The sequence below is a fragment of the Acomys minous genome, assembly GCF_964271855.1.
Source record: "Acomys minous genome assembly, chromosome: 4".
In the NCBI taxonomy this organism is placed as follows: domain Eukaryota; kingdom Metazoa; phylum Chordata; class Mammalia; order Rodentia; family Muridae; genus Acomys; species Acomys minous.
Window position 1 is genome coordinate 41,986,486 of NC_140486.1, and position 144,179 is coordinate 42,130,664.

General features: G+C 38.2%; 2 protein-coding genes across 3 annotated transcripts; both read right to left on the reverse strand.

Annotated features, from left to right (window-relative positions):
- Nucleotides 1-21,001: 21,001 nt before the first annotated feature.
- On the reverse strand, nt 21,002-24,533 carry SPINK14 (serine peptidase inhibitor Kazal type 14 (putative); the record flags this gene model as incomplete). The annotated part of the gene is made up of 5 exons (XM_084779519.1): nt 21,002-21,088; nt 21,189-21,234; nt 22,104-22,240; nt 23,596-23,639; nt 24,464-24,533. The coding sequence occupies 4 exons, from the start codon at nt 24,531-24,533 to the stop codon at nt 21,189-21,191; spliced, it is 297 nt and encodes a 98-aa protein (XP_084635645.1). The 3' UTR covers nt 21,002-21,088.
- Nucleotides 24,534-40,522: 15,989 nt separating this feature from the next.
- Nucleotides 40,523-106,650, reverse strand: SPINK5 (serine peptidase inhibitor Kazal type 5). Of its 2 annotated transcripts, none has more exons than XM_084778811.1 (32): nt 106,508-106,650; nt 105,353-105,378; nt 101,025-101,149; nt 99,288-99,360; nt 88,259-88,386; nt 85,270-85,333; nt 84,175-84,302; nt 82,839-82,905; nt 79,696-79,823; nt 78,254-78,341; nt 76,420-76,547; nt 74,993-75,071; nt 73,483-73,607; nt 72,403-72,451; nt 68,933-69,060; nt 66,994-67,060; nt 65,862-65,989; nt 65,232-65,292; nt 61,276-61,403; nt 58,450-58,543; nt 57,200-57,327; nt 55,504-55,576; nt 54,744-54,871; nt 54,502-54,580; nt 50,822-50,949; nt 49,968-50,040; nt 49,103-49,186; nt 48,880-49,007; nt 48,234-48,333; nt 47,416-47,546; nt 44,536-44,626; nt 40,523-41,926 (listed from the first exon to the last, which is right to left on the reverse strand). In XM_084778811.1, exons 1-32 carry the CDS (start codon nt 106,560-106,562, stop codon nt 41,909-41,911), a joined length of 3,030 nt encoding a protein of 1,009 aa, XP_084634937.1. In that variant the 5' UTR covers nt 106,563-106,650; the 3' UTR covers nt 40,523-41,908. The 2 variants fall into 2 exon arrangements, with proteins under 2 accessions (XP_084634937.1, XP_084634936.1); XM_084778810.1 differs by having other exon boundaries at nt 73,483-73,610.
- Nucleotides 106,651-144,179: the final 37,529 nt, after the last annotated feature.

The following is a 144,179-nucleotide window of genomic DNA, read 5'->3' on the forward strand; positions in this document are numbered from 1 at the left end:
GTAACTCATTATATAGAAGAGTTAAATGACTTGCCATGACTAAAGTGGTCAGACACCATCACAAGTGCTTACATAGTCAGATGAGAGCATTCTCAGTGGAGGTAAGAGAATTCAGCAGTATCTATCTATCTATCTATCTATCTATCTATCTATCTATCTATCTATCTATACTACCTTCAATATACGTGTGTACATATACATATATAATTCTTTGAGAATTTTATACATTGCTTATTGTTCATATTCAAACCACTCTTCAAGCCTTTTCCAGCTCCACTTTCCCATTTCCAAGCAACCTAGCTTTGTGTCTTCATTAAAAAACAAAAAACCAAAAATCATTAAGTTCAATTAGTGCTGCCTACATACTCTTAGGTGTGTGATCTGTCATTGGTGGTGTTTGATGAGTTTGGGTCAAACCCTTATAAAAAACTAACTCTCTGCCAGCAGTTATCAATTACAAATTGCTCCTCAGCTAGAGGTGGGACTTGTCACCTTTGCACTCATGCTGAGATTTTGCCTAATTTGAGCTTGCCCAAGTCTTGTGACTGCTGCCACAAACTCTGTGCATTTGTATGTACAAGTTTCCTACTGTGTCCGAAATACACTAGTTGTGGTCATCTTCTACCCCTGGCTCTTACAGTATTTTTGTCAGCTCTTCCACAATGTTTCTGAAGGCTTTGGAGAAGTAGTGTGATGCATAGGTTCCATCCAGGACTGAGAATTCCACAGTTTATTATTGTTTGCCCCTTGGCTAATTATGAGCCTCCGTGTTAATCTACATTAACTTCCAAAAGAAGTTTCTCTGAAGAGGTGTGAGAGATGCACTAATTTAAGAGCATAATGATGTTAATAAGAGGAAAAGTGACAGAATTGCTGATATGGATTTGAAGGAAAGAGAACAATTACTTATAAATGGTAGGGTTATAAACTCATGGAGCCACTGGGGAAATCAGTTTAGTGGTTCCTTAAATGTTGGAAATAGATCTGTCACACAATCCCACTATCTGGTTTCTTAGCATATACTCCAAAGGCTCTATGTCCTAGCATAGATACTTTCTCATGCCTATTCACTGTTACTCTATTTAAAATATCCATAAATTGAAAACAGCTTAGATGTCCATAAATAGATGAGTAGATAAATAAAAATTTTGATATATTTTCATAATGGAATATTATTCATCTGTTAAGAAAAACAAAATTATGAAATTCACTGGTTAATGGATGGAGTTTGAAAGAGTCATCCTGAATGAGGAAATTTCAACTCAGAATTCATTTGTGTGTGTTGGCTTTGAATATTTAGAGGTTAGGAAACTAATAAGAGGCCATAATGGCAAGATTCAAGGGAAGGAAGAGAGAAAACAGATATGAGATGGTAAGAGGGGATAATGGAACAGGATGGGTTCAGTGGGATGGGGTGGGAGAGCAGAGTGCTGGAGAGAAATCAAAGAGGGGTAAACAACACCAAGAAATTTCAGAAAATGCCATGTGAAAAAACATCTATGCAGAAACTTCCTAAACTATAAACCTAATATATATATATATATATATATATATATATATATATATATATATATATATATTAAGTCGAATTGGAGTTACTCTAAGATAGGGAAACAATGTTACAAGTAAACACCACAAGATCACAGATAAACAGCCCAGTGCCAGTAATGGTAAACTCTATGGGGGTTATTGGCCAGTGAGGTCCGTCCCGTAGATCCCCAAATATTGTTGGCTATGGCCATTGTTCTTGATTACTTTCCACAACTGATGGTAAGACCCTAGTGTTGAACATATCACATACCTGAGGCATAGAACAAGGTTTCATTGCTACTGGCTAGGTTTCATAGCTGTCCACTTTCAGAGGACAAAAGTAATTATCATTCTTATCCTGTGAGCTACAATAATGACTGGCCAAGCAAGATACACCCACTGATGCAACAGTAGCATGGATGTCAAGAGAATTAAACACATTTTGATTGAAATTGAAACCCTCTCCAGAAGATGAAGCCCACACCTGGCACCATTATAGGGGCCAGGATACTATTATTAGATCATATGCCTAGGATTAAATCAATTGGCCATCCTATTCTTTACTTTAACCAATATGTGCCTAAGTTCCACACACTAAACAAACTGAAGTCCATATTACAATACTTTCCTTACAACATTTATTTTCAAAGGCAGATATTCTAAGGTGGTATCATGAAGCCTAACATTGGCCCAATATATCTCATTTTGCTACAAAATATTTTTAAATTATTTCAGTATAGCTTATGTCTTGGACCAAGTAAGGTGGTGAATGCTCTTTATTCTAGCACTTGGGAGGCAGAAGGAAGCAGCTCTCTGGGAGTCTGAGGTCAGATAGGTTTACATAGCGTGTTCCAAGACAGCCAAGATTACAGAGTAAGACCTTGTTTTAGAGAGTGTCGACCATGACTTAAAACTATATATATAACACCTACAAATAAAACATAAGCATTTCTGAAAGTATTGGCTTCTTTAACTGCAATAGCAATTCACCTGGTTGTCAGGGAACCTGCTGCACCTAAATCTGCTTTCGTTCTGCTTGCTTGCCTTGTGTGTTGCAGGCTGCAGAAAGACATTGAATTGACACCACCCACAAAAATGTGACTGATTCTAATGTGTGAATAGAATATGTAGACAATCAATGCCAAATTTGAATATCAGCTTTTTGCAGCTCCCAGACTGTCAAACGACGTTCTTTCCACGTCTAATTCATGTAACGTGTAACATTCATTTCCTTTCCTCCCTCACCTATCCTCTCTTTGGTCCTATCACATAAAGATCAAGGTAGCTTATTGTCCATTACATTGCCTTAGCCTCAGTAAAAATCATATCACATCCTGCAGTTTTCTTTCTTTCTTTCTTCTTTTTTTTTACTGTTTTTATTATTTAATTGATTTATTTAGAGTACATCTCAATTGTTATCTCCTCACTTGTATCCTCCCTTTCCTCCCTCCCTCCATCTTCCACCCTATTCCCCTCTCCTAGGTCTGTGACAGAAGGGGATCTCCTCCCCCATCATATGGTCACAGCCTGTTGAGTCTCATCCTGGTAGCCTGCTTATCCTTTTTCTGAGTGCCACCAGACCTTCCCACCAAGGGGAAGTGGTCAAATATGGGGCACCAGAGTTCATGTCAGAGTCAGTCCCTGCTGACTCTGTGGAAAATGTCCTGTCCATTGGTTACTCTGAATAGGGGTTCAGTGTTTACTACATGTATTGTCCTTGGTTGGTGCAGTAGGTTGAGCAGACTCCACTGGGTCCAGATCCACCCATCATGAAGTTTTCCTTGTGGGTTTCTAGGACCCTTTGGATGCTTCTATTTCCCCATTCTCCCATATTTTCCTCACCTAGAGTCCCAATAGGAAGTACCCACATCTATCCCAATCTCCTGGTAAGTAAAGACTTTTGTGGGACATCCCTTTTGGGCTAGCGTCCAATTATAAGTGAGTATATACCATGTGAGTCTTTCTGGGTCTGGGTTAACTCACTCAGGATGATCATTTCTAGTTCCATTCATTTGCTCATAAACATCAGGATTTCCTTATTTTGAATAGCTGAGTAGCATTCCATAGTGTAAATGTACCACTGTTTCTTTATCCATTCTTCAACTGAGGGACATTTAGGTTGTTTCAAGGCTCTGGCTATTACGAATAATCGGCTGCTATGAACATAGTTGAACATATGTCTTTGTTGTATGGTGGAGCATCTTTTGGGTATACTCCAAGGAGTGGAATAGCTGGGTCTTGAGGAAGCCCTATTCCCAGTTTTCTGAGAAAGCACCAGATTGATTTTCAAAGTGGTTGTACAAGTTTGCACTCCCTCAGCAATGAAGGAGTGTTCCCCTTTCTCCCTATCCTTGCCAGCATATGCTGTCACTTGAGTTTTTGATCTTAGACATTCTAATGGGTGTAATATGGAATCTCAGAGTCATTTTGATTTGCATTTCTCTGATGACTAAGGATGTTGAACATTTCTTTAAGTGTTTCTCATCCATTTGATGTTCTTCTGGTGAGAATTCTCTGTTTAATTCTGAGCCTCATTTCTTAATTGGGTTATTGGGTTTGGCAGAGTTTAATTTCTTGAGCTCTTTATATATTTTGTATATTAGACCTTTATCAGATGTAGGGTTGGTGAAGATCTTTTCCCAGTATGTAGGCTGTAACCTTGTTCTGTTGATAGTGATTTAAGAAGACATCAGAAGATGGAAAGATCTCCCTTGTTCATGGATCAGGAGAATTAACATAGTAAAAATGGCTATCTTACCAAAGGCAATTTACAGAGTCAATGCAATCTCTATCAAAATACCTACAAAATGTTTTAAAGACATTGAAAGAGCAATTCTCAATTTCATATGGAAAAACAAAAAACCCAGAATAGCTAAAGCAATCCTGTACAAATTATAGAGCAACAGTAATTAAAACAGCATGGTACTGGCATAACAACAGGCTGGTTGACCAATGGAATTGAATTGAAGACACAGAAATAAATCCACACACTTTTGGACACTTGATTTTTGATAAAGAAGCCAAATCTATTCAATGGAAAAAGGATAGCATCTTCAAGAAATGGTGATGGCCTAACTGTAGATGATCTAACATGTAGAAAGATGCAAGTAGATTTAAATTTATCACCATGCAAAAATCTCAAGTTCAAGTGGATTAAAGATCTCTACATAAAACCAGACACACTAAATCTGTTAGAAGAAAAAGTGGGGAAAAGCCTTGAACTCACTGGCACAGGAGACAACTTCCTGAACAGAACTCCAACAGCCAGGCTTTAAGGTCAATGATTAATAAATTGGACCTCATGAGCCTGAGAAGCTTCTGTAAGGCATCCTGCAGTTTTATATGTAGAACTTCTAGAAATTACTCAGTGACTTGAACTCAGTATAACATAAGAAAAAACATTCTATTTCATCCAAAACCATTTTTGTCTCAACTTGATTTATATGTAAAAATTTTTTATTCATTCTTGAATTTATTTATTTATTTACATAATTGAGAAAGAATTTCATTTAAGATTCATACCATGTAATAAAGCTTTATTTTATTTTCTCTATTTCTATTTGTGGTGTTCAGAATCAAAAGTAGTATATTGTGCTCATCAGGCAAGCATGCTCTATCATCATACTAAACCTCACAGTATTTATTTATTTACTTATTTACTTGTTTTGGCATGTTAGGTATTGAATCTAGGACTTGTATATGCTATCCGGATACTTTATTTCCAAGCTACCAATTTATTTTTAGAAGTTTAATTTTATATATGTTGTTCTATAGTAAAATATCCTTACATTCTTAGTTTTTAAATTCAAATATTTAAGTTTGGCATTAATTCAGAATCTATACAAAAATTTTGTTAGTATAGGCTTAAAAACATTACAAAAGAATTTCACAATCCTTAGATATATTTTAAAAATACAGTAGTTCAAACTAAAATTTCCTTTTTCCTTTTTTTTTTTTAAGATGAGCTAACTAGACAGGTAGACTTGTACAATATAATAGTTACAGTCTGGGTTTGACCCTCTGAAAGGAGTTAGCTAAAGATTCCCATGATATAATTGTGAATGAGTCAAGATACACAAGGTAGCTGCCAGAAACACTGGGTGAATTACTCTATTCTTTACTGGAATAATGAATGAAAACTGAAGGAACAAACTTGTGAGGCAAGCAAATCTTTCGTCACAGACCTTAATGAAGACATAAAGCACACATTAAAATATGATGGCATATCTCTACTTTTTCTTCTTTAACAGTTTATTTCATTGACTTGCATGCAGAGATCTTAGTTAAGATTTTTTTTTCTTCTTTTTGGGCAACTCAGTACACAGAGGTCATTTGTACTCGACATATAATCATACTTTTGAAGTTTCCATAAAATTTATCAGTGAAATTATTCACGAACATGGAGGCAATGTCATCCACAAAGCTATAAAACAGTGTACGTGGTCTTCTAGGAGCAATCACAAGATTTGAAAATAGGATCTCACATATCTATTTACACAACCATGCTCATGGCAGATTTAGTCACAATAGCTAAAGTATAGGAATCCAAGTATTCTTCAATGAATGAGTGGGTTAGCAAACTGTGTTGCATACCCCCCGCCCCCCCCCCACATATTCATAAAGGACAAAAAGAAGATATGCTATAATCCCACCTTATAAAGCATTTATAATACTCAAAATATGAGTTATTTTCAGGCCTTGAGGAAAAAAATGACATGTCTTTCTCTTTGATGGGTATAGGATTTCAACTGTGAAATGTGCAATCTTTCCAGAGGTATGCTGTAGCAATGGCTATCCACACTACAAATAATGACAGTGAACTGTTGAACTACACACTTAAAATGCTTAAGATGGTGTATTACATGTTAAAAATGATTTTTTTTTGCCGTCTTTTAAAAGTCCGTGTTGGGAGGTAGAGGTAATGTTCATGAGGATGTGGCAGAACCAGTCAGGGCCCTGGGGTTCCTATGGCAACTGGGACTCTAGCCAGTGTCCATGCATGGACTGGAACTGGGTCCCCAGCACAGTTGTAGATGATGGGCAGCTCCATCATCATGTGGGGGCTTCCCTAGTGAGGGAAGTGGGGGCTTGCTCTGACATGGACTCTACTGCGTGCTTTTTTTTGTCACTTTCCCCTGGCAAGGCTGCCTTGCTGGGCCACAAGGGAAGGGGACGTCCTTAGTCCTGATGCTACTTGATATGCTGAGGTAGGGGTTTCCCTTTTCTGGAAATTAGGTGGGGGGAGGACATGGGAAACAGGGAGAGAGGGTGGGCCAGGGGAAGAGGAGGTAGGGGGGGTATGACCAAGATATAAAATGAATAGTAAATAAATAACTACATAAATAGAATTAAAATTAAAAAGAGGATGTAACTGGTTCCACCTCCATGATCTTTCATTCACCTCTTCCTTTCTAGAACTTTCATTCCTGGTATCTGTAGAGGTTAGGAGTGAACCACTGTTGCACTGTTTACTGACTGTTCGGTAGCTTCACTCAGACTAAGATTATACTGATATTTACAGTGAATTATGAATTTATATTATTTTTCTCTTAACTTCTATCAATATATCAAGATAAGTTTATAACCATCAATGTTGTTGAAGCAGACATGCGGCAGTTTACTATGTAGCAATTTGTTAATCTTTTGGTGAATGTATCTAAAATGTTCCTTAATTAAATACACTTTTCTTTGACAGCTGAATGGTTTTATAGATTGGTCTGGGTTCTTTTCTTCAATTTCATCACACCAGTTTGCACATATCTTGGTTGTTCTGCTTATAACATTGAGCTATACTGTACTCAAGGATCTCATAGATTAGCAAATCAGGTATAGACAATATATACCAATAACAAGTGATACTTTTCAGAAAGATATATTTTTAAAGATGTTATGCAGGCATAAAGAACTAATTATTTACTGTTAAAAAAACTGTGTCTGGAGAGGAAGTTCCATTAGGAAATAAGTAAAACAGACAGTGACACAACTGCCATTCTTGAAAGATATAAAGGTACCTTGGTGAAATGAAACTGGGGTAAGCGGTGGTGAGGGCAAACATGCAGGGATAAGACTTAGCTAGAACCACGAGGAGGCACGCAGATGTGTGAAGACTCTGGTTATATGAACACCAAGTAGTTCAGTAGACTGGAAAGTAAAATACTCAGCAACAATGATTGAAAAATAAGCTGAAACCAGCCAGGAGGCATAGATGGATTCAGCATGCCATGTCATTCCCAGAGTGGGATATAGGCCCACAGTAAAACGAGAGACCTCATGTTATCTGACAACACCGGGGACTCCTGCTGGCATCCTGACCTACCATCCTGAGCTGTAACAGCGAGTCAGCCTTTGGAAAGTTTGATGAGGACAAATAAGAGTAAATTGCACACAGGTAACAATGGGGAGGGGGCGGGGAGGCAGCAGCCCATTTAAGTGGCTGGCTTTGCCCATTCCCTTTGAAGCTTAATTATAACCATCAGAGGAAGCCTCTTAAATGCTTGCTAGGACACAGCAATGTGAGGGGAAAATTTGCCAAAGGATTTTAAAATCTACCTAACGCAATGCTTCCCACGTCAGGTGATTCAATTCAAACAACTTGTTACGAGATTGGCCTTTTCTTCAGAAAAGAAAAAGAAGATACTGTAAGAATTTTTATATGTAAGATTTTTAAAAACTCATTATATTTTCCACACAAATATTCTCCTGAGCACATGAACGCTGGTCCAGCCCAGCTACCCCAGGGGACAGTGAGTGGGAGTGCCTCTTTATGGCTTAGCAGAACAAACCTTGAGAGTCAAGGCTGCACACTTTGAACCCAATCTCAGCTCACGTTTCCTTCCAACACAGAGGCTCAAATAGGAGAATCCTGAGTAACCTGCATTCTTCTCTTGAGAAACTTTTGTCCATTTAAAATTTTTGCGCATCTAAAGTACATGTTACAATGCCTAACTGCCAGATTCTGACTCAGTTTCCTGTGTACATTACCCAAGGTGGAAAGGATCAACAACCTTGTGGACTTAACACACATTACATTCGCAGCAAATAGGAGCTCTTAAGTTATTAGGCCTAAGCAATCAATGGCACGAGAGAGAGAGAGAGAGAGAGAGAGAGAGAGAGAGAGAGAGAGAGAGAGAGAAGACAGAGACAGAGACAGAGACAGAGAATATCAGGTCCCCCTAACCCCAATAATAAGTTTCCTAATAGATTATCTAGCCCTTAACACATGGACATATGAGCAACATTAAATGAACTCAGTAGGTCTTGCATACATATATGTTTATATATATGAGTGTGCATGTGTATGTGGAAACTCAAGTTTAATGTATAATGCAAAAGTAAGTGAAATATAACATAAGTATATGTAAATAATAATTAAAGACAACATCATGCATTTGAGAGGAAGTGGACGGCATTGGAGGGATTAGAATGGGGAAAGGGATTGAAATGATGTAAGCACAATATTCATGTATGAAATTCTCAAGAAACAAACATATTAAGTAAAAATATTAAAAATACTTTAGATATGGCTTCCAAAACAGTATTAGCAAATAGAATTAAATTGCAGGCAGAGATAGGAAGATTTTGAGAAGATTATATGCCATTCACAACTTTGGTTATACACAAACAAAAAACTAGGTTGCTCCCAGGAAATATACTAAGATTAAAAAAAATGCATGCATAGAACTACCAACTCCTTATAAACTTCAGACAGATTTACTATGCTCCCTCAAAGACCTTTAGGACATAGATAGAAAAGCATCCAAGCATTCTGAGAATGACATAATCACTTTCTATCTAAAGAACTGGACATTTTATACCATGGCACCTGTTTGTGTTTTATTCTTTAAAAAGAGGGGGGAAATTATGCAAGCTACTGAACAAAGCTACTCAAAACCTGAAGAAAGAGTCAAACGGAATCTTTGTTAAATTATCGGTATCATGGATGTGATCTTGAGAAGGCAATTATTTTATTTTTTTTAAGAAAATACATATGTGAGGACTTATAACAACTGGTTAATTTAATAATTTTTACTGAATTGTAACAGGTATGTATTGCTTCTCAAAAAAACTATATGCATTTTCTGAAAACTAAAATGAAAAGTTTAATACAAACACACCTTATTCTGGGCTTGTCACTGAATCTCTCAATCTGGCTAAATTTGCTTACTGACTTCCTTTTTAAAAATAGATTTCATCATATTTCATGCCTAGAACACCATGCTATCTTCAAGGAGAATTCTTACTACTATTTTTCTTTTTTTACTACCTTTTTTCTTATAAGACATTTTTTCTATTCTCTTTTCTTCCTAGTCTCCTTGCTTTGTCTAGAAATTTTAGTCCAGCAATGAGTGAAAACATGTACAAACTGTTCAATTTACTGCTTTAGCCATTCTTACTAGTATTTTATTTATTTGTCTTATTATTGATCATTGAGACTAGATGATTTTCAATTTTGCACCATTAAGTTTTATTTTATTGTATTTTAAAAAATATTTATTTTCTTTCCTATGTTTATTTTGGCTTCATTTCCTCTTTCTTTTCCAGTTTCTTAAAATGAGATGTATGATCATAGGTTTGAGATTTTTCTTTCTTCTTACTCTATAATTTATTTAGAATTGTTTTAGGGGGAGTATTGTGTATCCAGACTGTCCTCTAACATCTTGAGGCTGGTCCTCAACTCCCAATTCTCCTATCTCTGCCTTTAGGTGCGCTCCATAATGCCTGGTTGCATTTTTTTAAATTTTATTGTCAGATAGTCTCATGCCTGTGTGTAGCTCAGGCTGGAACTCATTATGTAGCCTAGGCTGCCCTGAAAGTTAAGGCAGTTACCTTCCCTTTGACTCGCAATTGCTTATGTTGTAGGTATAATCTACCAAGCCAAGCCAGGAGATCTTCTTCCTATTAACAAATGAAGACCTATTTGTCCTTAGTAGAAAGACAGAAATACGCTTCATAGTAATAGTGCATAATTAGATGGGGTGGTGGGAGCCTACTACTGATCTTTCATGATTTATCCTCATGTCTCTTTTAAATAAGAAGTGTGTTTGAGAATGAGGGCTCTAAGTATTCTCTAACTTGAATCCAACTCTGTAGGTAATGCTGAAGATCTCCACTTTGTTTCCCTTGTCCACTTGTGCATATTATTTTATTCTCTATTTTTTTTATTTAATACTTTTAAAAATTCACAGTATAGCTTTTGAGTAGTTCTCATTTTTTTTTAACCAGGGGAGATTATAATGCTGTTTATTATAATGTTCATTGTGAGGGTAATAGCTGTTTTCTATGGGGATTTATTTAACCAGCAAATTTATTTCATTTAGTTATTTATTCTCAGTTATCACAGAATAAAGCTTTGGGTTTAATGTCTCGTAGAAGAGTTTTGTTTCAGTTCTCAGCCATCCCCTGGAGCAGTCATGGGAAGCAGAGAAAGTAGAGCACCTGAATTCTTGCCTCTTTGTAAGTTGGCCCCCACCTCTTTTTTTTTTTTTTTTTTAGGTTAACATATCCGGCCCCATTTATTTACTCAGGAAGTACTGGGCATAAGGGCTCCCAGTCAATACTCTCCTGGCAAACTTTTTCTTTTCTTTCTTTTTTTTTTTACTTTATTAATTTATTCTTGTTACATCTCAATGGTTATCCCCTCCCTTGTATCCTCCCATTCTTCCCTCCCTCCCATTTTCCCCTTATTCCCCTCCCCTATGACTGTTCCTGAGGGAGATTACCTCCCCCTGTATATGCTCATAGGGTATCAAGTCTCTTCTTGGTAACCCCCCACCTCTTTATATGACTGTGTCTTTTGAGAACTACATTTGTTCTGGTATTTCTTGAATGTTAAATTAAGTGAGTGTTTATAAAGTAACATTTCATTTTACATGTGAGAAAACTGGTGCTGAGCAAGATAAATGAATCCTCAACAACTGTGCAGCAGTGGATCTAAGGAGCTAGAACAGGGCTCTGGTTTGTATTATACAGTAGTTGACTCTCACCTTTATAAATTGCTTAAGAAATATGTATAAAATACCTACTAGAATTAATCCAAAGGGCACCAAGATGACACAAGATCAGCAAGCAAAGAATTTACACTCCTATGTGGGAGACTAAGGATTAGTTACCTAATCAAATAGTTTCAGATGTGTCAGGGAGGTGGAGTACAATGTCTTCTCAGAGTCCCAGGCAGTGGTTTCTTCTCTTAGTCACAGGTCTTATTGTAACAGTGAGGTCTACAGGGGTTTGACTGAAAAGTGTCAAAGGTTTTGCTTCCAAGTTCAGATGCTATTCTGCAATATGGACATTTCTTCTCTTAAAACTTGTCATGATGAGAGCATGCCCTAATTTCCATTGAAACATTGATGTGAGAATATTGAGTAAGTTTGCATTCATAGCAGCTGTTATTATAATACACAATGCTTGCTTTTGACATACTCATTTCTCCTTTAGTAGCCTTGCATGTCCCATTCTCTTTGCTGAAAATTGTTCAGAAGGCAGAGGCTATTGAGCAGAGAAGTTGACAGTTCTGACTTAATCATGTGCACATATACATACTGTCCATTTGATAGGTGTAGTGGATCCTCCTCCATACATTTACCTATTTATTGATGCTGCTGCTGCTGTTGATGATACTTACTGATGATGATAATGAAGATGCTATTTTGGATATGACATAGCCCGCAAAGTGCTTGGTGCACATGCATGAGAACCTGAGTTCAGATATCCAGCACCCAAGGAAAAAGCCAGGGTGTGCCAGGAAGGACCAGCAATCCCAGCCCTGGTAGAAACAGACAAGAGAACCCTGGAGAGTTGCTAGCTATTCGATGCAGTCAATACATTAGCTTTAGATTCAGGAAAGACCTGACAACAACATTGTCCTCCACACATTCATACAGGTCCATGGACCCCCCCTCCCCAAATAAACACATGTGCATACAGCATACAGACATATTCACATACACACACACACACACACACACACACACACACACACACACAAACAAAAATAATGTCATTATAGATCAATGCTCTTTATCGCTGCGTTCTATTAAATTAATATCTCTATAATTAATAGCCATGGCTAAGGCATAATCTTTCCTAGAAACATATTAGATAAGGAATAATATTTATAAGATTGTTTTTGACAAACTCTGATGATTGTAATGGGATGTTTATTTATGAGGTCACAAAATATAGAATTAAAAATAAATAATTTTTGAAAGGATGTTTGCATGGAGTGTAAAATAAACTTCTGTCTCACCCTTTTTGAAACAACATTGGATGTTTCACCCTTTTTACTTTACTAAAACCAGTTTTGTCAGCTCAAAGAATAGGTTGTGGTTTTCCATTGTGCCCTTTTGGTTCTGGGCTCTAGATCTGCCCTTTCGATCTCATGATTTTCATGCCAGTAGAATACTGTTTGATAAAATAGCTTTGTAATATAACCTAAAGCCAGCGTTACTCTATTCTTCTTGAAATTTCTTGACTCCCCAGGGTCTTGTTTTCAAATTTCAGTTTTAATTTCTTATACTTCTGTGAAGAATGCCATAGAGAGTTTAAAAGTGTATTGAATCTTTACATTTGTTTGGGTATGTGGCCATGTTAACATGATTTTGTGCTCCATAAATAATGTGGATCTTTCTCTTTATTTCAGTCTTTGATCTTTTTCTTATTTGTTGTTGTTATTTGACATTTTTACACATTTATGTAAACTTTACTTGTTTGTTCTACCAATCCATTCTCATGCCCTTCTTTCCAACAACACTTTCTGCTACTTTCAGGATTTCTTTCTTAGGTGACCCAGTGAGTTTCACCAGAGCTTCTTGCCCCAGTGAGGGTGGCAAGTTATTTCCTGGAGCAAATTTAACTGATCAATGCGGCACCAGTGAAGACAAGGACACATTCCCTTGAAACTCCGTTAAATGCCAGCAGTCCTTTTTAGGTTTTGATTTTTTCCATGGATACTATAGTTTTCACTGCAGAGATTATTTACTTCATCGGCTAATTTAATTTTAAATATTTTATTTTAATGACTTAACATTTTCTTTTCCAGTTTGTCTTTCAAAGGTCGTTGTTTTTGCAACCGAGTTTTCTATGTTGATTCTATATCCTGAAACGTTACTGACTTCATTATTTATCTGTTTGTTTTTATGAGTGTTGGAGAGCCTGGTGCCCAAGGACATCAGAAGAAGGTGGTAGATTCTCTGGAACTGGGGTTACAGATGACTGTGAGCACAATGTGGATGCTGGAAAGAAAACCCAGTTCAGTTGCAAGACAGCAAGTGCTCCTAACCAACGAGCCCATTCAGTCAGCATTGTGTGGGGAGTCATAGGTTTTGGGCATATAGACAATTTTACTTCTTCCTTCCTGATTTTCAACACCCCCCCTTTTTAGATTGCCGTTACTAGTGTTTCTGGTGTGATGATACTATGGTGACAATAAAAGCCTGCATTTTGGCCTTGTTCTGAATTAAGAAGGAAAGGCTCAGTATTTCTTTTCTTTTCTTTTCTTTTTTATACATTTATTTTAGCACACATGGATAAAACAAACTACATACAGCAGGGAGAACCATGTGACCATCATGAGAATAATGAGTTCTACACATGTTACATTCATAGCGAATTGGCCATCTGCATTGTCCAGTTTGAAGTAAATGTGTTTCCTGTCTTGTTGGGTCTAAATATCCAAATGAAATTCAATATCTATCCTATCTCAACTCTAATTAATAGCTTAACTTTTTTTATCTTGATCTAAAATGATCTTATCCCCCAACCAATTAAACTTGGTTGTAAAATTATACTATCTTGTCTTCAGTATTTCTTTGCTGATTATGATGTTAGCTGTCAATTTTCTATAAATGGTATTTTTATGATAAACAACTTTTTGACTATTATTAAAATGTACTGAGATTTTTTTTACAGAAAGAATGTTACGATTTGAAAATGCTTTTACTGCATCAGTGTACACATTTTTTATAGTTTTTTCTTAGTATGGAAAATACAGTGGTGTAACAGTAAAGGCTTACTATAGGAGAAAAAGAGCTATTTAGTCACAATGTATAATTTTTTGACATTTTGTTGAATTTTCTTCTTGTATTTTATTCAGTTCTTTTGCATCAATGTCAATCAGAGTTATTAACCTGTAATTTTTGTGTCTTTGGTCTCTGCCTGGATTTATTGTTACTTTTCTATACTAATCTTCTATAATGTACTTAGGAACAACTCTTCTAGCTCTATTTGGGGAGAAGAATTTGAGAAGTATTAGTATTAACTGTTTTTGAATATTTGGTAGACTTCTGATTCGAAATGGGCTTTTCCTCTTAAGGAACCTTAATTCCTAATTTAACTTTTGCTTATTGGTTGAACTTTTCTAGGCCTTCATAGCTCAATATTGACAGGTTGCATTTTTCTGTGAGTTTCATTGTATTTTAAATTTTTGTTGAATGGATATATTTTAGGTATTTTTGCTACACAAAAGTAATGAGTCATTTTGATTTGTTTTCCTTGCTTTTGATTTGAACTGTGCCTTTTGACTCGTGATCTGCTCTGGGCATGCAGTCAAAGACTGAAATTGCTAACTCTTCAAGATATACACTCCCATGCTTATTGTGATTTTTTTAAAAATCCAAGTTATGAAAACAATCTAAGTGTCCACCCAATGACACAGCTAAGCAAACTATGTTAGAAATAAAACGGCATTCACAGCTCACAACATGTATGATCTTGGAAGACACATGTGCCAGGTGAAACAAGCCAGGAATTTAAGGAAAATATTGCACAGTCTGACAATATAGGTGATTTAAAACAAAAGAAATTTCAAACATTAGAGCCAGAGAGACAATATACCAGTTACCACGAGCAGGGGCGGGTGGAGGAAGTAAGGAGATGCAGACCAGAGTAGCAGATTCTGTAAAGCTTACTGTTGCGCACACCACACACTCGGGGCAGAAGACATGAGAAATCGAGCTGATGCTTACCTGGATGCTTCATTTCTACTGGCTACCATCCATACTGCCAGAGGTACGAGCCTTTGCTGCTGATGGCAGAAAAGTCGTCAAACATCTTACCCAGCTACGAGCCCTATGAGCTACAACATGGTCTTGGAAGTGTTTGAGGGGGGAAGGATCATAAGCACAATGCATTGTATATACACAGGGGATTCTCAAAGAAATTAAAGGAGACAAAATGTGTTGCACATACACAATACACTACTCAACAATAAAAGTAAGATATCATCATTTAATATGCCTGTTCACCCAAGACTCATTGCATCAGCTGTAACAATTCAGGCACAGAAAGAAGAACTGTGTGATACCCTGCAGATGTAGAGTTGACACACTAGAAAGGCTAATTCCATGGATGTTAGATAGGGAAAAAGCATTCTCCTGCCTTCTATAAAAATAGGCTAAATAGTTACCCATGAGACCTGAACATGGAGACACAGAAAAATCACAGGAAAAGAGCTCCGTGCTATTGATCTGGGTCATGATGCTTTTGAATGGAAGCTGAAAACGCAGGTGGCAAAGCCAAATGAGAAGGGAAGATCTCGAGGCCTCCACAGTGACAAGGAAATACTCTGAATGGAGTAGTGTAGATGTGTTTATATACTGAACATGCAGTTTCTAAGAGTTACAAGAATGCTAGCTCTCTAAGGAGATAAGAGCAATCCTATTGCTATATCATTAGTTAAAAGGGACAAAGACAAAATCGACCTGAGAGCTTGTCCCCTGATGGACAAGTAAGCACTAAGCAATGGGTTATTGCTTTGCCTTTAAAAGGAATTTATTTTTTTTTTGTCATTGGCAACAGCATGAATAAGGCTATAGAAATGAGTGGAATTAGCTAGATAAAGACAAACAAAAGCTGCCAGATCTCACTTGTATGTCGAATTTAAGAAGGTCAAACTCACAGAGGAACAGAATAATATTTATGCTGGAGTTTAGGGGAAGCATAAATTAGTCAGAAGACACTCATTTTTACTTCCACAGGAAAGGAGTAAGTTTCTGAGATCAGTTGTACGACAGCATAATTTCAATTACTGTCCCTTGAAGCATAGGAGAATGCTTCACCACAAATATCTCACCACAAAACAGTAGTGTATACAATCATGAACTATCAAAATGGTTTGCAATAATATTTACGATACAGGAAATTAACCTCTGTGGTCATTTTTCTTGTTTCTTGTATGCTACTTTAGCAAGACTGGATGTTTTTGTCTGTTTAAATTAGCCCAGGCCCTGTTATTCCTCAATCAAGTTTGGGAAATGCATGGGAAACTCAGGTCTGTGTCTGGAAACCAGCTTTCTAAACTTCTTGCTCACAGGCACCTAAAACTAAAAGGAACATCACAGAACTGAGGGAACAATATTCAGATTACTCACTCAGGTGCCATTTGTTAGAACATTCGTATGTTAGAATATTCTACTACAAATATTTCCCCAGTGTCCGATCCCCATTGCGAGACCTTGATGAAAGCTAAGCCTGATATATATCTGACACTTACACCCTCCGGTGAGGAACTGCCCTGTGAAGTCATGAGAAGTCTGTAGGTTATGGAGTGTGGACAACACTACCTGCTCCAAGCCACCTGTACTGGAATCAAGCAGATTCACTCCAAGTTGTCTGTCTGCAATGCAGTACTTCCCTGCCACCTGGTGGCCAAGTGGATGTTGTTTCACATCCTTCATGGGTTCATTGCAGTTGAAGGTTTTGATGGTTACCACACCAGAGCAAGTAATGTCTTACATGTTAGACCGTGATGCTAATATGTGTTGTAATTCACAATGGGTAACGATGTGAACAGTCCATACTTAACTGCTTATGCAATGTTAAAAGAACGATGGTTTGAAGAATAAGGCAGAGGCTGATATGAATAAGAATACCATCAAAACTTAATAAAACACATTAGGTTGGATTAAACAAATGCTTGTAAGTAAAAGTCTTGAAAGTTCATACCTATGATGAGGTAAGAATATGGGGAAGTTTAGTTTTATTACTATGGATTTAGAAAGAATACTTAAATTAATTTCTATCATATGAAATCAAGAAGAAAAATGACTTGTATGAAATGATTAAGGATTCCATATCTCAAAGAAATTAAGAAGTCTAGTATCTGGTGCTTGGGTGATGGTGAGTTCTCATGATGTATATATTTAAGGTACATAAATGGTAGGATTACTATCAGTCAGAGGTCCTGGGATGGGTAATATTAGAATGGGAAAATCTGGAAGTCACTAGGAACTACTGTCCTACGCCTTTAATCCCAGACCTCAGGTAGGCAGAGGCAGCCAGATCTCTGTGAGTTTGAGGCCAGAGTGGTCTATGAAGCAAGTCCATGACTTCAAGGCTACACAGAAAATTCCTTTCTTAAAGAAAGAAGGGTTTGTTTCAAGTCCAGTAGTAGTGGCACACACCTTTAATCACAGCACTAAGAAGAGGCTGGTAAATCTCTGAGTTCAAGGCCAGCCTGGTCTACAGAGTGAGGGCCAGGACATCCAAGGTTGAGACAGAAAAAATAAAAGAAAGAAAGAAAGAAAGAAAGAGGAAAGAAAGAAGAAAGGAAGAAAGGAAAGGCTGTATTTTTTAATAAAACACTTGGTCTCAGCCAAAAGATTGAGAAGTGATATATTTAAAGATTTCAAAAATGGTACCAAAAAGGAAAGGTATTGTGGGCCCCTGTCTGCAGGCCGAGGAGACGCTCCCTCCTGGTAAGCTTCGTGCTGGGATATAGATGAGTGGAAGCCACTGCTGATAACAACCCACCAGACCCAAATGTGTTAAAAAGATAGTTCCTTGTAGACACTAACCCACACAAAAGGTGTCAAAAGCTGGCTCTTTGAAGAAAAATATATCAAAGGTGCCCTGGAGACAAGGCCCTGGACGTTATCTTGGGAGTGTCTCCTCCTATTCGAGTACGCTTACTCTAAAAACCCAGGGACTGGAAAGTTTGGCAGCACACTCCCCATTTCTCCCCCATAGCGCTCTCTCTCTCTCTCTCTCTCTCTCTCTCTCTCTCTCTCTCTCTCTCTCTCTCTCTCTCTCTCTCTCTCTCTCTCTCTCTCTCTCTCGCTCTCGCTCCCTCTCTCGCTCTCGCTCCCTCTCTCGCTCTCGCTCTCTCTCTCGCTCTCGCTCTGTCTCTCCTTGTCTTTTTTTTTTTTTTATCATTAAGCTTAGTGAATTAAAATCTAGTTTTTGGACTCTTGACTTTTTACTTTAATCAAGTGTGGTCTGGCCTTTCACAAGCCAGAAGCTCCCTTCCCTCTCTTGAAGCGACGCAGATTTCTGTTTGCTGCCCTGCACTCCCTACCTGCCCAGAAGGCCTTCTTCGTGACCCGGTTCTCAGGACGGAGCCTTCTTCAGCTAGCCTCCAGAAGGCTGAAGAAAACTCTGTGACCAGATTCTCAGCCCAACCTCTCAGAGAAAGGAACCCACAATTTATCATCTTAGCGTAAGATGAGAGACAAGAAAGAACATGAGAAATGAAGGAGGGGCAGGGGGTGGGGCACGGGAAGACAAGAGGAGAAGGAAAAGAAAGGAGTGGGTGTGAGAGGAGTGAAGAAAAGGCAGATGGAGTGACTGCTGGAGTTAATTCTGAAGACAGAGATCGCTTTCCGTGTTGCAGGGGTGAGGGATGTAGAGAGATCATCTGTATGAGTCACAGAAGACCGTATCACATTTAGGTGTGTGATGGTCTCTGTTCCCTCTTCAGAAATGTGTACAGTCAAGTTCCAGAAAAAAGTACTATCAAAGCCTTTTACCAGTTGAGTGTACCATATTTTGTGTAAGTGTGTTGCTGTTTTATAAAGTCACCTGTATTCCTATTTTTAAAAAAATCTTGTCCTTTGGAATTTTAAAGAAAAAGAATAATATATTCTAGTACAGACTTTAGTAGAGTATAGAGGAAAAGTAAGTACTGAGGCCTAATAAGGACATAATAATAAAATAATAGGTACTGTGGCATGATAAAGACACTTTCTTTTCATCCCTGACAATGTGTTCTCAGAGAAACTATTTATGATGTAGTGTCTAAAAAATTAACAAAACGTTAGACAAAGCCACACAAGACATCGAAGGATATTGGTTTTGGGTTTCAAGTGACCTGCATGGTTGGCCTCGGCCTTTACATAATGGGATGTTCTAGGACTAGGAAAGAGTAACCGACATGGAAAAACCCTGAACTGGGATCACAGAGCTACGAGGAAGGAGAGATTAAAATGGAACCATGATATGGAAATGTCTCAGTAGATTGCAGATTGCTGCCTGTGGAGGGGAGAAGCACGCAAGCGAAAAGATAACAGAGCCCAGGTCTTACACTGACTTCCAATAGTACCCGTTGAAGATTAAAATAAATTCACCATGTGACATTAACGTGAGATGAATATTTTTTACAAAAACAGATTCATGAATGTGATATAAAATCAGTGGCATTTGGAAACAAACCCTCTTCCTCCCCAGAGTTCTCAGTGTTCCTGAACCAAGAACCTTGAAGTAATGAGACTTGGCAGCTCTGAAGGCAGAATGGCTCCTTACCCCCAAGGCTCTCTGCTTTCAAATTCTAAAGATGAAAGATCTAAGGTGATTTTCTTTTTGTTATAGCCCTTCATACTCCATATAGTCATCAAACCATCCCAGGCTCACAGAGCACTGACAAGTAAAAAAGTCACATTCCCCCTAGACCAGATGTGACCATGGTACTGAAAGAAGATGGCACACGTGATTGCACGTCAGTCTGCTGACCATATTAGAAAATACATTACGAGAGCATATGTAGCTATAAGTGCACACAAATGAGGTGCTATAACAGGGAAAACATATATTCCTATATGTACTAGAGGATAAAATGTGTCTTTAGAATTTAAGAAGAATTACCAATGGTACATTCATATGTATGAATAAAGCAAGCTTCTTCTATGATAAAAGTAAGGCCAGTGAAGACACAGGGCCATATTAGACTTGTATAGATGCCTCTGTATCAAGCTCAGATCAGGAGGGTAAATTGGGAACAGTGGCACACTCTATTTATTGCAACTACTTGGGAGGCTAAGGCAGAAGGATTTCAAATTTGAGGGCAGTCTGGACACATGGCTGACTGGGGCAATTCAGTAAGACTGCATATCAAAAAGATATAAATAATGAAAGTACAAACATTTAACAAGAAATTTAGGAAAGCCAGGCCACAGGGATTTATCAGGAGGAACACAGTGTTCTACAATTTGATTATTATTTTTTAAATACCAAGGAAATAAAGAAGAATTTGATCTTGGGAAGCCATAGATGGTTACATAAATAAGGCCGCTGTTGATAATGTTAGCGAGCTGATAAAACCTGCTGTTTGTCTTTGGCGTATGGTTCAAACATTCAATTGGCTGTACTGCAAAGATATGAGACACAAGTCAAGATATTCAGAAAAGTTTGTTTATTTGTAGTGATCAAGATTCATCCCAAGTTCCTTCAGCCTGAGGGATGGTGCTTTTCAAATGAGCTACGTCTCCAGGCCAGAAGAGTTTATATATTAAGGAAAACATAGAAGGCCCCTCAAGCCATCAGGTTCTAATGGACCTTTGTCACCAAGAATCTACAAGAGAAAAGGTAAAAGGAGAGAAAAGTCATAATAAGGAAGTGGCTATGCTGGAAATAATTGGAAGATATCTTCTTACACATCCAAGTTTACTCACCTAGCACCTTCCATCGTGGTAAAACCGAATTCTTCCATGAGATTTCCTGCATGAAGGCAGAATAAGTATTTCATTAAGACATTTTTCTTGGGGGAAATTAAGATACAGACTATAAAGCTATCTGTTTAGAGCAAAGGCCAGGCCATTTGCCACTGAAAATACCTATTATCTTTTTGCAAATAATCTCTCTGATTGGGCCTTAGTTTGTGATGTGTGGGGTTTAAGCACCATGAGCTATTCAGCCAACACTCTTCCTCTATGGCTGAATTAGTAATTAGAGGATAGACTCGGGGTTTATGCCTCTTTGCTCCTTGCACAAAATTACCAAAGGATTGCTAGAATAAGGCTTCCAATTTGACATCATGAGGGATGATTTTCTTCGTGTGAAATATAGTGCCTTGCATAGATAAAAGTTAAAATCACTGTGGCATTGCAATCTGGGTATCTACTGATTGATTTACTGTCACATAAAGCCAAAGATCTGAGTGATCAATCACAGGCCATGGACCAATATCTGCTGTTATGGTGGCATCGGTCGAGGTTGCAGACTCAGAGACATCAGAAAATATCTAACAGAAGATAAAAGTAAAATTTGTAGTAAAAATCAAAGTGGTGGGGATTAAAGATGTCTTAGAACTCCTTTGGGGGATCCATTCACTTCATGGAATATTAGGACTAAGAGAAAGGACATAAGGGTCAACTGTCATTCTAATGAGTCTACCCTATATGCCAGAAGAACCTTCTGTTATATGGCTTGTCAAAGGAGAGACTGACTGATTGCTGTCTCCACCAATGGGAGGGCAAGACTCATCTCATGGCTGCTGAGCTTGGCTGGGGCATAGTGGACAGAAATCATAACCAAGAAGCTTAGTCTTAGCCTTCTTCTATCCCTCCCCCATGCCCCAGAAGACTCACAAGCTCTCAAGACACAAAATGCAGGGATTCGCGTAGGTCACAAAATTGGTGCCACAGATGGGCTGTTTTACATTAGGGCAGGGGTCCACTGTTTTATTGAACCAACTCAAATATACTTTCTTATAAGGACATTTGATCTGAAATTGAGCAGAAAAAAATAAAGAGATAATTAGAACCATCCTCAAACAAAAGGTCACTTATGGATTGTATTAGAGGAATCTAAGCAAGACAGAATCATATTCCAGTATCCAAGGCTCTCCTAGTGTATCTAAATATAGAGCAATAGCACTAGAATCTGTCTACACTCTGTCTGATAAGCCTCATTTCCTGTGGTGAGGACCACTCAGAGTTCTGGTAAGCAACAGTGAGGGAAAAGAAAAAAAATTAAATTTTTGAATTAAGCAAAGCGAAAGTCACAACACTTCTAAAACAAAAGGATTCTATGTAGTGAATCTATAAAAGCACAAAAGAAATAACCTGTAATTTATCCTTTATTTCACTCATCACATATGTGTTGACCCCACAATATGCACAAAGCTGAACAGAATAAGAAAAAAAAATCCCTCTGTTTTACTCACACAGAAATTGAACACATAAGTTGAGCCTCTGCTCAAAGATTCCTCATTTCTTTACAATTTCCTTTTTCCAGCATCCAAGAGATTTCTGATTTTCATATTTTCAACCTACAAGATTGTGCTCTGTCCACTCTCTCTACAAAAGTACAACTCCTCAAGAGCAGGAACTTCACGAAGGCTCAAGGCTGTGGGTCCCTAAGAACCCCTCACACCTGGCAAATGCAAACTGTCATCATTCAGAAATGTAGTTTCCAAAACATTGTGTGTGTGTGTGTGTGTGTGTGTGTGTGTCTGTGTGTTCCCAGGTTCTCTCACTCTATTGTAGACTCTAACCAACTGTGGGCCCTGTAACCCTCATGTGAATAGGCCTTAGAGAATTTCATAAATTTTCTTGTTGTGGTAAACTTTTGAAATAATAAGTTTAAAAAACAATAAAACTCACTGGAGCATGAGTGCTCCATGTACATATGGGCAGCTAGTTTGAGTCTGTGAGTTCTGAAAAGAAAAAAATGAGGAAGGTAGGAAATTGTTAGGGAAACATAGAGGAGTCTAATAGAAGTTAGAGAGAGGATAAGAATAGATGAAATGAAGACACGTACTCCTGTATGAAATTCTCAAAGAAAAGATAAATAAAAAAATTAAAATATTAGAATTAGAGCCTGGTGAGATGGCTTGATTTCTAAAAGCACTTGTTGCTTTTGCGGAGGACCAGAGTTCTGTTCCCAGCACCCTCATGGAAGCTTGTAACAATTGGTCCCTCCAGTTCTAGAAAGATCAGCAATCTTTTCTGTCCTCCATGAGCACTTGGCACACATGTAGTATACTTACATAGAAGCAGGCAAAACACTCATACAATTAAAAAAGTCCTTTAGGAATTGGATTCAAACTGAGTACTGGAAAATGCAGTTGGCAGTTACCTTAATAATTCCATATGGTGGCCACCACTCTCGAGCATCTGGAACTAGAGAGTGCACAAATATGTTACAAAACTTAATTTCCGATAAACCTTAACCTAATCTTCTGACAAAAATCACAAAATCCTTAGTAAGTAACCTTGAAGTAATTGAAAACATTATTTCATTTATATATTTGTTCATCCCTTTAATAAGTGTGAACCAACACTCCTGCCCCTCTAAATAATCAGCAGAGGGAATTTGTATCACCTCTAGGAGGCTGCCAGCCCAGAATACCAAATGCTTTTGTTGATTAATAATGGCCAAGCTGGAGAGGATTCGGAGCTGATAAGGTAGGCCATAGGAAAGATGGAGGAAATGTCAGCACTTTAGGATCTTTTGGCTTGGACCTCATACTTTACAGGGAGGAACACAACAACTTGCTACATTGATATTCAGGAATTTTCAACAGATGTGTGAAAAATTGAGAACTCTGTGACCTGTTCCCTAAAAAGTTCACAGAGACTCTGAGACACCAGAGATGGCTGTGGGGCAGGCATTTTTCAAGTACTTTTGGTGTGTTCTCCAGATAAAGACGTATAGCTGGCCATTTTCACTAACTCCCTTGCTGAATGCTTTCTTCTGAGCACGAGGTCCCACAGTCTGCGTTTATATGCAATGAATTCCTATTGGTTATTAAATAGCAAAAGCAAAACTTTCTCTCTCAAGACCAGATTCCACTGTCTCTCCACGTATGGGTGGGCAAGCACGTATATACATTGTCTGTACCTATATTCATATACATTTTCACTAACATCACTTTTAATTTGAAGCATTCTCTGTTAACATCCACAAAACTTTGCATTCCTACATGAAAAGCAAAATTACTCACCAGACAGGAGCACCAAATCGAGCATGATGAAGAACAAGAATGACCATTGTACCTGGAGATATTTCACCATTTTTCCTTCTGGTGGTGTTATATCCTGAGATGCTGTCTCAGGTGACACCTTTTGATATAATTACCCAAGAGCACACAATCAGAATGCTAACACAACTTTGGAAAGAACAGCCCACTCCACACTTCACTTTAAAAGCCTATCCCACTCCCACTTCAAGAATAAATATCCATGAAAAGCTAAACTTTGACTAATCATCTAATTATTGAGCTCCAGTGACAAATCTGTGAATACTCAGGAAACAGGCAGGAATCGAAGTTTCTACTCTACATGCACAATTGCACTGTTCAGCATGGAGATGCTTTCCATTTCTTGAAAAGAAAACTCTTTATCCTAAATTCCATCCACATTTATTTTTTGCAAAGATACAAAATGAAAACAGAGCAACTGGAGGTTTCTAGGTATTACCTGAGCCATAGAGGAAAGGAAGTTTATATTTTGTTGGGATATAGGATATAGAGACTGGATCTTTGGAATCAAGACAAAGATCAGTGACACTACAGGCACACTTAGCTGTGTTAGGAATATTCTGAGTGAATATCAAACTCTTTGGGGGGTATTCTGGGATAGTGAGTAGAAAAAGAACCCAATCACTTCACAATCTCAAGGGAACCCAAGCTCTGTTATCCAAGACATTATCCTGCCTCTGAAGAAGAGTACTCTTCCTGACTATTGAACTCTTTTGGTACAATATCCTGTCTTGCCTACTCTTGAGATAACATTGGGCTCTGTAGTCTTGCTAAGCACACCACTATCTCATCCTACCATCTCCCCTAGATTCTTCGGGAATGGAGCAGCAACAATCAATCTCTAAGTCCAAACATATCAACTGAATTCCTATCCTTTCATGCTCCATGCCATGACTCACCCACCTTAGATGGAGGAGACAAAAGTTAATGAGCTCCCTTTTAGCTGTTACTTCTTTAAAGCTCAACTGTTAGGGCCTCCTGAGAAGACAGTAGCTGCGTAGGAGAAGGCACTGGGGCATTGTGTGCTGCGCTGAGCAGGCCCTGGTAGGTCAATCATGATTCTAGTTAGGTCAAGATCAGACCTCAGCAGGGGATGTTGAAAAGGATTTGAGGAGAGTGAGAGCTGATAACTGAAAAGGTCAGCCAAGATAGTGAGTGAGCATTCTGGCTACAGTTGGAAAGAACATAGCCAGGCATAGTAAGTGCCTCCACAGCAGTGTTCTGACTTCTCAGGCGGAATGAAAAAAACACAAAGAAACATCTAAGGCAGGGAAGGCTGGAGCAGTGATTTGCAAAGGTGCGTGAGAGCCACAGATGCCATCTGCAGAGGGTACAGCCTTGTCCCTCAGGCAACCTGAGTCTTTGCTTTTGTTAACGGGGATGGAGTTAGCAAGGAGCACCTTCTCTTGCCTGAATTTTCAGTTTTTCCTGGTTTTCTATAAAATTATTTTTGTTTTCTTCTATGAAGGAAATGCATATCCACTTCGAAAATTTGCAAGATAGACTTTTAAATAAGGAAAAACACATGGAGTTCTTACAAGTCAGAGAGGAGTATTAAGAATATTGACTTAACAAATTTCAGCTTTAAATTAAATAGATATACAAATAATAACACACAATACACTCTTTATTTCAATACTCAATCACATTTTTCCATATATATGCTTTTTTCTTTTTTTATAACTTATCCAGATTATATCCCAATTGTTATCCCCTCATTTGTACCTTCCAGTTCCTACCCTCCCTCCCTCTTTTGCCCTATTCCCATCCCCTAGACCTCTGACAGAAGGGCACCTCCTCCTCAACCATATGACCATAGCCTATCAGGTCTCATCTGAATAGCCTGATTCCCCTTCTCTGTGTGCCCCCAGGCCTCCCCACCAAGGACAAGTGATGAAATTGGTGGCACCAGAATTCATGTCAGAAGCAGTCTCCACTCTCCTCACAACTGTGGAGAATGAGCTGTCCATTGGCTTGATCTAAACTGGGGGTCTAAGGTTACTGCATGCATTGTCCTTGGTTGGTACAGCAGTTTGTGCAGACCCCTTCGGTCCAGATCTACCAGCTTTGATGGTCTCCTTGCGAGGCTCCTGAACCTTCTGGGTCTTTCTATTGCCCCATTCTTCCATACCACTCTCATCTGAAATCCAGCAGTGTGTCCCAGCATCTGTCCCAATCCCCAGCTGAGTGGAGACTCTCAGAGGACATCTATGTTGGGCTAATATCCACTTATGAGTGAGTATATATTGTGCATGTCTTTCTGAGTCTGGGTTACCTCACTCAGGATGATCATTTCTAATTCCATCCATTTGTCTGTAAATTTCAAGATTTTCTTGTTTTTAATAGTCGTGTAGTATTCCATTGTGTAAATGTACCACATTTTCTTTATCCATTCTTTGGTTGAGGAACATCTAGGTTGTTTCCAGATTCTGGCTACTATGAATAAGGCTGCTATGAACAAAGTTGAGCAAATATCTTTTTTTGTAAGGTGGAACATCTTTCAGGTATATACCCAGAAGCGATACAGTGGGTCCTGAGGTAACACTATTCCTAATTTTCTGAGAAAGCACCAGATTGATTTCCAAAGTGGTTGTACAAGTTTTCACTCCCACCAGCAATGGAGGAGTGTTTCCTTTTCTCCACATCCTCATCAGCATGTGCTGTCACTTGAATTTTTCATCTTAGCCATTCAGAAGGGTGTAAGATGGGATCTCAGAGTTGTTTTGATTTGCATTTCCCTGATGAGTAAGGACATTGAGCATTTCTTTAAGTGTTTCTCAACCATTCCTCTGTTGAAAATTCTCTGTTTAGCTCTGAGCCCCATTTCTTAATTGGATTATTTGTTTTGGTGATGTTTAATTTCTTGAGTACTTTGCATATTTAGGATACTAGTCCTTTGTCAGATGTAGGGTTGGTGAAGATCTTCTCTTGGTGTTATAACTGCATATCTACATGTAGAAAAATGCAAGTAGATCCATATTTATGACCCTGCATAAGCTAAAGTCTGAGTGGATTAAAGACCTCAACATAAAACCAGACACACTACATCTGTTAGAAGAAAAAGTGGGGAAGAGCCTTGAACTCATTGACACAGGAGACAATTTCCTGAACAGAACAGTACTAGCTCAGGATCTAAGATCAACGATTAATAAATGGGACCTCATAAAACTGAAAAGCTTCTCGGTAAGGCAAAGGACACTGTCAACAGAACAAAATGATAGTTTTTGCTTTTTATCAGTGAAAAATAAACGGACACATTTTTAGTTACTAGTAGTCATTTAAAGCTCACATTTATATCCTTTGGGCCATAGCCCATCACATATGTGAATGAGAATTTATTAAATAGTTTTACATTGTTGTTCATTACAGTGATTATTATTTTTACTTGTTATTAAAGTTCTGTAATAACAAATTTTATTTGCCTCCATTAATTTAACTCTTACTCCATTTTAATATTTAATAGGCTTATATATAAACATATTGGAGATTCTGTAAAGAAGCTGGGCCATCTAAAACATGAAAGAGAATTCCATATTCACCAATCACTCACCAACTTGAGACACACCACATGGGAAAGAGCCAACTCTAACAATATCAACAATTCTCTGCTATGTTTGCTGACAGGAGCCTAGCGTAACTGAATATTGAGTGTCTTCATCCAGCAGCTGATGGAAACAGATGCAGAGACCCATAGCCAAACAATAGGCAGAGCTCAAGGAGTCTTGTAGAAGAGTACAAGGAAGGATTGAGGGAGCTGGAAGGGTCAAAGACACCCTAAGAAGACCTACAGAGTAAACTAACCTGGGCCCATGGGGGTTCACAGAGACTGAAGTGCCAATCAAAGAGCATGCATGGGCTGGGTCTAAGCCCCTGCACACGTGAAGCAGATGAGAATCTTGTTCTTCATGTGGATCCTCTAACAATTAGAGCCTGAGGACTGTCTCTGACTCTGTTACCTGCCTTTGGATTCCTTTCTCATAGCTGGACTGATGTGATTTGATGTGCTAGGGTATGCTGGTACCCATGGGGGCCCTCTCCTTTGAGGATAAGGAGATGGGGAAATAAAGGTGTGAAGTTGGGACTGGGAGGGACAGATGGAGGGGCTTCGATCAGGCTGTAAAGTGAATAAAAGTAAAAGATTTAAAAAAAAGACAGGAAAACAGAGAATTATTCGGGGTGAGAAAGGGGACTAGCAAGAAGGTGACAAGAGAAGACAATAGAAGGAATGTGTCTGATGCAAACAGATTACAAGCCGTCTTTTACCTGGGACAACCAATTCTGCTTCTAGAATGTCTTAAAGGAAGGGCTTTGCCAGTGTACAGAAGAGGCTCGGCTCTCTGCATGGTTCTGAGGTGTGTGAATTGATGCATCTCTGCTTCTGTCACTGTTGGACCTGATGTGCCAATCTGAGCACACAGTCACAGACCGATTCACCCTTGCTAACATGAAATACTTGTGTTAAGACTGAATAGTGGAAAAGTTAGTTTTAACCTGTAATCCTAATCATTTAGGGAGCTGAAATTTTTGTTTTATTTTTTCATTATCATTAAAAAAAACTCAAAGAAAACAAAGGAAAAGAAAAGAATAAAATTATAGTGCAACTGGAAACTGTGAACCTATTTCAAGTAATATATCCCCCTCATAGGGTATCAAGTCTCTTCTTGGTAGCCTGCTATCCTTCCTCTGAGTGCCACCAGGCCACTCCATCCAGGGGATGTGGTCAAATATGGGGCACCAGAGTTCATGTGAAATTCAGTCCCCACTCTCCACTCAACTATGGAGAATGTCCTGTCCATTAGTTAGATCTGGGTAGGGGTTTGAAGTTTACTGCATGTATTGTCCTTGGCTGGTGCCATACTTTGGGCAGGAAGCCTGGGCCCTGATCTGCCCATAATAATGTTCTTCTTGAAGGTTTCTAGGACTATCTGGATCCTTCTATTTCCATATTCTCCCATGTTTCTCTCATCTAGAGTCCCAATAGGATGTCCTCCCCTCTGTCCCACTTTCCTGGTAAGTGAAGACTTTCATGGGACATAGCCTTTGGGCAAGTGTACAGATATAAGTGAGTATATGCCATGTGAGTCTTTCTGCTTCTTGGTTAGCTCACTCATTATGATCATTTCTAGTTCAATCCATTTGTCCACAAATTTTGGAAATTCCTTGTTTTTAATAGCTGAGTAGTATTCCATAGTATAAATATACCACAGTTTCTTTATCCATTCTTCTACTGATGGACACTTAGGCTGTTTCCATGTTCTGGCTATTATAAATAAGGTCGTTATGAACATGGTTGAGCATATGTCCTTCTTGTGTGCTGGAGCATCTTCTGGGTATATTCCAAGGAGTGGAATAGCTGGATCTTGAGGAAGCCTTATTCCCAGTATTCTGAGATAGTGCCAGATAGATTTCCAAAGTGGTTGTACTAGTTTGCATTCCCACCAGCAATGAAAGAATGTTCCTCTTTCTCCACATCCTCACCAGCATGTGGTGTCGCTTGAATTTTTGATCTTAGCCATTCTGATGGGTGTAAGATGGAATCTCAGAGTTGTTTTGATTTGCATTTCCCTGATGACTAAGGAGGTTGAGCATTTCTTCAAGTGTTTCTCAGCCATTCGATATTCCTCTGCTGAGAATTCTCTGTTTAGTTCTGAGCCCCATTTTTCAATTGGGCTACTTGGTTTGGTGGTATTTAATTTCTTGAATTCTTTATATACTTTAGATATTAGTCCTTTGTCAGATGTAGGGTTGATGAAGATCTTTTCCCAGTCTGTAGGCTGTTGCTTTGTTCTGTGGACAGTGTCTTCTGCCTTACAGAAGCTTCTCAGCCTCATGAGGTTCCATTTATTAATTGTTGACCTTAAGACCTGGACTGTTGGTGTTCTGTTTAGGAAGTTGTTTCTTGTGCCAATATGTTCCAGGCTTTTTCCCACTTTTTCTCCTAATCAATTTAGTGTCTCTGGTTTTATGTTGAGGTCTGTGATCCACTTGGGCTTGAGTTTTGTGCATGGTGACAAATATGGGTCTAATTGCATTTTTGTACATGTAGGCATCCAGTTAGACCGGCACCATTTGTTGAAGGTGCTAGCTTTTTTCCATTGAATAGATTTGGCTTCTTTGTCAAAAATCAAGTGACTATATGTGTGTGGATTCCTTTCTGGATCTTTGATTTGATTCCATTGTTATCCAGCCTATGCTGTGCCAGTACTATGTAGTTTTAATTACAATTTCTCTATATTATAGCTTGAGATTAGGTATGGCGATTCCTCCTGAGGATCTTTTATTGTATAAGATTGTTTTTAGCTATTCTAGGTTTTTTGTTTTTCCATATAAAGTTGAGAATTGATCTTTCAATGTCTTTAAAAAATTGTGTAGATATTTTGATAGAGATGCACTGAATCTGTAAATTGCTTTTGGTAAGATGGCCATTTTCACTAGGTTAATTCTCCCAATCCATAAACAGGGGAAATCTTTCCACCTTCTCATGTCATCTTCAATCTCTTTCTTTAGAGTTTTGAAAATTTTTTTTCAAACAAGTCCTTTCCTTGCTTGGTTAGAGTAACTCCTACATATTTTATATCACTTGTGGCTAATGTGAAGGGTGTAGTTTTCCTAATTTCTTCCTCTGAATGATTGTCATTTGTATATAGGAAGGATACTGACCTTTTTGAGTTAATTTTGTAGAGAGTTGGTTAGTTTCCATGTATGTGTATGCTTTTTACTTCTGTTGTTGTTCAAGTGCAGTTGAAGACCATGGTGATCTGATATGATACAAGGTATTATTTCAATCCTCTTGTATCTGTTGAGGCTTGCTTTGTGACCTACTATATGAAAAGTTTTGGAGAAGGTTCCATAGGGGTGCAGAGAAGAAGATATATTCCTTTTTGTTGGGATGAAAAGTTCTGTAGATATCTGTTAGATCTATTTGATTCATGGCATTGGTTAATGATGTTATTTCTCGGCTTAGTTTCTGTTTCAATGACCTATCCTTCAGTGATACTGGGGTGTTGAAGTCTCCAACTATTGTGTGGGGATCAACGTGTGGTTTAAGCTTTGCTAATAGTTCTTTTACAAATGTGGGTGCCCTTGTATTGGGAGCATAGATGTTCAGAATTGTGATGTCATCTTGGTTGACTTTACCTTTGATGAGTATGAAGTGTCCTTTCTCATCCCTTTTGATTAATTTTGGTTGAAAGTCTATTTTATTAGATATTAAAATGGCTACACCAGCTTGCTTCTTGTGACCATTTGCTTGGGATATTTTTCCCAGCCTTTTACCCTGAGGTAATGTCTATCTTTATGGGTGAGATGTACTTCCTGAATACAGAAGAATGTTGGATATTGCTTACGCATCCATTCAGTTAGTCTGTGTCTTTTTTATTGGAGAATTGAGACCATTGATGTTGAGAGATATTAATGACCAGTGACTGTTAAGCGTCTTAATTTTGATGTTGATTCCAGTAGAGAGTGTATGTGGTTGTGTTTTTGTGATGGTGTAGTTATCTATTTCCTGTGTAGTTAGTTTTGTTTGTAGCTTGTCCCTTTGGGGTGGAGTTTTCCTTCTAGTACCTTCTGTAAAGCTGGATTTGTGGATAGATACTGTTTGAATTTGTTTTTGTCATGGACTATTTTGTTTTCTCCATCAGTGGTTAATGATAGTTTTGCTGGGTAAAGTAGTCTGGCCTGGCATCTGTGTTCAGTTAGGGTTTGCAGGACTTCTGTCCAGACCCTTCTGGCTTTTATGGTCTCTGTTGAGAAGTCAGGTGTAATTCTTATAGGTTTGCTGTTAAATGTTATTTGGCCCTTGCAGCATTTAATATTTTTCTTTGTTCTGTATATTTTGTGTTTTGGTTATTACGTAACAAGAAGTTTTTCTTTTCTGGTCTATTCTCTTTGGTGTTCTGTAGGCCTCTTGTATGTTTATAGGCATCTCTTTTAGATTGGGGAAGTTTTCTTCTATGATTTTGTTGAAAATATTTTCTGGGACTTTGAGTCTGGCATCTTCTCTTTCCTCAATGCCTATTATCCTCAGATTATTTCTTTTCATGGTGTCCTTGATTTCTCAGATGTTTTGTGTGAGGATTTTTCCAGATTTAGCATTTTCTTTAATGGTTGCTTCATGATCTACGATTGTATCTTCTAGAACTAAGATTCGTTCCTCCACCTCTTAGATTCTGTTAGAAAAGCCTGTCTTTGTGTTGCTCGCCTTCCTCTCTGAGCTCTCATGTTCCCGGTTTTTTCCCTGTTGTGTGTTTATCATTGTATCCATTTTCATCTTCAGATCTTGAACTGTTTTATTGATTTCTTTCATTTGATTATTTGTATATTCCTGAGTTTTTTTCCATTACCTCTTAATAGACCTTCAGAGATTGAACAGTTTCATTTTTTAGGTCCATAGTATTTTATTTTACCTAGGCTATCTAGTCTCAGGTTCTTGGTCACCCAAGCAATATTAGGTATGGGTTCCATCTCATGAAGTGGGCTTTAAATTAAATCAGTTGTTATTGGTTGGTTACCCCCACAAGCTTTGTGCCACTATTGCCTAAGCCTATGATGCAGGCAGAACTCCATTGTACATCAAAGGATTTGTGGGTGGTTTGATGTTTATGTTTCTCTTTTGATGGCATGCAGTACCTTCTTGTACCATACATGTTGCAATGTAGGAGTGAAGGTTTTATAAAGGTACTGGCTAGACATCTCCATGCTCAATGACACATTTTTTTTTCTGGTAAGATGTTTTAAAATTTCCATACATTTCCATTAGTTAGCTTTATACCACAATTGCTTCTAAATGATGCAATGCTTTACTCACAGGAGAAATCGGTGTATTTTCACTGCTGAGGTCTTAGATAATGACCTTGTCAGTTGGGTATGGGATGGAAGCTGAAAAAACTCACTTCAGAGGTAGAAGCTTAGGTGCCCACAATTTGATCACTTCCCCTTGGTGGAAAGTCCCTGTGGCACACAGAGGAAGGGGAAGCAGGCTATCCAGATGAGAACTGATAGGCTGGGGCCATATAGTGGGTGAGGAGATCACCTTCTGTCAGAGGTCTAGAGTAGGGGAATAGGGCAAAAGAAGGAGGAAGTGGGGGAATGGGAAGATACAAATGAGAGGATAACAATTGGGACGTAATATGAATAAAGTATAATAAAAGAAAAAAAAGAACTCAAAAAGAAATTGCGAGCTTTATTTTCTGCAGTTGCATGGAGGCGACCAGTTGCAGATCTGAACCAGATCCCTGAAGAGGAATTGTACAGCATTTTTAAAAGATGGGAACACAAAGCAAGGTGGGTAGGCTGTTGTACCAAGCAAGGAAGTATCTTGGGTTCATGGGCCTTTCCAGGTCACCTGGTTTCAAGACCCTTGACTCAGCTCTTTGCAATCATGCTCCCTCCTGCACTCTGCCCCAGAATTTAGGATGAAAAGGGAACAAGTCAGTGGACAAGCTGCACATAGTTAATTAAGCCGAGACAGGCCACACACTTATGACTTGTGTGCCTTAGCTTACATAATGGGGCAACAGCACCTTCCGTCTTTACATCTTTACTGGTTAACAGACCAACATGAAACATCTGAAGGAGGCAGGATAGGAGTTGATTCCAGGGCCTGGAAATATGAACTCAGTTTTGACCCTACCAGCAAGATGGAATTGTTCCTGAGATGACTGGAAACTCTTTCTAAACAGTCAAAATTAGTTGAAAGGCACATGAGTAGTGTGTGCCTGCTGTTTCATTTTCTTCTCTTGTGTATTTACTTAAGGCTTTCCATGAATAATTTCTACTCAATGTGTGCGAAAATGTGAAGAACTAATTAATCTATAGTGTTGAAAATAGCAATTATTAACAATCAGAAGTTGAAGTCTATGAGACAAACTCTGAGCTTTGCTGATTAAATTACACTTGGACTCATCCAATGTATTCAACATTCTGTCATTCTGTAGCCATGGAACCTTGGCTTATACAGAAATTATATCCTTTGTCATCTTTCACAGAGTTCTGAAGTTCAGTACACCTCAGCAATTGCACATGACAGTTACCATAAAAGAGGCTGGTAAGATCTTTCATTAAAAATTGCTCTATATCATTCTTGAAGACAAAAAGAGTGAAGCAGCCCAGAGGGATAAGCCCAAAGCAGAAAATTGCTCAATTTGGAAGAGTGTTGCTTCAAACCCTATCTCTGCAGACTGGACAGCCCCAGGCAAGGTCTTTTGTGGAAATAATTACCAGCTTCAGGTTTAGCTTAGATTTCCTCCCAATGTTGAGATTTAGGACCCCTACTTTCATCTTCGTAATCACTTCTTCCTGAATATTAGAGTATTACCATTTACAAAGAGGATGGATGGCAACATCATCAGGAAGACCTAATTGGTCTTTGATTTCTGTAATTATATTAATGCATAATCTTTTATATCTTGAGAGGTTATTTCTTATAAAATATTTTATTTTACATCAAACATGCAAATGTACGTGTTTAGATAAAATCCACTCACTCTCTCCCCTCCAATTCTTCCCCTCTTTGAAACCACAAAGTCTACCCCCTGAGTGACATACTTCCTCCAGCAGCCTACCTTCCTCATCTAATTCTCTCAGTTTCATCAGTTAGCAAGAAAATGTTCAGATATGAACCTATAGGGCCATTCCCACTCAAAGCACAGTGTATAAGTGTTCTGCTTCATTCTGCAGGTGAGCATCTGGTATTCTGGAAACAAATTATTGATGAATGCTAAGCACTGCTGATGACCAGTGTTGAAGATCAAAATGTTGTCAAGCTTCTGAAAATATAACTTTAGCCTTCATTTATACATGTTCTCTGCTTATATACATTTAGTATTGCAAAGTTCACAACTCTTTCTGCTATTTGATTAGAATAGAAAAAGGATAAGAACAAATGGTTACTAGGTTTTAGTCATTGTTTTTAATGTCAGCGTTGTTGCTGTTTGATATGTTGAACTAAAATGACAAAGTTGTCATTTTGTCATTTTTGTCACTTTGCCACTGCTGGGAGGACAATCAATTTTCTCCTACAGAGTGACGCTGAGTATATCAACTGCTCCAGGACAAGCCTAATTTTCAGAAGTAATTGGTAAACATACCATGAACTCTACAGTTTCTCTCTCTCTCTCTCTCTCTCTCTCTCTCTCTCTCTCTCTCTCTCTCTGTATGTGTATGAGTTTATTTGGTTCTTTTTTGTTCTAGGTGTTGGGTTTTGGGGGAGGTGTTGTATTTGGCTTTGTTTACTTCTTTTGAGAAATAATTTAAAATTGTGTGTATAGAGAAGGAGGGAGGATCTGGAAGAATTTGGGAGAAGAATATGATAGAATATATTTAAATTTAAAAACAGTTTTGAATAACAAAAATTAAAGGTATATGATTCAATAGGAACAACTAATTTTTTAAGATGCACAGCTGAAATTTTGTCCTCTGTAACTTAACTGTCATACATTTTCACAATAGAAAACTACTAAGCTATCAAAAGCCAAGAAATCTTGAAATCTGCAGGCAAATGGATGGAACTAAAAAAGATCAAATCATCCTGTGTGAAGCAACACAGGCCCAGAAAGACACAGATGATATATGCTCACTCATAAGTGGATATTAGCTAATACAGCATAACCACACTAGAATACACAGACCAAAAGAAAATAAATAACAAGAAGTACTCTAGGGAGAATGTTTAACTCTCATTAAGAAGGACAAATAGAGTTGACATTGGAAGCAATTGAAAAGAAAGAACAGGAAAGGAACCTACCACAGAAGTCCTCTGAAAGACTCTACCGAGCAAGGGATCAAAGCAGCAGATGCTGAGACACACAGCCAAACTTCAGGGTGTAGGGCAGGAAGGCTTATGGAAGAGATGGGCAATAGAAAGACCTGAAGATGTCAGGAGCTCCACAAGGAGACCAATGGAGCCAACAAATTTGAGTAGAGGAGGAGGTTGGTTATTGCAGAGACTAATGCACCGACCAAGGACCTTGCATGGTGAGGACCTAGACCCTCTGCTCAGATGTAGTCGATAGGCAGCACAGTCTCCTTGTGGGTCCCACAATATGGGAGGTAGGGAGGGGGTAACTCTGAAATGGACTCTGATCCCTACCTGTTGATCACTTCCCCCTGGTGGGGTGGCCTTGTCAGGACACAGAGGAAGAGGATACAGGCGATCCAGATGAGGCTTGATAGGCTGAGGTCAGATGTTAGAGGAGGAGGGCTCCTCTTTTTTGAGGACTAGGGGAGGGAGGGGCGGGAATGAGGGAGGGAGGGAGGGTGGGACTGGGAGGCAATGAGGAAAGGGACTACAACCAGGACTTCAGTAAACAAACAAACAAACCAAAACACTTTAAGGATGTGTTGAATAAAAAATTCAGACTTAAAATTTGTTTGGTGAAATAAACATTTTTCAGACAAATCTTAAATCTCTTGCTTGCTTTATTGATAAAGTGGGCAACAAGAAAGCACTTAAGGTGTCTTTAGCTCCAAGCTTTGGCACATTTATTTCTTCTCTTTTTTTTTATAACTTTAATTAAAATTTTTTTATGTGTATTGGTGTTTGGTCTGCATGTTTATCTGTGTGAGGTTTGGGTCTTCTGGAACTGGAGTTACAGATAACTGTGAACTACTATATGGGTGGTAGAAATTGAACCTTGGTCCTCTACTGAGCCACTTCTCCAGCCCCAAGCAGGGAATTTTAGTTTAGTTTTGCTTGCTTCGTTTGTTTGTTGGTTTGAGACAAGGTTTCTCTGTGTAGCCTTGGCTATCCTCGACCTCACTGTGTAGACCAGGCTGGCTTCAGAGATCAACCTGCCTCTGCCTCCCAAGTGCTGAGATTAAAGGTATGCACCACCATTGGCCAGGTCAGCTCTTTTGGTGCATTTTTATTGATGCAGTTTCATACTAATTTTTGTTGAATGATAGAGGCAGTAAAGCAGCATTGCCTCAGTCCTCACCGCTCCAACCCACTCCCAGAAGTGAAACTTTCATTCTTCCCCCATTCTTCTAGAATCTGTACCTTGTCCTTTTATGTGAGACCTAATTTGGGGGTATACAGTCCCCAGGAGCTGTCCTTTAGTAAGTCTATGTTAAATGCTCATCTGACTTCAGATGCTGCAAATATAAATGAAGGAGTGGGACATTACTGGAATCTTAAAAAGTAACTAAACACTCACATTCATACTTGCAAAAAAGAATTTCAGAGTAAAGAGGTAGGAAAACAAACTCAGAATTGGGAAACATTGAATTTTGAAAGATGGAAGAAGAAAAGGAGGGAGAAGGCCTGGGCTGTCCAGTGGTCTTCAGTGTTGGGGAGGTAGCCCAGGGGAGCAGCATGGGAACACAGGGGTCTGGCTTCTCTAGCACAATAAAAACTTCTCTCTAAGAAGAGACACCATTTAGTAACAAACTGAAGGAAATTATGTCCCCACAACACAGAAGGAGTAAAGTGCAAGACTTCAGTGGGGCTTAAGGCAAATAGAAACTTTCTTGCTAGGAAGATTTGGAGTTCATCTTGAAAGTTATAGAAGCCACCTGCTTTACCATGATACCTACATACCACTGACCAGCTCACTCTGCTTGTAGGTCATGCTTGAAGACTTATTTACAACAACATGTTATGCAAATAAAACTTCCATCTCAGTACTGGAAGGAAGAAGGCATCTCTGTGACAGCAAAGTATGAGGGAAAAGGCAGGGTATCTCTTCTTTTGAAAAGTGTGAGAAACCTGAGGTCACATCTGTGATATAACTGGGAAAGCCATGAGAGTCACCTTAGTCAAAGGCAACTGAAGGTCACGTAATGGAAAGAACAAAATGACATGTCATTGCTATATAGGGGTAAAAGGCAGGGTTTACTCTCTGAATAAGACCAGCAATAAGACCGACTCTCAATGAAAATAAACCTCTGTAGCCCAGGTGAGCAACCAAAAAAACCAACCCCCTTAAGGGAAATGGGACATTGTTCTCAACATTTCTTCTAGCTGATTTGGAGTGAATAATACCTTTGAAGGGGCCCAAATGCAATTGGGGAAAGTGGTTAAACAAGCTAGGGATAGCATTTGTGGTCCAGTTTCTAAATGTTAAGAAATCCTAGGCTTAGTAGAAGTCCTGTGTGACAGGATGAAATGCTGGACCAATTGGGATCGGAAGCTTTCTTCGAAGCTCTCCTGGGAGCTGTCCTGTTCTGATGAGGAACAACAACCGAAGCTCTTGGGTCTGGAACATGAAGGATGCAGGATGTCAGGGACTGGCATACTGAGAAGAATGAATCCTGTCAGTGTCTGGTTCTTTTGTTCTGAAAACATATAATTTGTCACAGGCATTATACAGTCCTAAAATTATAAATGTATGAGGGGTGCAGAATGCACAGAAAAATTAAGGGTAGTTTTCTGCTCTTTGTATGAGGAGAAGAAAGACATCTGAGATCTTCATTCATGCCATACAGAGAATGGCATCTAATGATAGGTCACAGGGATTCTGTGACCAACAAGGAACAAGCAGCCACTGGTCAAAATGTCCTCATTTCACCCACATACAGAATTCTGCCTACAAATGGGCAAGCTTGGATGCAGGCAGAGTCGATGGGCAAACCCTGCCAAGACAGGGTAAGCAAGTCCTCAACAGTTCCTGCCTCACAAATATGACTGTCAGATATACTGGGCCAGAAGGCTGAAGATGATGCTTCAACATTAAAGAGAGTTTTGTGTAACTGTTTAGGCAGCAAACTGTCTCTGTCATTTTTTCATTTTGGAAGGTGCTAACCTGCAATTCCGGTTTACTCAGGTAATTAATTTTTATTCCTTCTTAAGTCTCAAGATGTGGTTGAAGACCAGATAGCTTAGTTTTACAATTAAGCTTAGTTGTTTAAGTGTTAAGGTGTTTTTAGGTCTAAATAGATGTTTTAAGTTGATAGAAATGAGATATGATAGATATTGATTTACATTCAGAATTTTAAAGTCATAAAGATAGAAAAGATGTTTTCTTCAAGGTTGCCAAATTTAAATATCCAAAGCACTAAGAATGTAACATTTATATAATTCCTGATTATGTCATGGTTCTTCTTACTGTATGAAGTTTATTGTACTTATGTGTAATAAGATAAATATATATGTAAAAAATAAAAATAATAATAAAAAGGGTTTACTTTCTCATGCTTTTAGAGGCAGACAATTCAAGAAGATGGCATCTCAGCCTGTAGATTCTGAGAGAACACAGCAGAATTCATGATACACCTTGCCAGCACAGTCCGTACACTCAAGCCCTTACAGCTACTTCTCTCAGTTTCAAGCAAATGCCAAGTATTCATAAATTTTGTACTTTATTGTTTCCTATTATAGATTGCAAATAATCACAGTTCTGACTCATATTAAATGGAATCGATGGGGCCAAAGAGAACATAGGCTACAAACAGAGTAAGGGGGAGGTGCTTGTCCACTTCCGGGTTGATCTATACCAGGGCTTTACTCTGTCTTACCGTCTAAATTTGGCCAACTTTCTACTGCTGTAAATACAGGTTGTAGCCTATATATCTATCTACCTATCTATCTGTCTGTCTATCTATCTAAAGCTTGGGAACAGAGTGTTTTGGATTTTTATTTTTGTTAGCACTATGGATCATTTTTATATATAATAAGGCATCTTGGTGGTTAAGATTTATGTTTAAAAGTTAAACTCATCTGTGCCTCATATGTTTATGTGCTTATAGGCCAAATGTAGCTTCATAAAATATTTTTAATGAATTTGAACATAAAAAAGGTTTCATGAGTATAAAGAATTAGTTAAGTCAAGGAGTTTTCATGAATATTGTATTTAATATGGAATATAAAGTGTGTTTTTATTAGCCATCAACATATTATTAAATATGACATGACAAACATGCTTCTAGGTTTCCTAAATATGAACAAGAAGGAAACATCTCAAATAATCTCTGACTCTCTCCTGTCCAAAACAGAATTTCCAGGAAAATATTCCCAATAATGCCTGACAAATGATTTTTGAGCATTGATTCTTCTTCCATGACGACACAAAAAAAAGTACAGATGGGGAATGATTAATTTTTATTCAGTTACAGAGGACAACAATCATAGAGTCATATTATATTTGTCTTAGTGGAGATTTATTTATAAAAACAATAGAGCAGAGAGGAAATACAAAATTAGCTTCCCAGATCCAGGTTGGTCAGAGTCACTCTGGAGGTTTTTTATTTTTTATTTTAATTTATTTTTATTTTATTTTATTTTCTGTATCTGATGGCCGCTGGAGGGATGCAAGCTTCTCTGTGTGCTTTCTGCAGTTTCTTCTGCCTCAGCCCAGAATCTTGGAGAGAATCTGGCACCTACCAAGACCACAGAACACCCGCAACTAGATCCTGAGAATATCAGAGTTTCAGCAGAAAGCCCGAAGCCACAAGTGGTATGGTGCCATCCGTATCTAGCCCATTCTGTCTCAGATTCCCCATGTCTGTTATTGCATCCTATAGCTGCCTCTTCCACTGCAGCACCTCAGCTACATGTGGTCAATGAACCTTTGAAATATGACTGGTCCAAACTAGTACTAATAGTGGAAAATATGTGTCAGTAACAAAGATTTATTAAATAAAACATTTGTATTAGTTGAATTAATGAGTGATATATTGGGCTTGATAAGTAGTTAGAATTAAATTTACCTAGTTTTGTTAACTAATAAAAATTTAAATTATATATACAACTGAAATTATATATATATATACGGCTCATACAATATTTCTGTTGGAAATTGCCACTTTAGGAATATATATATAGTGGATTAATTTCCTTAGTCTTTCCAAGACTGTAAATAGAAATCCATAATATCAAAAAATTTAAAAAGCAATTATCAAGAGATAAATAACTATATATGAGAAATTAGTAGATTGTGTTAATTATGGAACTTATATAATGGATATATGATATTTATGAAAACATAGATGCTAGGTAAGGGTATGATATGATAATAGGTAGCTTCATACCTGTATTGGCTGCCTGAGAGCCCATATTACCCCACTTATCCAACGATGGCAGTAACTTGTCTACCAGTATTGCTTAGCAACACAACGGGTACCGTATATTCAGCTTCTATTTAAAATATATCCCTATTATCTAGCAGTGATAAACAAATCCCCAGAAGGATTTCTGCTGAGTTTCTACTTTTATTAAGCAGGCAGTTGGACAGACAACATTGTGATCAGATTTTCAGAGATTAGATTGGGTGGAGGTTTCTCCACATCATCAGACCACTGAGTCTAGAAGGAGAGAGATAGAAAGACTGAAAACCAGTGCGTCCAATACCAACAGCTCTGCATCATTTTCTATAGTAAAAAGATGAGTTTGAAGAATTCTTTATATACACAGATGGTGAAGGCAGGTCGTTTAGAATCAAGGCATAGCTTTTCCCTTGTAACTTTCACCAATCACTTCATCATTTTTTCCTGGAAAAGAAGATGGGTAAGTTAGAGATGCCAGAACTCACTGAAACTTCAAGGATATGGCTGCACTGCAAAACAATTGATTAACTATGCCACAGCCTAACAATATTAAATCATGCTCACATTCTATATGATGCGATGATTATTAACTAAGCACCTACTATACACCAATGATTGAGGTGGACACAAACCCAACATGGCTTAACTCCGCTATTGATTGTGTGTTCCCTCATGATAATAAACATGTTAGGTCATGCCTCTGGCACAGTCCTTTATTACTTAAAGACATCTATTTTTGTATAATCTACAGCTAATTTTCACAAGAAGTAGTGTCACCTGTCAAGTCACCTACACAGGATGAGAATTATAGGGAAATGTGGTCCAAGCTCATTCCATTAAATTGAACTTTCAGAAAATTACTGAGATCATTTTGTCCTCAGATATGTATTTAAGTTAGATTATGAAGAAAAAGAAGAGTGTTTTCTTCCAATAAAATAGGAAGTAAGCCACTAAGAATTTGTATGTAAAACAATAGCAAAGAATAATGGATTAGGTTAAATCCTTTCTTAAACAGGTGTATTAAGGCCTAGAATCACTAAACTAGTTGCAAGTTCACATGGGAAGGATACAGAAGGTTCCAGCTCTTTTGTTTTGTTTTGTTTGTTTGTTTTTCCTTTTTTTATTAATTTATTCTTGTTACATCTCAATGGTTATCCCATCCCTTGTATCCTCCCATTCTTCCCTCCCTCCCATTTTCCCCTTATTCCCCTCCCATATGACTGTTCCTGAGGGGGATTACCTCCCCCTGTATATGCTCATAGGGTATCAAGTCTCTTCTTGGTAACCTGCTGTTCTTCCTCTGAGTGCCACCAGGTCTCCCCCTCCAGGGGACATGGTCAAAAGTGAGGCACCAGAGTATGTGAGAAAGTAATATCCCACTCTCCACTTTACTGTGGAGAATGTTCTGACCATTGGCTAGATCTGGGTAGGGGTTTAAAGTTTACCGCCTGTATTGTCCTTGGCTGGTGCCTTAGTTTGAGCGGGACCCCTGGGCCCAAATCTGCCTATCATAATGTTCTACTTGTAGGTTTCTAGGACCCTCTGGATCCTTCTACTTTGCCATTCTCCCATGATTCTCTCATCTAGAGTGCCAATAGAATGTCCTCCCCTCTGTCTCAGTTTCCTGGTAAGTGAAGGCTTTCATGGGACATGTCCCTTGGGCTAATATGCAGATATAAGTGAGTATATACCATTTGAGTCTTTCTGCTTCTGGGTTAACTCACTCATTATGATCATTTCTAGCTCAATCCATTTATCCACAAATTTCGGGAATTCCTTGTTTTTAATAGCTGAATAGTATTCCATAGTGTATATGTACCACAGTTTCTTTATCCATACAGCCACTTTGGAAATCTATCTGGTGCTATCTTAGAAAAATGGGAATAGGGCTTCCTCAAGACCCAGCTATTCCACTCCTTGGAATATATCCAGAAGATGCTCCAGCACACAGCAAGAAAATTTGCTCAACCATGTTCATAGCAGCCTTATTCATAATAGCCAGAACATGGAAACAGCCTAAGTGTCCATCAGTAGAAGAATGGGTTCCAGCTCTTAGTCAATTATATTGTGTCCTTTCATTGAGGATCTGAGACCAGACATCACCCAACCTGCATTTTCCCACACCAGGCAACAAAGTCTTAATTAAGATTTGCAAATCAAGTGGAGTATTTACCAATTTTTTTATTGCCTAAGTTTCTTGTGACAACATAATGGAGTATAATAACTAATATTTCTAGTGAATATCAGTATTAAAATAGTATTTATTAGATACTGATATACTATTAGCTAAACTAATTTAATTTATTCAAATTAAATAGTAACTGTGTCCACATTTTTTCTTCTAAGTTCATACTTTAGAATTTTTCTTAAATTCTTCTTTTGGGTTGATACAGATGATGATGAATATTATAATAATACTACTACTAATAACAACAACAACAACAACAACAACAATAATAGGTGCCATTAATTTTTGACACTGTGACAAATGTAATAAAGTCGGTGTATATTAAATGTTTTCAATAATTCATTGAGATATTAAGAGAATGTAGGTGATTCACTAGAAATATCCTATATGAAAAACATAAAAAAAACCAGAAATCAAACCCAAGACTATCTTATTTTGATTTAGATGTTTCTATATTATCAAGTTCTATCTCATCTACCCTAGAAAGGGCATTCTCCAGAGAGAATTCCAAAGCAAATAGTGCATGCTCAAATATCTTATTAGGCAATTATACACAAAGCATTGAGGAACATTAAATTCTTTGTAATATGCAAAGACTTGAGTATTACAAACAAATGGTTTCAGTCTGGCAGTTAGCACCTGTCTCCCTTGTCTTCACTTTCATTTTATAATTGGTATATGCTTATTATCACATGCTTCAATGATTACTTAATCATCTTGCTAGTAATGTGGTCAATTCTGCAGTCACATGACCTACTAGTGTGAATACCTTGGCCAAAGAAATTCCCATTTCCCAGTGTAGGAGAACAAAAACAGGACCCAAAGCAACTATCGTCACTTTAACCACAAGAGCCTGTGCACTTACAGATGCAGGTGGGGTAACAGGTACTGCTTCCGGGTTGCTGCTCTCTTCACATTCCCCTTGACTACGTATGTGCGTATTAGTCTGACGCATCCTAAATAAAGAAGAGATGTTCCAATGATAAAAAAAAATACTCACATATAGCAAGAAACAAATGTGTGTAGTATTTGAATACAAAACCAAACTGAAATTAGTGTAAAAGTGTAGGATATTCAAAGAGCTATTTTTCAGTTACTACCATCTAGGTTCAGTCTCTGTCCTCTGCTCCTCACTTATCTCGTAGTTCTGAGTATATTTCGTCACATTTCAAACAAGACAGTGTCACTAGGTTCTTAATCTAAACCTCCTTCACAAATATTAACATCAGAAAGAGAGAGAGAGAGAGAGAGAGAGAGAGAGAGAGAGAGAGAGAGAGAGAAAGAGAGAGAGAGAGAGAGAATTTTATGTGTACCTTTCTCTCTGTGTGTGTATGTGTGTGTGTGTGTGTGTTTGTGTGTAAGAGAGAGAGAGAGAGAGAGAGAGAGAGAGAGAGAGAGAGAGAGAGAGAGAGAGTTATGAGCACTGGAACTCATGAATATGGCACAGACGAACAACTTTTGGGAACCACTTTGCTGCTTTACTGTGGGTGCTGGGGATTGACTTTAGGTAGACAGGAACACCCAGCTCCTTCACCTGCGGAACCATCTCACTAGCCACATGATTGTATTCTGTAGTTGAGAAAATTAGGTCCCAGAGATAAGTTTGACTAGATCAAGTATCTATAATATAACTTTAAGGATAAATAATAGAATAAAATACAATAATACAGGGTTACTTCTAGAACCTGAAATAATATTTGAGAGAATTTTAAGACCTTTAACTTAGGAATTATTGTAAAGGGAAAAAAAAGAATTATTGTAAAGGAAGAACCCGTTTTTCATCTGTGGTGATGGTGAAGAATTCATCGTCTATCACAGAAGCATAATTTGGTTTTGGACATTATTTAATTTGAAGTTGCTCTCTTTAGCTTCATCTAGCTCATCAGAAAATATTGGTTTCCTTGAAGCCACCTATGGGAATTATCCTGATTACTTTAATCGATACATGAAGACCCATGTACTGTAGTTAGCTAGCATTATTCTCTAACTAGTATCCTGGTCATATAAGTGAAGACAGGGGCTGAGAAGCAGAAGGAATGCATCCATTGCTCGTTGTTCCTGGTCATAGGTGCGATTTGACCAGCTGCTCCAATGTCTTGAAGCCTTCATTTCCCCACCATAATGGACTGTACTTTGAACTGTGTGTAAAAATAAACCCTTCAGCCTTACATTATAAGAAACAAACAAACAAAGAAAGCCTGAGTCTTCTCTATAAATACCAGTCCTCAAGATACATTAATCTTCCATTACTTGAGCTTCTGTTTATGAAGTTTTCTTGATTAGAGGGTCACTGTAGGCTGGTATATTAATGAAAAGTTTGATTAAATAAAATCAATGATAGAGTTCCTCAGGTTTATAATAAAAGGAGTTGAAGTATATAGGGGTGAAAGACATGGTGTATATACAGTAACTGAATTCCTGGAAAGGTTAATTCATTCCTTATGAACTCATTTAAAGCCCACTGATATATTCAGGATACTCATAAGCTCGTAGACATTAAATTTACAGGCTGTGCCACATTTTTATATTATCAAAGGAATTTCTAGTCTCACAAATGGTAGTAGAATTACTGCATTCGAGATCACAACAGTATAGTAGGGAGACCACAATTATTTAGACACAGAAAAGTACGGGTAAGATATTTCCTAATGTTTATGAGTTTTATTACATTTAATGAATCATTTAACTCTTTGTCGGGCTCACTCATGTACTAAGACGATAACAGCAATATACATCAGGCTATAAAAACTTGAAGATGAAATGGGAGGATACAAGGGATTGGATAACCATTGAGATGTAACAAGAATAAATTAATAAAGTAAAAAAACTTGAAGATGAAATGGGAAAATGACTTATCACCATGTTGTATGTACAGGTACAATGGCTGTAAGTACAACCTTCGTAGTTCACACTTTTAATTATGAAGCATTGCCATTATACTTCCAAGAAAAGTGGGTCACAGGGAGGTTGGGAGAAGGTCAGTGATGTGTATAGGGACAATTAGAAGTTATTGTAAAATCAGTATTTGAGAAGAAAATCAACAAAGCTAAAACAGTCAGTGAAAGAATTAAACAGTGCTTTGTACCTCACCAGCATTTTAATATCAAAGTTCTCTGTAACCAGTAAACTCAGCGTCTTAAGGAATCGTCTCCAATTTCTTCAATGAAGAAATTGAGACTTCAAGGGATGAAATAATTGTCCTAAATGTACGTACAGCAATAAAGCTAAGAACAGACATCATATATGACATTTATCCTAGTATACTTTCTATTACACTAATTCCACCAAGAGAAAGGCTTAGAGATGATGGGAAACCAATGACTGTCTTACAGTCATTGAAGATATTGGTAGATATTGTAGGTGGTAGAGACACCTACATATGGTAGTTCTCAACTGCTTTCTTCTCCTCTATGCCAGATGGATGATGGTTACAACTCTCGTGAATCTACCTGCGTCTGCACAGGATTATCTGTTCTTCAATCACTGTGCTCTCACCTCTACCCCTTTTCATCTACTACTGCTCTAAAGTATAAAGTAGTAGAAACAAACAACTATATTAAAGGGGCACTTTTATATGGTTTCTGTTTTAAACATAGGAAAGATAACTCACAAATTTTGAATGATGGGCTGGTGACTAATAGAAAATTTTAAATAGATGTAGTTAGTATCAGCGCACGATCATAGGAAACATTACAGTTGTAAATCTCCACACTGGAAGATGTCATGATGCAGGATGGATACTCACAGGTTTTCATGACAGAGCATGCAAGGGTTGGCATATGTTTGGCCATCATCACCACAGACAGGCTGTAAATTCTTTGGGCAAAGATAACCCATCTTGGGCAATATTCGGTAGTGTTTGCACATGTCAGAGTCCTGCACAAGTAAAGCAGAGAGCAGAGTTGCTTAAGAACTTTCAAGTGGTTGCGCGGGATTGAAGAACCTTTGCTTTTCCCAGTTGCATCTGAGTTGAGATTAAGAAAAGGACTGTGGTACACATTATTCAATTGCACACGTTGTTTCCTATAATATTCAGTGGACATAACTTCCTAGCTTTGGCTTCTTTTAAGTAAAGGATATCAGTGTGCAAAATGAAACCGAGAATGAAGCAGCAGAAGGACTCTGACAATGTGATGCTTAGTAAGCTTGGACATGGTTCTATGACGTGTTCTAGAATAATAATCATGCTAGAAACGATATTCATCTTTAAAACATGAGCTCCCTTTACAATGAACAATTGTGTGGGCCTGCTGCTTTGAGATACTGATCATTCTAAGAGATCAGATTCCGGTGTGAAAGACTCAGGCCATCCCTTCCCTGCTAGATCTGGTCTCTAACTTCTCAGGACCTAGTCTGGTCTTTATTTGCTGTGGTGACAAAAGAAATATGTAAAAAGTATGCTTCTTTATCTCTGTCACATCATCTCCTATGGATATGGCAGAGACTCGCAAACAAACATTCTCACTGTGACACTCTAATCAAACAACTATGATGCCTACCCCTCCTCAACCCCTGGAGGACAAAGAACACTCAACCTGAGAAATCCAGGGAGAAACTTCTTACCAGAGAGGCGGTGGAAAATTCCGGACCACCTTCTTCCTTAGTAGACTTAATGGGTGATGACTCTTTTTCAGACCCTGACCTTTCCAACACTTCCTTTTCACTAGAAGAGGAAAGAAAAAATAATATTTAAAAATAATATTCACAATGATTACCTCTGTAACTTCTCATGGAAAGATAGACAGTCCTAGGTAAAGAAGAAGGAACATTTCATGTGGATTTGATCAGAATGATGTCTTTTAAAAACACACACACAAATATGACTGATACTGAGTGACACAGATAATCCACCCGTACCTCAAAAAATATCCTCTGAAAAACGAAGAAGTATTGACATTGTCTTCCTGAGTGCTTTTAACTTGTTGCCTTTGGCCATATCTTTGATCCCCTTGAACTTATAGCATGTACATTTATTATTCAATCAGCAATTGCCTTTTGGTTTTTCGAGATAGGGTTTCTCTGTGTTATCTTGGCTGTCCTGGACTTGCTTTTGTAGACCAGGCTGGCCTCAAACTCACAGTGATCTGCCTGCCTCTGCCTCCCAAGTGCTGGGATTAAAGGTATGCGCCACCACTCCCAGGTTCAATCAGCAATTTGTAAGAATGTGGGTTCCCTGATGGCTAACTCTGAGCATGAGGATCTTACTCACAGTGCACTCCTGCACATGTGACATTTGTTCAGATAGACGGTTCCATCAGCACCACGCACTGGGTCATCCACTTGTGCACAGAAAAGTTTTCCATTTGTCATAAGATCTCGAAACTCACTGCACTCATCCTGGAAAACGGGAAAGAGGAGGTGAGCAGGGCTTTCCCTTTGTTGATGGTTTTCTCAAAGTCAGCTTTAGGAGATATCTTTGGACTGGTACTCACTTTATTTATGACAGCAACGGAGAGCAAAGAACTCCTTGCCTGCCTGGGTTTTGCAACCTCTCCTAGGTCTTGAGCATTTCCACACTGGTTGTGAAGGATAGGAAAGCATTAGAAAAGACTTGACAGACACTCCTCATCTCAACTGATTTCCCCCACCCACCATCCTTCCTCTCTCATCTCTACATTTTTAAGCCAAGGAGAATCTTGAGGTACTCTTTGCTACAAATGTGATGGTCATTGTGAAATGACCAAATGAAGATGTCTGACTTGTTTTGAGAAACAAAGATAAAAAGTATTGTAATACATGCATAGTATTGAGTCATAGATGCCAAGAAAATTCTTTGGAGAAAACAGGAAAGGATGTCAAAGACAAGCTGACCAGAAAGCTTGAGACGTCTAACAAAAGAATCATTACAGTCAACATCAACAAGCTAACCAAAGCCTCTTTTCACATTTCAAGTGTCAAAGATAAGCATGCAGTTGGGGTAAAGAAAGCTATGTCGTCTGGATTTTCACAAATGTGAATATTCTGAAGCAGAAAGATAACAATTGACAGACACTATAGGAGAATTCTATAAGAAAAAATTTAAAGGATTAACTCCCCATATATATGTTTATATATATATATATATATATATATATATATATATATATATATATATATATATATCTTGTATTATGACAGAAAGTTATATTGTCAAAACAAAAAATTAAATAAAATGTTAGTATCTTTCTTATTTAAAGACTACATGGAAGACTATACTTTCAAGGATCATTTCTATAGGTCATTAAAGACTGCATGGAAAAGGTAATATTCTAAGGATGAGTGGTAAAGCCAATATTTTGGTATTAGTTAAAACACAACCTTTGCATCATTTTCAGGCTGGGAACTTGAGGTTTCTTCGTCCTTTATTTTTCTTTCACTAACTTCTCGCTCACTGCAGAATTAAAAAAAGAAAACCAATAGAGTAATATTTCTAGGATTATGTTGAATAGCCTTTAACCAACCATTTTTTTCTAATACAAAACATTAACAAATCTAACAGTACTGTGTCAAACCTTAGCAATATCTCGACATACATTTTTATTTGTCACCTCTGATGGCTGGAATGCTCATATTCTATTGTGGCAACATGCTCAACGAATTCTGATTCTGTTGCCTTACTATCACCCCGAATCAAAGGATTCTAAAGGGGGGAGGTTGATTCTTAGGAGAATATGATTATTTTACTCTTTTCTAGACAATAGCTTCATTTCTCCTTTTTGGTATGTTTATAGCTGCATTCTGTTTAAACTAACAGGTTTGTTTGTTCTTCACATAGCTACAATGCTTTAAAGTTTACCAACATTTTAGAAAATGCTCTCTCTTTGACTCTCCACCAAAACCGCACGTGTGGTCACTTCATATGCAAGATGCAGTGCGGTTCTGAGATGCAGGGCTCTCATCAGTGCCTGAGCCTTTTCTCTACAAGACACTGCCTTGTAAGTGGGTTACGATTATTTCCCACCTTAGAAGCCCCGGCCATAATTATTCTTTTTGTCATTTAAAAGAACAATTTCTCATCAGGTGCTACGAACACTAGCTGTACTCTTCACAAATGAAGACTGTTCACTTATAATGCATGAAAGCAAGTGTCATGTTTCTAAACAACGGAAATTCTTTTTCTGGCGCACAGCACCATTTATCAAACCTGTCTGTCGATAAGCCTCTCCACTTACAAAATGCTCTGACACATGGCACACTTGTTAACATGCGTCTTCCCATCTGGGCCTCGAATGGGATCATTTTCTCTGGTGCAGATCAGCCTTCCATCCAGCTGCATGCTCCGGAATTCATGGCATTGGTCCTGACAGGAGGACAGGGACACATATTACTACATTTGTCACCCAAAGGCACCAGGATAGCTAGAGGGGAAGAAGCACGTCACTGCTTTACTCTAGACATTTACGAGCAGAAAGCACATGGTGGCTAGGCACAGCCGCACAACACTTGGAGGAAAACAGAGAAAATGAGATTTCAAAGGACTGTGATTTAATGATACTTTGTTCAATTTGTCTTCTCCAGTGGATCCCATTGCTGCCCCAGGCAGGTCATCTCATTTGTATGAAGTTTTCTGAGGAGCACACCTTTAAACCCAGCACTCTGGAGGCAGAGGCAGGCAATCTCTGTGTGTTCAAGTCTAACCTAGTTTACAGAGTGAGTTCCAGAACAACCAGGACTACACAGAGAAACCGTGTCCCAACAACAAAATAAAACCACAAACAAAGAAACAGACAAAAAAGGAAAGCAAACAAACAAATAAAAACAAAAATACAGAATAGACTGAAAATATTCTCCTGGCAAAACAGTCAAGCATGTAACCTCACAGCTCTGTTCCTCACCTCAAGGAGAGTTTTACATGGATTGGTTGTGTGTTCATGTATATGTGTATGGGCACACATACCATGGAACATGTGTGGATCAGGGGACCTGTAGAGAAATTGGTTCTCTTATTCAACTATGTGGATTCCAGGGATCAAATTCAGAGTTTCAGGAGTGGAGGAAAGTGCCCATACCATTTGAGCCAGCTTGCCCACACAATCATATCTTTTTTAAAAGTATTTTTCATCATGTGCATTACACCTTGGCTCATATGATGTGCATGCCTTATCCTCATTTCACATTTTAGAAAAGACTCAGAAATATTAAGTAATCAAAGTAAATGGTGGAGTTGTGAGCAGGACCCTACAATCAGAGCAGTTCCTCATGTTTACTTCTTTGCTTTTACATGACAGAGGAAAAGCCATTAATTTTAAAGAAAATAGAGCTGGTATTTTTCTATCAATTAAAAAAAAATCAACCTTAAAACAGTGCCAAAGGAACTGATCTCATGATATTTTACCTTGAATTTCCTTTAACTCCAAAGAGACTTTTGGAGACCCTATCTTAAAATTACTAGCAGTGACTACTTATTTTTTCCCACAGACAATCTTTTACTCATTGAGTTCTTAAACTTGTTTCTGGAAGTGAACATCTTATCATTTCCAGAAGTTGCTAGAGTTATTTTCTTTTTGTGTTGTACATGTACACACATATAGCAGCACTCTTTTTTTTAAATCATAGTTCCAGCTTTCAGGATTTGATCCCCTGATCTACATATTGTTTGCATGAGGTTTCTGTCTCTTAAACTTTTCTTAGTTGTAAAATTAGACAAAATCCTTCCTCTGAGTGCCACCAGGTCTCCCCCTCCAGGGGACATTGTCAAATATGAGGCACCAGAGTATGTGTGGCACTCAGAGGAAGGACAGCAGGTTACCAAGAAGAGACTTAATACCTTATGAGCATATACAGGGGGAGGAAATCCCCCTCAGTAACAGTCATAGGGGAGGGGAATAAGGGGAAAATGGGAGGGAGGGAAGAATGGGAGGATACAAGGGATGGGATAATCATTGAGATGTAACAAGAATACATTTTTTTAAAAATTAAAAAAATTTTAAAAATTAGACAAAATCACAATATAGATTATTTTGGGCTGTTTAGATGAAAGAGTTTTCAAATTTTATTTTGATTTGCACATATAAAGAAATAGATAAGTCTCTTTTGACATACTGAAGAGCAGTATTTTATATATATGGCCAATTACAATTTTGCCTTTATAAGTGGATTTCATAGGTAGGTGCGATGTGCTATATAATGGTGAGTATCTGTGCTGCCATTGTGAAAATGTGGGCACTACTGACAAAGCTTCGAACTGAGCACTAGGTGGCAGTCAAGTGACATCTTGAGAGGTTACCATTCAAGCTACAAATGTATGTTTTCCTGATTGAAATTTCTGGGGCTTCCCTTTTCATACCCCATCCTCAAGCCCAGCCTGTACCCCAGGCCCAACTGCTTTTTGAAATGTCCCATGGAATTCACTGAATGGATAAGTCACAACACTTTGATAACTGTTGCTGGTGCTATAGACATTTAGAAACTGCAGTAGAGTTGTTTTAGAGCATAGAGTAACAAACTGTGCTCTTGATAGAGCTAGGTATATCTTTTTTTTTTTTTTTTGGTTTACTATCATAGCCTCAATGATTGAGAGAGAATGGGCATTTCAAAAAATTAATTAAATTAATTCTCTTTAGAATGAACTTTTGGGTGGGCGTATGTCTTTAAAATAGTCATCACTTTAAGTCTTAATACTCTAAGAGACCAGAGACCAGCCTTAAAGAATCAGGCCACATCTTCGCTGCTAGCTCTGGTCTCTACCTTCTCTTGGGTTACTGCAGTCTTTATCTATTGCGGAGGCAAAATAAATTTGTAAAAAAAATGTGCTTCTTCATTTCTGCATGCTGTCTCTTATTCATACAACTTGTACATAAATGCTCTTATATGCATCACTCTAACCAGAAACTCTGATGCCCTCCTGGAACTGGATTTGAAATATAGCCAGGTTCCCTAAACCCTAGAGCTCTCTCTATCTCTCTGTTTCTCATGGCTTCTTTCTTACTCCTTCCTTCAGCCGGATATCACTCCCATGCTGTCCGATGTAGATTTTTCTTTCTGTGCTAACTTTCTTAATGTTTTCTAGAATGTCTACAATGTTCTCCCACTCACAGTCTTATTATGCTGCTTGTGACATAATGCCTCATTCCTCATAATATTCACCTACTTCATCATGTCCCAACCATGGTTCCCATGGGTAGATCTCTCTTAATAAAGCTCATGTTCCAGACAGGATGCTGCCTAAAAAAAGAGCAAGCTTGGATGCAGGCAAAGTCGAGGGCAAAACTCTGCCAAGGCAGGGTAAGCAAGTCCTCAATAGTTCCTGTCTCACAAATAGGTCTGTCAGATATATTGGGCCAGAAGGTTAAAGATGCTCCGACATAATAGAGAGTTTTGGGTGACTATTCAGGTAGCAAACTGTGTCTGTCATCTTCTCATTTGGAAAGCTAGTAACCTGCACTCCTGACATTCTCAGGTAATCAAGTTTATTCCTTCTCAAGTCCCTGATGGAGTTGAAGACCAGGTAGCTTAGTTTTATAATGAAGCTTAATTGTTTAGGGGTTAAGATATTTTTAGGTGTAGATAGATGTTATAAGCTGATAATAGCAAGATGTGATGGAGATTGATTTACATTCAGAATTTTAAAGGCACCAAGATAGGAAAGATGTTTTCTTCAAGGCTGTCAAATACAAATAGCCAGAACACTAAGAATATAACATTTATATAATTCTTGATTGTGTCATGGTCCTTCTTGCTACAGGTAGTTTACTTTATATATGTGTAATAATATAAATGTATTTGTAAAAAATAAATAAAAATATAAAGCTTGTGTTCTGAAAGATACTTTCATGCCAGCTCTCGAGTCATCACCTGCCGCTCCATAACATAAACCAGCCAGCTTCACATATTAATGTGTCTGACATATTACCTCCTTATCGTACTTGTTTGCCCCTGTGCTTCTTTTTTCTTCATCCTCTTTCTTCTTCTTTTCAGCAGCCTCTTTTTCCCTGAGAGAAAGGATCAGAAGAAACATTTGTTCTAAAGCAAATAAACATCTCATTAGTCATAGGACTCACTTCTAAGACAGGAGCTTTTCTGCTCAAACTGCTGCAGTGTGATTGTGATACTATATGGACCCCCAGGCAAACCCTTGTGTCGGACAACACTTACAGTGTCTCCTTGCACATGGCACACTTATTGCCATGAGTCTTGCCATCTGGACCCCGGGTAGGGTCACTTTCCCGTGTGCAGAGGAGTTTCCCATTTTTCATTTGGCTTCTAAATTGATCACATACATCCTAAAAATAAATAAGGAAAGATAATCAGAAATGCTGGGTTTATATAGAGTTTTATTTGGTTTGAAAAATCAGAACTTTTCCAATTAAAAATCTGGGAGCCACTTAACCTTGCTGAGGTAGGCTGGGTTATGCCATAAGGACATTCATGTCTTAAGTTCTGAGGTCTGTAACTATGTTGCTCTATCAGTTGTGGCTAAATACAGAACTAACTGTACCAGCCAGTTGTATTCGAAGTGGAGACATTATTTGGGAATAGTGGTGAAGAATCATTGTAATCACAAGGGCTCATGTTCAAGCAGAGGAATCAATATCAAAAGGATAGAGAATCAGACTTGAGTAAGCATGCTGGCTGAAAGGTGGCCACAGATCAACGAAGGCAGGTAGTCCCTGGAGGTCAGAGACAGCAAAGAACCATCCTAACCTAGAACTTCCATAAACTTCACCAACACCTTGGTTTTAGTGGGGTCATTTAAAACTTCTGACCTCTGGGAATGTAGGCAATAACTATGAGCCAGTGTCTATAGTAACTTTATAGCAGCAATATAAAACCCAGCGTCAGCTCTGTTATCCACACGGGCAACCTCCTCATATTTAAATCCGAAAGTCCTGTCCAAACCTCGGCAATGACTTACCGTTTTTGTTGCTGATCCAGTCGTATTTGATCTCGAGGCGGAATTTTTGTTTTTTCCCTCTATTTCTCTCTGCCTATGAGAGAACGGGTGGATAGGCATCTTGTTGGCACAAATGCAAAGATGAAAGGGCCTGTGTTTTTCTTCTTTTTTTTTTTTTTTAAAGATTTATTTATTTATTATTACAGATACAGTGCTCTGCCTACATGTACACCTGCAGGCCAGAAGAGGGCATCGGATCACATTATAGATGGTTGTGAGCCACCATGTGGTTGCTGGGAGTTGAACTCAGGACCTCTGGAAGAGCAGTCAGTGCTCTTAACCTCTGAGCTATCTCTCCAGCCAGGCCTATGTTCTAAACCTTCCCTTTCATGGTGAGTGTCTTCACTCCTTGAAAGCCACAGCCTGTTCCGTTACTAAGATTCCAGGGTAAGAAGCCTCCTCACCAAAAAGTACATAATCAAATCACTGGGTTACAGTCTGCACCGTTAGTATCCAAACTCATCTCCAGTGTTTGTTAATATACCAGATGCGTGGTCGACAATTTTGAGGTTAAGAAATATCTTTATATATTATTTCTTAGAGCATGGTCCCAAATAGATATTTTAAAAAGAGCAATGAAGAAATAATTCAAACAAACTCATATCATAATTTTTTAAACCAAGTTAACTGTTGAAAAAAGAGGGTGCCTATAATGCCACATCATGGCAAGATTCTACTGATAGTCATACCTCCAAGTCAGAAACTTCTAGTAATTGCCTGGAGAGATAGCTCAGAAACATGTGGGGCAGAGTTCAAATCCCCAGCATCCATATCAAAAGCAGAGGTTTATAGAAAGTAGTTATAATCTCAGCAATGGAGAGTCAGAGACAGAAAGGTCTTTGAAGGCCACTGGCAAACCAGATCCAAGTCCTATATCCACATTATATAATAAATGATCATAATACAAAGTAAACTCTAGGCTGGTGCAGAGAAGACCTAGACTGTAGTGAGAGCCCTGCAGGCCCATTCATTCTTCATGAGACCTTTAAGAACACCAATTTCATTTTCTCACTAGTAGACTATCAACATTTGGATGAGAGTTCATCACATAGCCTTCAGAAATATGAAGAACGAATGAATAGTGCTTTGTGGGTGGACGTTACATATTTGCTAATCATATAACAATTAAATGCTACAACTAAAAGCACCCATAAATGTTCAGGGCTACCTAGGACTATCTCAGTTTATAAGTGGAACTAGCAATCATTGTGTTCCCAACCCTAACATCATGAATCAAGGTGGCTGAACTATGTCATGAAATACTCTCATACCATTCACCAAAGGAAAATACATAGACTCAATAACTCCTGTTTCTGTAGTTAGGTGTGCTTCACATACCTGGCATTAAACCATCTCTCTTAAACACTGGTCAGCTATTCCAAATGGCCATGGTGAAATCTCATTAGGTAAAAGCAATGAATAACTTCCTATCCTGATGACATTTAGAGGTCACAGAATTATGGTGGCAAAGGGGATAATCAGCCACTTGATTACATGCCCCCTTTGGAGGCATCCTTAGGAATTAGAAGAGGGGAAAGACCATTGCGATTAATGAAAAGAACATTTTTAGAGGGAGCCACAGAACAGGAGATATGCCATCAACGCAGGAGAAATGCATGGCTGCCTTTTAGACACGCTTGCCACGAGAAGCACTTACAACAGTTCTTTACACATGATACATTTGTTGTTGTATGGTTTCCCGTCAGCACCACGCACAGGGTCGCTCTCCCGAGTACAGCTGATTTCTCCACTTTTCATGCCTTCCCAATATTGAGCGCATTCCTCCTGAAAAGGGAGGAAACATAGTTACTTACTCTATCGTATTATTACTAAGTTCATGAAGCAATCAGCAACGTTCTTTCATTTTACCCTTGCAAATAATTTTGTCATGTAGGGTTCTGTCCACAGAGAAAGGGAGTGGGGCTAGATTCATCCATATTCTGATTATGGGGGGGGTCAGTTTTCATAGCTTTTAATGTTGTTGTTTAAATATTTATACCGGGAAACTGTAATGTGGCTAAGGTCTGATAGCACATTCAAGGATCAGAAAAGTGTATACTAAAGACCAAGTCTACATTTTTGCTTGTTCAGATATGTAATGCTTCGATCAAATAGCATTCCATTTTTGAAAATTTAGGCAGAATAAAACAGTGTGTCTACCAGATAGCTTCCACTATCTGGAGAGGGTAGACAACCTGAGTGTGTCTATGTCCTAAGAGTGACAATTTATGATCCTAAAGCAGAAGCTAGGGGAAAAAACAGAAAAGACAGATTTTATCACAGATAGTGAATTTGGGAGCAAAGAGATGGCCTTGGTCTCTCCAAGGGCACGGAAAGGTGAATGGGTGGCAGGAATCTTGTGAAATGGTGCTGCAAAGCATGCCATAGTTTCATGCTAATGTTGTGGAATGTTTCAAATGTGCTCAACCATGCCGAAATTATTTTCCTCTCTCAAGGTAAGAGAGATGAGGTAATTTGTTCAAAGCTGGAAAGTCCATATTCGTAAGGGGGCAATTGTATAGACTCCATAGTCTGTTCTCTTTTATTATACTGTCCTGCCTTGGTGGGTAGAAAGGATAAATCAAAGACAGCCTCATCCACAGTCATCAAGAATAGGGAAAGAAAGTGAAGAATGAATGTTGTCTAAGGACTAGAGTGCTAACGAAGGGTCTGGAGACTGGGTAGGTTCACAATCTTTAATTATTTCCAATCTTAAGAAGCTAAAAATTCACAGCAACAGAAAGTGCTAATGCCTTCCCCTACAGGCAGAACTGGAAGACTGAGTTCTTCCAAGGACTTGTTTGGCCTCAGCGCTCCCTGCCTTTCCCTTTTCCTCATGCCCAGGTACAATCCCACTGGCATTGAGTTCTGTTCACTCTGGCTGTAGAAGTTAGGGTTTACTCTTACCTTAGATTTCTGGTTCCCACCACTGGAACCATGCCCTGAACTGATTCTCTGATTTTCCTCTTCTTTCTTCTTTCTTTCTTCATTTTCTTTCTCACTGCATGTTAGGGAGTGGAAGGAACAATAGTTTACCAAAGGAAGAGCACGTTTCTATGAATCTATCAAACATTGAATCTAGACAAAAATGTATTGGTGTTTATTTAACACATATGTTATGGGCAGAGTCTTATGCTTGGCAAAGTTTTTTTTATCATACTTAGAAAAAAACCAAACATATATTTATCTACCAGCTAATTTTAGTGTTTCCTAAACATTTGATCAAGACCTTGAGCTTTGTTTCTTAAATTCTTTTCATGTCCAAGTGGACTAAAAAACATATCTTTCTCATATATTGTTTGCTTCTCAAAAACAAAACAATGGCATCAACTTCAACTGGATTCCTTCTTCCAGTTTGCATAGATGTTGCCCTTTAACATTTCTCTATCATCACTGGCCTTCACCTGAACCATTGTGTCTTTCCTTCTTCTTCTTCTTCTTCTTCTAGCTGTCCCTCACTGGATACCAATCCCCTCACACCAGCAGCATTCAGAATACTAGACTCTCCCTTCTCCTTTTTCTTGGTCATCATGGTTTGCATTTTCATCAATGGGTCATATTTCTACCATTTCATCTCCAAACTGAAACATTTCTGCAGCCCCCATGACAAGTAGAACTAACATCAAAATCCTTGGTTTAATATTGAAACTCAGTAAAGTTCCTATTTTCTAATTGTTTGCTCCTTACATACCACAGATTTCTTAATTTAGATCTTATGAGGGTCTGTTCTCTTCATGGCCATGTCATTTATATATCTTACCCAACTTGTAGCATCCAGGTCTATTTCTACCTAAATTTTTCTATTTGATGCTCCTTCTCTGAATTACCAAAGCCACCTATGAGCACTGTTTTTTTTTTTAAAAAACAATCCCTCCTTTGTATTTCATTAACCTTAAATCCAGGCAGGAGCCAGTGAACCACTCGTAGCCCACAGGGGTTAAGTAAGTGAACGTGGGTGATAAAAAATTTGGTAACATCAAAGACTTCTGAATGTGTGGTGATCAAAAATTAATTCCAATGAAATCTGCAACAAATCCCCATCACTGCCCATATCGCCTCATGGAACTTCTCTGAAGCATTTGTTTTGAACACACAATATGCACACTTCCCACTGTGAGGCTTGTCAACCTCTCAGAGCCATAGGGAAATTGCCCAATATCTCAGTTCAGGTTCAAAACCATTACAGGCTACAAACTGAAGTGTTTTGTTTTTCTGTACATTAAAACTTTTATATTTTTACAGGATGATACTTACTAATTATGGGAACTAAAGACTTTCAATTATCTCCTCCCATTATCCTTCAGTATAGATAAAGCAAAGTAGTTCATCTTTTGATTGCATTATATTAGAATGTTTGATTGTAGAAATTACTCTATCAGTTGTTGACTTGTATTTAATAAAATAATTTCAAATATATTTTGGCTTCAAATTAGCATAGGATTTCCAATAATTTCTAAATTGACTTATGCCACGTAATGTTATGTATTTATGCAAAATTGCATTATCACATTGATAATTAAAAACATCGAAATATTAATCAACTTTGAAAAAAATTTAAGATGGTTTGTGTTTTACAGTATGAAATATTCAGCCGAGATTTAATTTTTAATATACAACTGAATGATACCACTTGTTCATATGATTTTTTCTAATTAAATATATAGTAAATAATTGTCTTATTTGAAGTTCTTTATGATAGTTATAAGTATTTGTTTAGTGTATTTATTTTATATATTGAGATGTGCAATAAAACTTTCTCAGTGAAAAGGGGCTGTGAGTAGCAAAGGCTTAAAGAATTCAGAATTATATGATCTCTGAGAAGAATCCATTTTACTCATCTTTGTTTAATCTTTATGCACACTGATTACTGTAGGTGCTCAGTAAATGTCTCTTGAATGACTTACATATTTCAGATGTACTTCTAAGCTTTGTGTGAGGCATTACTCATGTTTATTTCTTGGAATATAACATTTCTAAAAATACAGTACAGAGTGACCAGTAAAACCTATGTACTTTCTTCCTAATTGCAACTCTAAGATAAAGCATAGATTTGACAGTGGATACATCATTTATCAGGAAAGATGTAATTATTTACTGTGAGTAGTAATAAAAGTGCAACAGTCTAGTAGTATCCTGTTTCTAGAATTATAAATATTGGGGATGAAGAGTAGAGAGTCATTTGAATATACTTTACAGGTGATTATTTATTTCTTTTACATGAAAGTAATGCCATTTACAATATTATATGTGCAATATTGTATGTACAATATTATACGCACAATATTATAATATTATATGTATAATATTTTATATGTGTAGTTTGCCTGGATTATTGGCTTTCTCATTTTCCCGACACATACTGCTGAGATATTGGAACTGTATAGTGTGTCTCATGATATTATATATGTGTACGTCTCCTTGTTGTTTCTACCACTCTCCTGAGTCACAGTAGGAACCACATTACGTGTCTGTCATATACAATATTATATATGTGTAAATCTGCAGGTTTGTTGCCTCTCTCAACCCCCAACAGGAACAGCACTGTGTGCCTCTTATATACAATTTTATATATGTAAGTCTGTAGACTTGTTGCTGTTCCCACTAACATGACTCACAGGAGGGGCTGCCTTTGTGTCTGTTGTATGCAATATTATATGTGTGTAAGTCAGCAGGCTTGTGCCTCTCCCAGTTTCCTGGTTCACAATAGGAATAGCATTGTGGTCTAGTACTCACAAGACAGCCTTGCACATGGCACACTTGTTGCCATGGGTCTTGCCATCTGGGCCACGCACAGGGTCATTTTCTCGTGTGCAGAAAAGTTCTCCACCTCTTAAAAGACTCTGAAACTCACTGCAGTCAACCTAAAAGAAGAAGAGAATTGGAAAGATTTAAACGTTTTATTTGATATCACTTTGTTGGCTTTTTATTTGGCACTTTCTGGGAGAGGTAAACAATGACCAAAGGATTTTCCCCACCTCTGGTGGCTTTATCATTCAATTCTTACCAAGCTTTCTGGACATATGAAAGGCTTTGTGGTTCATTCACTTTGGAATTGAGCTCTGAATCGACATGCATGTAAGAATCTCTTAATACCCTGGATATTCATTTACATATTTTTTACATGTATGTGTGTGTCCATGTACCATGACTCATAAGTGGAAATCAGAGGACAACTTATAGGAGTCCGTTCTCCTGTTCTACTATGTAAATCCTTGGAATTGGATTCATATTACCAGGCTCGCTGGCAAGCTCTTTTACTGCATGAGCATCTCACTGCCATTAGGCTGCACTTTTTGAGAATTGGCAGTAATCCTTGCTCAGGGGTTTATTGTTTATCTTTATTCTGTCCTGATGCAATAAAATAGCATGCATATCTTAAAATCAAAGACCTTCATGGTCTGAAGAAAAACCTATGTACTTTCTTCCTAATTGCAACTCTAAGATAAAGCATAGATTTGACAGTGGATACATCATTTATCAGGAAAGATGTAATTAACTCAGAGTTAATCTGTCATCCATACTTTCATGATCCCATTAACATAATACATGACAAGGATATTTTAACACTTCTAATATTTTAAGACCTGCCTTTCAGATGGTTCATCCCTAAATGAAATTTCTAACAGATACTTCCAACAAGTTAGCTACAGAGTTGCTTTGAGGAGAATTTGAAAAGAACCCTAACAAAGCTTATAAGATTTTAAAAAATTGGTGAATGTAAATCATACAATGTTCTATTAATGTTTCTAGATGATTTAATTAACAAACATTAAAAACATGTATGTCTTATCTTCATTTTGAAGCTATGAAAATGATCACTGTTACAGCATGAAGTATATCTGTATGTGGTATAAAACACATCTGGCATTCAAATGTATGTAGGTTAAATATCCTTCAAATTATTTAGATTTCAATAGCTTGATGGTATGTCTGTCATTTTACTAATATATAAATCAGATGTGTCAACAGAACTAATTGAAGGCATTGCCAGGGCTGCATTTTTTTTGTAAATTCTCTTAAAATATTTCTACTGAATTTTTTTCTTTTTTTATTGAAAAATAAAATCATTCATATTATATTTCAATTGCTATCCCATCCCATGCTTTCCTCCCTCCCTCATGCTTTCACCCCATTCCCCTTCCCTATGACTGTGACTGATGGGGACAAGACCAAATAACCCAATTGAGAAATGGGACTCAGAATTAAACAGAGAATTCTCAACAGAGAAATATCGAATGGCTGAGAAACACAGAGAAATCCTCAGCATCTTTAGTCATCAGAGAAATGCAAATCAAAATGACTCTGAGATTCCATCTTACACCCATCAGAATGGCTAAGATCAAAAGTTCAAGTGACACCACATGCTGGCGAGGATGTGGAGAAAGAGGAACACTTCTTCATTGCTGGTGGGAATGCAAACTTGTACAACCACTTTGGAAATCTATCTGGCGCTTTCTCAGAAAACTGGGAATAGGATTTCCTCAAGACTCAGCTATTCCATTCCTTGGAATATACCAAGAAAATGTTCCACCACACAACAAAGACATACACTCAACCATGCTCATAACAGCCTTACTCATAATAGCCAGAACCTGGAAGCAATCTAAATGTCCCTCAGTTGAAAAATAGATAAAGAAACTGTGGTCCATTTACACTATGAAATGCTACTCAGCTATTAAAAACAAGGAATTCCCAAAATTTGTTGACAAATGGATGGAACTAGAAATGATCATACTGAGTGAGTTAACCCAGAAGCAGAAAGACTCATATGGTATATACTCACTTATAAGTGGACACTAGCCCAAAATACATGTCCCATGAAAGTCTTCACTTACCAGGAGATTGGGATACATGTGAGGACATCCCACTGGGACTAGAGGTAAGAGAAATACAGGAGGTGGGGAAATAGAAGGACCCAGAGGGTCATAGAAACTTACAAGAAGATGGTGATGGAGAATTGGGGCCCAGGGGGGTCAGCTCAAACTATTGCACTAACCAAGGCCAATACAAGGAGTAAACATTGAAGCCCTACTCTGATCTAGCCAATGGTCAGCACATTCTCCACAGTTATGTGGAGAGCGGGGACTGACTCTGACATGAACTCTGGTGCTCCATATTTGACCACCTCCTCTGGATGGGGAGGCCTCAGGGCATTCAAAGAAAGTATAAGCAGGCTATGAAGATGAGACTGATAGTCTATGACCATATAGAGGGGGAGGAGGTCCCCCCTCAGTCATAGACCTAGGGGAGTGGAATAGGATGAAAGTGAAAAGGAGGGAAGAATTGGAGGATAGAAGTGATGGGGTAACAATTGAGTTGTAATCTGAATAAATTAATAAAGAAAGAAAAAAAATGAAATTGCTTCATCTATAGAATGGAAATAAAAATATTATTTATGATTTAAATAATGGTTAATGTGCAGTCAATATTTGTAAATGCATAGTCACTAACATCTAGAAAGTGCCCAGTAGATGCTAGCCATGAAATATGAAGAGACAAATGTATTAAAAAATCACTTGATATCCTAGGGTTAATAACTGATGGCAATTAGGAGTGATTTTCCATTTCTCCTAAAACTCTTATCCCAAGGTAAAATTTAGTAAAGATAAGAGAATATACTTCCCACCTAGCTTTTCTCTTCATTGTTCATGGCCAGATCCCTTGACTGACCATAATTAGAAACAAAATAGACACTAGATTTTGTCTGATGAAGCTAGTGTGTAGGTGGAAACTGCATTATACTGAGGGACCTTCTCTTGAGGACATTGGAAACCTAAATCACTCATTTTGTTTTCAAGTTTGGATTCACATTTGCTTGCAATTCAACTGTAAGCAAGCAATCCTACAGGTTCAAACTCAGTGGTTCTTCAGAGAGTTGATTTTAATGCTCATGGGCTTTGATGGGTGTAGAGAAATCACCACGCACTGCAGTAAGTTACCTTGAGTTAGTCATTCTGAACCACCAAAATATTTCTTGGGGATGCTGCATTTAAAAAATTTATTTCTTCATAAGTGACAACCAAAAAATGTTTTAGAAACAATGCTGGGTTTCGGGGGAAGGAGTCAGGAATTCTACATTTAAATTCTGTCCTCTCTCTCTCTCTCTCTCTCTCTCTCTCTCTCTCTCTCTCTCTCTTTTTCTCTCTCCTCCCCTGTAAGAATTTTGAAATATGGATGCTAATCCAGTAAAACACTAGTTTTGTAGTCAAAGTCTTCCTTCTTTATAGATTTAAATTTTTACTGCACAATCTGATAATGAAGTAAATACGAAACTGTGTACAGTGATCAAAGTTTGGCTACCTGTTTCCCATGACCCCGATATTTATGAATAAAGACTAATGTGTTTGTAATTCTATGGCTGTATTATAGTCATGGCTGTAGAGTTGGTAGTAGTGGCAGAGGCTCCATGGACACAAAATGAAATAATATATTCTCTGCTTATTAAGAACAGGACTTGGTGGCTAGATGGTTAACTAAAAGTTAAGTTGCACAATTAAAGTCTTATGGGAACCTACTGCTTGGTAAGCTAATGCAAATATACAATCAGAAAAAAACTCTTGTGAAACTCTGGACTATACGACCCCCAAGTTTCCTCCCAGCTAGGGTCTTCAATAATTCCGTGTGATGTTTACAGCAAAATAGGCACATTGGACGTTTCCGTTGTGGTTTGAACATCCCAGGACAACTACCTTAATTTCTCTCTTAGCCCGTGCTCTGGAGCCAGCTTCATTTTCCTTTACTTCTTGCTGGCTAAAAGAAAGGGGTGGGAAAGAATTATTTCTAACACCAATGCACAGTGTCATACATAGAAAGAAATCTCATAGACTATTTTATTACTTCTCTACAAACTTAGCTTGGCAACTGAAAGGTAAGTGAATACCCTTTCCTGCCATCACAAGCCAGCAGACATATCTCCCACTATATTTTGATGAATAAGAAGTTATCTTTCTTCCCAGAAAGCAACTAGAAAAATGATGAAGTATTAACCAACATTCAACTTGTTGTCTTCTAATGATTCCACTTCGTATTAGTTATAGTAGTGACCTATCAACCTGGATAAATCAAGACCCAGCACTTTTCCATCATCAACTTTGTGGAGATCTGCTATTGGCACATGGCCCTACCATGGCAGTAATTCAAATGCTCTTCAGAACACTGAAGAAGTAGAAAGGAAGCTCTGTCAGCATGTGACTTGATAATATATCCCCAAACTCAGCACGAAGAAAGACAGGCTTCATTTATCAGTGTTCTGGAGGAGGTTGCAGGCAATGCCATGCCCACATCTGACACTCAACAGTAGTGGCCGCAGCTGTACTCACAAGAAGGCTTCACACATAGAGCAGATGTTTTCATGGATCGTCCCATCCAAGCCCTCAATTGGGCCATTCATTTTGGTGCAGTGGAGCCGGCCATTTTTTAACTGGGGACGATATTTACTACATAGCTCCTGTCAAAGGAAGTAGATTTGAGAACCCCATCAATAAACACTGCAAAAACTTCCCCCACCTCCTTCCATTTGAAAACTGTGATGTCATGCAACACAACAGCACAAAGTGATCTCAAATGCCAGCTTTAGCTGGCACTCTGTTCACAGGCTTAAGTAACACATTGCTTGAAATGTAAGGTTGTTGTTATTAAAATGATTAGAAAATATTCAGCTTAAACACTATTTTTATGTGGTAACTTTGAGAGACAAAAGGAATAACGATTTAGTGTCTTGGATGGGTAAAGGAATTGATGGAATGCAGAATAATAGCTACTTTTTATCCATTGCTCTCACAAAAAATGTTAAGCATGTCTGTGTGTGCCTGTAACTCCAGTATTGTGGGAAGGGGGACAGACTGATCCCCAGGACTTTACATCCAGCTAGCCTACCTAGATGAAAGGAAAAGCTTCCAGGAAAGTTAAAGACCCTGTCAAAGAGCAGTAGGCACAGAAGTGATAACTGTCTCACTCTGGCCTCCACTTTCCCATAGAGGAGTTGCATAACCACACATGCATGGGAATGCACTCCACACACATATACACACACATGTACACAGACACACAAACATTCAAATACATACATACACATACACACATACACACACACACAAACACACACACACACACAGAAAGAGAGAGAGAGAGAGAGAGAGAGAGAGAGAGAGAGAGAGAGAGAGAGAGGGCTGCCACCACCACCACCATTATCATCACCACATACACAAAGATCTTCCAAATAAAGAAACACTAGAGGAAAGGAGTATATGAAAGCTTGAAGTCCAGCTTGTTGAACATCAGCAAACGAGATAAGAATAAATACATGTAATATGGAAGACAGAGAGTATTTTAGAAATGAGGACAAATATATGTTTCCACTTGACATTGCCATTAAGGCTTCTGAAACTAACAATTTGGCCAAGAGGAATGCTGACTGTGGCTGTGTGCAGCCTGATGACCCGAAGCACATACCTGTATTGCTTCTCTCTTCAACTTTCCAACCTTCTCATTCTTTTTCTTCTCTTCCTCCTCTAGTAGGCTACAATAGAAGACACAAACTAAGTTCAATTCTCCAATAACTCTGATATATTTCCAGAAGAAATAGAGTGTCCCATCCAGTTCCTTGGAAGCCTTCTGGGTATTGGGTCAGGGAGATGACTCATCAGCTAAAGTGCTTTCTATGCAAGCCTGATTACTTGAGCACAATCCCTGGAACCCATCATGGAAGAAAAGAATAACGCCAGAAAGTTGTCTTTTGAGATCTATATGTGCACTGTGGCGCGTGCGCACACAAACACACACACACACACACACACACACACACACACACACACACACACAAATGATGATGATAATGAAGAAGAAGAAGAAAATGAATATATAAAAGTGTTCAGGGAAAAACGTTTTGTCTTACGAGGTGTGATTGTTTTGGACAAGATACAAAGAAAACTTTGCAAAAAGTAATAAGAAAGACAAAAGCACACTTTTTTGTTTTGTTTTGGTTTTGGTTTTTCAAGACAGGGTTTCTATGTGTTGCCTTGGCTACCCTGAACTTGCTTTGTAGACCAGGCTGGCCTTGAACTCACAGAGATCCACCTGCCTCTGCCTCCCAAGTGCTGGGATTAAAGGCGTGTGCCACCACTGCCCAGCTGAAATCACACATTTTTTTTTACCAGTATGTAAAATCCTCTGCTGACAATATTTTTTGTAGGCCACCAGTTTCATCCTTCAAGAAGTTACGATTATAATGATTTTCTTCTAAATCATGAAACTTTTTCCTTCCAATTAACAATGATATCATTGATGATAATAAGGAATGGATCTTAGGCCATTCCTTATTCAATTGATCCACTTACTCTCTGTCTCCTTTTTAAAGAAATTATAAACATACTCTTATAGATGGACCAATCTGTGAAGACTGAAGACTGAGGTGATCAATAACTTTGTGCTTTACATTTGAATATAAGGGGAGCCGAGTGATGCAGTGCAAGAATTCTAGCCCCATAATTTGAAGATTATCTTTCAACATTATTTTGAGATGACTTTTGGGAGATCAGTAACCTCAGAAGTTCACTGCTGAGTGTTAGTGGTCTGCAACCACGACTGTAGCATAGAACTGGAACAGGATGCCTTCTTACTGTCCTATAAGAGAAATCTGGCAACAATTGGACACACTGCACTCATCAAAAGAAAGTCCTAGAAGGCCTTCACTAGCTTGACAGTCATTTAAGTTCATGAACTTGTCTCTTAAGGGCTTTACTCTCCACTAAGGTACTTACTGAAACATGCCTTTCACTGGCAGAGTGTAAGGCTTGTCTGAAAAGGATAATTACAGTGTGCTCTATCCCGTCTCGGTCAGGTGTTTTAACAGTCCTTATACACTAGACCCACAGTTATCCACTCAACTTTCTTTTTAACCACTTATCTGTCTGTTTTTTTTTGTTTTGCTTTGTTTGGTAGCCTTGGCTGTCCTAGATTACTTTGAAGACCAGGCTGACCTCGAACTCACAGCCACCTGCTTGCCTCTGCCTCCCGAGTGGTGGGATTAAAGGTGTGCACCACCATGCCTGGCTTTTTAACCATGTATCTAAATATATTCACAGAATCACAGATTATCAGAGTTGGAGAGAAGACAAATAAAACACTTGATTTCATTTGAGCCTTGTACTCTCTCTTTGTTGTAAACGAAGACAGTCAAGTACTATAAACATTTTGTGCTGAGTCTAGGCACTTGACATAATTAGAAGATAGAAGGATAAGAGAATAGAAAATAATGTCGTTTTTGTATTCAATATTGCTTAATATTATGTCCATCTCCTTTAAAGATTTTCCTAGCATACAATCCATGGTGCATCTTGGAATCTCAAAGCCAGGGAAGAGTAATGGTGAAGATACGAAGGTGATTACTCACAACACACTTGCACACATGGCACACTTGTTTGCATGCATTTTTCCATCTGGGCCAACAACAGGGTCATTTTCCCTGGTGCACATGAGCATTCCATCCTTTGCTTTGTCTTGGAACTCACTGCACATTTTCTGCAAAATGGAAGAGATGAGTTGTAAAGTAGTTACTACTTTTCCTATATCTTTATCTTACTATGAGTAATAAATAATGTTCAGTGATTCAAAAAAATTTTAAAGACAAGTAATAATGTAATAAATCACAAAGAATGAAGTGCTTATCGAGAGCTCATAAAAACAATGTTTTATTCAGCTGTAAAGGAAACTGAAACCAGGAGGGTAACTGAAGGAATGGGAAAAATTAGACTGAATGAGATAACTTGGGGCCTCAAAGACAAATGATGTATGTTCTCTCTCATATGTGGATCATAGGTTTCAATATATTGTTTCACAGGGGTGATTAAATTGGATCAAAGAAGAAACCAGGTAAACAGAAAGGGACCTTTGGCGTGAGTATACAGTGAGGGAGAGAGACAATAGATTGTAGGTGCAGCAGAAGTAGAGTTATTGCATATTAAGGGTGAAAAGCCTTTATCAGGAAAGAGCACAGGTATATATATATGGGGGAGGAATAAACCATGTACAAGCCTACTACTTCACAACCCAATTAAAATATAATTGGAGGGATTGTAGAATGCATGCAATATGACAGACGAGGATGGATTACTATGGTGTTAAAGAATCAAGCAGGCTTAGGGGCTGAGAATGAGGTTGGGGAGAGGGAGGTATAACATGTAGGTTAAACACAACTAAATGTACAGGAGAAAGTGTTACAGAAACCCACTAGTGAGTAAGCTAATTTCAAAATACAACATTATACAAGAATAATTGGAACAAAATACCCTTGATGGATACACAACGTTGTCTCTAGTATTAAATAAATAATGCAGTACAAAGCACGGGATATATCTCTGTAAGTTACTGGTTATGGAGGTTCTAGAAATGTCTAAAGCAATATAGGCTATTGCCATAACCACATGGCAAAACTTCTGTTAAAGACATCACAAACTTTGGCTACAAGAAATAGAAAATGAGTCTCGAACTGACTGGGAAATTCCTTCCTGATGCCTAGCTTTCATAGTACCAAAGGATGTTATTTAAGTTTCTGGAGGAAAGAAATCTTACTCAGTGCTCAAATCACATTCTAGGATACCCACCTGCCAGACAAGATGAATGCATTGGTGCAACAGTGGCACAGCTGTTATGGAATAACTAACTTCTTTCTGATAGGACTTGAAGCTTTCTCAACACAAGGGAATTTTATGCCTGATGCTTTAATTCTGTTCAAAAGCCTATGGCTAAGGAAGATACAGGACCTAAGGTATAACCTGATTTTGTTATTTCAATAAGTGACCGTGTTATTAAACTGTCCTCTTAATAGTTATGTTTATACCCATGGACTCAAACTGACTTCAACTTTGGTAAGAGACTTTCACACTAGGCGTACATAACTGACCAAAATGCCTACAATAAGAGACTGATCTTCAGCTTTAAATGGAATACCTTCATCAATTAACTTCCTCCCTGCCAATGCTTGGGGGCACATCACTGAATAGGAGGTGGAAAATTGATAAGATCTGGAGACTGGGAAGGACTATGATGAAATGCTATCTGCTGGATATGGTATGAACTTATCTATGAACATCATCTGTGAACTTAGAGCAGCTGTGGCCGGCTGCACAAGAAACAGCCAGCCACATTCCAGTAGAGCCAGGCAAGGTTGTCCTAGGCTCCACCCTTATTAAGGAGCAGTTACTGACGGTGGATAGTTTGCAAGGGAGAGATAGTCATTCTTCTTTGGCTGGTGTAGCCACTGGTATGCTCCATGTTCCTGTGAATGGTCCCAAACTCATGCATATATATATTGACAGCTCTAACTGAATTTAGTTGGTTATCAGAAAAGTAAAAGGACTGACATGAAGCTGCAAGGGGAAGTGTTAGCATACAAGAGAAGGTAGAAGGATAAATAGAGGATGGATAAGATCACATTTCATTGCACACTATATGAGATTTGCAAGAACAAAGTTAATTATATCTCTTAAAGAAGGAAAGGAGTTCCAGATGGGCCTGGCATTTGTAGAAGTATAAACGTGGTCATTAGTGAGGATCTTTAAAATTGGGCTTCAGAATAAGGCAGAATATTTTAGTAGATACCAATAGATACATCTGCACTTGTGTTGTGCTGCATGCTGCAGCATGTAAAGCCTACGAAATATCCCGGGGTAAGAAATCAAGTGAGCCCCAGGAAGAAGCTTCCCAGAGGACCTGGGGTTTTTTCTGAGCTATCACTTGTGTCCAATATTCCAAGAAAGAAGGGGACAAACATGACCAGATAAGAAATAATTAATGTTTGTTTTAGAAGCAGAGAACAAGTCTGATGCGTGGAGAGTGTGACATATCATCAGGAGGGGATGCTCATCTGGGCACAGAGCATGTGCACATGAACTAGAGAAGCACAATCAGAGAGAAGAGAAGCAGAAGGGTATTAAGAGTGATGGGGTTCAATAACTAACCAAATACAATGGACAGTCAACATTTTAGACTTAAATTACTACTGAAAAGATAGTTCCAGCTAACAAAATATGATTTTTCTAATGAGTCACTTTAAAGGTGAACTTTTAGACATGTCACATTTCCCCCTAATAATGACTAAGCTTGTATATTCAAGGATTCTCAAAATACACATTGGGGAAATCTTGTAAATTGTTATTCAGTGGAAGTAATCTGTCATCTATACACAGACATATTTGTCTTTCTGACCTACGAAATAGTAAATTTGGAAAATCAAGGAAGAAGACTAAGAATGATTGGAAGTCAAAATGAGTAATAATGGTAACTGGGGTTAAGAAAGCTAGGACTTCTCCCACGACAAATATGACAACGCAGATGCATGATACTGTTAAGTTGGAACAATTGCAATCTTGTCCTGTGCACCTGGTGTGCTTTAAAGGTGTGGATTGTGTACATTAATCTTTGTAAACAGCACATGTTAAGTACTAATAATCTGGGCCTAACAAACTGAATCTAATAAAATCAAAATGCATGGAAAAATCCCTTACAAAGTCATAAGCCTCAACATATTTAGCAATAATGAAGTAAAGCTGGAACTTTGCAAGCATCTAGTCATGACCATATTTGCGTTAGGATCTCTCTTCTCCTTGGGACACTCCTCCTCTCCCACGCCCACCCACTAGCCACTGGTCTTACTCGTTTCTCAGGCTGGTCTTGAACTTCTGGGCTCAAATGAGCCTCCTGAGAAGCTGGACTGGAATGTGTATTAATGTTAAAAGTCCTGTTTGTTTCCATCAGGCATGAAGTTTAGACAGCAACCACTTCTGTTAGTGAGAAAACTAGAACACCATGCCATTGGGGAGTCCAAAAGTTGGGGTACAGCAGCAATAGATCTGAGAAAATTACCTTTGCAGCTTCTCTTTTAACCTTCGCTCTCACTTTGTCTTCTTGGATGCTGTGAGAGAAGTGGGGGAAAGAGATGATATGGAAACAAATATTATTATTCCCTTAGTAAGGATGCTTTATACTCATGGGCTCATTGTTTTGACTATCCTCAGGTAGGCCAGAAGCCCTGTACATCAAGCTTGTCATTAGTTTTCTTTTTAGTGAATGGATTAGAAAGGCTTCATTCTCTCCAGAACATGATATGAAAGAGGAGCTTTTCCTGCCCAACTACAATTACATTCTTCACCCAGCATCTCCTCATTCACACTGTAAACCTTCCACTTCTCCAGCCACTGTGAACCACTATTTTCCTCCTTTCTACCATTTGGATTTTTAGAAAAATCTCCATATAAGTGAGCTCATGTATTACTTCTTTTTGTGTGTTTCCTGACTACTCTGTACTGTTTCTGTCAATAGCCATAATCTGAAAGCTCTCAATTTGTTGTTGTTGTTGTTTCTCTTTAGCAAGTTAAATGTGACCCTCCATGCTGAAAGATCCCTAAGTTTTCTAAGAAGTTTCACGGCATGTAAAGTCCCATTTAAGGTAATCTTATAGGTGTTTGTGGTTGTGTATAGTAGGTTTGCTTGTGAGCAACTTAACTCTGTTCAATCCTAGTGCTGGACTCTAACCATGTCAGAGATGCCTATATGTTCATGCATGGAACTTCAGATATTTATACAGGTTCATTTTGTAACTACTCTGCAGATTCAAGAAATGGAAAGTCATAGAAAACAAGACATATTAAAGCAAGTCATTCGAAGCACTAACCACCAGCTCTGTACTACTAACGTTGTCCCTGTAGCTTACCCAACTGCCTTAATTATTTTGAGTCCATTTCCCCCACAAATGAAACAAAGCAAACCCTACTAGGTCATGTGTAAACGTCTTCTTTTTTGTCACCTCAAAACTCCATACTCACAAGAAAGCTTGGCACATGGAACATGCATTGTTTTCTCCACTTAGAGACCTCGCCAAATCTCCCCACGGTAGTTTCCAAGCCCCAGACCCTTCACAAGTCCATAGGTTCCTGCTGTACTCACAACAAAGCCTGGCACATGGAGCATGTGTTGCCATGGATTTTCCCATCGGGGCCCCTGATTGGGTCATTCTCTCTGGTACAATACAGTTGTCCATTCCTTCTGAACTTGCGATATCCATCACATAGCTTCTGTATGATAAAGGAGAAAGTTGGAGGCAATGAACACATGCTTTGTCAGGTGATAAAAATCATTGAAATGTGTATATTTAATAGTCTCTTTACTTTTAGGATATGTAGCAACTTGCCCTAGAGTAGTTCCAAAATTTGAAATAAGCATAAACATTGGTAAGTGATGAAACTGGAAGGAAGGTGAGAATATTTAAAAGGGAAAGGGAAAATATTTAAATATATCTTCTAATTTATGAGCAGTGTGAATGTGTGTGTGTGTGTGTGTGTGTGTGTGTGTGTGTGTGTGTGTGAAGGTCTTAAGGCACACATTATAGAGGCCAGAGAAAGCATTCAGAAGTTGGTTCTTGCCTTCTGTCCACCTTGTCCAGACCAGGTTGCTCTTAGATTCAGTTTTGGCATCACTGTGAACTCTATCTAGGCCATCTGGTAAATGAACTTCCAAGCAAATCTCCTGTCTCCCCATTCCAATCTGCTATAGAAGTGCTGAGATTGCAAGAGACCATATCCAGCTTTATTTTTTTTAATGAAGTTTCCTTGATTGAACTCAAGGTGTCAAGGTTGGCGTCAGCACCTGTTCCCTGTGAGTCACCTCCTCAGCCTCAATGTGTGGGTTCTAAGCAAGACAGCATTACACAAGTAGTTTCTGTATTATCTCTATGACAGTGTGAGGGAAAGGACAGTCTAGAAGAACAACTAAGAGACTTTCATCATCAAAACAGTAGGTGACAATAAGACATGCACGTCTCCAGAAATGAGTATAACAATATTTCAGACTTAAAAAAAATCATGCTTTCTGACCTGAGAGAAGCTAAGCGGGTAAAGGCAGTTGTCACCAAGCCTGATGACCTGAGTTCAATTCCCATAATGCACATGGTAGAATGAGAGAACCATTCACATTGTCCTCTGATCTCCACTTTTGCTCCTAGGTACCTGTGCATCCACACATACATAGGCATATTCATGAATGCACAACCCACAGACAGACAGATGGATGGATGGACACATGTGCGTGAACACACACACACACAGAGTAAGTGCTAGGCTTTCTTTTAAATCAAACGTTCATGAAATATTGTCTTTTTAATTAACTCAAAATGAAGTTTCAAGAATCCATCACAACAAGGATACATGGGGAAAGTCCCTGGAAAGTGGTCTGCAAAGACTAAAACCTTTTTGTTGGAAGCAGGAGTAAAGCTCAACACCTCCCATGACAGTAATTTCTTTTCACTTTACATTGTTTGTCTCATCACAGGAAGAGTGTATCGGTTTCATATGATGTTCATTTCAACGTCATCCCAGACTGAAGGATTATGACGTTCTGCCAGGCTCTTGCAGATGTCCAGTTACAGTGGCAAACAGGGTTAAAGGTGGATCTCACTCACTGCATATGATTCTGACTTCTCAGACCCTCTTCTGTTTCTGGTTCCAGCTTCATCCTTCTTTTCTTCAGCTTCTGTTTTGCTGCATTAAAAAAAAAAAAGATCCGCTGATTCCTGCACTTTTCTCATCTCATCTTCATTCTCAGGCTGGGGGTGAAGGATTTGTCCTTTCATCACTACATAGGAACAGGAAGTAAAGATACTGCTTCCCTTACGCTATCATCCTACAATATCTTCAGAGTTTCTCCCTTCAGGAGAAAGACAGCAGTAGTAAGTCTGTAAACTTGTTTTCTATTAACTATGTTTCTGTTCGTGGTGAGAAAAAAGAAGACCAATATTCACCAAAGAAGTATCAAAACTGAAATCATGGTGACCTCATATCTAGAGGCTGAAGAAGCCTTTAAGAAAGCACACTGACACTTTTTTGTTTGTTTGTTTTCAAGACAGCATTTCTCTGTGTAGCCCTGGCTGTCCTAGACTCAATTTGTAGACCAGGCTGGCCCAACTCACAGAGATACGACTGCCTCTGCCTCCCTGAGGGCTGAGATTAAAGGCGTGCACCTCCACACCGGCTTGACACACCTTAATTGTTAGGGAAGATGAGAGGCAGAAGTGCCTCTGATATGATGTAAGATCAGAGTACAGCACTGCCTCTGCCTGTGATTCTGGCCTATCTCCTGTATTGTGTACCTCTTGCCTTCATTTACACTTAAATATAGTGCTCACATATGGCTGCTTTGTCTAAAAGACAAAAGTGAGACAGAAGGATACAGTCCAATGATTCCATACACTAATAAGCTAAAAGAGCCAAAATTTGCCTCATAAAACAAAGTTATATTGTATCTTCAGTGAATTGATAATACTATAAACATGTATGGTTGTCAATGAAAACAAAAAGTTAAATTATTTTAACATTATAAATAGTGTCAAATACTTAATTTGAGTTCAGCAAAATAATATTACATATGTTATCCTAAATTGTGAAAGAACGGCAGTAACTAACTTTTCTAAGAAGTTTCACGGCATGTAAAGTCCCATTTAAGGTAATCTTATAGGTGTTTGTGGTTGTGTATAGTAGGTTTGCTTGTGAGCAACTTAACTCTTTTCAGTCCTAGTGCTGGACTCTAACCATGTCAGAGATGCCTATATGCTCATGCATGGAACTTCAGATATTTATACAGGTTCATTTTGTAACAAGGCTGCAGATTCAAGAAATGGAAAAATCATAGAAAACAAGGCATATTAAAGCAAGTCATTCGAAGCACTAACCACCAGCTCTGTACTAGCTCTGTACTACTAACATTGTCCCTGTAGCTTACTCAACTGCCTTAATTATTTTGAGTCAGTTTCCCCCACAAATGAAACAAAGCGAACCCTACTAGGTCATGTGTAAAGTCTTCTTTTTTGTCACCTCAAAACTCCATACTCACAAGAAAGCTTGGCACATGGAACACAAGTTGCCATGTGTTTTTCCATCCAGACCACGAATAGGGTCGTTTTCTCTGGTACAGAAAAGCGTTCCATTCTTTGCACGATCCTTGAATTCACTACAGCGTTTCTGAACAAGGAAAAGTGCAGTGTTTTAGGTGCAAGACTATGTTGTACATCTGTAACTCTCAGCATTGCTCATAAATAAAACTGAGCAAGGGGAATCAAAGGTGAGCAACAATACTTTAAAGATTTAGGACTATTAAAAACATTATAACTCTATCCTTGTTCTTATGTAATTCGTGTGTTCATAGTTACACAATTCAACAAATACATTTATAGTTATCTATATGAATATGTTTTAGTTTTCTTTGCTAGACAATCAAGATGAATAAAAAATTGTCACATACAAATTTAAGGGGTATAGATGGGTCTGAATTAAGTACATGTTAGCACAAAGAAAAGATGTAGGGGGAGGAGGTCCCCGTCAGTCACAGTCATAGGGGAGGGGAGTAAGGGGAAAATGGGAGGGAGGGAGGAATGGGAGGATACAAGGGATGGGATAGCAACTGAAATGTAATATGAATAAATTAATAAAATATATTTTTAAAAAGAGTGATTTTTGAAGTTCCAAGAACTTTTCATTGAGTTCTATTCTGAGGTTATATTCAGAAAAATTATATGGCAAAAAAATCTTCCAAAAGAAATTGCCATTGTCATAGCCATAGAGGCAGTGGCTAGCATATATTCTTGAGAAAATCTAATATTTCAATGAATGTGGCATTTAAGAATTGGCTGAGTAAGAGAGAAAGATTTTGAAAGCGATTTTTAAAAAGGTGGCTTTGAAAACCAGTCATAATGCACAAACATTGAGGGGACTTTAGGCTTATACTTGAGAAATGGGAGCACAACTAATATTTATAATAAAGGATAACAGAATCAAATCTTTGTCACTGACAACCAGGTCTGTGGGGATTTGGCTGAATAGAGATTAAATTTAATGAAATTAATTAGATTATTAAAAGAGAATGGGGGAGGAAGGGAGGAAGAAAGGAATGTAGGGAGAGATTATAAGTGAAAAATAAATTTAAAAAAACCAGTTCAAATACACTTAAATGGGAATGTTAGAAGAATTTGGTAATCTAGTTTTAAGAGCAAAACACAAGGCGAAAATTGAACTAAGTGGTCAGTTACACAGAGATGGACGGCATCCTCACGTAGTGCTTCGCTTTGTATAACTGTAATCTATGATGATGATGCACCATAACCAAGAACAACTTGGGGAGCAAAGGATTTACTTCAGTTTACGGCTCTCAGGTCATATCCCACCACTGAAGGAAGTCGGGGAAGGGATTCCTGGCAGGACCTGATGCGACGGCCTTCTTATGAGGTAGTGCCCTGTGGCTTCCACAGATTAGTTTCTTATGGTACACGGGACCCAAGGTAGCACCATTTATAGAAGAGCTGAGCCTCCTCGCATCAATATAGAACAAGCCCCATAAACTTGGCCACAGCCAATGTGGTGGAGGAATTTTCTCAATTGAGATCCCCTTTCCCCAAATGCCTCTAAATTGTGTCAGATTTGATATAAAACTATCTAGCACAGATAGACTTAAGAATGTGTAATTAATTTACTAATATGACCAAGTGTTTTCCTCCAAACGGATTCAGAAATTTTAATGTTGTAATTTTGTCCTAAGTGTAGAACAATAGCTATAATCATGTTTTCAGTATTGAGGCTAATATTAGCCAATATTGAGAGTGCATTTGAAATGCTATGCTTGCACACATCACAGTGCATGAGAGTCACAGCTAGGTCGGTTAGCCAATCCTCACCTCAATTTCCGTTTTAGCTTTAGCCCGTTCTTCAGCATCTTTCTGTTTTGTCTCTGCTTTACTCTTTTCTTCTGTAAAATGTCTCATGCTGAAGAAAAAAAAATGAAGAGATACGTTTTGAATCTTCATGTTGCATAATATTCATTAGGCACAGGTGGAGCATGTATGTTTTCCCGATGCTTTTAAACACCTCCTATTTCCGGGAAGGCCCTTTCATTTTGCATGTGTATACATACATATGTGCACACAATACATACTTATGTACATAAATGTCATGCTATCTTTCTTTTAAATCTTCTCATTTTAATTCATACTGTCTGAAAGAGACATTCCAGACTCTAAATAGAAATAGGCTTTCTATTTGCCAGTGTTTTTATTGCTGATTTTTTCCTTACTGAGTAGTTTTTATTCTGCTTTGAAGTATGTAGCTACGTGTGCACAGACCCATATGTCGCTGCGTTGGTAGATCTAAGCTTAAGATAAGCCACGCCTTCCTCATGTACACATTTACTCCCTCACTCATCATTCAGCTACTACCTGCTTTTTGGACCAACAATGCCCTCAGCCTGGTAGGACATTAGAAAATGATATAAACCTCCGCATTCTCCTCACAGAATTTATAGCCTTGGAGACAACAGTAATAGTCAATTAATGACCATAGAAATAATTATATAATTGCCAATTGTGATGATGGTTATGAAAGACCATAACTAAGGATTATGAAGATTGATTTTCAACTAGGATGCTGGAGGCTTTATCCGAGGAAGACAATCTTACCATACAATCTACAAGAAGAAGGGACATTATCTGACTGAAATCCAGAGACGCTTGCATTAGGACAACACACAGGAAGAGTTTGTGGGAATTCAGTTCAATGCAAATGCTTACACTGGTAAGCCAGGCATTTTGGAGGCTAAGGCTGGAGGCTTGCCACAGGTTTGAAAGTAATCTGATCTAGGTAATAAGTTATAGTCTAGCCTGGGCTTCAGTGTGTGACTCATCTCAAAAAGAGCAAACAGCAAAACACAAGTTTCTTACTCAAAGGGTCTGACGGTATAGCGAGGCTTGTCTGATTTGCGTCACAGGCTCAGCCCTTATCTCTGACGTGTATTGCCAGATGATAGCATGAATGAAAAGAACTTTGAACATTTCCTATCAACTGTGCCACAATGAGTTAATTATGGAAGATAGTCTTTCCTCATTTTGTTCTGTGACTAGTTCATTAAAATTTCACAAAGGCATAGGACTCACAAGTGTCATGGAGGCTGTTGTAAGCCTGCTTTCCAATGGGAAACTGAATTTAGCTTTTACTGAAACACATGCCACTTACTAGATGGACTTATGTTTTTCAGGGCACATTAATCTGTTCAAATGCACGACAGTGGCAAGAGCCTCACTCACGGTTGCTGTCACCCACCTATCAGCGTGCATCATCTACTCACAATATGTCCGCACACAGGGCACACTTGTTCCCATGAATCTTTCCATCAGGGCCACGGATTGGGTCACTTTCCCGGGTACAAAAAAGTCTTCCACTTCTCACTTGGTTTTCAAATTCCTTGCAAAGTTCCTTTGGGGGAGGGGGGAAACCCAAGCAATTGCATTTGTCATTTTCCAGTCTTTAATCACGGCACTTATCATACTAGATTCATAATCCCAGAATCATGGAATGATAGTAAGCACAAACAATATCTGAGTGAGAGTTACCTAAGCTCTGTGGTTTTACCATGTTACTTGGCACACTAGCATCCGTGTGGTGCAGTTGTTGAAGGAGCTGAAGAAACAGTAAGGCTTAGCAAGCATGTCCTAAAAGCTATTTCAGATACTCAAGAGGAAAAGGGTATTCATGATATTCCTACATAAGACCAACATCATGAAAATATTGAGCTTATGGGAATAATTGTTTTAATGCTACTTGTTATGGGCCAATGTGATCTCATGTGGAAAAAGACGGGAGCAGGGTGGTACCCAGCCATCATATGCACTCCACTTATCCTGGCTATATTCATTTCTGACTTTGTAGATGAAAAACCTTAGAGAGAGTGAATGTAACCCCCTTCCTCCTGACCTACGCAAACTATACTTATCTAGACATTATTAAAATTTATTTTTAAAAGTTACAGAGATTTGGTGCCAGGCTTCTTGATAATTTGGTTCTGGCCTTTAAATTCTAGTATTTAGTAAAAAATAAAGTACACACACACACACACACACACACACACACACACACACACACACACTACTAGGCTTGAGGACCTCTATATGAACAAACATACATTGGCTTACTGCAGCTGAATCTGCAAAAACAACCATCAACTGTGTGACATTAATCTTTCCACTTCAGCAAAGACAATATACGCAGCAAGAGGAGAGCAGGAGTCATGAGGCCCTGGACCTTTGGAACCTTGGTGTTACTACCCATACAGTGAGACTTTTCTAGATAGGTATTTTGCTCTGTATTTGAAGTTAAAATTTATTCCCAAGATGTTTTTAAAACAGAAACCTTTCTGCATTATAAATAAGAAGATCCTAGTTTTGAGTTGAGGAGTAGGCAGGTCCTACACTTTCTGGATAACTAACTTGGAGTAAGAAGTAGAAAGCAGACACCTAATAATCATAACATGGTCATAAAAAGCAATGCTTCATGATTTCCAGAACAGCAATAATGTTAATTTCAGTCTAAAGCCTGTGACTCATCCAAGAAGATTCTGAAGAAGCACTTTTGTGAGCAACCTACTGACAGGTTAATTACAGGGCACACATTGAGCCATCATTGAGAAGCAGTCCTGCTCAGCCCAGTGGTGTCTAATGACCCTAGTCACCAAGAGGAAGAAGCTGGCGTGCGTGGGGCCTGCTGGAAAACAGCCCCGTTTACATGTAATAGATGGGACATATGATAGGCTAGCCCAGAGTGTCAGGCTGAAATATACAAATCCCACAAAAGGCTTCATTGTCCATCCTTGATGGTGTTGAATTGTCTGTGGAGGATCGTGGGTATTTTGTTTCTTCAAATGTAAACTCAGAGTACTCAATTGAGTTTGAAAATTTTGTTTCATTATATATAATTGTTTTGTTTTGTTCTCAAGAGAGTTTCTCTGTGTAGTCTTGACTGTCCTGGACTAGTTTTGTAGACCAGGATGGCCTTGAACTCACAGAAATCTGCCTGCCTCTACATCCCCGAGTACTGGGATTACAGGCATGTGCCACCTTGACCCACTTATTATATAGAATAATAAGGGGAAAGTCAACACTTGATTACCAAAAAGTGAGTCTTTCTCTCCCATAGGAAAGTGTCACCTTACAATTCACAAACTGTGTGTCTGTATTAGTTTGAAAGAGCATTGGAGGTGAAAACACAGTACAACAAGAGGGTAAGATTGAAATCTTTTATCCAATGTCCTCATTTTCTTGACATGAATATTCAAGCCCATGAAAGAGATATTTTGCTCATTCTCAATATACTCAGCATGACTGGATGGAGACCAAAATCCAGGTGTCTTTGCTTCCTAACAGAAGACCAGCCTTTTGGCTAAGTTACTTTTATTCTTCTCACTGAAATAAGGGCTTAGTAACCTAGTGCTTTAAGAAGCCAAGGCTGCATTACTTACTTCAAAATAAGAAAGAAATTCTTGTAATAAACTGAAATTTTATAGCATCCAATAACCATGACAAAATTTAATTTTAAGAATATTTAAAGCTCCCATCTCAATATTGGAGGCCTTCACTTAAGAAGAAGTAAGAATATTTTAAAGAAGGGCCTTACAGAGTAAAATGGACACATGGAAAAGTGAATACCTCCAATTCTACTAACAGAGGTTTAGAATAAAGTACCGTTAGATACACTACCTAAGAGACTGATTTAGAAATGTTCCTGTCTAGTTTATACAATGCTGATGTTTAAAAATGTTTTCAAAGCAACTGGGCTCACCATGTGAGAGAAGGCTGATAGAAATGGGCCAAATGACCAAAACCAAATCATAATAGTACTATATATATGAATATATGTACTATTAGTACATATATATAATAGTACATATATACATACACATATATAAATAGTACAAAAATATGAAGAAGCCACCATGCAACTCATTTCTTTGTAAGTAAACCTGAAAAAAAATAACAAATGGAAAGGAACCCAAGAGAATTTTGTGTGCATAAAATGTCTTTTTCTCTTTAATTTGTGAGGGAAAGAAAAGCAAGGATAGGAATGATATGTTTTGAACCTTAGATATGAAAGGTGGTTTCAGATGACTCTACTGATAAGGACACTAGAACTAGTATATTTAAGGAATTTTAAGTAATATGAAATACAGGTAATCCTGGGCATGGTGGCATACCCCTGTAATTCTAGCACTCTGGGAGGCAGAGGCATGCGGTTATCTGTGAGTTCCAGGACAGCCTGGTCTACAGAGAGAGTTCAGGAAAGCCAAGGATACATAGAGAAACTCTATCTTGATAAATGAAAAAAAAAAACTACATGTAATAGTATGGGACAATGATGTTATTGTGTTCCTTCAGGGGCGCCAGTGTGATTTTTGTCCATGAATGCAGGCCGAACTGCTACCCAGTGATATTGCGTTACCTTCTCAGCATCTCTCCGAATTCTGCTTTCTCTGTCACGTGTGGCATTTTCTTGAGCTTCTTTTAAACTGTCAAGGAAACAGAGTCCACATGGTCCAAGTCATATTTTCAGCGTCCACCCTGTTCTAAGCATTAAACTCTTTCCTAGCCTTTACAACAACCTGTTGAAGCTGATCCACTAGCAGGAGACAAGCACTTCCCTGTCTTGAATGCTAGAGACCAAGACATTGCCAACGATAAGGAAGGGTGTGAAACTGACTCACTGCCAGTCAATTAGAAGCTTTGTTCTGCAGAGCCAGATGGGTGTGCCACCTTGAGTGACAAACAGAAGATTGCGAGGAAAATTCCCTCTAACAGGCAGAACCAAGAGCCTTGAAACAATGCTATGACAAGGGTGAAACCAAGCCGAGCCTTTCAGGTGTTGCCACACACACCCTTCTGTGCAACTTTTGAAGCCGTGTAAGATGCTGGCTTGCCTTCACATCGAAGCAGGGCTATTCCTAAAAGATAAATCTGAACCGAGCATCCGAACCTCATCTGTGACCCAACTGTAACCTCATCTTCATGTCTCAGGTTCATCCTTCAGGAAATCAATTTACAAAAGGCAGAGTCCTCTTTTTCATCAGGACATAAAAAAATAAATAAGTAAAGCTGAAAAGCTACGGAAAATGCAGCCATTTGAACAGTGAGGACTCATTCCTCCTTGATAGGAAAGTGCCACACCGGAAAAAAGCTAAAGAAAATGTGAAGCCATTAGTGCTCCCTTTAAATGACACTCACCTTCTACTAAGAATGAGTCCAGGAACCATATTATCTTCATTAATCCTCATTATACTTGTTATTGCTTTTTACCACTATTTAAAATTAGGTGTCATTGCTCAGGGAGGGTCCCTATATGTACCCAAAGAAAGCACTGCATGTCACATGACCAGTTTTGATGATTCAATGTTTAAGTGCCTTCCAAGTCTTTATTTTTTTTAAAAATAGCATATAAGGCATTGTATATGAATCCAGTATTTTTTCAAAGTATAGTTTACTCGTTTGTTCTTCCTTCTCTTTATCTGCTCCAAATTATGCTCCCAAGTCTTTAAAGTATTATAGTATAAAACCCTGCATTTTTGAGGCATTATACATTTTTAAAGGCTGGTTCAAGTTTTTCTTTTAGAAATAGTGTAGTAAACTGAAGAAAAAGACAAGAAGGGCATCTTCTAGCTAGGCCTTTCTCACATTATAAAGACAAAAGGTCACACACATCGTGAGGAGGACTTTATCACTCTAGGGAACTCAGGGTGGGAAAAAAGGGCATCTTCATTAGTTCCCCTGAGGATGCTACTTACAAGAGCTCAGCACACATGGCACACCTATTACCATGTGTCCTCCCATCAGGACCACGGATTGGATCATTTTCCCTTGTACATCCGAGTCTTCCATTTTGCACATAGGCCCGAAAGTCACTGCACACATCCTAAAGAACAGAGAAAGGAGTATGGCACACAGTGGTATGACTGGATGCTTTCAGCAACACTTTGAGAATGTGTTGGTCATGCAGAAACAGCTTTGCAAGTCTATGTAGCTCATGTTTAAGTATAGAACTATTTACTTCCTCATGCGTGTACTCGAAAAACAGTGACAATTATGCTAGCACTGGCATGGATCACTGTCCTTTCTCTCAACCTGTTTAGAATGTGCTAGGTGATGTAGACAAAGAGATCCTTAAAACAGCATACGCTAAAAGCCTTGGTGGAGACTGGCAACTTCAGAGACAGCATCAAACCATGAAAATTATCAGGACTGGTGTCCAACTAGAAATTTAAGTGTATCGTGTGTGATGCTTCGTGTCTTTCCCTAACATCAACATTTCACAGAACCGCAGATAGAAAATTACAACTTAGTCTAAATCTCATTTTCTTAAGTGATTCGTTCAAGGCTTGCTAACAGCGAGTGTCCAAGCTGAGGTTTCAACTCTGATGCAGTGGTTGATCTCCTGTGCCCATGCACACCTCAAGTGATTTCTTTCATTTTTATTTATTTGTTTTCTTAATAGCAGAAATCAAGCCCAATGTTCTTACTATCAAAATAAACCGATCTGGTTTTAAGAACTCAGCTTTTTTTTTGTTCCATGTCACTAGAAAGGATGCAGAATTTGAATACAGTACAGATTACACCTTCCAAGCATCCCACCCTAAGGAGGAGAAGCCCAGTGGTTCTCAACCTGAGGGTCACCACCTCTGTGGCATCATGGTATCCTGCATATCAAAGATGTACATTATGATTCATAATGGTAGCAAAAGCATAGCTATAAAGTAGCAACAAAATGATGTTATGGTTGAGCGTCACCACAGGAACCATATTAAAGGGTCGCAGCATCAGGAAGGTTGGGAGCTGCTGCTCAACCTTGACACCATGTACCCCACACTGACACACGTCCTTACCTCCTCTAGACTGCTGGCGCCACATTCACCTTCACTTTTTATGTCAACTTGGTTCTTTCTTCTCCTGGAATCAAAAGGTTCAGGAGACACAGAAATGAATAAGGGAGAACTGCCTGTCCTATGAATGTTTTCATTGTATTTTAATGGCTTCTGTACCTGAAAACGGTGTTACACTTTATTCTTATCCTTAGCTTGCATAGTGAAAGGCCTAGTTTATAACTTTACAATATAACAAAGAAAATATAACCTTACAATATAACAAAGAAGTGGAATCATGTTGAAGGGCTAAGTTTCAGGCCCGTAGAGGATGCTTAGTACATCTCCAAGAATTTCCTTGTTTGAGATTGCAAGTGTTAAGTTTTTAAATTTTTATTTAATTAATTTATTCAGATTACAGCTTGTTAATCTTTATAAAAGGTTCAACATGAACTTATCTATATTTTTCAATGCAAGATTCTCCCATGCTAACTTATATTTTATTGTCTAGCAAAAGGACATAAACTCTTATGCTCAATCTGATAGAACTTTAAAAAATAATGAAAACAGAACTTACATGGAAAATGTAAAACAGCATAAATGCAAAATAATTTCTACTTTCTATAGAAGCAGCTTATAAGTCAGCATGTGTATATCAATAAAAACACAAAGCAAAGCAAAACTAAGAATGGGAGAATAACAGGAAAAACTGATTTTCAGGATACAGAGCCTGTCAGAAAATAAACTGGAATATTGTGTGGAGTGTGTTCCAGAAGTCAGAACAGGAAACAGCATAACGAGTCATATGATATTCTGGAAGAATATATTAAATGGATCAGAGTAGCTCTCATTTATGGTATAGTAAGAATCAAGTGTTCAAAATGTTTAAAGCAGTACTATAAAGTGCATGACTTAGAAACTTAGAATATTCTTTATTTGCCTATTTCCCTTTTCTATTTCAAAATTGTACTGCATTATTTATTTTTTCTTTCTTTCTTACTTACTTGGTGCGAGGTGTAAGAAGTGGGTGCTTGGTGGCCACCTCACTTGCCCTGGGTTTTCTATTTTTTTAATATTCACTCATTCTACTGAGAGCAGTCTGAAATACATTCATGGATAGATTAGAAAGGCTAATTGCAAAGTGAGACCTGTATTAGAAGAAAGGACAACACGAGGTCCAGTGAAGATCCTGAACAACCCAGGCTGATGGTAGATCAGAGGGTCACACTCTGAAAACTAACAGTGGAGATGCCTAACTGAGGACAGCTTACCCTCAGCTCATTGAACAGAGAGAGGTGAAGCTGGTGTCGGCTTGGAGACTTCTCCCCTGCCTTCTTATACCTTTGATGTGAAAAGGTATTCTGTCTGCAGCCTACAAAAAGAGAAGCCAGGACACCAACCCAGCCACAAACCCTTAACCTACAATCTGTCCTGCCTGAAGATGTGCTGGGGCAATTGTGGTGCAGAACTTGTGGGGGTGGCCAATCAATGTCTGATTTAACTTGACATCCAGTCTACAAGAGGACACCCATGCCCTATACTGCCTGGATGGCTAAGATATAGAGAGTAGATATAGCTACCCCAGAGTCCTGGCCTAAAAATTCAGTGAAATTATCTCTAATAATATTCTGCTCTACTCATTGATCAGTGCCAGTCTACTGGCAACATATGAGAATGAGTGTGGAGACCCACAGCCAGAAATTCTGGAGGGAGGGAGGGAGGGAGGGAGGAAGGGATAGATAGATAGAGAGAGAGAGAAAGAGAGAGAGAGAGAGAGAGAGAGAGAGAGAGAGAGAGAGAGAGAGAGAGAGAGAGAGAGAATCTAAATTGCAGGTCTCCATCCATTGCTTCCCATTGGAGACTCAAGAATCCTGCAGAAGAAAGGAGGAGATACTGAAGGAGTCAAAGGGATTTGAGGACACTAGCAGAACATGGCCCACCAAGTCAGCTAAGCAGGGCTTGCATGATCTCACAGAGACTGAAAGGAGAACCATGGAGTCTGCACTGGTCTGCACCAGGTCCTCTGCATATACGTTATGACTGTTAGCTCTGTGGTTTTGTGGGACTCCTAACAGTAGGAGCTGGTATATTCCTGACTCTTTTGCCTGCTCTTGGGTCTCTTTTCATCCTATTGGGTTGCCTTGTGCAGCTTTGATAGGAGGGATTTTGCCTTATCTTAACCTATCTTGTTTTGTCCTGCTTCACAGTTGTCTCTTGGAGACCTGAGATTTTCTAACAAGGAAATTGTGGGGGAGGGGAGTGAATCTGAGGGAGAAAGGAGGTATGGGAGGGGGAGCTACGAGGAGTGAAGAGAGAGGAACCCATGGTTGTGAAAAAAGAATTTTGAAAAAGTTCAGAATCCCAAAGAGTAACTGTTGCCCTACTTGCCTTCTCAAACATTGGGTATTATGTTTCTAGAAACAAAAGTGTGGCTCATTCAAGTTTAAGGCCCTAAGCAGAGGCTGCAATGCAGATGTGTATCTTGTCTGTATATGGAAATTAATAACCAGAACAAGCACTGAGGGTGGAGGAAGGACACAGGCAACAATGTAGTCCAGTGAGTTGTGATATCTATTTGGCAAAGAAGTTCAATATTCAAACTTTCATTTACATACTATAAAATATTTTAATTTCCTGAGCACTTAAATAATATTTGATGATGATGACACTCTATGTGTTAAAGAATATAATCCAAGATTAGCACATTGATAGATGAGAGGCAATAGATAAATATGCTTCTGTGTGCATAGAATCTACTTATGTGTATACATTTATATTTGCATTTCCAGTTTACTTCACAGAGACCATGATAAGTGCCCAAACAATCGCACTCAGTAGTGCTTTGTAACATACACAATGTTTTACTATATACATCTTCCCCCAAAATTAGGGAAAGAAGCAGTGTACACTTTGTTGGTGATTAACACATAGCAGATGAATTATCAATGCTACAGGAAAGAAAAGCCATCACTTAACCACCGCAGCACCATGTCTGCTTTTATAGGGCACTCACTTGTTCTCAGCACACAGCTCACATCTGCTGCGGTATGTTCTCCCATCTGTGCCACACACTGCAGAGGCCTCAGAGGTACACACGAAATCCCCAGAGTTCCCTTCTTGCTTGAAATCTTCACAATTCAACTGCACAAGATAGAACCAAAGAACGCTGAAAAATCAGAATACCCCATAAGAAAAATAAAAGGGTTAGTATTTCAAACCCAGAATATAATTCACTGCAGGAAAAATAAATGTAGGGATTGGTGAGCTAATAAAAATCATGGGCAATGAAATGTGGTCTGAAGGCAGTCTGAAGGCAGAGGTAGGTTTAGATCTGAAAAGAAAAGATTTGGTTATGGTTTGGACCACCTGCTGTCAGGGTGAGCTGGGCTGAGACTTCCTTAATGAAATTAAGCACACTGTCTCAGCGAGATTCTGCCTGCAGTGGTCGTAGAACGATCATGTGCCCCAGCTGATAATAGACAAAGAAACTCCCTGTGAATTATGAACTATAAAAAATGTTTCATTATGATACATTAGGACAGCGATTAAGCCAGATTTCCAGGCTCCTAATTTTACTGCTCCCACTGTGTGACTTGAGCAGGTAATTTAATCTATCTATACAGAAATGTCCTAGTTGCAAAATGGGTTTGATTTCACTAACTACTGATGCCACAGGGATATTTAAGTTGCAAATGTAGGTGCAGTCATTAAAACAGTCAGAACACAAAATGGTTTGTGATATTGCTGTTATTTTCTCAGGCTGGAGAGATGGATTGGCAGTTAAGAGCACTGGCTGCTCTTCCAGGGGATTCGCGTTCAATTCCATTACATTTCTGACTCCTTCACATAGATACACATGCAGGCAAAACATCAATGAACATAAAAATGTCTTCTCTACTGACAACCAGGACAAGAGGGTTAACTATTTTTTAAGGACGATGGCACTAGTCTCCAGGTCATTGCTGTAATAGCATGACATATATTTAACCTGTATTGTGAGAAAACAGCTATTTCCAACAGTAACTGAAATCAGTGTTGGAACCTGGGACCTGCTGCCCACTCACTTCACCTCTCTGAACCTCACTTTCTTCATATGAAAAATGGGAATTCACACCCAGTCCACATTTCAATTCACAGTAAGGATTAAAGAAGCACTTATGAAACATGATTTGGCAATAATTATTGTGACATAAGCAAACAAAGAATATGTAGAGAGTAATTGGAGTTTAACTTCCATCTAAAACCAAACACATTTAACTGGTGCCTCTCTTTTCAATATCACATTGAAAATCAAAGTTTGGTGGCTTTAAAATATTTCAGCAGTGTATGCAGAACATATGTATGTGCCAGTAATGACTTAGTATGTCACAAGCATAAAAAAGAATAGACCATATGGAACTATACAGTAAATTTATCAGTCAAAGGGCTAGACTGGAGAACTGTTCTAGAGAGAAAAGGATTAAAGTGGTAAGAAAAACTACACCATTGTCCAATCACCTCTACCATGTATTTCAGAAGAATTTACAGAATGCAAATAAAGTAACATGTTATTTCACTCATTTATAATTTTTGTTTATCCCAGAGATTCACAATGTATTTATAAGACATAGGGCAGTCTTCTATTATGCAATATGGCATTGTAAACAGAGCTAGAATACTGTGCTAAAATGCCTATGTGCTAACAGGAAGATCAATCATACACAAGTTCTAGATCATGATTAGAGCAACAGAAATAAGCCGAAGACTGCGACACTTCACTGTAATGCACTTCACTAAAATATCAATGTGCTGGAAACATCTTTCTGCCAAGACAGTCTTGTGGTGAACTGGTGTTAGTGAGAAGGAGTCAACCATCAGACTTTTGAAAAGAGATGGAATGCTAAAAAATTTCTGGTAGCTACATGGTGCTTTTCAAGCAGCAGGAGAAAAAAAAAGTGTGGTTGTGACATAAAGAAAAAGCAGGTGAGCTGCTGTCTTTCTTTAGAAGGTGTAGCGATATCCCTAGGAAATTGTGGATCAAAATGAACAATAATGAATGGCTATTGCCCTTCACCTCAAAGACCAAAGGCAGCATACTAGGTCACAGGTGTTGACTGGGGAATGGCAGGATGAATCAAGGGACTAACTGGGAGGTGACTGAACAGGTGCAGGCATTTACGATGCCACCTCCTTGTCCTCCAGACTCCAGGGATGATGACACAACCTACAGAAAACACCTCTTCTTAATGCTGGTGATTAAGAGCTCACAGATGGATCCTGACCTGGAAGAAAGGCAGGAAGCAGAGCTAGGTTCTAGAACTTTCAGCTCTTGCCCACATTCCTTGTCCTGGCGATCCAGTCACCAGAAGCTTGATCTTGAACACGAGTTAACTCATTGAAGGAGGAAAAAGGCCAGGACTTCTGTGGAATTTAACATTTAAAATATGTGCATATCTCAGAACTAAAACAACAAAAAAAAATACTATCTTCTGAAAAACATGAATCAACATAAGAGGAAACTGTCAGGATGAAGAGAAGAATAATTTCTCAAAAGTGTGAATATTCTTCTGAAAAATAAAAGATACCTTCAATATGAAACAAGATATTAGAATTCATTCACAGTATATGATAGGATGTTCATACTTAGGACAAATATGTAAATTGTAACAAATATAACGGTATAAATAATAAAAGTGAGATGGGTACAAATAGATAATGAATTTTGAACTGGAGGTTCAGGTCAAATGAACATCTTAAAAGGAGATAGCATTGGAAACTTTAAAACATAGAAGCCAAAGGAAAACAAAGAATAGTAATTTCACAAAATAAGAGAAAGAAGCACAAATGTCTGACTAAGTAAGGAAAATTCATAGTTTCCATGATAAAATGAAAGAAAGAAACAGCCATAACAACAGAAAGCTAAAATGTAGTTAATCTCTAAATTGTGGAAATGTAGCATAGTTTCAGAATATAAACTGAAAAAAAAAGTTTACAGTATGAATGAAGACAGACCTCAGTAATAGAGACAAATATTAGCTATAATTGTAAATATTTGAATGTATGGATTTTGGCTTAGTGGCAATGCTAATAACATCAAAGGTGAGTATGTTACATTTGAATAACCACCAGTGGAAAATTGAAAACAATAAACTATTTTGAAAATAATTTTTAAAACTAAAGATAATAATTAAGATGACAAAACCAAGTTGTACAATAGCAGATATAACAGAGAAGACAAATGAATAAACCTACAAAATAAAAGACACAGTGATCGAGTCATTTAAAAGTAACATCAAACCCCATAATGACCTAGAGGAAAAATGAAAAGGTTGACTGGCCAAACTCAGTGTGTTACTAAACAGCAAAAGTGTAGAAATGTGAGGAAGTGGAGGTAAACATGGGTGAGAGACAATGGTGTGGGTGGAGGTGAGAGAGAAAGGAATGGGTGGAGGTGAGAGAATGCATTATATATACAAAGACTGAGTTCAATAAAAACTAAAATTATAAAAAGGGTTTTGCTGGCAGGCTGATTCATTAGGATATCTATTATAAAAATCAAACACATAAATCAGTTTCATGTTTCTTTTGCAAAATTAGGTAAATAAAAAAGATAAATAAAGATATAAAAATGAGTAAGGTATACAAATATTTAAAATTAAGGTAAGAAAGATATGCAGGTAAATAGGAATAGACAGAGAGTAGATACTCCATTTTAATTTTAGGTTTTTGAGACAAGACTTCACTGTGTAGTGTTGGCTGTCCTGGACTCCCTTTGTAGACCAGGCTAGCCTTGAACTCACAAAGATTTGCCTGCCTTTACCTTCCTGGGTGCTGGGATAATAGGTATGAACCACTGTTCCCTGGTGATGCAACAATCTTAATACTTAGAAAGTAAGCCACAGTCGGTGCGTATCATTAGTGATGAATTAGATCATTGTATAAAACAGAATTAGGAGAGAAATATGTGTACACTCACCTAACATAGTTCCCTATTCTCCCAAATAATTCACAATAGCTAATAACTTTATATAAACCAATAAGTAGAATGATAGACTTTAACAAAGACTAAGAAAAACTATTTATTACAAAAAATTAAATGATTAGTCTTGTGAATTTTTGAAGAAAAATATATATCAGAAACAAATCCATTATGTAACATATGAAGCAATTACCGAAGTAAATTCTACTTTAGATCACAAAGAAATGTCAATAATTCTTAAGTAGACAATATCATATGGTCCGTATTTTCTAACCAAATTTTATTAAAGTTTAAACCTTATATAAAAACATTCTATGAAAGTAAAATAATGAAATATAGTACATTACTATAGTAGTAAAATAATGAAGTGCTATATTACTATATAGTGAAATAATGAAGGCCTATATTACTTTGAAGTAAAGAAAATTATGGACTATTTAGTTAATGGCAAAATGAAATGCCTGAGGTAAGTTCCTGAGACAGTTGATCACTAATATTTTATATATACTTGTCTGTCAACAAATTCTAGCAAAATTAGAGGAACATTTTTTACATTACTGGTGGAATGTAAATTGATGCAACTATTATGGAATTCATGGTGTAGGTTTCGCTAAAAACTAAAAATAGGGTACCATATAGACCCAGCTACAACTACTCGTGCTCATATACCTGAAGGACTGCAGCTCAACATATAATGCGAATACTTGTACAGCCATGATTATTGTAGCACAATTCACAGTAGTTAAGAAATGGAATCATCCTAGGTGTTTATCAACATATGAGTAGGTAAAGAAAATGTAGTAAACAAACAGAACGCAATTTTATTAAGCCGTAAGAATGAGATAATCACATTGACAAAAAAATTAGAATGCAACTAGGAACCATTATATTAAGTGTTGTGTGTATGTTAAATGCTGTGTGTGTGTGTGTGTGTGTGTGTGTGTGTGTGTGTGTATGTCCCTCTGTGTGTGTAGGTCTATATATATGCAGTTGTATGTGTGTATATGTATGTATCTGTGTATGTTTCTCTGTGTATATATATTTGTCAGTGTGTCGGTGTATATCTCTATGTGTTTGCATCTCTCTGGGTGTAGGTATGTTTGTGTGCATGTCTGTGTCTGTGTGTGTCTCTGTGTATGTATGTGTCTGTGCATGTGTATGTCTGCCTGCATATATGTCTGTATGTTGTGTGTATCTGTGTGTGTGTGTGTGTCTGCATTTGTCTCTATGTAGGTGTGTGTGTCTCTGTGTGTTTGTCTTAATTGGTATGTCTCTGTGTATCTGTGTGTGATGAAAGTAGAAAGAAGATGTGGGAGACAATTGAGACAGCATAAAGGATAGAAAAGGAAAGTCCAAAAATGTATAACATGAAGTCATGATAATGGTACTAATGACATAAAGGTAGAAGGTAAAGTTTGAGTAGGAAGAACTATTAGGGAAAAGGTAAGAAAGAACAAAGCAAAACCTCGTATATGGTTGAAAATATATTATTTCATATGATAACTTACAGTTTTTGGAAAAATAGTAATTGTCTGAAAAAAATATAATTGTCTGAAAACAAAATATTAAGTTAAAGAGGAACAGAGATAAAGCATCAATGAATGCCGTTGAAGGAATAAACAATAAAGAACACTAATGAAGAATTGGTATTTCTAGTATGAACAGATGAAAAATATGGAAGTATAATAGGAAATAAATATAAAAAATTAAGGTTGAAATATAATGAAGGCATATTGAATCTATATGCCAATACATATGAAAACTAAAATGAATGTATAACTACACAAATATCAAAGAGTAATAATGATTAAGTAAACAACATATGAATACATAAATAAATCTTATTCGATTATATATTAATCTGTGATAATCTCCCTACAATTACTAAGACTAAATAGTTTTACAATGGAATTTTCTCAATTTGCAGAACACTTTGTGTGACATAATAATTTATAAACTACTACAAGAATGAAAAATATATCTTTATTGAGGTATTATTTATATACCATAAAATTCACTCAACTGTATAACACAATTTTTAAATAAATTTACAGAATTGTAACTATTTCCATTGACCTCAGGAATTCCCTAGGCCCATTATAAAACCCTATCACTCATACCCTGTTTTAGACAACATTTGCCATTTCAGAAAGTTTCCTACAAATAGAATCATGAATGTTATTGTTTGATTCTAACTTCTTTAACTTTACAAAATATTTTAAAGGTTCATTTGTGTTATACTCCTTACTGTTATCAACTTTTACTCTATATAATTCATATGGTTTAATTATTTATCAGGTCACCTCTGAACATTTATGCCTTAGATTGATTTAAGTTTTGAACTACTAAAGGGCAATTGTAAGCATGCATGTCATATGTCTGACATAATTTTTTTTCATTCACTTGGTTCCCAGGATTACATTTAGAGTTCTGTGTTAAATTTATGATTGAAGTGAAACAAAAGAGAGGGAGAAATCTATCCCACTGATTTTTTTATTTTTTTTATTTTATTAATTTATTCTTGTTACATCTCAATGGTTATCCCATCCCTTGTATCCTCCCATTCTTCCCTCCCTCCCATTTTCCCCTTATTCCCCTCCCCTATGACTGTTCCTGAGGGGGATTACCTCCCCCTGTATATGTTCATAGGGTATCAAGTCTCTTCTTGGTAACCTGCTGTCCTTCCTCTGAGTGCCACCAGGTCTCCCCCTCCAGGGGACATGGTCAAATATGAGGCACAGAACATTCTCCACAGTTGAGTGGAGAATGGGATATGACTTTCTATCCCACTTCTTAATTATGTACATTCCATCCTTCTATCCATGAGTTCACATGTTGAGCACATCATTTTATCATAAAGGTATCAATACAAAGTTTCAGTCTGTGATATTGACTAACCTTGTGTTGTTTGACACTATAGCTTTATAATTAAATTTGAATATATGTGTTAAATGCTTCAATCCTTTCATATGACTTCCTGTATCAACTGGAAAATGTCCATGTTAAAATAACCATGGCTATATTTGACATGATAGATGTTGAATTTGTAGATTATTTTTGAAAAAAACTGATATCATGACAATATTGACTTTTTCAAATAATGAGAATGAGTTATCTCACCTTCAACCTTCATAGCAACGTATCACTTAATTATGGAGTCATATACTGAGAAATACATCATTTGGGTGATTTTTATCATTGTAAAAGCATCAGAGTGTGACCACAGATAAGTATGTATGGCTTGCTACTCACCTATGTTAAACCATAACACACACACACACACACACACACACACACACACACACACACACACACACACACACACACACACTTTTTGACAGAAGATTAAAACAAGTAAATAAGCTGATACAATCAAGAATCACAATGAATTAAATGTGTGAGTCTGCGGCTTCTGTCACATGTCACTCTTTTACACTAAACTGTTTTTGTAAGTACAAGTATCCCTAAGATAATTATGAAAAGGAAAGCATATTCAGCATGTGAACTAACAACACTTATCTAACAAGGGTGGTGAAGTCCACACAAGTGCACACAGTTCACCTTTATCATGACTGATGGTGTCGTAGACTTGTTTATACCAGTATCACTACAAATGCAAATACAATACTGAGGTGCAGTGCTAGGGGGACTGTGAGGTCCCTAGACAATGGATTCAGCTCTTTTATAATCTTGTAGATCAGTGTAGTTCCTGAATCCACATAGTACGTGACTGTGCTTAAGTATTCCATTTCTCTCTGCAATGTTCCGTAGTACACTCCACACACTTACTTTCACACATTTTATGTTATAGTTGAGTATAATCAATTACTTCATTGCTGAATTATTCATTGATAGTGCATAGATGTTCAGTTGGCTTTTACAATTGAGAACTACATTGACACAATTCTAGACCCACTCACTAGTCCTAGTGGTTTTCCCTCTGTGGTAACTTCGTGATTTACATGCACATGTATCATACTATAATTTTGAAAGTATGGATTTGTTTTTCATTGACAATGACTGTGCATTTGCTTAAATAAATTTGTTTAATCATGACTAGAAGTTCCAGCTTAATGTTGATTAAAATATTAAGAATAAACCACTCTTATCTCTCATTAATTTTAAGGACAAGCTATTCTTTGATTTCTAAATATAACGCCATCTCTTTTTATAGTTGTCCCCCATCTGGGAACCTTTACTTACACACAGTTATTATCTCAGTTACTGGATTTTGCTAAGCCCCTTTCAATGTCTGTCACATGGTTTTGTGTTCAGTTCTACCACTATGGTATGGGAGACTAATAAGGTTTGTTGTTGTCATAATGTGAACTTTGAGTTTTCATCTAGTTTCTTATTGCTGATTGTTTTGGTCTTTCTAAATTTGTGGCTTACACTTGCTACAATTTTGTTATGGTTTCTGGTTCCCATTTAACACGTCAATAGCTTCCTGATTATGATCTCTTCTGGATATTGTTTCAAATAATGCTGACCTGGCAGAACGAGGTGGGAACTGGTCCTCTCTTTTCTGAGTGTCTGTAGAAGATGGGGATTTTTTTCCCTGTTAGTTAATACCCAACAGAGTCTCCTGCATCTGGACTTGTCTTTGATTAGCTTTCTACTTCTCTGGAGATAGTTTTATTTTATTGTACGTGAATGGATGTTTTGCCTGCATGTATATCTATGAATCATGTGCATGCCTGGTACCCATAGGGCCAAGAAAGAATATCAGGTCCCCTGGAAATGAAGTTACAGATGCTGTGAACCACTATGTGGGTGCTGGGAATGGAATCACTGATCCATCTCTCTAGCCTCTCTTTGAGTCTTCTGACTCCAGTTTCAACTGACTTAGACCTGCTTTGACTATTTATTTATTTGTTTGTGTGCTTATTTATTATTGTCTTTCTGTGTCTGAGATGTGATATATATTGTGTGTGAAGATGTGTGTGAATTCATGTGCACATCTGAAAGTCAGAGGACTTTTATGAGACATTTTATGTCTCAGTACTTCCAAGAATATTTTTCCTTATTTTTTTTGTTTTGTTTTTATACTGGCATTCCGATTACACTTCTCTTATCCCTGACAGCCTGTAAGCATTCCCATTTTTGAAGCAGTTTTCTCCTTGTTTCCACTATGTTATTCCTTTATAATTCAAGAACTAATTTTCTTTTGTAACCCTCTATTTATATTTTTTAAGTAGGTCCCCACATACTAAAATTTCTATTTAAAAATATAATTTATTTGTAGCTAAACTGCTTGTTCGATTTTATTCTTTCTGTTAAAATCCTAACATGATTATTTGAGTATTTTATACACATTTTAAATGACTACTTCAATTATTTTTGTGCTCAGCAGAGCAACTGTATACACTCAGAAAACTTTTATTCATATTCTTCCTATATATTAAACTCATATCCTTCACCATTCGGAGTTTTAAAGCTGTACATAGTATACAATATACCAGATGTGTGTGTGTTATTCTCTCCTAAGGTTTACATTTACTCCACTTTGTCTGACTTTGATTGTAATAAAATTTTGAAATCTTGCTTTGTGTGGTTTGTAGTGGCTGATATGTCTGCTTTGAAAATGCAGGTCGCTCTTATTTGCAAGCCTAATCATCAAGCTAAGAAAAATAACAGAATTCAATCATTTTCTAATCTTAAGCTTCCCACTCAAAATTTAGTAAATTTCAATTTACATCTATAAACACACAAGTCAAACAGATTTGTTAATATTAGTGTGTGTGTGTGTGTGTGTGTGTGTGTGTGTGTGTGTGTGTGTGTGTGTGTGACTATATTTTTGGGGTTTTTTTGTCATTTACTTGTGTTTTATATTTTTGGGATTGTTGGTTGACATTGGAGTTTTAATCAGGAAAACAGAAAGAACAGAAGAAAAGGTATCTCAGAGTGGCCTTGTCTCCAAAGAGAAACTTGGCTTTTAAAGTGACAACCAAAGCCTTCCAGCCTTCCTAGCTTAAACAGTAGTCCCTTTAATTATAGACAAAGGAACTGCAGGCATTGGCTGGCTGAGTGCCTGGCCTGGTACTGTTAAAAGTGAGACTGAGCCCAGGAGAAGAATTTAGTTAACTCTGTTTCTTGCGGAGGCTGAAGTTCTCAGACATTCCTGGGCTGTATTGCCAAGGGAGATGGTAGCTGGGCTAGACCATGGATGATACGAGTAATTAGGGTGTGTCTACCTTGACTGATCATTTTAATTATATGTCAGGACCATAGGAGGAGGAAAAGAAAAATTAAAGAAAAAGCAACATAGGGGAACTGGAGGTGATGTGGTTGTCAGGCTAGCTGGTTAGTTGTCAACTAAAATTGTGAGATTTTTGTAAGACAGATGTTTCTATCAATATGGACATGTTTTAATTTAATTTCTAGTTATTCAAAATTTTTGTTTTTGGATTTTTTAAAATAATAAAATACATTGATTCAGTGAAATGGTCGTGTGATGCTCCCTATCTGTCCAGTGGCCAACCCCCTTCCCTTATTTTATGAGTCATTATTCTTTTAACCAGTAGACACTTAACTCATGCAAAATATTAACTTGAATCTCACCCTGAACATTCCAGGTGTTATGCAAGAGAAATCAGAAGGAATAAATCAGGGGGAAAACAGGTAAAGAGAATGCATCCAGTGCCTGCCGACTAAATACCTGTGTTAAACATCATGGCTAGCTTTTATAAAAGTAGTTGCTAAAATAATGACACCCAGAAATATACAGATTGCCCAAATCACACAGACAGTCCAAGTTCTGAAGTGTGTCATTATCTCTGTGGTCCAAGAAAGGTTCTTACAGAAACCAGACAGACAGGAGGTAAGAGAAATAGTCCCAGGAAACTCACACCATCTGGTGTGCTCCACCTCTCAGCACCTGACAGTGTTTTCAGAGTTGGGTCATGGGTTGGGCCTACGGACAAGCTGTTCCAGATACTTAGCCCACCCTTGGACTAAGTCACATTCCCTCCCTTCTAAGTGCTTGGCTTCACAACAGGTAATTAGGAAACAAACAGATAATTCTAAACAGAGTCCAGCATCATCTCGGAAGCAAACACAATTGGTTGACTCTAGATAGTCTCACCTTTGCTGGGGCTGTGGCCCTGGTGGCTCTTGACAAATGCTTCCTGCTCATTTTGGACGTTACTTCGTGTTCTCTGAGCAAGAGAAAGGAATAATATAATTTGAAGTTAAAACTGCTTGCCAACTTTTAGGAATAAAAACGGAGGCGATAAAGGTCACTTTGGCTGTTTTTCCTGAGCCTAGTCTGACATGTCAGAGGGAAAAAAGTCCTTTAGATGAGGGAGCTTGTACAGCTATCCACACAATGCTGGAAAAAAAGTCTCAAATATGGACTAGAAGAGGCAAGAACCCTGCTGGTTAAGCACATAGCTGACCTTGAATACCTCCTGCAGCAAGATGAGTATCTTGCTGCTCTAAACACTGTCTATGTCATTATTTGCAACATTTAAAAGACTACTTAACACTGAATTAGACAGCCCATTATTAGTGGAAAGGTGACTATCTCATACTCTGTAGTCCCCTTCTTCCCAGTTAAGCCAACTACTTTATTACACAGGTTAAAAAAAACAATTAAACAAGCAACTCTAGTAATAAACTATCTTGTAAGTTTTACAGCATTTTCTTCTTATTTAAAATTATTTATCCATACTACTACTCTATTCCTCGGTTTGACTCCACATATATGACAAGGAAGACTGTTTGTTGTAAATCAAACATTTCCTGGTTCCAAGGAGTGAGAAAATGTTATTCTACACGCATGGGCTCTCCTCAACCAAGGTCTTGCCTCATCACTTTTCTCGGTCCTTCTGTCTCTTCAGTAGACACAAAACACACTTTGAGTTCTTCATTATATCAATATTATTGGATATGTCACATTAAAACCTTGACATATACAATCCTGACTTTTGAAAACCCAATTAAAGGATAATTGCTTTAAATGGATAAGTTTAACCTTATCTTGGTCAGTGTTAAAGTCTTGACAATATTCAGAAACTGAGGATGGGGCCCCTGTTTAAAATAACATATTAGAAGCCCACAGGTGTATGTCAGGGGAACAGTCCTTGCTAGCATTTGAGAAGTCCCAGGATTAACAGGATTAATTCCTAACACTAGAGGAAATATCCAAAACCTTCTGTGTTTGAGGATTTAGAATTGATAACTCAAACCTTCTACTGTGTTCTGCTTGTCACCTATGAGAAAGAAATCAAGTTAAGGAGCACTGGACAGATGCTGAAACACTGAGTGACATCCTGGTAAATTTCCAGTATACTACTTCTGAGCAGGGCAGTGAAAGCTGCAGTCAAATCTTTAGTCCACCGCACCCTCATGTAATCCCAGCAGACTCTCCCCTGGCACCTTAAGGAGTCTAAATGCATTCTGCATAAATCTCTCTGCTGTCTGGCAAGCCACCAGGCAAGTCTGGTTTCTTCTTCTGGAATCTTCTCTGCCTCTCAGCTACAGCAGAGTCAAGTCTTAACAGGCCCACGGAATTTGACTTTCTTAAGTTCTTTTTATCTTAGAAGCAGGAAGCACAGAGTGGAACCATATCCCCACAGGACTTCAGAGTGCTGGCTCTATGAAAGGCCTTTGAAATCCCATTAAAAGTCTTTCTAAGTGGGTGGCAAATAATCAAGTTTCATCTGATGGGAGGTGTCACAATGGCCTTCTCAGCTTGTGTATTAACTCGTTTAGGTTTAGAAAAAAATGAACTGAAAGAGAAAGTAAAAAATGCCCTCCCTCATTGTTTCAGAGAGCAGCTTGTCGTTTGAATGTAAGGAAGGAGAAGGATTTTACTCACAGTATTGTTTTGCACATGCTGCACTTATTTTGGAAATAGATGTCACTGAGGCGCTCAGGTTTGTTGCCTTGGGAACAAAATAGCTTCCCATCTTTCATCAGTGCTCGAAATTCACTGCACGAGTCCTGGAAAGGATACAGTTGTATCATTTAAGCACTTCCTCAAAGAGAACAAATAGCACTATGCCCATGTAAAGAAGCTGTTCAGTCAGTTCAAACAACCCAAAACTAATGACTCTGGCTTGCCTTTTAGAGATAGTAAGCTCACCTAACAAGAACTTATCCAATGGAATTGATTAAACAGAATAGAGAACGGCGACAAAGGATCCTTGCTGATCTTCTAGGGTGACACTAGTGACCTCAAAGAACCCTTGACATGTTATAAATGCTTACTCAATAAGTAAAATCTCTTCCTTTATTACTGTTGTTATGGTGACCGTTGATATAACAGCAACACCGAAATACTAAGCTGATACACTAAATATTACCCGGCAGTGAAATAATAGTCACAGCTCCTAGAGTGAGAGGGAATTGCTGGAGGTCTGAGAGTAGGTGGATGAGCACTGGGCGCTGCCCAGGGGCCCTGACATACACTCTCATAGCAATATCAGCAGCTATTAATTTTTGAAAATGCTCAGTCATATTTGGAAAACGTTTGTCTAATGATCCCTTCCCCGGACAAATTCCAGATCCTTTGGCACACCATTGGCCTTATATCAGAGGCTGACTTCCTTCGGAGCTAATGAAGTTGAAGATGTAGGACTTTTTCTCCAAGGCTCAGGACAGGTGAAGGCACTTTAAATTCCAGTTTAACCTTTGGCACAGGCTCTAGTACTGCTATTATCTGTGCGACATCCCACAAGATATATTATTATCTTCTAGATTTGCACTTCATTTTGGTAAATGCCAGTGACCCCCCCCCCATTTATGAAGTGTAAAAAGGGGGTGTGAAGAGCATTTTAAATATTATAATCAATAGGAAAGGATAGTGGAGCAGTCTCTGAAGTGAAAAGAATCTGTGTTTTTATTCCTATGCTCAGCATGCTTTACTGGCATCCAGCTCTCTGCATCACTCTGCCTTTCCTGGGACTGAAGTGCATCTGAAGGTCAACAGTGCATCTGTGCTGTCAAAGAGGGCAAGGATTCAAAATGGTATCTTCACTCCCAAGTGAGAAAAGTTTACTAGGCCCTTCGATCAATCCTGCCAAATCTAAGGTCAATGCTTTCTTTTGATCTTGCCAAAAAACCAAATCCCATTTCTGGATGCTTCGATCAGAAGATAAGTAATAAAGCTTTTGTTCCAAATATCAAATACACCTCTCCCAAGGATTAGACCATAGAAGTGTGTGGACTCTTTAAAAAGCTATATAATTCAGTCTGTCAACAATCATTCATTATGAGATCAATGTTAAATTTAATACCATAATGCATTAGTAAAGAAGTGGAAAGATGCTGGTTTGAGTAGCTCTCACAGACTAATGAGTATCATTATATCAAATCCATCTGCTTAAATATATCTGGAAGTTGGAGCTATCTACAGAATAATTAGTGAGGAGTAAAAAGGAGTACCAGGGGCCGGGCCTTTGCATGGAAATTATGCTAAGGGTAATTTGCTAAAACGTCTTTGTTCTCACTGTCCAGTGATCGGTCAGAGAGAAGAAGTAGCAGTTTAAGGTAACACACTGCCAGCTGGCCATCTTGAGATCTGGTGTCTTGTTCTTTGATGTTTTTGCCAATTTAGAAACTTACTTCCTAGATTAATGTAAGTAATGGTTACATATTAAATGGTTCTAAATATAAATGGTTCTACAGAGCTTTCAAAACCTTCTAACAGAGAGGTTAACTAGTCTAGGATTTTTGTGATAAATAGTATAGTCCTTGTGAAATAGATATTGGACAATGTGTTTAGAAACACGAGTCATGATAATAGTAGAATTAAACTGAATCATTTTAATAGTTAAATTATAAAAGGGTAACATCAATCCAGAGCAATGTTGACTAGACTCAGTAATGTCACAGTTGAATTCCATAATTTCACAATTATATGTAATTCCTTAAGAGATCCAGTTTAAAAACAACAAACAAAAGCCAAATATGCACCAATTATTTAGAGGGTGAGTTTAAAAACCTGCTTACAGCACTCAGTGTGTTCAGACATAGGTCACTGGCGTTTTTCTGAGGTTTAAATAAACTGGCATAGCTTCCTGAGATGCGGTGAAAGACCACACAAAATAAAAGCATTAGATGTGCTTCTCTTTGGGGAATATGGAGTGCCCCTGAAATTACCAAAATACAGGAGGCTGACACAGACACAGATCTAGACTGAGACATTGTCCCCCAGAGACATGGGAAAAGAGTCTCTCTTCAGTATAACCCCAAGTTGACAACTTGCTTTTGCTTCAGATGGTTGCTCTCCTTGCTTTGATCAGGCCAAGTACTCCTTAGCCCCCTGGATGAGGCCCTGCTGTTGTCTTCTGTCCATCCACATACCTTTCAATAGGAGCTGACGCTGTTCCCATTTTTGTATTAGAGTGCTAACAATTTTCTTTGGTCTTTCTAATGACCCCCCTGTAGTAACAAATTTCAGCCTAAATGTAAGATCCTATCTGGTGGCAACAGTTGCTAGTCCATGGTGTTCTGGCTCATGTTTAAAACATTCAACAGGATGCTACAGTGCTAGGAAGACCTGCAGCTAGTGGATTTTCTGAAGATGAACAAACATTCATGATTCACCTTCTTTTGGGGGACAATATCCAAAATTACTCTGGAAACCTTTCTAGAGTGATGACTATTTTCTTGGGTCTGTCTTGTCTCTCATGCCAATAAAACAAAGTACCTAAACTTGTGTTATTCAAGAAAATTTTTGGTACAATAGAATTTAACAATATGAAAGAAATTCAGTGCAAAATTTTGAGCCACTGCCTGTGGTCTGAGATTTCTACATGTGTCCATTTCTCTAAAGCCGAGACTCTACTATATTCCCTTGAATTATCATTCATTAGTCAAAATTGGGTTAAATAATAGAAGCTATGGCAAAATACTCTAGAATATTTACATAACAGAGCTTTTTTTAAAGTTACAATAAAATACACTAAGAAAATTCTTTAACATCTTTTAAAGAAGCTTGGCTGAAAAGCTACTTCATTTCTTTATCTAATAATGTTCATAGCCTTTAGAAGATGCTGCAACAGCAGGTTACCAAGAAGAGACTTGATACCCTATGAATATATACAGGGGGAGGTGATCCCCCTCAGGAACAGTCATAGGGGAGGGGAATAAGGGGAAAATGGGAGGGAGGGAAGAATGGGAGGATACAAGGGATGGGATAACCATTGAGATGTAACAAGAATAAATTAATAAAGGAGAAAAAAAAGAAGATGCTGCAAATTTTTTACGTATTAAATATTATTTTAAATTGTACATATAGCAGCCTGTGGGCAAAATAAAATATGTACATGACGAAGACATGGCCTTTTCAATTATCCTTCGTGTGTGTGTGTGTGTGTGTGTGTGTGTGTGTGTGTGTGTGTGCGCGCGCGCGCACGTGTGTGGTGTGTCTGTGTGTCTGTGTGAGTGTATAAATATATATGAAACTCAGTGCTTATCCCATTTAGAAATGGAGACCACCTTTAGCTCCTGCAATATTCTGCATCTTATTCTTTTTCTTCCTGGCACTATTATTTAATGTGTCATATATTTATGTAATTTGCCTATTTATTCCTTTATTAACAGCCACAAAAAAATAACACTTCAGATAGGCATGGGTTTCATGTCTTCTGTTTACTTTAGAATGTTCTGTCACTTCAAAATAAGATTAGAAATTTATTTAAGTGTGTGTGTGTGTGTGTGTGTGTGTGTGTGTGTGTGTGTGTGTGTGTGTATACTATGTACTGTCTACAGACACATTTTTCTTTGTATAGTAATTACCAGAAAATAGATGTCCTGGCTTTTTCGGCTGCTGAGTGGAACAATAGTAATTTTTAGTTTGTATTTTATGTTTCTCTGTGGTGTTTTAAAGCACTATTTTAGTAATAATATGTTGAGACAGAGAGAGAGAGAGAGAGAGAGAGAGAGAGAGAGAGAGAGAGAGAGAGAGAGAGAGAGAGAGAGAGAGAGAGAGAGAGAGAGAGAGAGAGAGAGAGAGAGAGAGAGAGAAATACTTAAAAAAATTACTCATATTTGGTCTATAAAGTCTTGTTTCTTTGTTTTTAACAGAAGCTATTAATGCCTGTCAGTATTCTGTCTGGGTTATTAACATGAATGTGTTGGCCACAAATAATTTTTGTTTATGGAATTGGAATGAATTCAATAAGAAAAAGCACGACTGACCTGAATCTCTTTCCCACTGGCAGCATCTGGGACAAAAATGCAGAGACCATAGTTAAGAGAGATTTACTTAAGACAGGCATATTATTGCTTTACTCACAATGGATTTTAAAACAACAAATTATCTTGAATGTATTAAGATTTATGATGTCAAATCAAGTGAGGGCAGTGTACCAGGAGACAGTCACCAAGGCCCAATCACTTAGCAAGGTTCATCTACCTTGTCAAATAATACGGGCATGGTTCCTACTCCTACCAGATGATCTGCTTCCCCCAAAACTCACTGCAGAGTAAGACATCTCATTTTCCCTTAATAGATAATAGCATAGTGTATATGCCAAATACATCATACTAAATTGAATATAGCTTTAAACATTCGGTAGTGTGTCTACTTCCTTATTTCAGATGCAAATATCAAAGATCTCCCTGAAATTAAGATTAATGAAAATCATAGACTATTATACTTTTTAAAAAAAACTTTCTTTCTTATACCTATATATTTATTTTTTGAAACTGGGCATCATTTGTATATAGTGATCTCAAAAGCTTTATATTTGAGGTTCTGTGTTTTAAAATGCACTTTTCAGACATGGTAAATCCATGTAGTCCATGTCACCTCAACAATCAAACACAAAACTAGAAAATTTATTTTCTAGCTCTCACAAAAGTACTTCATCCTTCAGGTACAATATTTTAATTCATTTTCTAGAAATGTAAGATATTTAGATATTTAAGAATATTAAGATAAAATAAACATATAAGGTGATGTTGTTGCAAATCAGGAACAATCAATATAATTTATTTTTATATTTCATTAATTTATTTTTATATTCATTTATACATGTATTATCAACATGCCAATTGTAAGTGACTCCTATATATAAGTAGTAAACACTCTATGCTTGGTGAAGGGAAAATACAAAATAATCTATTGACTTTTTAGAACTAGTATACAATTGTACTTCTCAGAGATAAAAGTTCAATTGCTTTTAAACCCCTTTCTGTTTTTAAAGATGGATCAACACATACACACAGACACACATACACACAGACACACAGACACACACAGACACACACTTTCTACGTGGAGTTGTGGGAGAAAAGTCTTTTCCCCAGGCTTTAAGAGCAAGAGATTTTGGTTGTATGTAAATTGCTCACCTTGTGTGAGATACAGAGCCAGGGTCAGAAGCATTGGCACCGAGGCCACCTTCATGCTGAAGAGAGATGATGTCAGTCACTACAGGTCTGCTCTGAGCATTGCTCAGCTGGTGATCTAAGACTGAACTCGTGAGGTGCAGCTCACTTTTATACAAACTGGTGACACATACTCAGAACCAGTTGTTCAGGCTCAAGCTAGACTCCTTAGAAGACAATCAGCTTAGTTTCCATCTTGTGAGATCCTGACAAGGTACCAGATTTCAGCAGACAATATCTATTTCTAAAACAATAATTCATGATACCCATCCCCAGAAGGCTAGAGAAAGGACCCTACCTACAGCTGATAATTTCTAATCCTATGTGAGTTCCTCTGTGATACCGAGTATGCTACCTACTAGCCAAACGTGCTTCTCTCTAATTGACCTCTCTTCCTAAGTGAGAGGGGCAGGGAAAAGTAGGCAGATTGGTTGTCCTACCAATCAGAAAAGAAGATTTCCACATCCGGGAAAACTTGTGAGTAATGAGATATTCACAGATATTCTGAAGTGTGTGGCTTAGTTAGTTGCCACATTGTGACTACAAAGTTGACATTCTTTTCACTGCATAAACAGGTAAGCGTATAAAACATTCTGAAAATATGTCTTGCACATAAAAAATTTCTCTTAGGGCTGAAGATATAGTCCAGTGGTGAAGCACTTGGTTAACATGGGTGAGACGCTGAACTTCATCCCTACCTTAAAGCACTAAAATAAATCTCGATCAAAAGAATATTTTATCCTAACCAAATGCCACACTCCTCCCAAACTGTAGGGACTCAAGATTGCACGTCCCATAGTTCATCATATCCAGATTACACTGCCTCTACTAAATTCAATTTATTCCTTTATTACTCGGTCTTCCTGCAAGGGAAAGATTATTATTAAAAAAGTTATTAAAGATTATGAATACATGACAATGACTATTTTCTAGTATGTTGTTTGTTTCATTCTACAAGTAGTAAGTATATTATATATGCCAACACATCTGTCACTGTTGGGTTAGGCCTCCTAGCTATAGGACATTCATAAAAATAACTGAAGCCAAAACCAAATAGTTTGATTTCATTAATTCTTGGGGTTCCTACATACACAGAAAAAAGATCCTGAGATCACAGATCTTTTTATAATCTTGGCACTATCAAAATCCTTAAGGTCAGATTTTTCTCCCTTTTCTTTTCTCTCAGGAAATAATTTATTACATAGTAAATAACAACTGACTTCTAACTTGGTAAGATTTATCACATTTCCACTGTTCATTAAAAGGAGTGAGCATGGAGAGCAAAGTCTATGAATTACTGTCATAGGTTAGAAAACTGAGGTCTGTCATAACTTAGTGGAAGAAAAACAGGGCAGGGAGTCAGGCAGTCTGCTTCTATTCCTGTCTGTGTGAGTACAGCATATTGGAAATGAACCAGCTTTGGAACAAGATCTCCCTGAGTCCAAAACTTGACTCACCAATTGTTCTGCTGCCTTGGGCAAGTCACCTCTTTCCTCTGGGACTGTTTTCCTAACGTGAAAAGCAGCCTAAATAATGCGTGCACTGTACAGTTGTTATAAGGCTCAAATGTCACCCGTGAATTGTGACTGTGTGTTCACATAGCTTCATTACACTTAACAGTATTAGAATACATGGTGAGCTTTTCAGCCAATGATAGCTGCTCTCCCAGTAGTGTGCTTGGAGTAGATAATGTAGGTTTCCAAGAACCTACATTTTTCAAGCCAACTTGCTTGAGCCTGGATCTCCACAACAGTTAATGAGTTAACTGAACACCTACATTTCAATGTTAAATTAAAATCAAGCATATCCTTCTTATTTTATAACTGTGTTCATAAGAACATCCTTGTCCCCATAAAAGCCTTTTAAATACTGATGGACAAATACTATATATTTCATTTTGTATCTTCCAAGTCAGGCCACACAAAACCTCCTGAATTTGCTGGTAGGCAAGTTAATACTTCACCATAGCATCAGTGACTGTGTAAAAAATGTCCAGATGATCCCAACAGCAGACCCAGTGAATACTATTCCCAGGGGTGGATATCAAGTCAGGGAGGAAGGAAAGAGGCAACAGGTGAGTCTCTCTTTAAAGAATCTCTGCTATGAGGAAACCTGAAGGAGGTGGCTTCCTCCCTCCTGGCAGAGTGCTCCCTATTGACAGCCAGAGCTTCCACTCCCAGGGGGAGGGAAAGAACACCAGTTCCCCAAATACTGAAAGATCCTATTAGCTTCCCCTGCCACCAGGGCTTTCTCTCCAGTTCATTTCAGGAATCTTCCAAACCTGTGGGGGATTAATCACATGTTCTGCCAATCATGACTTGTTTCTTATAAACAGAGTTATTAAGTTCACATGAATGAGATGGAAACCCGGCTTAGATTCCTGCTAGGCTAACATGGACTATTCCTCAGATTCACAAGTCCATCCCTGCATTCTGAACGTTCAGTTTACTCATGAGATACATAGAACTAGTTCTTCTTTAGAGAAAGGAAAAGGATTGGGTGATAAAAGCTATGAACTTTCCAGTCCTGTTCAATTGTCAGCCAGATTCAAATCTGAACCCATGTGACAGCTACTGACAAGAAGAGACAGAGGAATAGAATAAGCAGCATGTTTATAGACAGGCAGTGTCCCCCAAAACAAAGGACACCTCTAAACATCAAATATAATTTTCTCTTTTTCTATGCATTGAGCTCCTTGATGGTTTGAGGGGTTAAGTAATAGCTCTGATTTCTTATAACTCCCTAGCTCCTTTCACAATGCTCTTCTGTTTAATACTCTGTTGGTTTGGTTTCTTTGTTGATTCTCTGTCCCTCTCTGTCTCTGTCTCTCTCTCTTTCTCTCCCCCTGCTCCCACACATACACGAACACACTATTATATGTCTCAATAGTAAAATAGAAAATGATGATTTGCTTTCTCTTGCTATGAGAAAACAGAGACCAAAATCGACTTGGACAGGAAAGGAGTTTATTCAGCTGAAATGCACCATCACTGACCACTGTGGAGGAAAGTCAGAGTCGGAATGTGGAAGGAGGAGCTAAAGCCGAGGCAATGGAAGAACACTGCTCACATGCTTGCTGTCCAAAGTTTCCTTAGCTTGCTTTCATATATAACCCTGGACCACCTATCTGGGAGTGGCACTGTCCACAGTGGAACACAGACACACATCCCCATCAATCATTAACCAAACAAGAAGAGTCTATAGACAATCTGATGGAAGCATGCCTCAATTAAGTTTCCTTTTTCCCCCAGATGAGTATAGCATCTATCAGGTAGCCAAAAAAACCAAGCCAAGCCGAACCAAACCAAACCAAATCAAACCAACAATCAGTATGTGCAAAGGTCTTCTCAATTTGAGTTTTTACTTGCAGTTTTCAACTGTAGAACAGACTGTAATCTTGCAGCTATTCGGCTTTCACTTTCAGTGCATTATTTAACACACTAATGGGGGTACTCACGGCTTCATTGTCAAATAGGCTTGCTATTAGATTAGTTTTCCATGACACTGCAATGGAAGAACTCAAAGCACGTTTAAGATGGGCTAGGCTAGTGACGTCCGGTAGGTTAGAAGTATTAAATACATGCTTGGTGGTAAGATATGCATAACAAAATTTACTAGGCACTGTCAGTGTTAAGTGACATGGACCTGCATACTGTTATAAAAATCTTTACCACTTGCTGTCTTCTGTATTTTAAATATGATCTTTTTTTTCATTAATTCTTTGAGAATTTGAAACAATGTATTCTGATCATATTCATCCCTTCCCCCAACTCCTCCCACATCCTTTCCACCTCTTCACCCACCTGCCTTCATCCCAGCCACCCCATCTCTTTCTCTTTTTAAAGCACATTGGGTCCAATTACTTCTAGGCACGTGGCCTGCCCTGCAGTGTGGTCCATATGCCAGATGTCTCATCACTAATGAAAACTGACTCTCCTTCTCTGAACAGCTATCAAATGTGTCACAGTTATTTTGATAGGGGTGGGAATTCTTTCCCGCTCCCCTCCTCCATGCTGGGATTCTATTTGGCTTGAATCTGTGCAGGTCCTGTGCATGCTGTCACAATCCCTGTGAGTTCATATGCGCATTTGCCCTGTTGTGTCTGGGAGACATTGTTTCCTTGAAGTCACCCAGAACCTTTGGCTTTTACAATCTTTGTACTGTCTCTTTTGCACAGATCCCTGAGCATTAAGGGTGTGGTGTTGTACAGACATCTCACTTATATCTGAACTTCCAAGTCTCTTATTATCTGAAAATTGTCTACTTGTCAGTCTCTTCATTATTTGTCATTCACTGGAGCAGCAGGGGGTGGGGTGGGGGTGGGTAGCTTCTCTAATGAGGGTTGATCAATGAACTAATATATGGTATCGTGACACATCATCAGAAACTGTTTTAATGCTATGTCCTGTCCATCAAAAGAAGACTAATATAAGTTCTTTTCTAGGACCCATGGTGGATCTCATCAGAGGTTATTGGCTTTCTTGACAGTCTTTGTGTAAGTTCCATTTTTGCAGTACAGTATTCATAACTTTTTATGGATTTATTGGGACCCCAAAAGTTATTAGCTTAGGAGCATTTACATTTCTTAATAGATCTTAGAAGGTAAAAGAAAATACTTATTTTCTTACTTCGTAATTCCTTTCTCCTATATACTTCTATTATTCACTCTATTGGTTTTATGTCTTAACACTTCTTTGGGAAAGACTCCAACTGGAAGGCAGCCTTTACTGTACGTCTTATCTCAGAATGCTTAATTAGCAATCCACTTCACTCCCTCTTTGAAATTCCTTTCTGTTTACCTGGAAAGACTAAGAATGAAAAGAGATAAGAATCTATTTGTATCTAAGAATAGAATGAGAAGGGCATTGTTTGTTTAGTGAGTAGATAGACTGCTATTTATAGATACAATTATTGCTTTTATTAGATTAGGGTTAAGAAAACAGGAAAGATTCAATGTTTATTTTTTAAGGTGATAAATATATATGTGAGGTTGCAAAGTTTTGTTCTTAAATACGACATCCAACCTTTACTTACAGTTACTATTGCTTGAATCCCCTCAGTTTCCACCAGGTGAAGATTTCATAAATTCCAATGAATCCTAGGAGTTGTCCCAACAATCTAGACACAAAGGTTTGTGGAGATATCCTCCTTAAGACAAACAATACCCACAAAACATAATACATTAATTCTGAGAAATATATATATATAATTTTTAACACTATATATAATATATATTATATATGTAGTTTATGTGTGTGCTGACAGCAAGAATAAAAACACAGTTACAAACAATATTATGGAGACTGGAGAGTAGTAAGAGTACTGGCTGCTTATATAATTTTGTTCTTTTCACAGGGAATTGTGGCTTGGTATGGTCCTATAACTTTCCTGAGGTCATTCAATTTATAAGTAGCTACGTTTATACATGGCTAGCTTCAAGTCGTTTCTGGCTAAATGGGTTGGTGCTACATCCACTTAACAAATGAAGATAGAAACTGGATTTTGAAACAATACAAAACATAAATCCTCCAATGTATAGTAAATATTGCCACAACTTCCTGGATGGAGACCTTCAGTGCTTTGAACTGAATTGCATTCCTCTCTCTGATTAAATCACACATTGAAGCACTGTGTTCCAGGGTCTTCAAATTAGGTCAAAGCGAGGCTGTTAAAGTGGGCCTTAAGCAAAACTTACTGATGTCCTTACAAGAAGAGGAAAGTTGAACCAATGACAGACAACAGGTATGCACAGAGGGGAAAAAAAGCACACAAAAACACAGTGGGGAGGAAGCCATCAAAAACTCAGGTGTGAGGCTAAGAGCAAATCTGTATGCACCTTGATCTTGGTATACTAGTGTTTGGAAGCATGGGAATTGAAGTTTCTCAGTTTATGGGGGTGGTGATTGTGGTGGTGGTAGTGGTGGGTGAATTCCTTGACAAACCATGACTTCCTCTAAGCATTAACAGAGCCCATACACTGCTTATGTAAGAAGGCAAGCACAGTGGGAAACTGTCCTTTGCACTGAAGTTATGAAGCTGCAGAACAGTCTCAGGGGAACAGGGCTCTACATTTGTTGAAACTGGAAGATACTGTTTCTTGGATGAGAACACTTTGTCCTGATGCTGGGGATCAAGCCAGGCTGCTGCCCCTGAGCTGCATCCCAATCTCAGCCAGGAGATGTCCTCCTATTTTATTTATTTATTTATTTATTTATTTTTGCAGGGCAGAGGTTTAAACCTGAGCCTCACAAAGGCAAGACAATTTTTCTATCACTTAGACTCAGAGGGTATGCTAAGGGAGTAGTGGAGGGAGGTTGGTAATTGCCCTTAAGCTGGTTGTGTTTACTAACTGACACTTAGGGAGGGTAGTCTACCTTCCCAGAGCTATAGTAAGACAAAAACATATCCTTCTTTATTAATGTACTAATTATAAAAAAATAATGTATTTCATTGTAACATTTTGTGTGGTTTTAGTAGTTTTGTTGTAAACAGTATTTTTCTGAAGAACAGTTAATTTAACTATTTTGTTTAATCTTTTAAAATTATTTTTGAGATTATGCTTAATTTATATTACTTCTACCTTCCCATTCTTGCCCTCAAACCCACTCATATACCCCTTCATTGCTTTCTTTCAAATTCCTGGTCTCCCTTTTCTTTGAATATCTAAGTACAACCAGTTTGCCTTTATGATGTTACTTATATGAGTGATTTCAGGGCTGACTATTTGTTATCGGACAACTAGTTTTTGTGCTCTTCCCTGGAAAAGATGACTTCTCTCATTCTCAGCATCCTTTAGTGACAGTTAAACATGTATGTGAAGTGCTTTGCAAAAATTATATTCATCTCCTCAATATCTTATAGTATCCTTCCTCCCTTCTTGTAAAATAAGAATTAATAAAAGTTAAAAGTATCCTGAAAATTAAGTTCAGCATTATAATAACAAACATCTACAAATAATAGTTTATTTGATCTCGACTGCTTTCAGAAAGAAGGCCAGGTGTGTTGATGCACAATTATGAATCAAGGGGCCAGAAGGAGGGTCATATGTCTGAGAACCATCTGGGGCTATACAGTGTGCATCAGTGAAATATTATCTCAAAAAGTAATAAGAATAATATAAAATATAACCTAGCCTAAAAGAAATGTGGTTCTGTGAGTAGTGACAGATAATATCTGTGTGGCTCATTTGTGGTCAATGTGAAGTTCATTCATAGAACTTAAGACTTTAAAATTAAGAATGAGGGGCTGTAATTATGGATTATGCCTGTTTAATGAGCTGATGATTACAGGTTCTCCTCCAAGTTCAATGACTTCACCAGTCCTGGGGCATGATTTCCTTCTTGTGGAATGGGTTTCAAGGCCAATTACAGAGTTGTTGGATACAAACAATATATAAGTGACACTACTGCACCTTTAGGGTTATCTTGATGTGCTGGTCATTGTTGTAGTTCATTGGCATCATAGCCAGGTAGGATCTTGGTAGTTTCCCTTCTTTGGAAGTTTACATGGAACCTTGTGGTACCTTGGATGCTGATTCTAAGGAAGAGGACGTTCAGGTCAATTCCAACGCAGGGTTCTATAGGCCCTTTTTCTAAAGTGCATGGCATCTTAAACAGTAGGAACCTAATTTCCATTGTTTGGAGCAACCAAGGATGATATCAAGAGACTATAATGTTTTGAGGCTCTTTGGATAAGCCTGACCAACGACGTAAAAGCAGACATGCTCTTAGTGCTTTTGTTAGATGCGCTTTGCCTTTCTGAAGAAGCATTGTCAACCCAGATGAGAAATTTTCATTTCAACTATATATGTATATTTAAAGGCATATTTACATCTATTATGTGCATTTTAGGTAAATAGCTAATAGTGTTATTTCTTACAAGGCTGTCACATATCTTTACTAAGATTTACAACTCTCGCATTTTAAAAACTTTTATTGATTTTTTGTGAGTGTCACATCATGCAACCCAGTACGACTCTTCTCTTCTTCTCTTCATATCCACCCTTTGACCTTGCAACCTCACCCCAAAATAACACACACACACACACACACACACACACACACAAGTAAAAACATAGAAAACATCTCATCATGGAATCTCTAGTATGTCACAGTATTTTCCTCTGTCTACACATCTTTGCTTGCAAATGCTCATTGAAGTGAGTCCTGGGTCTGGTTCAAGATGCATCAATATTGGACATTAATGGGGCTTTCCTTCCTACCCCCCATTGGTTATCCTGTTGTTACCTTGTGCCATGGAGGTCCTGTAGCTTTGGAACAGCAGGGCTGGCTTTTTCATTTATCCCAATCATTTACAGATGTTACAGATTTGGCAGGGGTGGGTCATCTCAGAACCCTAGATCTGGGCCTGATGGTAGCAGAGCTTGTCAGCCATACTTACTCTTCCTTATATGTACCACCAGAGTGAGTTCTCCTGCAGTGCTTTGGCTAGGCTGCCCAATGCCATCATCAGAAGGAGGCAGGGTCAGCTCTCCTGCTCTCATGCCCTGGGGGTGGGGGGAACTCACCAACACTCATGCCTCCGGAGCTAGCTCCACTGTGCTGCCCAGTCAAGACATGAGGCCCAAGTGCTGCAGCTTGTGAGGGCCTGGGCCAGCTCTTACACCCCTAGGGCTGACTCACTCTTGCCTTCACCGTCTGGGTCAGTTGTATGTTTCTCAGGCCAGGTGCAAGGTCCACTCTCCTGAGTGCTGTCATGATCTTGGGGCCAGCTCTCCCGACAACCACAGATGGTGATAGGGCATAAAGGAGGACATCACCCCCACACCCAAACCACCTCATGGAAGATGAGTAACAGGGCCTGCTCTTCTGTGCTCTTATTCCAGGGCTGGCTCACTAGCACCCCGTTGACCAATGCCATTACTATTGTGCTGCCCAGGAGAGGCACAGGGCCCATTCTCCTGAGTGCTGCAGTCAGCAAGGGGCAGAGCCAGCTCTCCTGGTCATACCCAAGGTGGGCAGCTAGCTCAACTGCTGCAGGTGGGGAGGTGGGGAGGAGGCATCACCGCCCCACCCCATGCCCCGCACCCAAGCCACCTCAGGGTGTAAGAGTGGTAGGGCCAACTCTCTTGAGCTCTCGCCCCTGGAACTGGCTCACCTGCATCCCCACCACCAGGGTGGCTCAAATATGATGCCCAGGTGAGGTGCAGGGCCTATAGCTGGTGACAAATCTGCATTTTAATTGTGCCTTTTGTAATAGTCTATTTCTACATTTGTTGCAAAGAGAAATTTCATTGACTGGTGAGTAGTGCACTAAACTGTGTGTATAAAGGTGTCATTGCTGGGTCTTTATACAGGATGGGGGAGCAACAGGGGGAAAACAGCACTCCCTCCCTAATTAGAGCCCCTATTTTTCCCATTTCCCTCTTCAAATCACTTGTACAATGCTATTTCTTTTTCTCTTTGCAACATGTGTAAACTATTCCAGAAAACCACACAAAAGAAGGTTGGTTTCATTCCCACTTATACCTCTGCAATTCATTACTGTCTCTAATGCTCAGGGACCATTGCAGGGAAGAGAGGCAGAAAAATTGTAAGACCAAGAGAAGCAGGGTGTTTTCTGTGAGATCGTGTCTCCTAGGAATGTCACTCCTAGGAAGTGACACCCATAAAGTCTCATCAATGTGGATTCAAGAAAGCTCAAGTCTCAACCCTGCACAAAGATGTACAGGACACTAGGAAATGCTGAGATCCGGAGAAACAATCTTCCCCAGAGAAGAACACATCAACTAATTATCAGATACCAAATGGTCGGGCCTGACCTATCTAAGTGATATGATATGAACTGATTGATGCATATGGGTAACATTATACAGACTGAGCAGGCTGTATTTATGTATTCTGAAATATAAACACATACACACACAGACAGACACACATGTGCATGTGCACATAATAAAAATTTAAAGTTTATGTGCAACAAGAATTGATGAAAAAATTCCCATGAATTTGAAAGAGAGCAAAAAAGATTATATGAGGGGTGAAATGGAAAGTAGCAATGATACAACTAAATTATAATCTCAAAAAATATTTTTAAAGATAGGCTGGAGATATGATTCACAATATAAGGGTATTTGCTGCTCTTTCTGAGGACCTGGTTTCAGTTCCCAGCATCCCTGTTGATGCTCATGTATATTAAATCCCCTCTTCCCAGTGCTTGGGAATCTATGTCAAAGAAAAAGCAGAGAGAGTGTAAAAGTCAGAGGCAGTGGATAGATACAAGGAAACATTGTATCCTAGATACAACATGACAGATGCACATTTGAATTCTGTAACTGTGACAGCATGCATAAGACCTGTGCCAACTCAAGACTGGCAAAATTTCAACATGCTTTTATTTTTTAAGACTTTTTTATTTATTTATTTATTTATTATGTATACAATGCTTTGCCTGCATGTACACCGGCAGGCCAGAGAAGGGCGTCAGATCATATTATAGATGGTTGTGAGCCACCATGTGGTTGCTGGGAATTGAACTCATGACCTCTGGAAGAGCAGTCAGTGCTCTTAACCTCTGAGCCACATCTCCAGCCCCTCAGCATGCCTTTATATGATTATTGTATCTCACTTATTTATTTATTTTTTGACAGTACTAAGAATTCAACTTCAGGGCCTCAAACATGCCAGAAATTCTGTCCCCTCAGTCCCAGGAAGCATATGAGTCTTCCCATTACTAAATAAATGCCTGTGTTGTCATGGCTCCCATGACATAGCCCAATATTAAGCTTAAGAACATGACAAAGAACTATCTGGCTTCTAAGCAATCCTGGAAAACTTAGTGGAAGAGAAAAGAAAATAAGTCATTGTCTCATTGAATCTATGATGGAATTTTCATGAAGCTTTTGAGAAGCTGTTGTGTAGTACATAGATTTTACTTGTGAAAACAAAGGAATTCCAGATTAAACCATACACATTAAATTCTTTTTTTTATAATCAGCTTGTATGTATAAAAGCATTTTTCATGAATGTACAAATGTATACCAAATGTGTGCCTGGTGCCCTCAGTGTCAGATCCTTTAGAACTAAGCCATAAATGGTGGTGCTAGTGTTCTACCTTGCAGGTGCTGGGAACCAAACCCAGGTCCTCTGCGAAAACAGCCAGTGCTCTCAACAGTTGAGCCAACTCTTCATCCCCTTGTGCTCAATTATTTTCAAGAGCAAACTTGTATTAGTTTCAGAAAACCAACTAAAGAGAAGCATCAGCATTCTGAGAAGATACAAAAAAGAAACTATTATATTGCAAGTAAAATGAAGTCTACAGTAGTTACCTCAAAAATGATCAAGAGAGAAGGTGGTGTGAGTCATCACTGTGAAGTAGGAAGGGGACCATATAGCCTATGATAGAAACAATCTGTGCATCCAACCATTCAATCTCAAAGCAGCTTGAATGCACAATTCTTTTGATTATCCGGTAGTATATGCACAATTCTACTGGTAATTAGTTTAAACCCTTCTTTAAGACTATAATCTACCAATTGAATTTTTTTTCTTGCTGAATCAATAGGTGATCTTAAATTCAGCCATTCAAAGAACTGAGAGTATTGATTAATTAAGAAAGCCATCATTTGTATATGGAGTGGTCAGTGAAGCACATTTTTTTATGAAGAAAAAATTAAGTTAAATAGAATGAACCATTTCTTAAACAATTATAAGAGCTAACGTTCTGTACATGTAATTTCCTCCTCCTCTTTTCTCTCTCCCATATCCCTCATCTTTGTTTACATTGTATATAATCCTATAGCTGCATTCTGTCCTGTACTACATGGTAAATTAGTTATCTAGCATGCCTAGGCGGGTTTAAAATTGAATGCAGATATTAGTTTCATATGCTTAGTTTGGTTATTTGAAATGAGTCCTCTTGTGTGATGTTAGTATCTTGCATTATTAAAATCCACACTATAAAACAGCATGATTGTAGAAAGAATTTTCTAGAAGGTAATTTAAATATTTCTGGCTTAAGCAGTTTATATTGAGGAAGTGCAGTTGCCAACTTTAAACAGTTTGTGGATGGAAGATATAAACTATACATGTTTTTCTTTTTATCTTTCTCCTAGGAAAACAAGAATTATGCTATGAAGTAAAGTAATAAAAACATATAGTAGATGATTTCATTTATATTTATGGTTATGAGAATTAATAAGATATTCATCAGCTTATTGTATTTCTCTAGTATGTGTGTATTTTTTTACAGAACAATATGTATTCATAGAATAATTAGTTGAACAAAATAGTTATTTTCTTTTTTCTGGTTTTTAATTATGTGACTACTTCATATATTTATAAAATGAAGTTAAAATATTTTAAACAAGACTGTGTAATTTTTCTCATAATTGTGTTTTTTATTTCTATTTGCTGGGAAAAAGAATAATAAATTGCTTAGAGTATTTAGATACCTCTACCATTTATCAATACTCCTATGTAAGTGAAGAACATTTAGAAACAAGATATTGTTTTTATACAATTTCTTTCATTTCTAACATTTGTGAATTATTAAATCATATAATTTGCATATGCATGTATGTATGTATACAATACGTTTATAAAGAAAGCCATATTTTAGCTGGGCATGGTGGCATGCACCTTTAATCCCAGCACTAGGGAGGCAGAAGTAGGTAGATTGCTGTGAGTTTGAGGCCAGCCTGGTCTACAAAGTGAGTCCAGGACAGCCAAGGCAACACAGAGAAACCCTGTCTCAAAAAAACAAAAAAGAAAAAGTCATATTTTCTGCAAAAGGTCTTCAATTTCTGACAAGGCTATATTTTAACAAAGATATGACGAACTGAAATGACCACATGCCAACAATGCGTTTAATGCTCTGGTGTACTCAACACTATAGCCTAGCAAAGCAGTGCAGTGCAGTGAGGCAGTATTTCTGACTCTCGCCATCTCTCACTTAGCAGGGAGCTGTGTCTTGTTGCTAAGCATCTCTGAGGAATTTCCTATGGAATCTGGCTAGCTTGCCAAACCATAAATATTTGAAATCCAAAATTTGATTCCTGCTGCATGTGTTCCATTTTCCCAGTACCCCAAAGTTGAAAAGACACAGGTTAAGCAATTGCAAGTGGGAATTGTGTGTTTATTTCCATGATAGCTTAAGCAGAGAGTACTTCATTTCCATGTCAGGATCTGGGAGATTAAAGATCAATATGACTGAATTATTGGCCTCCAGTTTGTGTGCAACAATTAGAAGAGCAGCCTCAAAACTCAAGGCTTTGGAGTCTTATTCTAGTACATATTTGTGCTCTCTCACATTCAACAAAAGAGTTGAATCCACTCAAAGATCATAGGTGTTACATAACTTTTCCTAGGGAGACTTTTTTAAAAGGGGTTTTCGTTTTGTTTTGTTTTTAACTTAAAGTAGCAAAAAACAGAGCAAAGAGATCATTCTATTGGTCTCATTTGGTGGATTGATGAGTATAAAGTGGTTACTTACACCGCATGGATGAGGGGCTTCATACAGGAGAGTGCGTGACCTGTGTAATTCTATGCCACTGAAGAGCCCACTTTAGGATGGGTCCCAGTTCAGGAAGGATCCATCAGTGGGGTTCACCGTACAGCTCACAGGCAGCTCCAGTGCGGATTCGCAAAGGCGTACTGCTTAGGTAACTTTGGGGAGAGACTCAAGAGTCTTCAATGCTCCTAAGTTTTGTGAGCTTCCTGAGCCTGAGAAGTTGTCTTTTTTCCCCTCTGGGAGAGAACATTTCAATTTGGGGAAATGCTCACATAACACTTTCTGGCTCCTCCATTTTCTGTGCCCTTTTTTTTTCATGTTGCCTCGAGTTTGGAAAGTGTGATATAGATATAGATATAGATATAGATATAGACATAGATATAGATAGACAATCATTTTTTTCATCTTACGGCGAGACATCAGGTCACTGTGCCACAGCATAGTCACTTATCCTTGACAGTTCTAGGTGTGAGCTCCCATAAGAAGTACCACCTACTCCAAACAAAAATTTCTTCCCATGACCAAGGACCAAGGTTGATAGAAACAGTAACCTATGGGCTCAAGCATGAATGCTTACAAGGCATCTTGATGGGCAATCGCAAAAGCTTATTTACTATTGTCTATGATTCTTCCAGCTGCAGATTTTTGTCCTGTTACAATACCAGATATGAGTGAGTCCCATCCTAGAATTATATTCACTAACCCTGCACTCAACAGGTACTAAAGAGACAGGAAGAATAACAACAACAACAACAACAACAACAACAAAAAATAAATAAATAAATAAATAGCCAAAGGGATGAGAAGGTTGAGAACATATACAGGGGGAGGTAATCCCCCTCAGGAACAGTCATAGGGGAGGGGAATAAGGGGAAAATGGGAGGGAGGGAAGAATGGGAGGATACAAGGGATGGGATAACCATTGAAATGTAACAAGAATAAATTATTAAAGGAGAAAAAATAAAAAAAAGAAAACTGTTATCAAAGTGTGCACACTGGTCTCTTGAAATGAAGAGCTATAATCTCTAAATTTCAGGATAAACAACACAGGGTCCTAATAGTGCTCCAGCCTTGACAATATATCTTAGCTTCAGGGTGTGAAGGAAAAGCCCAAGGACAGCTACACAGAACAAGCTGAGGAAACTAGCTTTCAAGAAGAATAAGGCATCAAGAAATGAGAATTCCCAGGACAAGAGAGACCTAAAGAAAGTGAGAACTCGAGAGACGTAAATGTCACCCAAGTATTCAGTAGCTTGCTTACTATTTACTTTGGGGGGCAGATCTTGAGAGATAGTTCGGCTGCTAAGAGCTCTGGCTGCTCTTCCACTAGACTGGGGTTCAACCCCTCGCACTGACCTGGTATCTTAAAACCATTAGTAACCCCAGTTCTGTGGAAATTCAATGCCCTCTTCTGGACCCTGATGACACCAGTCGCTAACAATGTGTATAGATACATAGGCAGGAAAAACACCCATACAAACAAAATACATAAAAACTTTTAAAGAATATATGGGAGAGCAAGTTGAGATTAAGAAAAGGATTGTCCTATTTGAAAAGACAGAGAAAACAGTGTTTGGGGTTCTCACATTGTCCAGAAATGGTGCTTTCTTTACCACTCAAGGTGAACTTCCTGACAATTGCAATACCTAGGAGTAAGTATTCAAAGGGGCTTTGATGCAGTAGAGGATGAGAAGTTGCCATCAACTGATAATTTATCCCTCTATTCTACACAACAGAACTTAATAATAAACAATAAACTCATTACTGATTCCTGCAGGATGAAATGTACAACACACTCACATACACACACACATGCACACTCGCATACATGCACATGCGCACACACAAGCATACACACACACACACACACACACACACACACAGATATCTACATGAACATATGCATGTGGATTTCCTCAACCACGAATGTATTAATAATGGCTAGCATTGACCTAAGTTTCTAGAGGCCTGCTAACTAACAAGAACCTATGACCCAAGAGTAATAAATATCAATAAGAATCTGTACAAACCTGTTGTATAGCTGTTATGGGTGCTAGAATTCTGAGAAAAGGAAAGTAAAACACCTGCTAGAAATATGTTTCACCTGCTCAAAATGTAACATGAATACTCGAAAGGTAAAAAATGAATACAAATTTGGTTAGCAATGAATTTGACCATGTTTTTAAAAGGTGTAGTGAACTTGAAAGCACACAATATGAACTTGGCAAAATAAAAAGAAAACAGAGTAAATATAGAACATTAATAGCTGAAGCAGAACTAGGACAGGCTAACTGAATGCAACTGTGCTTTCCCTGCGTAGGACTTGGGGAATGGGGAAAAAAACCACAGGATCTAGGCCCCCTCCACATATGTGACAGATGGGCAGTTTCATCTTCATGTAGGTCCCCTAGTAAGTTGAGTGGGTGCTGTCTATGACACGGACTCTGTTGCCTGCTTTTGATCCCTTCACTGTAACAGGGCTGCCTTGCCTGGCCTCAGTGGATGAGGATGAGCTCAGTCCTGATGAGACTTGACGTGCTGGCTGGGTTGGGGAGGCTTCCCTTTTCTGAAAAGAAGGGAAGGGGAATATGGGGGAAAGGATGGGAGGGTGGCACCGGGAGGAGAAGAGGGAGGGGGCTATGATTGGGGTGCAAACTAAATAAATAAATTAAAAATAAAAAAATTTTAAAGTTAAAAAAAAAAAAGGCTAAAGCAGCATCAGCATCACAAATGTTTCCTGACTGGCAGATCTGTGAGAAGCTATGAAGCGATAGCAAGTCTCTGTTACCATAAAATCAGAAATTTCCAGATTACTCTTTGGAAGTAAGGTCATTAGAGAGGCAGTCCAGAATCTCCCTTAAAAGAACAAAAGAAAAAAAAAACCTGTCAACTCAGACAGTGAAGGTTAAATAAAAAACATTTGGGAAATATTAACATAGGGAATTTAAAAGAGTATGTGAGCTGCAGAAGATCTGCACTAAAGGAAAGGTTGAGATTTTCAGGCAGAAGAAAATGTACACCATATAGGAGTACAAGTCTCCACAAAGAAAAGAAAAAAATGGTAGAAAGGGAAACCTCATGGGTAAAGATATAATTTTTTTATTTTAATGTATTTTTAATTGAATAAACTATCTTAAAGTCGTAGCAATCAAAGATAACAATTTACAGCTAGTAATCAAATAGACAGGATGCTACTCTAAAGCCCATGATTCATCAAATGGAAAACAAAAATGAAACGGAAGAAATAGAAGGAAGATTGTTCTTGCTTAAAACTTGGGAAGCACTTTTTAGTGAACTGCAAAATAACTGTTTTGTGGTCAATTAAGACAGGAACCCAGATTTCAAAATGATTCATCTACATGTTAGCAAGCATAGCCACATTTGCAATGTCTGTGAGATGGACCATTTTTGTTAATTTTGTTGACAATTTCATACTCGTGTATAAACGATTTTAATTACTCCCCCACCACACACATCTTCATGTGTTCTCCCTCCCATTCCTATCAGCTCCCCACCCCTGACTCTCACCACTGTCCTCCCTGTTAGCCCCATTCCCAGATTCCTCACTCTTGGTTTTGTTTGTCTCATTTAGGCTTTTTTTTTTTAATTGGGAGAGAGCTTTAACATTTTCAAAATGTATTTATTTATTCACTTTACATCCCGATCCAGCCCCTTCCCTCTCCTCCTCCTGATCACACCCTCTTTCCCCTTTCTGCCCTCCCCTTCTCCTCAGAAATGGAAGGCACCTCTTCACCATGGGACAAACATCAAGTTGAAAGAGGACTTAGCACATCCTCTTCCCCTGAAGTCAGATAGGCAGCCCAACTAGGGCAAAGCGTTTCAAATGTAGACAACAGAATCTATGTCTGAGATATGCCGGGTCCACTTGCTAGGGGACCCACATGAAGACCAAGCTGTGCATCGGGTATATATGTGTATAGGGCCTAGGTCCAGTCCATGCATGCTCTTTGGTTTGTGTTTCAGTCTCTGTAAGCCCCAATGGGCCTAGGCTAGCTGACTCTGTTGGTCTTCTTATGGAGTTCTTAGCCCCCTCTGGGTGCCTCTATCCTTTGCCCCATTCTTCCACAAGACTCTCAGATCTCCATCTAACATTTGGCTGTGGGTCGCAGCATCTGTTTCGATTTGCTGCTGGGTGGAGCCTCTCAGAGGGCAACTCTGCTAGAATCCTGTCTGCAAGCCTAGCAGAGTACCATTAATAGTGTCAGGAGTTGGCCAATCATTCTTTGGACAGTCCCTCAATCTCTGCATCATCTTTATCACTGCACACCTTGTAGGCAAGGTTAAAATTTGGGTTGAAGGGTTTGGGAGGGATTGGTGCCTCCTCCCTGCACTGGAAGTCCTTCCTTGCTAGGAAGTGGCTACTTCAGTCTCCATGTTCTTTGCTGCTAAGAGCCTCATCTAGAGTCTTCCCTCATATCCTCCCAGAAGCCTACCCTGTTGCAGGTCTCTTGCTGCTACCAGAGATGCCCCAACCCCATTGGTTTCTCTTCTCTCTCCTTTCCCTCTCAAGCTCCCTCCCCATTATCCCCCTACCTCATCCTCGCCCTCCCTTCCTTCCTGTTCCACACCATCTCCCACACACCACCCAGTTCCCTCTCTTCATCCACTTCCTATGTCTATTCTATTTCCCCTTCTGAGTGAAATGGCAGCCTACAGATTAGGAAAAGGTCTTCCTCAACCCTACATCTGGCAGAGGCCTAATATCAAAAATATATAAAGAACTCAAGAAATTAAACACCACCAAACCAAATAATCTATTTTTAAAAATGGGGTACAGAGCTAAACAGAGAATTCTCAACAGAGGAATCTCGAAAGGCTGCGAAGCACTTAAAGACTATGGAACGCTACATCATGACAGACAGATCTGGACCCAGGGGCGTCTACTTAAACTACTGCACCAACCAAGGACAATACATACAGTAACCACTGAACCCCTACTCAGATCTAGCCAATGGACAGGACAGTCTCCACAGTTGTGTAGAGAGTGGGACTGACTCTGACATGAACACTGGTGCCCCATATTTGACCACCTCTCCTTGGTGGGGAGGCCTGGTGGTAATCAGAGAAAGGATAAGCAGGCTACCAAGATGAAACTTGATAGGCTGTGACCATATGGTGGGGGAGAAGGTCTCCTTCTGTCACAGACCTAAGGAAAGGATATAGGGTGAAAGGGAGGGAGGAATGGGAGGACACAAGTGAAGGGATAACAATTGAGATGTCATCTGAATAAATTAATAAAAAAAGAAATGCTCAACATCCTTAGTCATCAGGGAAATGCAAATCAAAAGGACTCTGAGATTCCATCTTACACATCAGGATGGCACTTTAAAATATACAAGAATAAATTCTAAGAAAGACTTACAGTAGTGTTGTTATCAAGAACAAAATGTTAGAAACAACCATGGACACTAAAAAATATATGCACATGTAGTAACTCAAATGGAACTCGATGGTGTTATTCCAAGTAAAAATGACATTTCTATAAATGTTCTTATTTTATTTTAACTTATATAACATCCTTAAAATTATAAATTTATAGACTTGGAAATACTAGTGGTTTTCAGGACTTAATACAATGGACAGAGGATAAAGATGACTTTACATACAGAATACCTTAGAGATGATGAAAATTTGGCAAATTATATACTTTCAATGTATCCATACATGGAATGGCATGACACCAAATACTCAGAAAAACTGAATCAAATTGTATTGTACTGAAATTAGGACTTAACTATTGAGAACCAACAATAAAAATTACAGAGAATATCTATGTACCATTTTTCAAATTCTCATGAATCTGTGGTCATTTCTAAAAATGTTATTGGGTGGTATACGTTGTAAAATCCTACAGATACTTACCATCAACCTAACAGCCTAACTCCAATATATTTATCCAAGACAAAATATAAAAACCCATAAAATACCACAACATTATTATCACTAAAACCTAGAAAAGTTAGTATTTATGTAAACTGATGAGTGTGCAGACAAACAAAATACATCTTTGCAGTGGACTTCTAATGAAGCACAAAAATAAATGACGTTCAATCCCTGTTACAATCAGGGAGAGCCTCAGTAACATTATTCTGTGAGAAATGAGGCATAAAATGGTGCATGATGCTATACATGTGACAGATTAAAATGAAAATATTTTAGAAACATTGAGGTCAGTGATAGTCATACTGGAGGTCAGAGGAGGAGGACACTGTAACATCTGGAGAGAAGGAACTACCATGTATCTGGATTGCAGTGGTGGTTACATAAGTGATTAGGTCACAACTCAGCCCCAATGTGAAAACTGCTCACATAAAATTCTTATCAGTGTTGACTAAGGAAAAACGTGCATTAGCTATTAGACTGTTTTTAAAGAGCTTACATATTGTATACTAAGGTGGATAAAAATAAATTCCTTCCTTTCCAAAGATCTTAAGGTTTCTTATCTCTGGTTGGCATATTTACTTTTATATTTATATTTGCCTTTCTCTTTTTGTCTGGTAAGATTTTTAAACAACATGAATATTATTTTTGAGATTAGAAATTTTATTTTCTAATATTTGAGGAGTTTTGTAAAATATTTAAATGTGTTGATCTCTTCTTCCCCAGGATTAGTCAGGATTCTCCAGAGAAAAAGAACTAGATATAGGCAGTCAGAAAGCTAGATAACCTACGTATCTAGAAAGCTGGATAGAGGACAGATACTATATATGGATAGCAAATATATAAACAGATTATATATATATATATATATATATATATATATATATATATAAGACAATTGATAGATAAATGTAAATACATAGATATTATAGGTATATCATAGGTATATAGATGATTGATATGATTGTAGATATGACAAATAAGGCTGTAGAGATATACACCTATAGATATACCCCACTCCAGATTTCCCGAATAAAACATTTTCAGATTTCCTGAATCACACTCTGTTAATACATTCTTCAGTGCCTTATGGAGATGGATTCTCCAACCTACACATAAAAGATGAATGGCCTTTTATAAATGTTGCCTTACAAACATCTTGACCTCAATGCACAATGATCACAGTGCTTTCCACTTGGCGAAATTGTGTCCACTTGGACAATGGTGTTCAAAGTTGTAGCAGTTGACATCATTAGCATGGGCAACTGCTAATGTCCACTCGAGAGCCAGTTGGAAGCGTAATTCATAACTGAAGCACTGAGCTTAGGAGTAATGCTAACTGTGTCTAAATACTAACTTCTTTGTCACGTGACACTGGCTAATTTACCTAAACTCTCTATGGCAGTCTGTTTTGTCATAATTAAGCTGAGAATTGTTAGCAGTGAATGCCCCGAGGATTAAGTGAGCTAAGCCATGTGAAGTCTTTAGGTGACAGTTGGAGGCATGGACCATGGTCAACCTTAACTGTTACTAGAAATCTGCCTGCTTATGCTGTATTGAGATCCAAATGAGAAAATCCACTTCTTGGTCTCTTTGAAGAATATAACACGAGAAGCACTAAGCATAGTGCCTGATTTTAAGGAAGCAAACTCACAGTCTCCAGAGCATTGGTGTCACTTGCTCATCAGTGTCCCTTCCTTTGGACAGCTTATTGTTTCCCAGATGGTGAAACCTTTGCAGGGAACCGGGTCACTTTCAATGAACAATAGTCACACATGACTGAATACACTGACAGTCATTTGGTCTGTGAAAAACAGCTCACTCTACGGTCTGAAGTGTTCAAAGATTTCCCCTTGTTTAACAAATAAAATGTTGAGTTCTCAAGTGGAGGGAAAATGCCCTTTCGTGCTGTTCTCAAGTCATGAGCAAGGTCATGGAACTGAGCAGTCAAAATGGAACTGGTATGATATTTGGAAGTCTGACTTGCGTTCCTGCCTTCACTGGCTCATGTGAGTCTGTGAGCACAGAATCAAGTCCTGGATTACTCATGAGGTGAGGCACCTTAGAAATGGATAAAAAGAGGCAAAGAGAAGTTAGATAAATTAATCTGTGTTTGTGAATACTAGTCAATGTAATGGGCATACTGCTTTCGAAGCATAGCATCCGGAACATAATAGTACTAATTACATATTGAGTTAACTCATGACTTCTTTCACAGAGCATTACACTGCACATAAGAAAAGGTGAGAGAGAGAGAGAGAGAGAGAGAGAGAGAGAGAGAGAGAGAGAGAGAGAGAGAGAGAGAGAGATGTGAGGGATGGGGGTAAGGAGGAGATTTGAAATGAAAACGGAGGTCCCCACTAGTGGCATGTGATCTTTAGGTAGGTTTATTTATATATCTGAAGCCGTATTCTTTTACAAAAATATTTTTCTACCTATATACTAGTTCTGTCATGAATATCTAATCAAAAAATATAAGAAAAAGTCCTCTTTGGGATAACTTAGTTACAGTTAGATGCTATTCCTGTTATCCCAAGGACTATTTTAGCCCAAGTTGAAATTGTGTGTCAATTTGCATCAGTTTTTTTCTTTTTTCAATGCTCTGGCATACCCTGCAAAGGGAAGGAGGCAGGGAGGGCGAGAGAGGAGGGTGGGGGAGGGATTAGTTAAAGGCAAAAAAAGCTATTGGTTTCTTTTTTGCATCTAGATTAACTAATACACACATTTTTAAATTAAAATGAGCCCTTAAAACTACAATGTACTGCTGGGTCTGGGCGTGGCTGCAGAAAATGGCTCTGCTCTGAGCTGAGGGTGGTTTGTAGGGGCACCAGGCCAAATCCACTGTGGGTGTGGCGAGAACGAGTATCACCCCACCCTGCTGTCAAGTTACCTAATTAGCTGGTGTGTGGAAAACAATCTTGGGAGGCAGAGTAATCTCTCATTTTAGAGTCCTGGTGCAATGACGCAGGGACAGCCTACTTGCGGCGGAAATGCTGAGTCTCCTCTGACATCCGTTTTCTGGGAAGAGAGGCAAGAGCAGAAGCCTGAGAACTGCAGTTCCCACAGAGCCTCGTGCTAGAGCACTGTGCTCACCTAACTCACATTTATGAGTTCAAGAAAAGTGCAAGACCAGAGTAACAGGGGAAATGTATCATTTTATGGCAAATAAAGTGCCTTTGCCAGATCACACCCTCTTTGTCTTTCTCATTAATCAGTTAGGCTGGTTCAGGAAAACCTTTCTCTACCAGAAAAAAGAAAAAGAATGAAAGAAAGAAAAGGAAAGAAAGCTGTTGGGATAAGACATACATTTGGCCCTCTTCAACAGTCTTAAATGTTTATTGGTCAAAGAATCCTAAGTTTATAAAGAGGACTTAAAGCCGGTACGAACCTTAGCATATTTGAATATACTGAAGATCCTTTTTCTTTTTCCCAGTCACTGCCAGGTAGAAGATACTGATTCAAGGACAAATGGATAGAAAGCATCAGGCACCAGAAGTATCTGCTCTCCCAGTCCCCAGTGCTATGGGAATCTTAGTTTTCTTTTCTTTGAAGGTTTTATTTTTATTTGCTCTGTATGGATGATTCTGTCTGAATATATGTCTGCACACTAGTTGAGCACCCGGTAGCCCTCAGAGGCCAGAAGAGGGCATAGGATCCCTTGAAACTGTAGTTATAGGTGTTGTTAGCTTCCATGTGGGTGGCAGGAATGGAACCTGGGTCTCTGGAAAGAACATTCAGTGCCCTCAAGTGCTTTTTCAGCTACCTCTCCAGGCCCTGTAACTTTTTTTTCAGCACGCTTATGGGTGGTTTAGGGACTGGTTTTCATTTCATCATCTTATATTCCAGAAAACATAGTCTCATGTAGATCACTTAGTGCAGTTTGGTTCCAGATTACTGAGGCCATTAGCAGTCTCTGAGTGTAAGTGTTTATTTATTAGCTTTATTGTTTCCAGCAGCTCCCATTGGGAGGCCGTTCTTCCCCTAAAAGCCATTTGGCAATGTCCACAGATATTTTGGTTGGTGTACATTTGAAAGCTATAGAATTTGGAGGAAAATGACCTGAGATGCTAAGTGTCCTATAGTGTATGAGGCACATGCTCAGCAAAGAGTAACTTGGTTCAAAGGTCCAGTGGAGAGATTCAGAAGCCAGGCTATAGCCTTTTCATCCAGAATTAGCTTTAACGACTCATTAATTATTTTGGCTACTCAACCATCATTGTATTACAAAAACCCTACTTTAATATTCAAAGGGGGATATGAGTGCTTACCAGAGGAGCGAACATATACTTTTAATTTTTAATTACTTAAAATTTGAAACTAAAATATAACTACGTCATTTCCCACTTTACTCTCCAACTCTTTCTACATAGCCTACCCCAGTTGGTCACTCTCAAATCCATTGGTGGCCTCAGTTTATTGGTTGTTGCATATATATGTATCTATTCCTAAATATATAAATACAACCTGCTCAGTATATTGTTATTTTTATGCATATGATTTCAAATTAAATAACTATGGAATAATCTATTTTTTGTCTCCTTTCTTACTAATGATTTGAGATATCAGTTTAAGTCCACCATGTACAAGGTACACAAACAAATGGTGCAGGGCCCATTAGTGGTACCAGCAGCCAATAATCCACCATGGCTAGAGAAAAGACAGCTTCCAATTTATGTAGACTAGAGGCGTTAACTTGTCTTTTCTACCCCCTCCTTTGTTTTTCACTCATTTTCACTCATTTCACTCAGTGTCCCAAAGGCTGTTTTCTACTTCCAACTGCCAGACCCCTCTTTTTCAAATTGTTTCTCTTTTTGATAATTGTACAGAGTAAGGAGCTCTATTTTGTATTTTTCATACACACATATGATGCGTTTTGCTCACACCCACTTCTCCACTATTGTTTCTTATCATCTTCCTGCTCATGCTTTCTCCCTTCTATAATCCAAGAAAAGGTCTCTTCAGAGTCTATTCCTTCTGGTCTTTTTCTGATTTCAAATATGAGGACATATGATACTTGTCTTTCTGAGACTGACCTATTTTTGCCTAACACAGCAATATCTGTCTATTTACTCTTCTAGTTATGTATTCTTTTTTCTTTCTATCTTTCTGAACTTGAACTCATTATAAAGCCCAAGCTGTCAAGCAATTCATGGTCTTCCTGCATCTGCCTTCAGTTTGCAGCATTACAGTTATACACCACCAAATCTAGTCTAATTTTTCTTTCCATTAAACACCATTTCATCTGTATTCAACATGCTTTACAGTTCAACCACTGATGACACCCAAGGTGGTTTGCTAATTTATGTAATAAACAGGGATATAAAAACACCTCTATAAGTTGACTTTGACTCTATTAGGCCAAAATCTTTACCAACCAACCCAAGGAAGTGCAGTTTGTCATATTTTAATTTTTTTCTTATTTTTTTTTAACTCATCACTCTTCTGAGCAAAGTCTATCTTGACTTCACTGTTCAAAGTCCATATTACAAGCTTCCTCTCTATCTTCTTCTTTAGAAACTGCCTGGGGGTCTCTTTCTGACTTGTAAAGTTATTATCACTATGTCTGAACAATTGCTTAAATGACAAAATATTTCAGCTGAAATCTTGACTCTAATCATACATACATAATATCTATGTGGTTTTTGGTTATTTATATTTCTTTTTTACATACACATTCATATTATTACACATAAATAAAATAAACTACATACAGTAGGAATAACCATAAAATAATCAGGAATTATATAAATGTTATATTTGTGGTAATTAGTTGGTATTTTGCAAACTTGAAGAAAACATCTTTTCTATCTTGGTGAGTCTAAAATTCTGAATGAAAATCAATATCTCATCTGTATTAACTTAAAACATCTATCTAGACCTAAAAAAAAACTTAACCCCAAAACAACCAAGCTTAATTGTAAAACTAAACTATCTGGTCTTCAACCCCATCAGAGACTTGAGAAGGAATAAAACTTAATTACCTGACTGAACTGGAAGTGTTGGTTAGCAGCTTCCAAAATGAAAAAAATATCAGAAACAGTTTACTGACTGAACAGTCACCCCAAAACTCTATATAACGTTGGAGCATCATCTTCACCCTTCTGGCCCAGTATCTCTGACAGACATATTTGTGAGTTAGGAACTATTGAGGACTTCATTAGATTTTTGACAAAGAAGCCAAATCCATACACTGGAAAAAAGACAGCATCTTCAACAAATGGTGTGTTTTGTTTTTAAAGAGAGAAATAGGAGTCCTGTTTGGCCTCCCCCTTCATCTCAAGGGCGGGGAGCATGAATTTCCTGTGTATCTAGCATCAAGCATGATGGTCAACAAAGAAGTGGGATTCTATTTGTTGATGAGTGAACTTACTGATGGAAAAAAAAACACATCACAACCAGTATGGAAATCTCAGTGATGCCAAGTGTGGACCTCATACATGCTGAGGCATGTTCTAACTTGCCCCAGTCCTCACTTAATGGAGAATTTTCTCTTTTCCTGTGAACCTTGTTATCTACATTGCTGCTTCTTCCTTCATGGCTAAAGGTGACTCCTCTCATCATCTAGTATTTCTAAGAAAACGACTAATTCATTCATTCATGCAAACTGAACATTGGTTTCACAGCTCTGTGTAATCAGGGATCTTGTCTTCCGGGAAACTCGTGATGCAATAAGGCAGATAAGTGGTGTTCCCAGCAAAGGTCATCTTCAAACATGTTCGTAAGTGCAGCGAGATAAAAACCCAGTGGAAAATTCCACAGAGGGGATACACAGTTAGCTGAGAGGTACACAGTGGACTTTTGACAAAAGTGAAAGTGGTCAAGTGCCCTATGAGATAAAATACCTCTGGATATGTAGGGCACATCAATATTTTATGGAAAAGTGAGTGATATTACAGAGTTTAGTTTAATCCTATAAAGATGGATGAAAATGATTAGAGAATTCAAAAATGCACTGACTCTGAAGCTTATTGTGTGCAAAACCTTGGAGTCAATCCCAAGATACACACACAAATTCTTCATAAACATATTCATATAGGCAAGTCTATGACTTCAACTTTTATGACCAGAGCTTTACCCCCAGTGAACAGAAATCTCCACTTCCCTTTATTTCACACAATTTGCCTACTGCCTTAAGACTGAAAGGAAGCAGAGGTCCATCTGTTGCGAGGAGCCATTCTCTCCAGCCAGCTTCAAGGACCACACTCTTCTCTAACGTCCTTGTGTACACACATATCACACTCAGATCGCCTACTTGACATAGAATGCTGGCGACTAAAGGATGAGTTGTTATTCTTCCCTGGTTGTATCTCTAACAGGTAGTAATCAGTATCTTAGAAGTTTAACTATAGTGACCAATGACAAGAAAAACCTCATTCTTTAAGTCTCTAAAGTTTTTTAAATTAAAGTTTCAGTTTTCTTAGATTAGATTGAGTCAAAAAGTATGGATATTTTCAGACTCATATAAGAAGATCTCTTTACTACTAATGTCGGAATCAGACATTATAAGTACACTAAGAATTCATACATTGTGAAGTAAATGGTTTTGCTTGAAGTTAGCTGATATGAGTTATGTTCAAGATAAAAATATCCAAGAAATCTCATAGTGAAGGCTAAACCACAAATATTCTGTACTTCTTTTCCTTCCTAAGTATTAATTACTTTTAACTCAATATCCATTTTCTTATCATATCTTCTCTTTTATATTTCAGGAATTAATTGAAGCTGTAAATTTTGTTTATATAATTTCACCTTTTAACACTTAAGACGTTTATGCATTTGCCACAGTCACATCATATTCACACACCATTCACACACATAGAACACACAACACAACTATTACAAATATATATAAAACATACAAATGGGTTTAAGTTACTAAATATAGAAAACTTTTTTCATTTTTTTCTCCTTTATTAATTTATTCTTGTTACATCTCAATGGTTATCCCATCCCTTGTATCCTCCCATTCTTTCCTCCCTCCCATTTTCTCCTTATTCCCCTCACCCAAGGACTGTTCCTAAGGGGGATTTCCTCCCCCTGTATATGCTCATAGGGTATCAAGTCTCTTCTTGGTAACCTGCTGTCCTTCCTCTGAGTGCCACCAGGTCTCCCCCTCCAGGGAACATGGTCAAAGGTGAGGCACCAGAGTATGTGAGAAATTAATATCCCACTCTCCACTCTACTGTGGAGAGTGTTCTGACCATTGGCTAGATCTGGGTAGGGGTTTAAGGTTTACCGCCTGTATTGTCCTTGGCTGATGCCTTAGTTTGAGCGGGACCCCTATGCCCAAATCTGCCTATCATAATGTTCTACTTGTAGGCTTCTAGGACCCTCTGGATCCTTCTACTTTGCCATTCTCCCATGATTCTCTCATCTAGAGTCCCACTAGAATGTCCTCCCCTCTGTCTCAGTTTCCTGGTAAGTGAAGGCTTTCGTGGGACATGCCCCTTGGGCTAATATGCAGATATAAGTGAGTATATACCATTTGAGTCTTTCTGCTTCTGGGTTAACTCACTCATTATGATCATTTCTAGCTCAACTTTATACTGAATGGTCTGTGGCTTTTTCAAAAAAAAAAAGAAGAGATAAAATGAAATTCAAAAAGAAAAAAGAAAGAAAAGTTCAGCCATAAAGAGGACTCAATTCTGTATATTCTCCTATGAATTGTTGTTATTGTTGTTATTTAGTCTTTTTACTTGAGAGTGATTCATTGACCTGCTTGCCTCTGTCATTCCAAATTTCAAGTATGGTCGGACTAAATTCCTGTAATATTAAAGCATCAAAACAAAGCAAAAGCTTTAAAACTACCGATCAGCATCTGGATTTTGGATCCCAAATATTGATCAGTCATGAAAATATCAACTCTACTATTATAGGAGTTCAGAGCTATTGTATGAGTAAGGCAAAGCATGGATATTCTTAAAATTAGTATTACTCAATAAACAATATCTGCTCCCAGTTACTTTCTTAAAGTTGTATTTTGTGATTTTATTTTAAAATTAAGAGTAATCTGCCCATGAGAAAGAACCAACCCCTGACATTTTAAGGATATTCTTCTGTGTTTACAGACAGGAGCCTAACTTAACCATTCTCTGAGAAGCCCTACCCAGCAGCTGATCAAATCAGGTGCTGAGACTCACAGCTAAGCATTAGGTTTAGGTGGGCTCAGGGAGTCCTGTGGGAGAGAGAATGTGTGTGTGTGTATGTGTGTGTGTGTGTGTGTGTGTGTGTGTGTGTGTGTGTAAAAGAAGGACCTGGAGGGGACAAGAATGCCACAAGAAGACCAACAGAGTCAACTATCTAAACGCATCGGGGCTTACAGAGATGGAAGCACCAACCAAAGAGCATGCGTGGACTGGACCTAGGCCCTCTGTGCATATGAATCCAATGGTCATTCTGATCTTCATGTGGGTCTCCTGGTAAATTGAATGGGTGCTGTCTATGACATGGACTATGTTGCTTGCCTTTGATCACCTTGCATTGAAGGGGCTGCCTTGCCTGGCCTCAGTGGATGAGGATGAGCTCAGTTGTCATGCAACTTGTTGTGCTGCGGTGGGCTAGTGGCAGCGCTCCTCTTTTCTGAGGACAAAGGGGGGGGCTGGAAGAGGGTGGAAAGGAGGGACCAGGAGGAGAGAAGGGATGGGGTTACAATACGGATGTAAAATGGATATATAAATTCAAATAAATTAGAAAGAGTAACCTGATATTTCTATGCCCTTTAATACTTTGAAACTTTCATACATTCACATACATGTTGTGTGTTTTGATCATATCTACCTCCCTTCCTTCAAACTCCCTCATTTTCTCTTCCAACACACCTCCATCCCAATGTGATATCTTCTATTCATGTTCATAATCCACCCACCCACTATGAACAGTAATACTGTCCATCAGAGTATAGGTGTGGGATCATCTACAGGCGGTGGACAAACCTACCAGCAACCACTCCCCAAAGAAAAGTGACTGTCCATCCTTGGCAACCATCAGCTTTCAATAGCATCTCAGCCAGGAACAGATTTTTGGGGAGGGAACCCCTCTTCCCTCCTGCCAGAGAAACTTTAACTGTCTTGATCATGTCCACATGACCTTGTGTAGGCAACCACTCCATGTGTGCAACAGCCATGTCAAGTCCAGAGGAAAACATTTCACAGCATTCCTTCAAGTCTCCCAGCTCTTACATTCTTTTTTCCCTTCAAAATATATTCCAGTAACTTTCATTAGCCAAGATTTTTAAAAATGTTTCTCTCTACTTTTCAAAGCATAGCCGCAAACCTCAGCTGCCACTGCTGCCACTCTGGTCCAAGAACATCCGTGTTCCTTCCATGTGCAGGTGTTCTGTATTTTGGTCCTTTAGAACTGTGGAGTACTCATGCTGTAGTGGGTTGGGGAGCTTGGTGTTCTTGGTTAAGAATTCCATGCAGTTCCCTGAATCGTTTACTGGAGCTTCTAAACCCGGTCCACGCTGCTCACCACCATCTTGTGATCATTGAAATACCTGCAAATCAGCCCTTTACCCTTGACGCCGGCTGCACATAGCCCTCATTTGCCACTTGGGATTTTGAAGCTGGACATAGGCAAACTTCAAACCCAGTCTTTGACACTTCATGCTTATGGCATCCTGTGAATTTGACTTAGCCATGTTCCAACTGGGAGAGGGTAAGGCTGATATGAGTATCGTTGCTAATACGCACAGTGCTTATAAATGTGGACATGACACTTAGAAACTCCCAATAAGGGTTAACAATGATGGTGAATAGCTATAACTGGCCACCTGCACAAATACAAATAACAGGAAAGGTTTTTCGCTCAGGGATTCAACCAATTCAGAACCATATCATCCTTGAGCAGGACATTATATTATTATACAGCCTCTATGTATTTTCTCATATCTACTACAGTGCTGGAAGGTTGAGCCATGTAGAGAGTCCCATACTGTTTCTTTTCTGTGAAGGAAAACTTATATGTCTTGTCGAAGGACAGAAGACCATGGTGATGAGAAACATTTTCCAGTTCCTCCTACTTCTGCTTCTAAAAACGTAGACAAGTTACTTTACTTCTTATCTCCAATTACTCATAAACTGCAGAGTTGCTATCTCATGATTAAACAAATTAAAATTAAATGGATCACTACATACACATTGTTATGGCCACTCCTGTAGTATCGTCTCCATGAGTATTAGATATTACGGCTGTTTTGTTCCATTCAATAGCCCATGCGTACTCCCACACGCCTCAGTCGCTCTCTGTCTTGTTTTCTGAGGCAAGGGGCAAGGTCTCTCATTGAACACATAGATCATCAATCAAGTGAAGTTTTTGGATTTTTTGTGTGTTTTTTTTTTATTTTGAATTGGTTTGGTTATTTTGTTTGTTTTATTTTGTTTTGTTTTGTTTTGAGACTAAGTCTTTCTGTGTAGCCCTAACTGGCTCTTCTGGCACTTACTCTGTAGTATTTTACATAAAAAATAGTATCTTAGGTGTGCTAATAAAGTTTCATAATGACAATGATACAGCTACTTAGGCTGGAGTCCACAACTTTTCAGTCCCACCACCCACCACCATTTTTGCCTACACTAGGAAGTGGCTACAACTGAAATTCAATTTCCCAGACCAATATCTTAGAACTTCTATCTGATTTCTAATGCTCACTCTTCCAATAAATCCTATGTATTATTTCTCTGCAAAATCCCATGAATATCTCCACTGACACCCAACCTACAGAAGGAAGCTACTTCTGCCTCCTCATACGGCTCTGGGCTTTTCCTTAGTTTCTTTGATTCTATTTCAATACTGCCATCAAGGCATTTTTCACGTAATAGAATGAGATGACTAATCAGAAAAAAATACATACATTAGAGCAATTAGGTTATATTTTTTACAGCCTCTTAATTACTTATTTCCATTAAGCTCCACATGTAAAATTAGATTCAAACCATAACTGTGTCTCATAAGGTGCTCATGAAGCTACCCAATAGCACATTGTGTAATTGTTTCAAAGCCTCATTTATTACAGTCTAGAGATATTAGCCCTGTCCCAATGCAAGGAACCCTTTATATTTAAGCATTGCATGGCAGGTGCTCCTTCTGCCCAGAAAACATGGTTTTTTGAATGCCTAGTTTTGTCTCAATAAACATAATTAAACATGACTGTTAATTTTCAGAGACTTCAATTTACAAAAAATCTAAGTTAGACTCTCTGTTCTTCTCTTCCAAGCCTACTCACTTTGTAGTGCATTGTTCATCTTCCTACTTCTATAGAGCAATAACCACATTGAATCATGTTTTATGAATATGCTTATGTCTTTAGTTTTTTTTTGAGAACACAAATACTTAGAGCAAGGTCTCTATCTTATAAAGAACTGTATGTTCATCCAAACATATCTTACTGGTGTTATTATCATTTTTATAATTTTTTTATTGTCTGATTTGAGAATTTCCATTTTATCCTCCCTCTTGCAGAACAAAAAGTAAAATTATTCTTTTATGTTGTGGATTTTGTAATTTCAAAATCTCCCATTCATGCTTTCTTATTCGGGCATTGAAGAAATGATGACCCTGTTAATTCAATACTGGGTAACTTGACTTTTCTTCACATCTCTTTATCACATCTTATCCAAACTCTGTTTGCAGAAGTCACAATGTTTAGCAGTAGCATGTGAGGTATCTTGAGGATCTGTCCCAGCCACTTAGGCTATCTCATCTCATCTGAATATTAACAACCTGGAGAGGGAAATACCACTGTGTCTATTCTACAAATAATACTTAACACTTGCTCATGGAGTATTATGGGTCAGAGATTATTTAAAATGTTCTTAGTTATTCATCTCATAGACATCCATTTTTAAATCAAGAATTCAAAATAACAAAGAAATTAAATGAAATTAACTTCTACTCACTCATCTTCCCAGCAATCAGGAGGCAGAGGCAGGTAGATCTCTGTGAGTTCAGGGCTAGCCCAGTTAACAGAGTGGGTTCCAGGAAAGCCAAGGCGACACAAAGAAACTCTGTCTGGGGAAACAAACCCAAACCCAAATAAAACCCCTGAACCCTAATTTATTTTCTTAACTTTTGTATTATACTGTCCTCCCTAAAAGGAAATTTCCTTTGGAAGGGTTTGAGAAAGTTGAGATTAAGTGGTAAAATATTGTATGAATTGGTGGAAAATTCTGTACTCTCAACCACTAAATGATTTTGTTTTTCCCAAAGAAATTTAATGGCACATTCAAAATCACGAGATGCCTCGTCACCAGAGAAATGATCAGAGTCCAAGGCTTCTATATGTAGGCCGTCACTCACGCTATCTGTTCTACTGCTCCACTCCATTATCTCTAGAATGTCCTCTCCAGAGCATTGGGGCAACACCATGTGGCTGTCCACTACTCAGTGCTTACAGTGACACGTTCCTTCCTACCAGATGTGAAACAAGCAGGACTAGCATAAAGGCGGGCCGTCGGTGAGAAGTTAGAATCCCAGGAGCATAGGATGGCTGACGTTAGAGAGAAGCAGCAGTGCTCATGACCAGCTTGGATGATGCATGATCCCAGTTCCAGGAACTCTGATCACTTTGCATGAATGATCTCCTCAGTCCCTCATAATAACCTGGGAGGTAGCAATCCTTATCTCACTCCCAGATGAGGAAATGGAGAGTCGATTTCACTAATTTGCCCATCGTCCTGCAGAGAGGAATTAGGAGCCAGTATTTGAATACCAGGTTGTGTGACCTGTAGATTATTCCTAAACATTACAAATATATATCTATATCTATCTATATCTATATCTATCTATCTATCTATCTACATATATATATATATGTCCATATATATATATATATATATATATATATATCAAACAAAAGTAGGCAGTTTTGAATAGAGTTTTATTTTAATCCTGTTTATCTTTTTTTTTTTTTTTAAATTGCAGTGTGTGTAATCCAACTTAGTAAGTCACCCGGGAAGAATGCTGGATGTGGGAGAACTCAGATGTCAGTGAGGGCATCCTGAGCTGGAACACTGGTTCTAACCTTACATAACGTAGGCACATAAAATGTTCCCCAACCAGACATGCAATGCCAATGCTCTCACTGGATTACACATCAACACTGTCATTCCCAGTATTGTTATGGTGTCATGGCAACCAATTCAGGTCAGTATTCCTGAATTTTAATTATTGCAGGATGATGGAAGGAGCTTTACACTGACTTTCAGCACTCAAAAACGGCCTTACGGTTCATCTTGCCAGGTCATTTCTATTTCATTCTTCAGGAGTGGAGGTCTTTGGGGGCATTAAAATTCCTTGTGGCGACTTGACTCAATCTCAGCAACATGTTACAGTTTCACAGTTGAAAGACAGGGATATTATATTCCCTTTATTATGTTACAGCATATGAAATGTATCTGTAGTCATAGAAGGCAAAACTATTGTAAGAGATCCTATTGCCCAAGAGTCTCATTCCAAGTTATATTTTCATCTCAAATGCGTACACGAGATAGCCTAAACAACATGGTTTTAAATGTCTGCAGTACATTGTTGATGCCATCAAAGAAGCTAGAAACAATCTACACGTTGACTAACTGTAGAAGAGATGTGATATAGTGCACTGTACAGCAGTGGGTGCAAATGACCTTCAAATACAAACATCAGTCTGAATATGGTGAAGATTCAAGATACAAGATTTTAAAAAGTTAAATGTTGTATGGTTGAGTCTACAGAAAATATGCCACCAGAAAATCTCTTATACAATATATCTAGAAAATGCTAAGTGGTCACCCCAGAGGACGGCAATAACTACAAGAACAATTCAGGAAATACCAGTTAGTCAAATATATTAGGTTTGGGAACAGAATTTAAAATCTTCCTCACGCACATTTACACATATGTATGTGTGTGTAATAAACTAGTTAAAATGTACAGATCACCATTAAGGTAGAGATTTTTCCACTTACAATAATGTGTGAGCACTGTAGTATTTTTTTTAACAATTAAGGGGGAGAGAGGGCTGGAGATATAGCTCAGTGGTTATGAGTGCCTGCTGCTCTATTAAAGGACCCAAGTTTGGTTCCTAGCTCCCATCTCCAATCAGTGGCTCACAACTGCCTGTAACCCCAGCCCTGGATGATCATGTGCCATATTCTAGCCCACATATTCTATTGTGATTTGTGAAATGAAATCAAAATAAATCTTAGAGTAAGAAAGAGAAAAAGGAGAGGAGGAAAAAGAAGCAAGGAGGCAGAGGAGGAAGGAAATATAATGTTTACTTTTGCTGAAAACATTGAGCATAAAGATTTTTATCAGTAGATGGAAAGGTGATGTTGATGTCATGTAAAATTATTGTTGTTTTCACCTCTAACTCTGTGAATTAGATAACACTCCTAGAAATTGGACTTGGCTTTACAAAATGAAGTTTCTTATAGTGGCCACCATTACTCACTGGAGAAAGAAGCTGGGTCACGATGTTGATATCTCTCATTGGTTAGAGAGGGATTGGAAATTACGTGGCTTTCCCACGTTAGGACCATGAAGATCAAAGCTCTTGCTTATGAAGACTTGTTAGTGTTTTTCTTTCCTGATGATTGTTCACTTGTTTCAATAAGAAGACAGGAAGGTTGGATGAAAGGAGATATTTATAGGACTCAAAAGGTATTTGAGTAGGAAGGAAGTAGCCGTGACTCTTGGGTGGAATGAATGTGTCAACTTCCTGAAATGTCACCTGAAGGAGGAAGAATATCTTCTTAGACACAGTGACGGGAGGAAAGTTCACTTGGTCTATCTCTAGAGAATGGTGTAGCGCCTTGGAAACCTGGGGGCTCCTACACCTACTGTCACTGCACCTCAAAGACCCATGGCCAGCCTGGCCACATGGACCAAAAAGATGAGTTATACAATTGGGCTATCCTCATATAGTGAACATAAAGGTGAGGAAAATATTTTTAAATGTGATATCAGTGAACAAATCTTTTAGGAAATGTTATTTAATATGATCAAATTTTCTAAATAATTAGGCACTAACTTCTACCTGCCCAAATGACATAAAATCCAAATGGATTGTTCTGAGGAGATTATTCTAAAAGTCATCTATCAGTATGCAATTTGTCTCCCTGAATAAGTAATAGTGCATAAAATTCAGTGTGGATATAAAACACATAAAGTGTGATAATGTTCTCTGCATTTTAATGAAATGTGATTTTTAAATTTCCCCCTGAGCTAATATGTTCTTTGTGTTCTCCAACAACTTATTATTGCTGAATTTTCTGCTTTAGCAACCTGTGTGCAAAGACACACCCTATCTCTCATCACTAGGAAGAATTACTCCACCTTCAAGATGCAAAACCTAAAGTCCCCTTTCTGACTTTATACGTCACTCCATCTTCACTGATCTGCCACTCCCACTCAGTTTGTTCTACATAATCACAGAAGTCTCTTCTCCTACTCTTATGATCTTTGTATACATACTTTATTAGATTTACCATTTCTTTATTCCAATAAAGACAGTGCTCAGTCATTACTGTTCTATCACGTTCTGTAGTACATTATTTTAAATTGACTTCAGTCAATTCTTAGAAAAATTTTACTCTATTCAATAAAGTCAAGCTATTTTCACCTGATCGCATAGTTTATACTTAAGCATAGAGGGTTTGTATTTATATATACTCAATATAGACTTCCACTTCTGGTTGCTGTATCCAGGCTGAGACCACTTATTTATTCTATGTGTGCCTTGATTCTACATGTCTCCCCATAGAGCACGATGCATGACAACTATGAGATATGCAATGAGTGCTTGCTCAAAATGAAATCAACATCCTAAATTTCATGACTTCATTGCCTACTCTTAAATCTAGTACTTCTGGAAATTTAATATCCATCCCATTATTTCTTCTGCAGGCAGATAACTTAGCCTGACCTTCCACTGGCCAGTGCTGAGGAACTGGCATAGAGTTGGAGATTCAATAAAACCAAAGGACTCTAGGCCATGCCTCTCAAGAGCCCTTCACTGGGCATCTCTGAAGCTTCTACTCCAGGATAGCTCAGAGTTCAAAGCTGGGACAGAGTAGCAATAATAAACCTCCTGAGTGGATCTCCTCACTTTCACCAGATGTGCTCAGGGGCAGAAAAGTCCCACTGCCAAGTGGAGGATGTTTGCATAATGTCCTTGAGTATCCACTGGGTTATACCCCACTGCTGCGTTGCTGGGGTTCGGGTGGGAGGACACCACGCTGGTAGCATTCCTTGGACTGGCAGAGGCATTCCTCCCAGGGGAGCAAACAAAGTCCTATGGGACCAGAGTTCACATAGCAGGATAGTATAGGAAGATCTACAATATTCTACACCTTATTTTCCTTATCACCAAGTCTCTCATGCTCATCTTGTATCATTCATTTCTTGAAGTATAGCTCTTGACTCTTCTGATCTTCAGCTGACCATGAACTCCAGGTTTCCAGATTACAGTTACACATAAGACAATTTTTAAAGTTCATCATGCCAAAATTCAAAGAATAGTCCTTGTTTTCTACTTCTTTAAATTGCCACGAGTGACACATCACCTGTTGTTTAAGATACACCTTCTGACCGACATGAACTGATATAATATCCTCTCAGTTTTCACCAGCACCTGTACATCAAGCTACCAAGTTCTTCCACCCAGCCTTTGAAATCCTAAATAGTTGTTTTATCTTTATTTGCGACACCCACAGGTCTTTTAATTGATTTTATATGCATGCTAGATGACTTAAAGTTTTTTTAAAAATTAATTTTATGTGTACATACCTACAAACACATCTATGAAGGTGTATGCCATGTGTCTGTGGATATGAACAGGGCCCAGAAGATTGTGTCTGATGCTTTGGAACTGGGCAGTTGTAAGATGCTCAATATAGATTCTGAGACCTGAGCTTGGGACTGCTAAAAGAGCAACAAGTGCTTTTAACTGCTAAGCCACCTCCCCAGTGCCCAATAGTCATTCCTTAATGTTACTGTCATTTTGAAAACACTATTTTTATTATTATCATTATCATAATTTTTATTACAAGTAAAGCTACAAATCATATGAGAGGCCTTCCCATTGCTTAGTCATTTTGAGCTTTATATCTCATATGAACTATGGCCATTGCTTTCTGTCAGTGCACCATGAGTATTTCCTCTGTGTCACTTATCACACCTATAAATATTTATTCACTTACTGTTTCCCAGTCTATTATTTCTTTCCCAGTACATTGAAATATAAATTCTACAATATTAAGTACCATGTCTTCCTACCCATCATGATCAGTTC

Excerpts from the sequence above, each read along its gene's own strand:
- SPINK5 (XM_084778810.1), bottom strand. The coding sequence starts at position 106,562 with ATGAAGGTGGCCTCGGTGCCAATGCTTCTGACCCTGGCTCTGTATCTC. Across the intron at positions 69,061-72,402 it reads TTAAAAGAGAAGCTGCAAAG|AAAATGTGCAGTGAGTTCCA; the intron begins GTAATTTTCTCA and ends TCCATTTTGCAG. Across the intron at positions 49,187-49,967 it reads AGCCTGAAAATGATGCAAAG|TGTGGAAATGCTCAAGACCT; the intron begins GTTGTGTTTTAA and ends CTTCACAACCAG.